The 144,179-nt window shown below is 39.8% G+C and overlaps 2 protein-coding genes across 2 annotated transcripts; one reads left to right on the forward strand and one right to left on the reverse strand.

Moving 5' to 3' along the window:
- Positions 1-10,615: 10,615 nt before the first annotated feature.
- On the forward strand, positions 10,616-84,131 carry LOC120548244 (contactin-associated protein-like 4). Its single transcript, XM_039784354.1, has 24 exons — positions 10,616-10,981; positions 31,161-31,271; positions 36,102-36,295; positions 42,389-42,536; positions 45,649-45,852; positions 53,982-54,157; positions 54,257-54,403; positions 55,549-55,816; positions 56,767-56,916; positions 57,701-57,872; positions 61,169-61,275; positions 62,531-62,650; positions 62,837-63,037; positions 63,554-63,716; positions 64,058-64,185; positions 64,470-64,640; positions 67,950-68,168; positions 69,730-69,969; positions 73,596-73,832; positions 75,829-75,962; positions 76,644-76,731; positions 78,700-78,915; positions 80,625-80,696; positions 82,932-84,131. Exons 1-24 carry the CDS (start codon positions 10,897-10,899, stop codon positions 83,126-83,128), a joined length of 3,948 nt encoding a protein of 1,315 aa, XP_039640288.1. The 5' UTR covers positions 10,616-10,896; the 3' UTR covers positions 83,129-84,131.
- Positions 84,132-138,923: 54,792 nt separating this feature from the next.
- On the reverse strand, positions 138,924-142,889 carry LOC120547616 (protein FAM161A-like). The gene is made up of 4 exons (XM_039783137.1): positions 142,667-142,889; positions 141,563-141,840; positions 140,313-140,480; positions 138,924-140,173 (listed from the first exon to the last, which is right to left on the reverse strand). Exons 1-4 carry the CDS (start codon positions 142,769-142,771, stop codon positions 139,231-139,233), a joined length of 1,494 nt encoding a protein of 497 aa, XP_039639071.1. The 5' UTR covers positions 142,772-142,889; the 3' UTR covers positions 138,924-139,230.
- Positions 142,890-144,179: the final 1,290 nt, after the last annotated feature.

Here is a 144,179-nt window from a genome sequence, read left to right on the forward strand (position 1 = left end):
GATTAACGCTGCTCCTGTCAGCAGGAGATGAAACAGACTGAGAGGAAACAGGTGCTGGTGACAGACAAGAAGGACATTGAGGAAACAACCAAGAAACAGAGAGCGACAACAAAGAATCGAGGCAGACAGAGAGAGGATCGTCAGGCTGGATATGGATGGTGACTGGGTTGGAGAGCGGGAGGTTATCTTTGTCTGTGTTATAAATTCGCCTGTTCCCGATCACGGCGTCCTGAGCCGGGCGGCAGAGATACGTGCTGTATGGAGAAATCTGCAGAGCAACTGCAGACAGATTTTCACCGCCTTCATAAATTTGGTGCAGCAACTCACAGAGAAATGAAATAACAGGCAGGCAGAGATGTGGGATATTTATGGTGCTGCTGTATCAGACAATGAGAAGGAAAGGAAGATATCTGTGGGGTCAGATTCATCGAATGATTACACAGAGAACAAAACCACTTCAGAGGTCAGAGGTTACCACTGTGACTGATTTACTGACTGAATGTAATGCTGTTAACAGAGATACAGGTCAGACAGAGCGATATCAATCTTTAAACCAATTTCACCGGTGTTTGTGGAAAATGATCACATCTGTTCGACAAGATGTTAACAAGAATGTGACACTGACATACGGCAGCAGAGTATAGACAAAATAGCAGTTTGTTATTGCCCTTGAGCTGGACTGTAAGAGCACGAGAATGCAAGTGTTTTTAAAGCTATGTGCTGCTGAAGGCAGTCTGGATTTCCCTGGCTCAAAGGTAGACCAAATTGTAAATGTGCTTGTAAAACAGCAAATCAGTCTCATATATATTGTGGATGTTAATACACTTCAATATCAAGCAGACTTTGATTACATTTTGTCTGCGCATTTTACTCTAGGCATCAATTTGTGCAAAAAACAAAACAAAAAGATACGGAAAGTAAAAAACGGCTGTTCTGTATGTTTTAACTGAAAAACTAATGCATTAAATTATCAGTTTCTATAACATACAAAACTTGAATGCAACCCTAAATACTGCTTTAACGTGGACAATATTACCAGGTATAAGAACTGACTGACTTTGTATTTTATGCAAGCTTGTGTGGCAGATTTTTAATGATGTATTCTATATTCATGCTCTGTTTATTTTATTATGTGTTATTATGTATCTTATCAGTCCCTTCAGGATTTTGCGGCCTTTTTTTGCGACTGTTGCTGCCCAAAACGCCTGATTTTGCGGGAGCTTTTGTAAAAAACTGCGATAAAAGTTGCCATGTCTTTTGTATGTTTGTTGCAATGAAGTTACGGGAGACAGTGAAAGTTGCAAAAAAAGTTGCGATTTCTTTTTTTATGTGTAGTTCTTTAAAAATTAAAAGGAATCTTGTTTCGGGGAGAATAAAGCCCCGTCCACACGTACCAAAACGATCTTTTTTTTACCCTTCTTCCCTGGATTCGTTTCAAGAAAAGTTGCGTCCAAACGAATCCACTTGTAAATGACTCAACACGCTACTTCATATGCCAGGCCTATAGGTGCCGCTGTTTCTGCTACAGAAATTCACCAAAAACGGAGAAGAACAGCATAGTCACTTCCACTTCCCATCATGACATGACTAGATTATAACTTTCTCTTAATACATCCGTGGACTATAATCACTTTCACCACTGCTCATCTTATAAAGGCTGCCGCAAGAAAACGTGTCTTTGTTTACATTGTATAATGTGCTGTTGGATTGCCTTTTATTTTGCATGATTGCAGCGCGCTAGTAGCGAGCTAACGTTAGCGCGCTAACGTTAGCTAGCTCTAACATCGGCAGTCAAACAAACATCAATGATCCATGAATGACGTTGGCTACATAACGTTAGCAATATATCTTGTGTAGAATCCAGAGGGAAGTGTCAGGGAGCAGAGACACAGTATTTAGATGTAGTGAGCTGGTTTGACCATGGAGATGGGATGTGCTCGCTTTAAGCTGCGCAGTTGTTGTTCGGTCAGCGGCCGTGGAAGAGGGTGTAAAAAGAGGGGTGTGGCGATGACATCATCGATACGGATCCGTATTCACCATCCATACGAAGCCAAACGAGAGCCGTTTTCGGATTTTTTCGGTTTCAAAAAAGTGCGTTTTCAGGCAGTGCGTTTGCAGGATTCGTCTGGACGGTCGGCCCAAACGATGCAAAACATGTGCGTTTGCACAAAAAAACGTTTCCGTGTGGACGGCCCCTAAAACTACTCTGGGCTGAGTTTTCCTAGTAACCATACCAATATGAAAAAGGCTGGTGGATTTAAGACAAAAAATTATAATTTATTGAATGAATCAAATTTGAACATATGTGTCAGTGGCTTGTTGATCTTTACATTGTTAGTTCATTTCCTATCCTGGCCTGGGACACACATTCATTCGGTTTGATAAAGTACTTCTTGGACTTTAACTTATCATTGCACTTACAATAACGAGCGTAGCTGTCCTCAATTTAGGTCATCCTGTGCATCTCATCTCCTGTTTTTCCTGCATCCACCGTGTGTGTTTGTGTGTGTGCGCGTCTGTAGCGGGGGGAACTGTATGAGCAGCAGCCCTGCCCCCGCTCGCTGCAGACAGCCGACAGGATTGAAACAGCAGCCGCTTCAGCGACTTTATAGTGAAAAAACAGCGTACATTGATGTTAAAATGTATACAGGTTGGCAGGACGGTCTGAAATGTTTTGCACGGTCTTTCGCTGTACGTTCTGTTGGTAAATGTGAGATGTTCGAGTCTCGTCTTCATATCGGAAAACAAGCTCTCTCTCACTCCCGCTTGGTCAGTGGCTCTCAGAGTCACATTATACTGACATAAAGTCTGGCACGTGGGACTGCTGGCATTGGTTGAAGTCGCGGGAAACTCTGGTTATTGGCGAGTCGCACCAAAGTCATGGTGATTGGTTGAATTCGCGTTAATTGGCGCGATCGCGACATCGCGAAATCCTGGAGGGACTGATAAGTCTTATGTTCAAGTGTGGGTGCATTTTATGTTTTGTCTGGCTGCAAATGTCCCTTCAGAAATGGTAAAGGTAAAGTTGAAGTTCAATCAGGCTGTCTGAGAGGGAGAAACAAATAAAAAAATGGCACCAGCTGCATGCGGTGGAGCCCACAGAAAGGTTTCTAACATGTAGGGCACTTTATCACTTCATTTTTTCTGGCGTTTCCTACCACCAAACCTCCTCATTATCTCAGCATCTGATTTGACTTTATGAAGACACTCATCTATCTACATGACGACAGCTCAAATCAAAGATGGATCTAGTTAAATCAAATTCAGTCATACCTTTCCATTTTTCATTTTAATAACGTAGTTCACGTGAAACTAAATCTAAAGCTGATAAATTAGATAAATCATATACTCAACAAAGCTTGAAACAGCATTTTAATCATCATGTCACGCTAAATCTTCACTAAAGATTATTTGGGTTATTTGAAGCAGGGTGACTCATCTCATTTCATTATGAGCAAAAAAGGACACTGAGTGCTGTGTGTATGCGGTGTGTCCCGTGTTGTGCAGTAATCTGTGTTCTGACAGCAGATTTACCCTCTGACTCTCCCCCTGTTGTGGCCAAAAGCAACGTTTTCTTCCAGCTGAGCGACTCCTGTCAGTCACTGCCGACAGGTCAGCGATGCTTCCAGATCGTTAAGGCTCTGGGGCGTCCCGGCGGGAAGACCTGCACCTAATATCACGCTTCACCACCCTGTCAATACCCCGCAGCACAGTGAAAAAAGCCCAGCTCAGCCTAAACGCTCCCAGAACACCAAAGGACACACATTCATTCACCCCACTGCCCAGCGAGGTCAAAGCCAGTCGTTTGGCTGGAGGGAAATGTAAGAGTCTGTCAGTCAGTAAGACAGCCTGTCAGCTAGTCATGCAGTCAGTTAGTGAGAGTCACAGCTTTTAGAATCAAGTCAAGACGTTTTGTTGAGTTGATGTCACAAACTGTCACAGTCCACTGTTGTTCATGGCATTAGTCAGCTTGATTAGCTGGTTCTGCGTCCTGTTTTACCTAGTCTATATCGACGATGTTTCATTTCCGGGATTGTTCAGGTGCCGCCGGAAATTCTGCCGGACGCTCCTCATTTTCAGCCGGATGTCCGTCACCTTCCGCTTTCTTTGTGTTGGCGTACTAAACTCAAAAACATGTTCAGTTTCACAGTTTCACAAAAGTTTTTGTTATAAAATAATGAGAGCAGTACTGTAAATAAAAGATTTCAAGACGTTAAAAGATGCATTTTGCCTGAACTTAGAGGACAGAGAGTTGCAAAGTTTGGGATCTTTAACTGCAAATGTCTGGTCACCTTCGGTCAGCAGCTGAAACCAAGAAATAACCAGCAGACCTTTATCCACTGATCCGGGGAAGCGCATGAGGAGTAAATAATTTAGGGATTTTTTCTAAGCAAGGCCATTCAATGCTTGGAAACCGCAGAGATACAGAGATAGCAGCTTCTCCAATGGCAGCAGCCGAAAAACAGACGCGGATGCAATTCAGCCACAGCTTAAATCTCCAGGGATTCACTGTGTTTTGATCAACTTTACCCAACCCAGAACTCTGCTGTCTGTTTTTGTAACCTAAAATGGGTAGAAGCGTTTTCCTTTCATTTTCAAGATATGTTGAGGGAGAAACTAAACTACAACACTAACTTCTACAATACACTGAACTTCACAAACGAAGGATTCTTGTAGTAACCATGTTCAGAGTTTCCAGGGTTTTTTCAAAAGTTAGAGAGCGGGAGACTTTCATTGATGTTTCAAACATTATTCATGAGGAGATAGTATCCAAGGTAACTGTTTGGAGGTCAGCTGTGGCACAAAGAAAACAACCATTTCTTCTGGTCAATAATGGAAAACAGACTGGAGTCGATAATGGAAACGAAGCCACTTCTGTGAAATGAGCAGCACCACGCAGAGCTGCACAGAATGCTGAACTCTTTATGTAGAGGAGCTCTGCTGTTTATCATACTGTTTTGGAGAGAGAGAGAGAGAGAGAGAGAGAGAGAGAGAGAGAGAGAGCTGTGCAATTAATTGTAAAAAAAGAAGAAAAAACACACTTGCTTCTATACTGCATGAGGATGCAGTTTTCTAGGAGGGAAATGCTTCAGGCGACACAATAAACAGAGCAGAGGATCCTTGCAAGCGAGTCAGTCTGTATGTTGCAGGATAATCTTTAATTCAAATTCACATGTAGTGTATATCTACAATGTTCCACTTTTCGGCCGGATGTCCATTACCTTCCTCTTTCTGTGTGTTGGCATTTTATACTCCGGTGGATTTCTGAGGACTATGGTTAACTGCTCCTCAGATCTCTGCAGGGTAAATCCAGACAGCTAGCTAGACTATCTGTCCAATCTGAGTTTTCGGTCGCACGACTAAAACAACTTTTGAACGTACACGTTCCACCAAAACAAGTTCCTTCTTGAGGCTATTTTGCAGAGGCGCCGTTGCTCCATGCGGCACTTAGCGCCACCCAAGACAACTGTGATTGGTTTAAAGAAATGCCAATAAACCAGAGCACGTTTTTCTCCCATCCTGGAATGCTGTGTGGACTAGCCAGACCCTCCTTCACAGCACTGTGGAGGCAGGTCTGGCAAAGCGAGACTATATTCAAGGTGACCAAGGACTGAGCATCTAAATTTGTTTGTAACAGAGTGACAAAGACATGTTGATCATCACATTATCACCATTAATGTATTATCATTATAAAAAGTAGCAGAAGAATGAATAAAAAATCACGGCTCAAATTCAAACAGTTTTTCACAAAAGCTGGCATCTCTCTTTTTCTTTTTTTTCTGGTACAATAGCACTTTTAACTGCCCACTGGCTTGGCAGAAATATGTTCCACCACTCTAAATTCACTAACATTGTCTATGCAGAAAACAATAACTAACTCAACCTCAAAAAAAAAAAAAAAATTTATATAACGGTGTTACACGGTATTGCTTCGGTTGTCACTGTGTAGAGAGAATATAGTTCCATACACATTGCTGCTCGGAATGAATTACATGACATGAAAGAAACACACAATAGTTCTCTCTCTTGATAATTTGTGCTCATTCTCTCATATGATTCTCTCCCTCTGTCTCTCTTCATGCTCGTTTTTTTAGAACAGAAAATGAAATGTTCATAAATGTCAATGAACATCAATAACATCAAATGTAATGACCATCTTTATGGCTTAGTAGAGTCCAACCCACGTTCGGCCTTGGTGGGAGGAGGGTTCATACTGCAGGTTCTGCAGAAGGTTTGGAGTATGTTATAGTATTAATGAAACCAGTAAAATATGATCTTGATTTGTTCTAAAGAGAGAAGAGAGATGTGCCTGTAGCCCAAATTAACAATTGACAATTTACAGCCAACAGCAGAATCACCTTCTCTCACAAATAAAACCAAAAGGATTTGTTTCAGACCCACATGACCCACAAAATGCTTCTACATTTACAAGGGATGGAGAGCGAATTCTTTAAATTAGTTTTTTTCCCTCATTTCATCAAGTTTAAAAATTCCCTTCTCACCTCTTAAACAAACTCTAAGAGTCTTTTGTGTTTTGGCCGAACAGCTTGCTGGCCGAAGCCAAAATCCCCACACAGCTCGCAGCAGGTGTTATGAATATAAAGTAGAGTGGGAGTGCATCAGTCATTGGCAGGCTTCATTTGGTATGCAAAATAAAAATGAGTTATACAAAACAAGATCTGGCAGGAGGCTGCGGAGGGACTTAAATACAGCTGCAAAGCAAAGTGACAAAGTTGAAGCAAAACAAGCAATTTACCATAAAACACCACAATGTCAAAGAAAAGTCAGTTGTTTTCATTTAAAACAAGCCAAATGAGTTCATCAGCTGTTTTAGTTTTCACAGTGTATTTCAATTCAAAATAAACTGTAAAAAAAAAAATGCAAAGGTGCTTATTTACAATAAAAGTCAGATTATTAATGACGTTTGAAACTCCTGCAGAAGTCTGTTGTCTATATTAAGATTCTCAATTTCACACGTCTAAGAAAGAGTTTTGTATCAGTCCCTTTAGGATCTTACAGAGACTTTTGTGTGATTGTGACCTACAATGACTGAATTCATAGTGGCTTTTCCAAAACGTTGAGTGCAATTGAATAAATATTTTATAAATCGGTTATAAAGCTGTAAAAATGTGTTTTTAGAACTTCTATGTAATTATATTATGTAATATACTCCAGTATGTGCAAAAATGAATGTAGGGCTCTCAGGATGGGATGGGCACAACACAAACATGTCCTTCTGTGCCGTTAGCTAGCCGGAACATTGGATGTGCCTCTATAAGCTATCTTCCTGCTTGACCATTTTTGTGGAAAACTTGCAGTAAAAATGTTAAAAAATTACAATATTTCTATATTTTATTGGTGTTATAGCAACATTGGGAATTGTGGGAATATGTAATGTAGTTTTAAGCGCTTCTGTCACTGCATAAGTGCACCAGACATCACTCCCGTCAAATGCATTTTTAAAGTCTACAGCCATGTTAGCAGCTTTTTTACTAAGTTGTACTAAGGCACAGTGGTGCTTTGAGCTACATGCTTCAGCATCATAAAGGTCAGGGGATCAGTTTTTACAATTCATCCTCTGGGAAACATGAATGTTTGTACCAAATTTCATGGCAATTAAAGTTATAGTGCGTAGTTTCTGTCTCCCCCATGAAGAATTCTAAATAATGACAACAAAACTGTCAGCACGTCCACATGATACAAGCCTTCCGTGATGGCGCACAACCCCACCCCTCCTCCACACAGTTGCTGGTAGCAAAGGAGGACACGGAGGATAAAAAAAACATGATGGACTCTTCAGAAGAGGTCATTATCTTCACTCGAGTTTCTGTGTGCAAAAGTTGCCGGACGCCACAATCTTCTGAACATAGTCATACTGAGAAATCCAGAGAGAGTTGTGTGGAGCTGATAGTCTTAATTAGCTTTGTAGCAACTCATTTGGAAACGGCTTGAATGTAACGGACGTTCATTAATATCAAAACGTACGCACTAAAGCTTTAATGCAATATTTGTTGAGATGTTTCAGTAAAAACCACAAAATGGAAAAGTCAGAGGATCACCAACGCCATTAGTATTCATCCTCTGGGGACTAAGAATGTTGGTACCAAATTGAATGGCTATTCATCCAATAGTTGTTCAGGCATTTCATGTGTTGGACCGACCAACTGATTTACCAACAAACAGACTGACACTGCCACTACCATGGAAAGCGAGTCCACTGGATGGTTTCAGTTCCACATCAGTATTTAAAGTTTAAAGTTACCTGAGTAGAAACATTTTTGAAATGTTAAGAGGTCATCCAAATGTAGGCAGAAAATGAGATAAAAGACATGATTAACATACCATACACTCAGTATAGCTTTTCTCACACAGATGCACAAAAAAACGTGTTTCTATCTGCTTCTCTGTTTCTCGCTTTCTAAAATGTTTAAAACAAAAACTCCAGTTCCAGGACGACGCAGGCAGCATAGGTCGGTATCTCTGCTCTATCTCCACACACGAGCCTGCCTTATTCACATGCAGCCCGACTCTCTGACATCCCTGTGTGGGTCATCACGGAAGATAAAACAAGCACAGTGACGTGTTCCAGGAATAGTAATATTAACTGTGACAATACTGATAAAGACTGCAGCATAATCTCTTTCTTCACTCTGCAGAACTGACATATTTACACAGTATTGTGTGTGAAAACCCAATTTGGACGGAGAAATTACTTCTCTCACCTTCCTATTGTGGTGGTTTTCAAATGATAGATAATTATTATCACTAGAGCGTGATTGTGTCAGATGTACAAAAAACATCTATCATTTTTAACATATCATCAGTCCTCTCATCCATGTCTTTTTTGTTTAATCACAAAGGCTGGAAGTTTGTGACAAAAAAACTTTCGGAAAGTTTCTTTCTCTAAAAATACAGTCTTTATCAAAGCACCCGCAAAGGGTGAAATTCACCTCTTACTGCGCTGCCAAGCAAATAGCATCTCGGTGCTCCTATTTGCTATTTAAATGAGGTAATATGCAACATTTGGCGCAAAACTGGCCCCTTTTTATGCAAAACCTTGTTGCAAAAACAGTCCAATTCACAAAGATAACCACACACAGTTACAGGGAAATTATTAGCATCTTCAGAGAGTCGTTGGTAACTGAAGCGCATTGATAAGGCTTTAAATCATACCATCTTCTTTTACAGTCTGAAGTTGTGCATTAGAAAACACCAACAGCACTCGGAAACTGGGATATTAAATCTCAATAATGGTTTCTCTCCGACACGTTTAAATTCTCTGCCTGAAGTTTTGAGTCTCTAATGTAAATTCCCTCCCCAGGAGGTAATACTTTAGGGAGACCAGCACCCACTTGATCGCCAAGGCTTCATTTAGTTGAATAGCGTACCTCCCTGGGAAATAGCGACTGATAGGAAACAGGATGTTGGTCTTCTGCTGGTCCCTGCAGAAGCACAGCTCCAATATGACTCACAGATGCATCTGTTTACAAGATAACATAATTTTCCATCAAAATCTGGATTGTAGACACATTTGGCTGGATTAATTGTCCGGCATGCAGAGTGCAGGTGCTCCAGGACTTCCTTCAGGTATCCTACATGCTCCTCCCAGGTGGTGCTGTAAACAACAGTATCTTCAAGATATGCACACTAAATCAGAAAGCTGGCAGAGCATCTGGTCCATCAGCCTTTTAAAGGTTGTGGGGGCACTGTGCAGCCTAAATGGAAAAACCAATGAAACCAAAACCAGAATGGAGCGTTTCTCATTATGTTCAGATGTTGCTGGCCCTTCTCTGAAAGTTTCAAGTCTGTTTGACCTTTAAGAAGTGTGCTCTGCTGCACCTGTAACCACACTTGACTTGATATCTACAGCACAGCAGCAAGGTGAGAAGTGAAAGCACTGGATGTCAGCAAAAACAGGATTTTTAAAGGGTGTTAAGTTACTCTTTAAATGCGCTGTACTTTCCACTTGGACCAAGGTACAGAAGAACCAATCATTTTCATGGGTTATTATTCGAGTCAACTTTAAAGGACTTGGAAAATAACACTTGTGGTGAATGGTTGTATTTCCAATTTGTATCCAGTTTTCGAAAATTACTTGTTTGCTCACCGTAAATGCATACTGTTTATGCGCTTTGACAGTGTCTTGATGCAAGATAGATTGTAATCTCAGTTTTACCTGAACGAAAAGAAAAGAAAGAAAAACAGCCATTTTCACTAAATCCATTTCCCAGGAAAGGGTAAAATATAAACCGATAAAACCTATAATTAGATTTTGAATAATCATTTTAGTTCCTGTATCCTCTCTCAGTGGGATACTTTCAATTAATTTGCAGGGACTGAGGCATTGTGGTGGGGATCTCTTCCGTAACCAGCTGACCTGAACTGCTGCATTACATGATGACAAACAGCCTGTGAGCAGCAGCCCAGAGCCTAATGGGACACGAGACAACTCTTTCCCAAACATTGTCGGAGCAGAATAGTGTAGCCTGCAGTGGGTTTTCTGCTGAAGGACTTTGCCAGAGCGCAGGGTCTTCCAAGTCCTTTTAATGACTTAAGTACCTTTCACTGGAGCTGTGACAGTAGGGAAAGCTCTCTCTCTCTCTCTCTCTCTCTCTCTCTCTCTCTCTCTCTCCCTGTGTCTCTCTCTCCCTCACTCTCTCCCTTCCCCTCACTCTGCAGAGTGCAGCCGAACAGAAAGTAGCCTCTCGCCTCCTCTGTCATCGCTGTGGAGCCAGGCGGATGTTGCTGAGCACTGCAGACGCAAAAGTGCAAAATTTAGCAGGGATCTGGAAAGTGTGAGAGTGTGAAAGAGAAGTGGAGTAAAGAGGAGAGGCGAGGCAGACTGTCTCCCTCCTTCACCCGGTGGGCTTTTCTGCAGCATCCTTCCACTTCATCATGGATCTCTGGAGTAAAAAAGTCTGGGGAATTATTACGCAGGTCACCCTGATACTTTTCACCTCGCACGGGGCAACAAGAGGAGGTGAGTGCAGTGAGATTTTCATTTTGGGTGACAGTAAAGATCATTTTACATTCATCTCAAATGAAAAAAAAAATGTTTGTTGGAGTTACTGAGATCATACAGGTATTTCCTCCCTCTTTGTAAAAACTTGTTTTTTGGTTGTGCATGTTGTGAATTAACTGCAAATGAGTCTTTCTGAAAGGCATCTGCATTTAGGGATTTCTAAAATGCACATCGATATATTTTTATTGATTTCTTTTCATGCATTTTATGCATATATTTCCATGCACCGCTCTTCAATGGGGCAGTGGGAGTCGGAGTAGAAAGCATGTGGGTGCAGAAGGTGAATGAGAAACACTTTCTTCTCTCTCAGCATATTGAACAGCTGCCCTTGAGCAAGGCACTCAAGCCTCACCCGCTCCAGTGGACAGGCTCTAGAGGTCCATGGTCACACTTTGAAATATGGCTGCATGAATGTCAATCAGGGCATCATTCTTATTAGAGGAGGATTTTGTAATTGAATTATTCATGATTTATTTTTTTCTCAGAGGGTTTGATGCTGATGTTACGGATCAAAATGCATTCAGTGTTGTTTATAGAGAATAAAATGACCAGGAAGAGGAGAAAGACTGTTGTTAAAAGCAAACTTTAGACCAAAACTGTGATTTTTCCTCTTTTTCTCTGTCAACTTGATTTTTGTGGTGGGATATTTCATGAGCCCTCAGGAAGTTTGCTTTTCATGCAGTTCAAAATACTAATAAAATATGATCTCTCCTTTTCCATGTCAAACCATTTCACATTTGTGTCTTATTTCTCTGCATATTAAACTTTACAGAGAATTGGTTGTGATTTGGCACAGCATGGAATACAAGCTGTATGACTCAAATCTGAGTTGTTGCGATTTTGAAAAAAGTAAAGCTGTCTCAAAAAGCCTGGCACATAAAAGCGCAGAACATAATTTCTGATCTATTTGGGATCCTGATCATACACTGTGCTGATGGAAATGTCAACAGAGAGATCATTTTACATACAGTAGGAGCTGTTTGCATGTGCCAAACACTGGCAATATAACAAGTTTGCTAACACAGTCTAATAAAGCGGGTGTCAGAGGGTAAATGTTTATCTGATGTTGTATTAGAATGTATTCTGAGTCAACATGCCTGGGCAAATAAGATTTTTCAAACATTTGAGGAGATCAAATACCATTAAGGGATTCAGTGTGGGCGGAGTGGGGACAGATTGATAAATGGTAAATATTAACACGTCAGGTTTATATTCCCCTTGACAGACAACAGCTGCTGGCATGGGACACTATGACATTATGGGCTCTGAAAGAGTAAAATAAAGGCGATAAAGAGATTTCTTTTCTTTGAAGGAAATGGGTTGGACTCAGCAGAGTGATGTTATCAGAAACCACAACCAAAAGAAAAAGAAAATGTGACTGTCCCTCTCAAATCAATAAGTACAGCTTAAAACCCTTTTTAGCCTTTCTCAGAGAGCAAACATGCAGTACATCATCCACTTTATAATCTCCGATGCCCAGACCTCTCTCCACATTTTATTTGACTTTGTGTTAGTGCTGAGCCAGTGCCACCGGCAAGGTTTAACTCCAGCTATTTGTCAGAGTGAACAAAGGAGGTAAAACCGGCGTGGTAGGGCAGATGTTTCTGTTTCTGCAGCCGGGCACAGAGGCCCTGCTCAGCTCAGCACTGAAGCAGCTGTGGACCTATTTAGGAAAGGTAGTGGGTGGAGTCGCTAGAGAGACCTTTCTGTGACATGATGTTGGAGCTCTCTGATGGCTGACAAGTCTGCCATGAGCAGCCTTGTTTTCTTCACAAAGAAACAAAAGCTCCAACAGAGACCACCACATACCACCAATGCTGCTCTAAATATTTTAGTTTAACAAAAGAAAATGTTTAAAAGTGATAACTCTAGATCCAGAGTTGCATCAAATTAACCCTCTGAGGTCCAAGGGCATTTTTAGATATCTTTTTAAATTCACCTTTTAAGGGTATTTGTATATAATCTGATCCCCATGTGTTTCATATTAAAATGTTCAGAACAAACTCAACTATCTGTAAAGTGAGGGCCAAATTTGTGTCAGAGCAATGTTTAAAGAGATAATAACAGGTAAGTCCCTTTGGGGTGGACTTTGAGCTTTTTCACTTTGTAAACCTATAACGTGCACAAAAAAAGATATATAACACAACCGGCAACAGCCAAAAAAGCATAATATGAGCACTTTAAGAAAATGTTTAAAAATCTGCAAACATGGTGGCGGCTAACAGAGTTGGAATGGAGTTTGCGCAAGCTGCGATTGATGTGGCCACGTATCTTGCAGATAGGGGTTGGGGTCTGCGGTCCAGAGGGTTAGGGGATTAATTTTATTAGGGCCCGAGCGCCAACAGCGGCGAAGGCCCTATTGAAACTGAAGGAATTCTTCCTTTCCTTTCCTTTCCTTTCCTTTCCTTTCCTTTCCTTTCCTTTCTTTTCTTTTCTTTTCTTTTCTTTCCTTACCTTTCTTCCGGCAAATGAATTACCTTTTTGAGGGGCTTAACATACTCAGAAACTCACCAAAATTGGCTGGGTGGCCATTTTGTGTTTCACCATCGAAACAGGAAGTGGCTATAACTTGAGTGTATATTGTCCAATTATTACAGCATTTATCGATGAACGAAGAAGTTGTTGTAACTTTAGTGTACATTGACCACTTTGGCCAAAATTTCTCATGATTGACAAGGGTCCAGGCCTGAAGACATTTATAGGCAAAAATTCACTGTTGGTCATAGCGACCCCCGCTGACAACAGCAAGCCTTATATGACAAATATCATCCGATTTACATGAAACTTGTATAATGTGTGGTTTACATGTGATACTGAGCCGCCCCCAATACTTTAACCACGGCCACGTACTCAGGCCACGCCCTCAGGCCACGCCCCCTTTCATAACATTTGAATTTAAGGTAGAGTCTTGTGTAAGGTGTCATTGAACTCAGCAGAGAGTTCCTTTTTAATTGGTGATGGTTTGACCCGCCCCCCTATGCTTTAGCCACGTCCCCTTTTATAACTAATGACCCATTTCATTTAGACTATTGTGTGAGGTATCATTGAACTCAGCAAAGAGTTCCATTTTATTGGTGACGGTTTGCCCTGCCCCATATGCTTAAGCCACACCCCCTTTAATAACTAATGACACGTTTCTTGTACACTATAGTGTGAGGTATCATTGAACTAAGCAGAGATTTCCGTTTTCATTGGTCATGGCTTGGCCCGCCCCCTATGCTTTAGCCACGCCCCCTTTCACAGCTAATGAACTGTATGACATAGAGTCTTGTGTGAGGTATCATTGAACTCAGCAGGGAGTTCCCTTTTCATTGGTGATGATTCGCAGTGTCTGAGTGCTGCGCAAATGCACGGTCGCAAGCAGCGGCGTCCGCCACTAACCCTAACGCGCGCAGAGGAGCGAGGGCCCGTTCAACACTGCTTGCAGCTTTAATTAAATTTGTGTTTCTTTGTTCTGTGTGCCATCTGACATTACCTGTCACACATTGTGGAATTTGTTTTGTATGCCTGAAGGTGCTTATAAAAAAATTATCACAAAAAAAGAAAGAAAATGTTTCTCTGCAATAGACACAGACTTGCAGAGTGGTAGAGTCAGAGAGCTAAGAGGCCAATTGGATGGGGATGTCTGTAACCTTTTACTACAGTCTAAAGTAGAAACAGTTACTACATCTCATTCATTGAAACCTTTTCCTGCAGATATATGTTGCCAAGCAATACATAACTGAACTGAATGACACAGTTGAGGAAATAATTCTCCTGATTTAATTATAAGCAACTGCTGAACTATGTTGCATCATCATTTTAAGAACATTTCAGCATTAGTTACTTTGGGAAGGTCTCTAAGTTCAATGCCTAAAATAAGATAAATGAACTAAATGGACTGTACTTAAATGCTCGTTGCCAATTTACATTATTCTGTGTTGCTAATCCTTTATTTTGTGATTGGTCAACACAGCTGTCATTTAGGGTGTCACCAACCAAATGGTTATATTTGTCCAAAACCTCCAAGCTCAGGAAATAAATGATGTGGCATAAAAATGCTCTTTAATGAAGTTATGGTTATGGAACAGCAGAGCTGAGCAGCTACTGAGCAAGAAACCCAGCAGAAGCTCTGAGTGGAGCAGGTGGACGGAGGAGAGGTATACTGTGTGTGTACATCTGTGAAGGTAAAATATTTATGTGATAATAGCATGTTTGCACGTCCTCTTCTTCTGTAGTCTTCAAAAGTAATAGTGTACTACTTCTCCAACCACAGTCTTCCTTCTAAATGAGACTACATATGTACAGCCACATACGTAAGCAGTTTGGTGGATGGATCAAACAAAGACAGGACTTTTAAACAGGAGACTGGGGTTCGTGTTCCATTTGATGATAAAAGTAAACAGATGGAACAGATGGAACTACGTCACCTGTATAACTGGAAGTGAAGTAACGTAACAGATGCATTGATTTGAACCAAAACCATAATCTTTTTCTAAACGTAAGTAGTTTTGGTAACCTAAACCTCACCAAACTGCGACCGTTTCACAGCGTTAACGACGTGTTTAAATTGCAACAGTTACGTTCTGCGGTTTAGATTGAGGACGGAAAACGCCCCCGTGGGTTGCATTTCCTGCCACAGCTTGGGTCGCTAGTTAATGAAACGCTAATGTGGGTCGTTTTAGAGGGTAGGAATAAACAACCTATATTGTTTTATGGTTTGGAAGACTTCATACATACTAGCCTTTTGCACATGCTCTTTAAAGGTGCACAGTTTTCCACACAATTGTCCCTAACAAATTATGTGAGCCTTGCAAGTCCAGCTGAAAGCACAAACACGTCTCCTCCAATTATCTGCACAATTCTCACGTAATTCTCAAGTAAGGAGAAGCGCTCCCTACTGCTGACATTTCGAGAGTGCTTTTTATGAGGCAAAGTCTGCTTCTTATTATAAAGAAAATTCACACAAGACTTTAGACACTCAAAAAGGAACGCAAGATAATTTTTATTCTGTCTTTCCAGTGTGGTTGCATAAGTCCTCCATTAGATTGGATCTTCTCTCAGCGGATTTGGAGTCAGTGGAGTGTGTGTTCTAATCGCAGCGTAATGACAGATAATACCGCTGCACTCCTAACCTGTGTGTGCGCGCACATGTATCTGAGTGCTCAGGTTTGTGCATGTTTCTGTGTGAGTGTGTGCATCCTGAGATAAGGAGCGAATAGCCACGTGTGAACATAATGAAAGGAGTGTAATGGAATGCTAAGCAGCACTGTTGCGTGTGTCTGTGCAAATAATGCCTATAGTGTGCTTGTGTGTGCACATGTTGTGTTCAGATAACAAATGACTCACCACTCACAGTCACCAATGGCCAAGTAGAGAGGTTCTCAAGTTAAAACTAATGTGTCAGTTGGTGCTGCATGCAGACAGAGAAGAGGTTGTGTTGAATTCTGTCATGTCAGAGTCAGCTGGTTTGTCCCAGAGATATTTAGAGCTGAACATTTTTGACTGATGATGGACGCTGGGCTGTAGATTCTGGTGGTTTTGGTTTTTCAGCTATAGACTAAATGATGAATGAAATGAATGGTTAGATGTATTGTTTATTATGTTTGCTGCCTATCACAACAATTGGATGGGCAGCTGTCACTGGGAACACATTCTCAATCCCAGCACGTCAAAAAACCACGCTTTATCAGGTGCCTTTTGTGTCATTTTTCGATGCACTTGGTCGGGACTCTTGGCGTCACTTTTTGACGCTCTGGGTTGGGATTGATTTGGCGTTATTTTTTAACGTACAGAGTAAAGCCACTTAGTTAGGGTTAGGAAAAGAATGTGGGTGGCGTTACAAAATGTACGCTTCAGTGACATGCGGGATGTTACGGCCACAACACACAAACACTATTTAAAAGGTGACCATCAACATCTAATAACACCAAACCAGAGGGTAGAAAAAGTAGATCAAAGTTTATTCACAAATTAACTACAATTAATTAAACCAAAACTATGGGAGTCTGGAGATCTGGCCAAAATGAACAAAAGAAGAGAAGAAGCCTAGGCCAACCCATCAAGGGCCGTCGGACCCAGAACTTCCCCCCCTAACCAAAGAGTAGACTAACTAATAACAAAACAAAGCCGCGAAAACCATCCATCCAGGTCGGGGTGGATGGATGGTTCAAACAAACACAGGACTTTCTCCCAGGAGATCACTGTTCTTGTCCCGTATGAAATCAAAAATCAAGTCAACGGTGCCTTATTTGACCTTACTTTTGTTACGTAACATACGCAATTCAAATAAATGAAGTAATTATATATGAAGTATTTAAATGAAATCCCTGTGCGCCAAAACCTGAGATGTCCCACTGTTCTTAACACTGTGGTTTCAACAGTTTTTTTCTACATACGTTTCCAATATACATGGCGGGCCCAGCAGCAAACGACAACATTAACCAGCCCCACAGCGTTCCCAGGCAGGTTGGAGATATAATCCCTCCACCTAGTCGGTCTTCCGAGGCCTCCTCCAGCGGGCGTGCCTGAACACCTCCTAGGGAGCCAGGGCCCTCACCAGACGAACCACCTCAACTGGCCCTTCGGCAAAGGAGCAGCCTCTCGAGCTCCTCACGGATGACTGAGCTTCTCACCCTATCTCTAAGGAGACGCCAGCCACCCTCCTGAGGAAACCCATTTCGCCGCTTGCACCCTGGATCTCGTTCTTTGGTCATGACCCAGCCTTCATGACCATGGGTGTATAGATGTATACATGTATATGTGGCCACTGCATTGTTTACATTACACACCCTACATGTAGCTACATGCTAACATCAGGGAAACCAGTAATCTTGGTTGCAGATGTTATTTGTTATTAAATTTCTGATTACTTTCCTGCTGGAACATGTCCGGTTGTGTATTTTTTGGTTTAGAAGCCTTTATTGGTGATTTTCATGGCAGAAATGGTGCAGACAGAAAATGTCTCCGTGTTGTGTTGCCCATTTCAAACAGAATATCAGCATTTCATATTTCTCATTGTGCTAGATGTCTTGAGAGGAACATACATTTGTAATTATAATCTACTTAGTGTTGTGCATTTCCCTGCAAAGCCCCAGTGTACTGATTCATGGGATGCTTGAATTTGTGACAGTGGAGATGAGAAAAGTGAGAGGAAGCTGAGCAGGAGCCCCCTCTCGTATTTCCTCTTTAGTGTCATTTATGAAAATGTGCGTTCAGAGAGGGGGAGCCATGAATGCGATCTGATCAAGTCAAGGCTACATTTTGGCAGCAGCGACCATCGGGGTAAACCTATAACAATCAGTCAGGAATCTAGATTTATTAACCCAGGGACAAGTCGTTAAGTGATAAAACTGAGGCCTGTAGTCCATGGGCAATTCTAGGATCAGACTTTTAGGGGGGCTCAGCCCCTAATGAAAATGTGACACAGATACAGTGCCTTGCAAAAGTATTAACTACGTTTCTGTTAATGGCAATTGTTTGTCCACAAACTTTCACTTAAGCTCTAAAATTTATTTAAAAATATATTTTTTTATTATTATAATTTTAAGGACGACTGAGAAGAAATTTAGGGTCTAAAATCGCCCATGCTGCAGTCTATTCACCTGAGTTTGTGACCCATTGATCTTTGCTGAAGGCCAGTCCCACTACACTGGAGCTCTGGCTCCCTAAACACACACTCATTCATCACATGGCCCTGTCATCAGCTCTGATGACTTGAAGTTGGTCCACAGTGCTGTCAGACTCTGCTAAGGTCACACTGCTTTGTCACTCTGCATAGCAGCGGGTCCTGGTTTGGACTGAATAAAAGCAACTAGGGGTGCAACGGATCACAAAACTCACGGTTCGGATCGGCTCACGGTTTTGTGTCACTGATCGGATACATTTTTGGATCAGCACAAAAAAGGGGGGAATTTAAATGATTTATTAAAGATGTAACAACAATAACTTCTTTCACCGGTAAATTGCTGTTAAATGACAAAAACATATGAGGAATGGTTATTTTACAATAACTTTAAACAAGGTTTAACGTTACCAGTTTCAAGTTAACGCAACATTCACATCTGTTTTTCCGACAACAGCAGTGACTAGTGCTAGGCTCATAGTTTTAGCGACAGAGTGTTATACATCCCAGTGTTAGAATCCTCTACAGTGATATACAGTCACAATTTTACACCATTTAGCAGTCAGCATTTTAACCTTGTTTAATCCAGCTACTAGCTAACGGTAACATTAGGCTAACATCAACGTTACCTGCTGCCAAGTGTACCGTTAGTGTTGACTAGCGTGACATGCAGCGATGCTTCTGTTGCCTCTAACGTCTGTTTCGTAGCATCCCAGAGCAGCGCAGACATTTAAGTGGCACCGAAATCCGTGTTGAGAGAGAGAGATTTATCAGCCTACGTTAAGCAATAGCGACAGTAAAAAGGTATTTCACACTATTATTATGGTTAAACTTTGCAACTGATCCGCGGTTCACATGCATTCCGAACCGTGAGTGTTGATCTGTACGGACCATGGATCAACTGTGGTCCGTTACACCACTAAAAGCAACACTGGCTTTAGGTGCAGAAGTGAGTAGTAATTTTTTTTTTTTTTTTTTGTGCTGCACAATATGAGGAAAGTATCAAATTGCCATTGTTTTGACTGATATTGCAATTGCGATATGATACACGATATTGGAGGAAATTATCATGTTTGTATCATTAATCTCCTTTTCTTTGAAAAATATTAAAATGAAAAATTTTAAATAATTATAGTGTGATTATTGCGAGGATCTGTACTGTACCAAACAAAGATTTTTTTCTTTAGTCTGTAGGATACAGACTAAAGGCTGGGACGTCTCTGCAGCACCACAATACTGAATTCAGAATGGTTTGAAATATATTTTGCCTTTAACAAATATTGCGATTTGGATATTGCACTAGTCCATATTGTGATAGTCAATATCCATGACGTTCCACTTCCGGGATTGCTCCGTTGCCGCCAGAAATTCTGTCGGATGACACCCTTTCTGGCTGGATTTCCGCTACCTTCCGCTTTCTTTGTGTTGGAATTATAAACTCTGGTGGATTTCTGAGGACTGTGGTTAACTGCTCCTCCGATCTCTGCAGGGTAAATCCAGACAGCTAGCTAGACTATCTGTCCAATCGGAGTTTTCTGTTGCACGACTAAAACAACTTTTGAACGTACACATGTTCCACCAAAACAAGTTCCTTTTGCGGCAGCACCGTGGCTCTGTCCGGCGCTTAGCACCGCCCATGACGACTGTGATTGGTTTAAAGAAATGGCAATAAACCAGAGCACATTTTTCTCCCATCCCGGAATGCTGTATGGACTAGCCAGACCCTCCTCCGCAGCTCTGTCGAGGTAGGTCTGGCAAAGCGAGACTAATATTGCGACTAACAGAGCCAATATGGTATATATTATTTGGGAGATACCAGAATCTACTTCTGAGGAGGAGTCCTGGGCATAATATAACAAAACATATACATACTTTCTCCATATTCCTTTAGAATGTAAGCTGCCATCTGTTTCCTCTTACACTCCAGGCTGCCCACAAGGAATAATTACATCAAATGCAGTGTCTTGGTTAATATGAGTGCTATTGGTATTAGAGACTGCGGCTGACATTGAACACCCCAGGACAAAGCTGAGTCAAAGCCAAAACTTTAAGATGCAAGAGAGATGATGTATCTTGCGAGCAATTTAATGACTCAGTTAATGAGATGGAAGAGATGGCACAGAATGAGAAAAGCACTCCTGCAGTTCCTCCAGTATTTCTGAAACACTCACCTCCATTTTATGGCACAGGTCAGGGTGAGTTACAGAACAGCAGCCCTGCAGCTAGCAGGGATTCAATGACAAAATCTACAAGTCACAGAGAAAGCCACAGAGAAAACTCTTACCTGCTGACTCCCCAAGAGACTGATGATATTGGTGTATTTTGTTTATTTATATATTCATCACGACTCATATTTCAATTGTTTTTTATTGTGATTCTCATCCTTCTCTGCATCATGCAAACTAAGTGCACGTAGGAGAGAACACCAGAATATTGCTTGTAATGAGCATAAGATTTGTCAAAGCTAATGCACTCACTCAGATGATTAAGCATCAAAGGTTCCCCTCTCATATTGCAATTTTGAAAAATGTATCTGTCGATCTATCTAACAATGATGACGAACCATACTCCGTTACACAGTCTGACTTTCTGGGTTGAGTTGTACAGTAGAACCTAATTTAGTTCAAGTTAAATGTGCTGAAAATGCTGAAAGGCTTTTTCAACAACTTTATACTCTAATACATCTTCATAAACTGTACTGCGCTTCATAACTATTTCAAGAAAAGGGTCTGTGCCACCTTCATTGCATCCATGTCAATTTCTCACTGCTTCACAGAGGGAACAAAATGGTAAGCTGAGCTCAAACAAACAATAGCACAAACTTCACCCTGAAGAATGCATCATATATATATATATATAAAATACAGTAATTAAGATATCAAGCTTTTTCATCATTTGTAATCAATATTCAACACATTCTCACTCCCATCACGTCAAAAAATCTGGTGCTTTTGGCGTTTGTTAGTGACGCAAAAAGTCTCTTTTAGTGTCATATTTAGACGTGCTTGGTCAGGACTCTTAGCGTCAGAACGGGACAGTTTTTTTTCTTTTCAGGTTTAGGAAAAGATCGTGGGTGGGGTTACAAACTGTGTGTTTCAGTGACACGCGGGACAAGAACGGGACACAAACCCCAGTCTCCTGGGTGAAAGTCCTGTGTTGTTTGACCCATCTAATAGCCCCACCTGCCTTCTTATGCAGATTTTCTGTCTTTCATACTACTTTCTACCTTTGTCGCTCTTAATACTACGTCATCTTACAGCACCGCGGTCGAGCTGCTGCTACGCCCGGTGCGTTCCATCCAGACGCTAAAGGCTGATTTTTGCGTCAGCATCTGATGCTATGAGAGCCACTGACCAAGCATCAGTATTTGAATAGTTGAATAGTTGAATAGTTGAGTGACAACGTATTGCAGTATTATTATAAACTCTGTTTCATTGCAAACAGACACTTTCAGGGTTTATACTAGTCATACAATACTTTATATTGGTTGGATATCAGTGAAGCAGATTTACATTTTTAAGAAAATGTTCCCATATTGGCGCAGGGGACCCTGGACTTCGAAATAGAACAACTCTGGGTGTGAATTAGAGCCAGCATGGTGACGTTTAGGAATCTTTCCTTCACAGAGAAAGTCTGGGTTCAGTCCCCCGTGTCAGCGGGCCTCTTCTGAAATGTGTTTGTGTGTGACACTGAACGCCTGCCAACTCCAGAAGTGCTGATCAGTAGCATAGTCTGCACACTGATCTACCTGTGAATTACTGCTTCAGGAATCAATAGTGTAACACAGGAGAAGGAGATGTTGATTATCAGTGCAGAACTTATCAACAGGCGATTGTGTTTTAGCATTTCCTCGGGGCAGGGCCTGTAACACGAAGCCATAATGAAGTGTGACTGCAGCACCAGTGAAATGAGGCGCCCATGTGTCGCTGACCTGCACCACACACACACACACACACACACACACACACACACACACACACACAGCTGTCTTTGATGTTTATGTATAATTTAGGTACTGCAGTGCCGGTAAAAGCTAAATGAGTGCACATTCAGTGGTGTAGTCTATGTGATACACAGGTATACGCAGTATACCCACTAAGAAAGCTCCAGGATTTATATATACCCACTTAAAAATGCCCAATGACCCACAACAACATACTTTCCATTATATTTTTGATATGTATTTTGAATTGTCATCGTTTTTTTTTCTTCACTAAATAAAGGTATTTCCACCGTAAATTTGTGCATAAAAGTGTATCCGAATACAGGAAATGAAGTTGTTGATGCTCAAAACTTCCCTGGGGGAGGACACCCAGACCCCCCACTATGATATGCCCCCCCCCCAAAGGCAGATTCTGGCCAATATACAGTACAGTATACCCACTACAATACATTTGACTACGCCACTGAACAGACTCCATGTGTACAGAAGTGCTGTGCTCATGGTACTGCGGTTTTCACTTGAACATTGTGTAGAAGTTCTTCTGTTGATGCAATGCAGTGTTGCAGTGTTTTTGAAATGTTTTTGCCTCCGTGTGCCTGTTCAACTCGCTGTCTCAGTTTTTTCTTCTTCTTAATGATGGGGGTGAACATTGTTCTTTCCTGTGTTTTTGGCAAAATGTAAGAGCCTGAAGACTTGTTCTTGTCTTTGCCCAAATGACTAAAAGTAAAAAGTGTATGAAATGAGAGAAAGTCACCTGCTGTGACAAAAACTGTTCTTGTTCATATCATTAACTGGTAGCTACCAGCTATTTTGAAGACAAATGAAGTTGGATTCAGTGTTTTCATGATATATATATTTTTTTATGAATATTGAATAGTTACTAACAATAAAGCTCTTCCACCATACCTCTAATGATTTGATTGTTTTGTTCCTTTTTATTCTAACACCACTCCACTGGAAACATCTTAAACTGCTTTGTTCAAGGGCACATGTGTCAGTAGTATTGTTCCCGCCAGGTCAGCGATTAAAGTCTGTAACTTTCTCTTCACAAGCTAGATTCTCTAACCTTTCCAACACTGCTGCCGTGGGAGATTCAGTTTTCTGTCTGCATAGATGAGATGAAAGTTAAACTTGGCGAATTGAGAGTAAAAAGGATCTGCAGCAGCGCGGCGCTCTTCTGATAATCAAAGTAGAAGAAACTGTAAAGTATGTGTTGATGTCAGAAAACAGCAGGAAAAAAAGTGTTTCTGAAGCAACTGCACATATAATATAGAGTAAATGGTTTCACGAAAAGCTTACATTTAAGTGCTGCTTCAAAAGAGGAGAGGAAGTGAAGTTCTGCTGAAGTGAGCACTGGCATGCTGCAACAAACTTAGTGAATCTATAAACTAAGGTGGTTGAACAGAAATTATGCTTCCCAAGGTGCTGCTTGTTTTTTTCAATGCCCTTGTCCTAAATTAGATGTGAGCGAGGCAGTGAGTACACTTAGGACATGCATCAGTAAACACAAGAGCAGCACCAACAGGAAAGACTTGTAACTTCGCTGTTGCTTACAATTTCCTATATGGAGTGCACACAGCCTGAAAATTCTCCAGTGGATTTTTAATCTGTGTGGCACATATCAAGAGGGACATAATGAGTTTTTGTTTTTTTTACTCCTGCTCTTTGGCTTCTTTGTGTGGTATCTGAGTGTATAATGTATTTTGTGTGTATTTGTAACCAGAGAAAGGAACATTTCTAAAATCTGCAAATAGTTTGTTTAATGTTCTTGATGCACTTTTGTAAAATCATTTAGTTTTGGCTTAACAGTTTATTTTCAACTTTTTGCAAGCAAGGAGCACGTTATGTATGTTTCCAAAAGGGTTTGGTTAGGGTTAGGGTTTGGTTAGGGTTAGGGTTCCCATAGTCGGTATCCACGATGTTCAAGTGCCCTGCCGGAAATTCCGCCAGGTGGCTTTCAATTTCGTTCGGATGTCCGGCACCTTCAGCTTTCTTTGTGTTGGCATTCTAAACTCTGGTGGATTTCTGAGGACTATGGTTAACTGCTCCTCAAATCTCTGCAGGGTAAATCCAGACAGCTAGCTAGACTATCTGTCCAATCGGAGTTTTCTGTTGCACGACTAAAACATCTTTTGAACGTACACATGTTCCACCAAAACAAGCTCCTTCCCGAGGCTATTTTGCAGAGGCACCGTTGCTCCGTGCGGCAATTAGCGCCGCCCAAGACGATTGTGATTGGTTTAAAAAAATGCAGATAAACCAGAACATGTTTTTCTCCCATCCCGGAATGCTGTGTGGACTAGCCAGACCCTCCTCTGCAGCGCTGTGAAGGAAGGTCTGGCAATGCGAGACTAAGGTTCCCATAATGCAATCCAACACCACATTCAGCCTAAAAAGTGGATACACTGATGCATGATTTAACCAAACAACAACACTTATTTAGTGTGACATACACAAAATGTATGATCACATTTTACTTCACAAAAAGTCCTTTATGAGGTGCTTCTGCAGTGGATCAGTCTGCAAGTGTTTGTGATGTGTGTCCGCACCTTGCACTGTATATTTTACACAAACAGTATATTGAGCTACTGACTGACATTTTCTGACTGGATAAGCTTCAGAAGGCTATAGAGTCACAAAAAACACTAGCCTGCCAGTTGTGTTTATGACTGTCAGATGGAGGGCTGGAAACGTATTTCAGCCTCCAGGGCGAGGATATGCTGATCCTCACAGCTCACTAGCTGTTTGACGGACAGGCTCTGCTCCAAAAAGAGAGGAATGTTGGGAGGAAGTCAGACAGGTCAGAGCAGAGCAGAAAACATAAGACCAATCTGATGAAGTACAGCCCCACAAATCACACCATGTCAAATAAATTCCCTATCCTCTTCAGCCAACAAAATCCTCAGTCAAAATGGTGCACAAACAATTTAGCTTTTCTCTTGATCTATTATTAAATAAATAATTAGTACTCACATCTCAACTTGATACACTGCTACCACTCTATTTATCCAAAAAATAATAATAATTCAACTTAACATATAACATCACAGCACAACATCAACATATTCTTCTGTGATTAGTCCTAAGGAGTGGGAGGAAAAATCCACTTAATTATTTCAGTTCTTTTTTCACACATGGCAGTGCTTACTCAGCTTGCATGGTCTTAATTAAAGATAATTATAAGATGTATTAGCCTATTAATATTATTATTTCTAACAATACATGACTGCAATATCTGGAAATTCTCCAGTATCTTTCTCTGAGCACAGGAGGAGGGCTTCCAGGCACTCAGAATGTCACTCTAGATAATACATGACATCTAAATACCAAAAATTTAAAATTTAAATGTACATTTCATGCACTATTTATGCTGCTCTCTCACTGTCTTTCTCATTTTACCCTTATATTACATTTAAACTTTAATGAGTGCATCATGTGGCAGGGAAAAGGCATGCATTTTATTACTGTATACATTACTTATTTTATACTTACTTAATATTGAAAAGCAGCCTTAGAAAAAGTCCCTTATTCAAATTCTTGGAACAAATATACCAATTTAATTGGAAGGAAAAGCAGCCTTGGCTCTTCTGACACTGTGGATTGAGGTTGTGCGGGTAACGTTTGAAAAAAGCTCATTTATTTGGAGGATTATGGTTCATGTTTGAGGGCCTTAATGTGATTACTGCGCTCAGAGATGCATGGCTTAATGGCAACATCATTCTGAGAGATGCACACCGAGCAGCACTGAACAATGAGTGTCCAGGACCCTTAAAGAGCTGTGAACCTGTAAATCTCCTGATCACTGTTATTGAAGTGGAGAACGATGCTCATCAGCTTGATTTAATCATGAATGTTGTGGGTACTGTGCTATTTCAGCAATGTGGCAAAGTGGATGTTATGGATGGAGAGAGAGGTGGATGTGAAGATACCAGGTGAAGCTCAATCTGCTGAATAAAAAATGATTAAACACGTGTCATGAAGTGCAGGGTACTACGAGCTGTGAGAGGTTTACAGTGCTCTCAAACCCACAGAGCTTTGAATGTAAGAACTGACAAGGTGGGACAGACTAATGATTCACAATATCTCTGTTTAGGCCAAGGGCTATGGAGCAAACACTTCTTTAGCAGCCGGAACACTCAGTCCTCTGTGTGTGCCTCTGAAATCCGTCTTCAGACTGTAAATGTGAAGGTTGCGCTTCAAAATATCTCAAGTAAGAGAAACAATAGTCTCGCATTGCCAGACCTTCCTCCACAGCACTTCGGAAGAGGGTCTGGCTAGTCCACACAGCATTTCGGGATGGGAGAAAAATGGTTTTTTGGCATTTCTTTAAACCAATCACAATCCACTTTGCTAAGTGCCAAACTCAATGACGGTGCCTCTGCAAAATAGGAACTTGTTTTGGTGGAACATGTGTACATTCAAAGGTTGTTTTAGACGTGCAACAGAAAACTCAGATTGGAAAGATAGTCTAGCTAGCTGTCTGGATTTAACATTTCTGTTTCTGCTTCACTTATATAAACCGCATACTTACGAAGACATCAATTAATGATCCAAAAAATTACAGTACACTAATTTCAAATACATTCCTCAGTTAAGTACAAGTAGGTTCATTAGAGTATTTCACCCCCCTAGGTCTTCCATGAAGTTCACACAAAACCCCGAAGCTTTTCAGTACTGGGCGAACATTGGGAGAGTTAGCGTAGAGTAGCATTATCAGCTGAATAGCTTAGCGCAGGGGCTAATGGATCCACATTTGTATCTCGTAAGTTACCCCACTAATAATGCCCGAAATGATACCAAACTTCTACCCTAGTACAAATAGGTTATGCACTCATAAAACAATGGATTGGAAAGTTTGTAAGTACACCAGAAGTTTATGTAACAAATAACAATGTAACAATGTAAAAAAAAATAACACTTGCCTGCTGGCCTCTGTTGTTGTTGCTGCTAATAGACGAGTGCTTAGGGCTGTCTACAAATTACAACACCGAAAAGAGATGCAACAAAAATATTTTTTAATTTAACTTTTTTTTTTAAGTAAGTGCTGTAGTATAACTAGCAGGAGACAAGTAATAATAGAGATAAGTTTGGAGACATTACCTTATTTAATCATTAAATTAATAAATATTTTTGTATTTTGTAGATGTCCCTAAGCACTTGTCTTACTGCGGTAGAAGCAGCAACAGCAGAGAGCAGAAGCCAGCAGGCAAGTGTTATTTACATAAACTTCTGGTGTACTTACAAACTTTTCAATCCATCGTTTTATGAGTGCATAACCTATTTGTACTAGTGTAGAAGTTGGTATCATTTCGGGCATTATTAGTGGGGTAACTTATGAGATACAAACCTGGATCCATTAGCCCCAGCGCTAAGCTATTCAGCTGATAACGCTACTCTATGCTAACTCTCCCAATGTTTGACCCAGGTGAAAAAAGCTTCTGGGGGGGTGTTTGGCTCGAGGTCATGGCGCAAAGGACCCTAGGGTGAAATTACTCTGAACCATCACTTTAAGTATGCTCATATCACTCTAAAAGCTGCCACCTGTCAGAGATTAGAGAAGGCTTTGTTTGGGTCCATTAATCTTTTTCTCCCACACATCCACTGACCGACACTGACACTGACTCTACTACCATCCACATCTCATCTCTTTTTTGCAATATAATTGATGTTTAATTTGAGTGCATTATCTCTCTCTTTATTTGCGGTTCATCACAAAACAAATGTTGGTTCATTGGTGTTTTGAGTTTACTGGAACAAATTATGTAAATTTCAAAAAATATACTGTATGTTCAAACATTTTCAAGCTCTCACGCTGTTTACTTTAATAAGCGATGTGAGAATATGAAACTTTGGTCATGTTTACATGAAGAGATCGTACCTCTGTTATGTGTGCCCAGTTCATTCGGTCCTTACTTAAGTAGTCTTGCATTCAGTGTCTATAAGAGCTCATTTGATATAACATTAAAGGCTAAATATACAATTCAACAGCCAAAGAATGGGAGATGAATAAAAACCTGGATGTTTAGAGGCTGATAAATATGGATCAGATGGCACCTCATAAGAAAGAATTGTGCAAAACAGTTGTCATAGGCACAGAGACTCAGGACTTAAATTGATCAATTGAAATCGAGCACACACCTCAAATTCAAACTCAAAATCAGATGTTTCTCTGGAGAAACCTTTCAAGTATTGACTTGGCATTCATGGATTTTTATTATCATATATTCTCTTTAGTATCCTGAGTTGCTGCAAAGTGTGCTTTTGCACAGAGTTCACATATGTTGACTTGGAGCTTTCAGAGCTGGATATTAAAGGCAACACTACAGACTCCAACTGCATTACATGTTTATTTTACTGATTTTGCAAATTTCAGCACGATACATACGTATATATTTCTCATGTCTAGGGCTGTGTATAGTTCAAAAATGTTCAATCCCGATACCGGTACCAATACCAATACCGTGACTTTGATAATGGTTCCTTATCAATTTTTCAATACCAATTTTATAAAACAAAAAGAAATTTCAACATTACGGCATAAATCTTTTTATGTATTTTTCAGCTCTTACCGGAGCCACATCTCTGTGCGTAACATAGAGTTTTCTTTGCATGTCTCTTACGACGTGTAACGCTAAACAGCCAATCACAAACATTATTAGATCTTGGTAGAAGCATGCTGCATGCGTATTGGCTCACTGACGCTTATGAGATTTACTCCTTAGGTATTGATATTGGGTATTGAATGACGGGGCATTTTTCGATTCTCGATACTAAAGAGGCAATTCGGTCTGTGCCTAAAAAGTATTGAATTCGGTACCCAGCCCTACTCATATCCTTACAACAAGTTTAGTTTTATTTGGCTGCTCGCTATTTTTATACTTGCCGTGCCACTTGGCTACTTTTGCTTATGATTCACTTCTGTACTTTTCCACAGCTTCAAAGACATTAGGGTTGTCCATGCCGTGTACACTTTCAAATACCAGCAAATAGGGGTGTGACAAGACACCCAGCTCAGAGACCGTTGAGACCTAATGTTTTGTACTTGAATTTGTCATTGTACAGTAGACAGAAATAAAGCTTTTTTTACTATTGTTTCACATTGATTATGTTCTAAAGCACAAATACATTACCATCAACCACTCAACAGTTGATTTTTGTGAAGAGAGATGCTCTTTTCTCCTCTTCTGCATTTTATTAATGGCAGCAATAAACAAAGAAGTAGGCTACTCTAGTATCGATTTATGATGCATTATATATTATTATATATTTAATGTATTATAGGACGAAGGGAGAACATTTCTCTTTGTTTAATATCATTAAAAGTAAAGCTATGTTTTGCTGTCCGCTTCTCAATTAATTTTAACAGAGAAAGAGAGTGGCCTGCGCGAGACAGCGCCACAGTGAACTGCACGCTGCGGACGCGTGTGTCTCGGCCAAGAGAGAGAGAGAGGGAGAGGGAGAGGGAGAGAGAGAGAGAGAGAGAGGTAGAGAGAGAGAGAGAGTGGCGGTACTAACACTTTTTACCTTGACGAGAAATCTCGTCACGTTTAATCAAGCGAAATCTCGTCACACCTCTATCATACAAATATTTCTTAGTTAAACAACAAATAGGTATGAGATATTTTTAATCCTTCATACATTTCTGAATGAATAAAGATTAAACTCATGATCATCCTAATGTTTACGTGAATGGCTAAGGTATTGTAACAGATTATGTAGCATCGTGCAAACAACACAACAATGAAGACCAGAAGCCAGATAATTAAAGTCCCATGAAAGAGAGACCAAAGTCAAACCTTCTGTGTAAGTTCTCTTAACAGACAGGAATCCAATATCAAAGCAGTGAGGCCAAGTCTGATTAAATCGCGACTAAAAAAGGGAAAGACAGCTCAAGATCCTTCATTAATATAATCTCTCCAGGAGATATCTCTGTTCTCGGAGATATTTGCCTCCCAGAGACAGAGGAAACATCCATTAACACAGGCTGAAGGCTCCACCAGAAGTTTGCAGTGCCGTGTATTGCAAGAAAAATTCAACTCATTTAACATCAATGTTCATAAATGAAACTAAACTACAAGCATGAGCTGACCATAAAACTTTTATTGTTTAAACTTGTATATAAATTTAAAATGTAATACATACAAAATGAGACAAAAAAGGAATGTGTTGTGTGTGTTCATGTACTGTGTCAGGAGCAAGGGTTAAAGTGTATGCACTCATGTCTATAAGTTAGTTAAAAAGCAGATAAATGTGTGTTTTGTTACACGCAGCATTACCAGTCTCATAAAATCTATATATGGTATAAAAATGTATAATTAATGCATCTGCTCTGTCAGGCAGTTAGGACACAATTCATTATTTATCCAGTTGGGTCTCATTATAGTCAAAACACAGTTTACACAAGGCTGATATCAGGCCTAATAAATGGTGATTAGGCACCACAAATCTTAGACGTTCACTTGGCATTCTTATTGTGAGACCACTGAGGTGTCAAGGAAGGACCACAGCGGCCAGTGGTCAGCGGTTTCTTGTTTCCTGTATATTCTTTCACGATTTTAAACCGTCTGTTCCTTCTGTTCTGTGTTTCACAGAAGTGTGTCACAGTCCGCTGGTATCCAATCTACTGCCATCGTCCTTCAGAAGCTCCTCACAGTTGTCGGGCAGCCACGGGCCGGGCTTTGCTAAGCTGAACCGGAGAGAAGGTGAGTAACGGTAACTATTGTAAACCATCATCGTGGGTGGCTGATGTTTTTTGGTTAATAAATATATGTGGTTAGTAGGGGCGTTGAAATGAATCACCTGGACGATACTGCATCCATTGCAGTGACAGACCATAATCGATTATAGCCTACTGATGTTGCTTGTTGATTTTCCTGTTGCTGCTTTTTGTCTGTTGTCTGCTGTGTTTAGACTCCGCTACATTCAGGATGTGTCTTTTTAAAGAGCAGTTACAATAAAAAGGGGATTTCATATATGTCTGACTGCTTGAATTTGTCGATGAAAACCATGTGTAGTAATATATAATAATATTTAGGAGGTGATGCATCGTGATATTGATTCGAACTGACAGGATAATCGTAATCGAATTGAATCGTGAGACCAGTGAAGATTCACACCCCTAGTGGTTAGCATGTTCACTGTGGTGGGGGACTCTCTTCATACTGTTGGACTGAGAAATGTTGATCAGTTTGTTTGGTTTCAAGTCAGACCAAAATCCACCAGGGGAAGTCTACTCGCGTGGTGTGGCCAAAAGCAGAAGGGGAGAGGAAATAGCGAGGGTAGGATTGTAAACACAAACTGCAGGTTAGCAAGGCTTTGTTATTTTATTATTATTATTTTGCCATGCTGTTATAAAACAAAAATATATAAACAAACAATATTTCCTGTATGAGAGCTCCAATGTGTCTGCTGGATGTGTCCGGTACAGGTGGTTAGCCATTAGCAGGCAATAATCCAAATGAATTAATTCTTTTCTGTTGCATAACTTACAGATGGTCTTTTCCAGCTTTACCTTCATATTTATGGAATATAGATGCACACTTCACTGGGGCAGACTGAAGTTGTGCACATGCATAAAACACACCTCAGTGGTAGTGTTGTTTTAATAGAATATAGCCTACTGAAGTTGAGGTTTTTCTAGATTAAGGTAAATTAACGATTAGTAGGCCATTATAATATTGGAGGTTACTGTTCATAAGAAACATCAGGCGTTACCTCAGGCCTGTCACATGTCCGCTCGGCCACAGTGTGATCTTTTAACTGTTCCATCTCTCCCTCAGCTATACTCCCCATATCCACATATAAAATTTAGCAGTTTATCATTAATAAATTATCGCTGCAATCTTGTCCCCTTTTCTTCTCAGTCTTTTTTTCATTTATTTTTTACCGTCAGTGTTTTCACCGGTTGGGCAGATAAAATAAGCTGTGAAAGGAAGCTCCCCTCTGTTTCTGTTCAGATGTGTTGCAGCAGCACTGCTCACCTAATGATTCACTTCACTGCAGGACACACAGCACACGACATCAAAGACAAGGCTCAGTTGGATTCATACAAACTGACGGACGCCTCATTGGGTGAATGATGGACAAAGAGACAGACATATAAAGGCCAAAACAGAAGAGTGGTCTTTGCCTCCTTTCTGCTCTGTTTTCATGTACTTGCAGGTGTAAATCACACACTTTGCTAAAGGTTGGCTTTTGTCACCAGAAGACACAAAAGTGCTGATACAGGGGCTTTGAGAAAACACCTCTGTTTTGACGTTTTCTTTTAGAAAAATGTTGGCTGACATACACTCCAGAGACGAGAATGCGACAGAAGCGCTATGATTTCTTTGTCTTCGAGGATCTGAATGATTTTCACCACCTGGGAGACTGCAGGAAGCACAGCCTGCGGGTTGCTGTTTCCTTGGTGTGTTTGATGGCAAATGCTGTGAGAAAAAAAAAAAACATGCTGTGTTCCTTCACTTCAGTCACCCTGCTCTGTCTGTTCTCCGTTTGATCTGCGTTAACAAGGATCTGATGCTTCTCAAGGAAGATCAGATGCTTCTGAATGGCAAAACATAAGTTAGTTTACCTGCACGGAAGAAAAAGAGGGAAGCAAAGAGACGCAGAAGTAATGACACAAGACGGAAACTGAAAGGAAGGAACAGTGAATTTAAAAAAATCTTGCACAAAGAAACTCAAGATGCTGGAAAATGAAAAGTGCACAATTTATAATCTGCCAGCATCATTTAAACATTAGTCTATATCCACATTTCATTTCGGCCGGATCTTCGTTACCTTCCGCTTCCTTTGTGTTGTCATTTTAAACTCTGTTCGATTTCTGAGGACTATGGTTAACTGCTCCTCAGATCTCTGCAGGGTAAATCCAGACAGCTAGCTAGACTATCTGTCCAATCTGAGTTTTCTGTCGCACGACTAAAACAACCTTTGAACGTGCACATGTTCCACCAAAACAATTTCCTTCCCGAGGCTATTTGGCAGACTCTGCAGATATTTAGCAGATTTTGCAGTTGCTCCATCCGGTGCTTAGCACCGCCCAAGACCATTGTGATTGGTTTAAAAAAATTGCAATAAACCATGGCATATTTTCCTCTCATCGGTCTGGCAATGCGAGACTATTTGAACATTAACCAGGCAGTTAGTAAAACAGTATTGACTCATGCATAGATGCCATTGTGTATACAGTCACTTAAAAATGCATCTGATTTACAACCAAAGTTTTCTATAGATATTATTAAATTGTGCATATTTTAAACATGCATATATATGATATTCAAAGCCAATCAAACCACACCAACTTCTCTGACACGTAATGAGCTTTGAGAACGCCCACAGAGCTTTCAGTTTCTGCATCATAGTGGCAATGGTTTAGCTCATTAGCTCTTGTAATTTATTGTCAATGATTTCTTGCTAACAATAACACCTTGCAGGTTACAGTGCCTCATTGATTCTCTGCCAGAGACTTGAATTGAATTAGAGTAAAGAACTAAATTAGACTGATCAATAAATCTAATTCAGTTTTGAATGCAGCAACACACGCTAACAAAAATACATCGATGTGAAAATGAAAACGGCTTTAATTCCAGACTCCCAGCTGTTCCCCGTAGAAATCACTGGATAAATGAACACCCCCTGGTCGTTCTCGCCTCCTCCAGCTGCTGCTAACCCTCCTCATCGTCCAAAGTCATTCTCCGAGGAGCTGCCTCGTTCAGAGTTAATTTACCAGTAAAATGAGCAGAGACTCTTGGAGGAAACACACAGCCCTGTTTAAGACAAACACTCTGCTCTGTAGTAGTCTTGTTGCACTGTTAACCTTTAGATTAACCCATTAACGAACGTGGTAAAGAATGCAAAAAATGTTCAAGCGCTTAGTGAAAAGAGTGTTATTCAGTGTTGCTTGTGGTGAAGCGTGTTGCAGCATGGCTTTGTTATGCCTCTTCTGCAACCGAGATGATATCCAGACATGATATCCAAGACATCTCATACCAGCTTCTATCTGTTCAAAATTTACAGAGGGCATTTTATCACATTTCATTTTATTCCGGGCAGACAGATACTTGGGTACAACTTTGTAATTGATTGCTATAGTAAGTCATCCTTATCTGGAAAAGCAAAGACAGTGTGTTGCCACATGGAATTGGGGTCTGATTCATCTAATGTGCTTCAAAAGCGTAAGCGAGCACAAAATGATTTTTATTTCATTTTCTCTGAAGGGTTTTTTGCACAACCTCTAACTCTACTGATCCCAAGTCTCTAACTCTACTGATAGCAAGTGGCTCAATTGGCATAACGCCTAGACTCAAAAGTTTCCTTTTTCACATAACTTTCTTCACAGGGAACTGTAGTACAGAAGGAACTGTAGTAACAAAAGGATGACACTGATACGGTTGTGGTTGTCACTATTAATTAGAGATTTGTCTTCAAAGTCACCCACAAGTGAGCAGACATATTTTTCAAATATGAAGAAAGTTTCAGCTCCTCTAATATAAGTGTAAATTATGGCCTGTTACGACTGATTGGTATTATAATGATACACAAGTGTTTTAAGATGGACTTTTTCATGTACTCTTTGTGAGGATCATTTCTGGAAAGTGGTGAACATTTTGGGCCAGATGTACTAACGCTTTTTTGCGCCCACTTCAGGCGTATTTGTTTCGCAACGTGCGCGTAAAAGCATGGCGAGGTATGTACAAACAGGCTGCACTGAGGTAAAAGCGCAGACTGCCTGTCGTGGGAGCTGAAAATGGCAAATTGCGCTTTCCAGAAAAACAGCAGATAAAAACCAAAAACAACACAAACAACAACAATGAAGTAAAATACAAAAAAAACAGAGGCATCATAAACTATTAAACACCTGAGAAAATAAATAAATCATGGAGGTACTCACAAAGTAGAAGTACAAACGCATGCATATACAGTATAGGAAAATCAGTCCATATGGTGTTCTTGCAGCGAAATGTCACTTTGGTATGACTCAGCACACACACACAGATACACACACCTCTTGGTATATTAATTATTTAATGTGACTTCATCTTATGGTCCTCTGCCTTGGTTCTCAGATTATATGAAGATATTAATTAACCACTTTAGTATAAGGCTGTTACCATAAATGTCTCGGCTGCAGCTTATATTTCTGCGCAGAACAGTCCTGAAGATACAGATTAAACTCTTTTGACTGTTCCAAAATAAACATCAAAGACATAAGTTGATAAAGCATTTGCGCTCAGGGCTTTTTAACTATGGGGAAGTTTGATTCTGAAATAAATTAGGTACGATTTGTCTTCTTTTATAAAAACAACTGAAAACTCTAATGCACATGGCTGAACATTTGCTGTTGTTAATGCAGTGATAGTATTCTAAGGATCCAGCCACGTAGATCTTTTCACATTTTATTCTCCTGATTTTCCAGCACTCTTAACTAACTTTCTTGCGAAAAGTGTCTACTGTATTAATGCCATTATCAGTGTTTGTTCAGAAAAGTCAGCACTTATTGCTTTGGATGATACAAATGTGTTTCTCTCTCCTTCCAGGAGCTGGAGGTTGGTCTCCTCTGAGTTCAGACAGATATCAGTGGTTGGAGGTCGACCTGGGTGGGCGTACACAAATCACTGCCGTTTCTACACAGGGCCGCTATGGCAGCTCCGATTGGCTGACGGCCTACATGCTGATGTTCAGCGACACGGGACACAACTGGAAACAGCATCGACAGGAAGACAGTATAGGGGTGAGTGCATTGTGATAAAACTATAATGACAGCTGTGAAAGGTAATGTAATAAACAGTTGCAGAACTGACTCATCAGTGTTCGGAGGAAAGTGAGTCTGCAACTAGTTAAAACAGAACCAGCAGAGACAAAAGGCCTTTTTCACTGCAGAAGTTTGGACAAGTCACAGAAGGAAAAACATTAACAATGTATCCGTCGCATTCAAGTGTCCCAGTGAGCCATGACAGGCGTTGACAGTAAGCAAACCAAAACCAGACATCACTGATTTTATTTATTTAACCCTTAGAGAACTGACGTTTCGCTGGCAGATCATTGTTCACATGATCCTGTTTAAATTGATCTCAAATAAAAACCATAACAGCTAGAGCAGTCATTTTTTTTTGCAGCATAAGCTAAGGCTTTGATGTCATTACGTTACGTGACGTGTAGCGCAAAACCGTGTGACACCGATTCTATTGTAGATGGAAGTATCAAACCGCTTTTACAGTTTTTTTCAATTTCTAAATGGCAATGGTCATAACTGAAGCCACATGTGCAAAACTCCAACCACAGTCTGCACTACCAACCGTCACCTGAGCTAATCAGTTCACATCACCTGCAAAACTCATTCCAAACAACACAACTCTTCACACATGCCCCAAAACAGGCTCAGTGCAGCGAAACACTTTGAACAATCCTCATCGAGACAGCACACACTGTCACTTGGAACACACTGATGGGCCCTATTTTAATGATCTAAACGCACAGCGTGAAGCGCCTGGCATAGGTGCGTTTAGGGCGTGTACGAATCCACTTTTGCTAGTTTAACGGCGGAAAAAAGGGTCCGTGCACCAGGTGCATGGTTCATGAGCCTAGGCACATTTTACTAATGCACTGTTAAAATAACAATGAAATGCTGCGTTATTGATTTTAGACCAGGTTTTTGTTGGTCAATGGCGCAATCACTTCCCACTGCCTCAAGATAGCAATAAGCCAAGAATGCACCTGAACACATCTTCCTGTAAGACCAGAACGCCCATGGGCACACAGATGGGCGCAGGTGCATTTGCTATTTAAACGATTCGGGCCTTGAGAGTAAAAACACTAGCATCAAACACCAATACAGAAATTACAACCTTTTCATCTTTACAGTTTGAATAATTTAAGTGACTTAAAAATAAATATTTTCTTTACAGAAAAGAGTGAAATTCTTTCACATGAATTTCTTTATTTTACAACATACCAGTTTTTTTTAATGCAAACAAAAAGGAACGAAAATCATCAGTTTGCATATATATATATATATATATATATATACACAGTATGTGACAACTGCTTAGGCTTTCAGCTGAAATTGCAATCAGCAGTGTTTGAAATGCACCAGGCTAAAATCACCAGGCTAAAATCTTTTGACAGTTGTGTGTTAGCATTTGAACAAAGGGCTTTACTGTAAATCCACAGCGTTGTGGTTAAAGCTATGGGCTAAGTGTGTTGAGTTTTGAAAACTGTGTTCAAGCAATGAAAAACGAACTAGAGTTTGGTTCACATGAACTGCTGCTGTGCAGACTGTGGTTAGAGTTTTGCACGTGCCTTCAGTTGTGCCCACTGTCGTTTAGCAATAAAAAAAACTCTTACACTTCCTGTTATTCCCAGCAAACTTTACCACCACTAAATCCATTCATTGATTTTAATTTGTTACCTGTTTTGCCTTCATGTAAAGCCTCCTCGGGCAAGACACTGAACCCCAAATCTGGATGGTTGGCCATCACCTTGCACGGTAGCTTGCTGCCATTGGTGCGTGTGTGTGTGTGTGTGTGTGTGTGTGTGTGTGAGAGAGATAAAATTTTAAAGCACTTTGAATAAAAGTGCTATATAAATGCCGTCCATTTAAAGAAGATAACTTTTTAACAGCTCCATTAAAAGAGCTGAAGCTACACCAGTGCTGAGCGCCACCTTTCCAGGAGTGTGCTGTTCATTACCAGCCATCATTAGTCTTTCCCCTTTTCTAAATGATGAGTTAGGGTTATGAAATGGGCCAACTAAACCCTGTGAACTATGAAAATATCATGGGCACAGCATTGCATTAGAGCAACACAATTAATTGAAAACACTCTGCCACTGTGGAGAATGCCTGGCCAAAAATTAAAGCTGTATCTCAAGGAAATCTCTTCAGTTTATTAAAATGTCCCAAATCTAAAGGAATTAGCATTAGCAATTCCTTTGCTGCTAATCACATTACACTTTAGTAGGTAGAGGCAGTCGAGCATTACCTCGAAGCTCTGAGTATAGAACAGAAAATTCTCCCAATTACAGTGATGCTGTGACGAACAGCTTCAATTTAAAGTTGATGAGAGGTAAGACTCTCACAGCGAGGGTAAAACTAATGTCAGGCTAAGACTCCTTCAATGAAGGAACAGAAAAGCTTTTCGCGGCTTAAAAGCTTGTTGATTTCACACTCAGCATAAATCAGGATAAATCCACAGCATGTCTCAAAAGTCCTTCTAAAGCTCCACATATTAGTCAGCCTAGTTTATTGTTGCTTTTGGGGAACAGTCGACTGCTGAGCTGCTTCATCAGTCACAATTCCCCCAGGACCTCCCTTTCATTTTAAGCCTTGGGGCCAGAGTTTGTGAGGCTGAGTAATGCTCTCCCGTTCTCTAATTTTCCCCTTCCTCTCTCATTTTCTCTCTTCTTTCCTCACATCCACTGCAAAGGTGTGAAAGAGCAGATGCTGTTGGGACTATGTACTCCGCTAATCAGGGCATATAGCATTTTAACCCCAAGTGCTAATGGAAAAAAAACGAAGTTGAAGTATATTGTAGATTTACCTATAGAACAGCTGAAGATGCCATTCTGGTAATGAGCGTCATCATGTAGTGCAAATATGGACTTTATGTGCTTATAGTGAGAAAAGCTAGAAATTGTAGGTGAACATTAAAGTGCAGTACAACGTGAAGGTTTGGAAGTTGAATAATTAATGTGGGATGCATTTACTTTTAGTAATTTAGTTGTTACTAGAAGTTTCTAAAATGGATAATTTGTTTTCATTTCCTATTTGTTTCTTAAGGAAATGAGGTGAAAATGTCAAAGGTCCTGTAAACCTCTTTTCTCAATCAGAGCGATTGACGACCACAAGATTTTCTGCCAAAGGTAGAACAGTTGTGTTTACCGGCAATGCCATTTTAATCGTATTGGTTAAACTTAAAAAATGTGAGTTCCCCTTCTGCCTCAAAAATGTGGGTTAACTAAAAGTCATCTTATGAGTTAAAAAAAAGTGTATTCAACTAAGTTAGGTTAACTGAAGGTATCAAGTTGAATCAACAACTAGTCACAGAGACACAGTACAGTCAGATCTGCTTAACATTTACATGTTCTCTGTTTAAAGAGTCCATTTTTCATTTGACATGATGTATACAACTTACAGCTGCTGAGTCATATATAATCTTATAAACAGATATGTGCATATACATGCAGAATATTTAGGCGACGGGACAAGATTTTGGTATTGGAAGAATTCTGTTCGTAGTCCGAATTGACGTTTGAGCTGGCTTCGGTTGCATGGACTATAAACAATTGCCGCAGCACGGAAATGGAAGTCTTGGCCCAGAGAGCCGCTGGCTCGGAACCCCTGAAATATTGTCCATTGCCACCAGAGGCTAAATCACGGTCAGACCAACAGCCGATGGGTTCCGATATTGGTTCAAACACAACATATACATATGTTAAAAAGATAGTGTACATGGGACTGAATGCAATAGTTACCTGTATCCTATATGATGTTTTACAATGAGGAAAGACTTTTTGTATCTGTTTTTGTCTATTCTTTTCAAAGTTGTAGTAGGCGGGGCTCAGATAGAAAAATATGTCACATATTTCTGTGCACTGATCACAGTTTAGCAACATTTGAATCAATGCAGTGAATGTAACTGGCCTTTTGTAGTCCATGCTAAAGGTAAGCTGCTTTATCTGATGCTGGGAGGTTAAAATATCCATCAACAATTCATCTGAGTTTGGCTATTAGATAGTTTGAGTGAAGTACATAAAGAAGTAAATGATATTTCTCCTATTTTGATAGTATTTTTGTGACTTTTTGCCATTTGTGACTCTCTGACATCGTTTCCGTTTTGCTCACAAATCCCATTTTACCAGCGCTTTTTGTGGGCTTTTTCCTCTCCGATTTTTTCAAACCACTTTACTTTCCTTCTTTCTGTCTGTAATCAAAGTCTCCCTTTGAAGGATTTCCTACCTCTACTTGGATCATATTTCAAAAAAATGCCTCAACTAAATGAGAAGCTGTTCCCCTCGACGTCCTCAGCAGGAAACATTCATTTGTGGAGGTCAGCCCTCTGTTTTCTGTCAGGCTCGGCAGTTTTAGTTCAATCTTTTAAGCTGCCAGCGTCTGTTTTACATTATAATCCTATAGAGTGAACCATGTTTTCAAAAAAGTGGTGAGCATTTTTTTAAACGGCACCGGCGACTATTTTTCTGCAGCTCATGGCGTCTTTTTGGAGTTAAAAAAAGTTCAACTTTTCTGAAAAAAACGCCCTACCATATGACAATGACATGTGGAATAGCCAGACCAGTCGTTTCCATAACAACAAGAAATGATATGACCGGGGTTTTTTACCTGTACAGGGAACTCACTTTGTTGTAGCTAACGATAGTAGCACCACTCTCTCTTTCTGTTCTTTCTCCAGCTTGCTCCACCACTTTGTTTTATCTAACGTTAGCACCGCTCTGCATAGCACTCTAGGAAACTGTTGTTATAGCAACAAAAGATGCTCTCGGCTACTTTTTGGAACCAAAATGCTGCCAGCTTCTTCTTCTTCTTTTTATTTTTTTTTTACTACAAAAGCGCCCTAGTCAACTTTTTCTTGTCAAAAAAGATGAAGGTTCTGGTGATGAGAATTTACTCAGATAAATTAGCATTTCAGAGGAAATGTAACAGCAGCACAGAGTGATGCAAATATGCAAATGTTGCAAATGCTTTTGAGTACTCACACTATCTATGCAATACATGTAGGTCTCCTTCCTCTAAGGAAATGTAATGTAATTTAAGATTACAAGGACATTTCACAAGGGTTCATTTGAAGGACGTCATCACTCACTACGTGTAACAGTGATATTCTGAATACATTGAATGGGAATACATAGGTTAAAAGATACATACAATTGTGCATACAAGTATAAGTTAAAACTGATAAGTTAAAATGCTGTAATTCATTGCACTGCTTGGTTAAGGGCACAACATAAGCACTAAGCCAACCTGCAGACACGTACAGACTTGACTTCATAACATAAAATACCGCAGTTTAATTGTAGGTTGAGTTTACAGTATTCGCATATATATTAAAAAACAGATAAATTGTTCAGAGGACATATAGACTTTAGTTTTTAAGTGAAACTCTGAAATGGCAAAGGGCAGAGATAGAAGAAAATCAAGACAAAAATCAGATGCGGTAATTTAGGAGGAGCAGACACTGAGTCCCAAAGAGATCAAGATTCAGACTGGAGAACAATCAAAGTATTGTTTTTCTTAGAAAAGACAATTTTACTTCTTTGTCATTGTCAAAAGAAGCAGAATACTTGAAAAAAAAGCAAAGTAGACTAAAAGTGGATAACATTTTTATGGTTTATAATGAAAGTTGATAAAAGAGCTTAAGATCGAGTCCAACTTTTAGCTTAAAAGGGTTAAAACAAATCTAGAAAGAGTGCGCTTGGATCGCATAGGTTAATAAATGTTATTCTCCATGGACCAAGTGTTTACCAAGGCGTCCAAAACATATAAGACTACAGCTAATGCTTCACAAATCTAATTTTCTACCTGATTGAGAATCCATTTACCAGGAACGTGGCCCTATCTCCACTTTATTCCCTTCATTAAGAGGAAAATTCAACGTTTCACTTCTCACAGAAGCCTTGGGGGGTTGAACTTCAACTTCAATAAAAAGATAAAAGAACGTGTTCACTTATTTAGCCGTAAGCTTAACTACAATAAACATCCAGAGGGAGGGATTTCAAAGTTATATTTGTGGTGTCTCAAAAGATGGACAGATGCATTGATGGAAAGCCAGAAAATTTGTTAATTTGCTGTTGTCAATGTTTTTTTTTCCAGGCTTTTCCAGGTAACAGTAACGCAGACAGTGTGGTCCAGCACAAGCTCCAGCATCCAGTGATCGCCCGCTACGTCCGACTGATCCCCCTGGACTGGAACACCAATGGTCGGATTGGACTCAGACTTGAGACCTATGGATGTCCTTACAGTCAGTTTGGGCTTTTCTTGTATCCTCCACTTACAGATCTAAACTAAAAATATGAGAACAAGCAACTGCTCCTACTCCTACTGTCCTTTTTTTATTACCATAAGGTATTATTTACGCTATTTGAAAAATCGATGTGCATCAGATTTTTTTTTTCGGTTTAAATCTATCTATCTCATCCAAGAGTAAAAACTTTTTTTTGCAATGTTTTTTTGTTGTTGTTTGTTTAGGTTTTTCAAACTTTCAACGTGTTGAATGTCAGGTGCAAATTAAAGATGTGCATATAAAGATGGATGGAAACACACCTTATATGTAGTATCCATAGGGCTACAATATTCAGACGGCACTAATTGGAGATGAGGAGCAAATGGGAAGCAGGCAGCAGATCAGGCTTGATTTAAAAAATGAGCCACAGGAGTGACAAACAGCGGGAGCCTTTGCGTGCTTCTCATGTCGCTTATTTGATAGCTCCTCAACTCCTCGGTCCTCAGCTGAACCGGATGTTCTTCTGTCCCATACTCGGTGAAGGCCTTTTTAAAGCTCTTATTTCTGCCCCGAGGAGCGAGCAACGAGGAGGGATCACCGAGGAGCTAATGCCGAGGATACACGAGAGCAGCCTTCCCGGAAGCCGTGCAGCTGAAAACCGTTGCTACCTTCGCCCATACAGCCGACGTATTCACGTAACGCTTCAGAGGAAAGGACGTCTCATCCCTCTAAAACACATTTACTCTGTTCCTCTCTCGTCCCGCGATTTCCTCTCGTCTCTTCCGTGCATCCTTAGTGGGAGGGACTAAGACGCGAGGAAGGGAGGCAAGTGGAGGAGTCGAGGAGGCAATTTAAGCGACATGAGAAGCACCGTAGGATAAGTGAGAACTTGGAAGAAAATAGCAGAAATAACATGGGAAGGGAAGAGGTGAGGGCAGAGGAGGCAGGAGAGGACACAACAGCTCTGGCCATCATAGTAATTGAAGGCCTCTTCCTGTGTCGGCTGTTTGGCAGAGAAAGTAGTAATTTGTCTGTAAGAAGGAAAGCCAGTGTGAAAAGTTATACAGTGCTTCTTTGCCCCCCACACAGGATTTCCACACAATTGTCATGCAAATCCATCTATGTAGTTAAAGAAAGAAAAAAAACTGATCCAACCCTGGCAATGAAAAATGAGAAAACCACACACTGCATGAGTAAAAGAGGGACATTGAACCTTGTGACATTTGTACCCAGACAACAAATATAAAATGAACTACGTAATATCAAAACACAAGGGACTAAAACAACTCAATGCATGAAGCATTATTATTAAAACAGAGTTTTTTTGTAACCCTGGTACAAGAATGAATTATCTTTAATAGAGTGTGGTTGGTAAAGAAAGTTGGTCTAGTTTGATTTAATGGTTGCTCTCAGCTAGAATAAATAGACTTTGATTAGTTAATTTTGAGGATACAGGCAACACTTCCTTGTTTCATCCAAAAGGTAAAGAGGAAGAGAAAAAAACGTTGAGGCTTTGACTTTTGAATAATTTAGATTTGGGGTTTGTACTGTTTCCAGCATCACTGTCAGCAATAAAATACACCAGATGCTTAAAGTGATGCATCTCAGCTGACATTTTCAATTTGATGCTTTGAGGCGGGAGATTTGTAGCACAGCAACACTCGGCACCATGATAGGCAATGTTAGTTTATAAATTTTTTTAGAGTGACATGATCTATGGTCCATAATCTGATTCCCATAAGTAGACAGTTAAACTATTAGTTTTTCTCTAAAGGACAACATTTTGTTTATGCCTTATCTCTACAAAGCCTACATTTAGTTCATGGCTCTGGGCAGAGATTAGAAAAATCCCAAATGAAAATTACACAGATGTTTTATCATTCTTAATACACAACCCATATAATAACACAGATGATGATGAAGACCAAACAATAATACCATGCAAATGGAATATTACATTAAACGTGAAATCATTTAAGTTAAACTGGTTTTTCAGAACTCCATTTAGTTTGTTAAAAATGTGTTTATGGAAATTGTTATTATTGAATCATATAAGCATGAAAACAGGATAATTTCAGAGTAAAGTCAAAGGAACGATTAACAGTTAATGGTAGTCCCCTAGGATGGAATGTTTCTTGGTGCTGTTAAACTTCAGTGTACATGTACATTATTTATTGTTGTACACACAATAGGGTGACAGGCCTATATTGTTAATGATAATCAATGAGAGATCAGAATCATTTTAAGAAGTTTAGTTTAGTTTGTTTATCAGTTGAAGATGCAGAGGAATGATTTATGATGAAATCAGTTTGTTGGATTTCTGTCGTCTACAAACAATACACTTTCAACTCCTCAGGAAAGAGACGGATGAGTAGAGATTTAAATAGATGCGGTTTGAGAAACAGCCCTGCAGATCTTCAAGGAGAATCTAAAGAAATACCTTTGTCACATGTTGCATTACAGTTGGCTTTTTTGGTTTATCCATCTCCATTATTTACATTTATCTTCTGCTTTAGTGAATGTAAATCTTTGTTGGTTCCAATTCTGCCGAAGAGTAATTTTTATAAGTATTGTACACAGGGTGTGATTTGTGGAAAAAGCAGAGGAGGGGATGTTTTTTGATCATGCACAACAAAACAAAACATAAAGGAGATACAGTAAATCCCCCTTGCAATACCACGGATATAGTGCCACTCGCCAGGCATGCCAAACACTTTAAATATGCACTTCAATATTCAATACAGAGCTTTAACTTGTTTTGGTGAAATGTGTATGTTCAAAAGTTGTTTTAGTTGTGCAACAGAAAACTCAGATTGGACAGATAGTCTAGCTAGCTGTCTGGATTTACCCTGCAGAGATCTGAGGAGCAGTTAACCATAGTCCTCAGAAATCCACTGGAGTTTAGAATTCCAACACAAAGAAAGTGGAAGGTAGGGGGAAATCTGGTCGAAAAAAAGGACATACGGCGGAATTTCCGGTGGCAACTAAAATGTGACTGATGACTGTTTTGACATGTTTTGACATGTTTTGACATTTCCCCGTACTCAACTTTGTGTGTATGCAAGGAATGTTTTGACCAGGCATAATATGTATCGTTGAAAGAAAAAAACTGTGTGGTTTTGATTTTCAGACTCAGATGTGGTGAGCCTCGATGGCCGAAGCAGCCTTCTCTACAGGTTGAGTCCCAGACCAAAACAGAAGACCAAAGAAAGCATCTCTCTGATATTTAAAACCCTGAAGAACTCTGGGATACTCCTTCACGCAGAGGGACAGAGCGAGCACAGCCTCACCTTAGAGTTAGAGAAAGGAAAGCTTCTCCTGCTCCTCCGAAAAGGTACAACTCTGAAATCCAAGAACACACGAGGTACTTGTAGCCAGGTGGTTCCTGTTGGTCAGACGCTAGCGCTGCTGTTTTGTATTAAACAAGCTAAGTCAACTTTATGTTGTCAAGTGGGTTCTGCTTTAAAGAATAATAATAATAATAATAATAATAATAATAATGTATACTTTATTAAAAAAAAGGGAAATTACAATGTTTGTTCTCTTTTGTTATTACACTATACACAAGACCTGAATTACACACACATGCTCAGTACCATTAATGCACTAATGAAGAGATGTCAGAGTGAGGGGGCTGCAGCTGTCGATGGACAGGCGCCCCGAGCAGTTGCGGGTTCGGTGCCTTGCTCAAGAGCACATTGGCATTGCCCAGGAGGTGAACTAGCACCTCTCCAGCTACCAGTCCACCACCATACTTTGACCGGTGGTTCCCCACCCAGCTCCTTATAGACTGAGCTACTGCCACCCCAATATATAGATATTATAGATAGTAGAAGAATAGTGAAAGCTTGTATTTTCAAGAAGAGGCAGCCATTAGGCAGGTAGAAATTACAATAAAAAGGACAAAAGATATACAGTAGTAACATTTGCTATATAAAACAGGGTAAAACAGGACAAAAGAAGAGAAAAACAGGACAATTCATTAGTAAGTGTTAAAACAAAGACACAATTCATAAGTGCCACACTTACTTTGTTTACTTTGTGTTTGTTTCCATTTTTGTAAACATCAAAAATAATTATATAAGAACCAAAAGTAGTGGACCTCTACAAATTTAGATTTGAATTAAATATGAAAATCAACAAAGGATAAAGGATTAAAAAAAACAGACAGACAGCAGCATTTAAAATCGCAATTTTTCAATGATTATTTATTCAGTGAGTTGATCAAATTACATGTGGGTTAAACTTACTCAGTTACCATACGTGAAAATGTGAGTAGTTACTGAGAAATGAATCAGGAACAACCACCTAATTAATCAATCATTAATGAGAAGTTCCTGAACAACCTTCATTTAAGGACTATATAATAGACTATATGTTACATCAGCTGATCCTGATTAGCTCTGAACTACCCAAAGAGTAGAACAAACTAGTGATCACTCACTCATTATTAAATACTTATACACCCCCAAGTGCACAATAGAATATATACTGAAAATAGACTGAAAATAAACTGAGGGGGAAATTTGCCATTCGAAAAAAAAAGAAAACACATTTTCTCTGTTTTTGCTTTATACAAACTGCCACAAAAGGGTGATACAATTGAAGCCTAAATTGTTTATTATGGTTTTGTAGGCCATTGTTGCTGTCTTTGAAGACTGACAACAAGGTTCATTGTGTGGAATCATCATCTTTTTCTGCTTTCTGAGATGTTGAGATGTTAGATGCAGCTCTCTGTGATTTGCTTCTGAATTGTGGCCTGAAGCAGTCACTGCGTGTTTCTTTGTCACAGCCTGTAACTTGTTTCTTGCACACTAATGGATTTGGGATTTTCGGATTGTAAGTGCCAAGTTTGGTTATTCCTCAATCCCTGATCACTGTTTAGAACAGGGGCGGTTTTGGATCAAGCGAGGAGTTTGTTTTCATGATCATACCCATAAAACAATCAACTAAAGTTAAAATGCTGACAAAAACATGTTTGTCAGGCACTGAGAGAAGCTGCCATGCTTCTACGATGACGTAGTGCGCAGTGGCGGCGCCAGAGATGTTCTTTTGCTGGTGCTTTGGGGTTGCTGGATGTTTCAGTGAGGGTGCTCTGAAATTTTGAGTTTCCCACAAATAGCCTAACATTACACACACTCGCGCAGATGCCCACCCACCTCCGCCGCAGTTTACTAAGCGAGCGAACGAGAGAGATTGATTTAAAGTTGCCGATACAACAGCACCATAAAACTCTGATTATCCCACCAAACATATTTGAAATACCAGCCAACAAGCCAGGTTCAAACAATCATTACTGCAGCTCTCATACATTGGCTCAGAAGAGTAATGCAGCAGGCCAAATACAACACATAGCCAAGCACACACATAAAAACACACGCGCATGTATCCTCACACAGTTTTCACACTTGCACATACGGTCAAAATAATGTAATCATATCTATAGTTACTTAATATATCTAAATAAGCCACTGAGGGCGAACATGTTTTCTGGGCTAAAAATAAACCGATGTCCAGTGTAACTTTAGATTCGATGATCCATTTATTCACAAATCTGTAAAACACATGTTTACTGTAATGTTCTTCTACAAGACAGAGATAAGAGTAAAGTTCTTGCATGGACCCCTATCAGCTGACTCACCCAGTGTGGCCTGGCTGTGCGGTCCCCTGGTCTAATGTCATTTACAGCAGGGTGACGTTAAGCATCCTCAGCAGCAATCACGGCCGTGGTCAGGTCAACTTCCTCCGGCCGCTTTTCTTCGTCCCGGTTGGTGACAAGTTCACTATATCTCTCAGTCTCATTTATAGGTTGCGATAAAGTCTCCACACCTTGACGTTTAAGGAGTAAAAAACTATCCATTGCTAGCGTTAGACTCACTTCTCTAAACCTAACGGCTCCAAATATTGAGCTCTTCTTCTTTTGTGTGAAAACCTTACTGCGGAAGTAAGGTCAAAAGTTCAATGTGTGCTGCACCCTTTGGCAGAATACGATCACCTGTGTTTTTTTTAGCCTAAAAATAATCGGTTTGTTTTATTAATGTATTTATTCATTTTTCAAATATAAATTATACTATTTACACATTAGCGATTTTTAATTTATTTATAAATCAACCACAGCAATTTCTTGGGGGTGCTAAGGGGGTGCTACGGCAATCCTAGGGGTAGCTACAGCTCCCCCTAGCCCCTCCCTGGCGCCGCCTATGGTAGTGCATTTTGAACATTACCAAAAGGCTGTCATGATCAAGAGGTCAGAGAGTTTTCTGGCAGTCAAGGACCGTGTGAGCCAATCTTTTTTTTCTTAAAAATTGAACAGGTAAAGAGAAGACAAGGCAACATTACTGTATTTTAAACATGCATACATAATTAAAACATGTACTTTTGGATGTACCTTCTTTTCTTACACATACCTCAGAGGAGTCAACCACAGCGCAGCATCCCATGAGCAGCACTAAAAATGTCCTACCATGCCTCTCTAATTTCAGGACATTGTGCACCTCTTTAAACTTTAAAATAGTTTACAGAGAAAATTTACTAATTTCCACCTTTACCTGCATTAAATCCTGATCAGTGTGTGCGGGTCTGGCCCCCACTGTAACACCCCATTATGAGTTTTGTTCCCTGTGTGCTCCAAGCAGCTTTCAGCAGCACTTAACAGGAGACATTTAGTTCCACTCTGTTTGCCTAGAGCCATCCAAACAGTTTGAATAAACACACCGGCTTATTAAAATGTATGTGCTCTCTCCAAAAGCATCTCATTTCCTCGCCGCTATGCATTCCTCAAAATGTCGGTTTATAGTTCTGAAGCTCACTGGCTCATAATTAAGATAATTTTTTTTCTGCCACTGGAATACTTTCTGAGAGCAAATATACAGCACCGGGAATCAATGTTCACTGATCTCGTGCTTCAGGCAATTTTTTTGGGATGTAGAAGGAAGACGGGACATAACTTGGTGGTTTGTTTTTTATAAAGTAAGAAAAAGCTTGCCTACAGTAGATATGCATTATGAATTCCTTGCACTGCAGGTTGGGAACATTGCATGTAAGCTCAGTTGCTAATCAGTTTAAACTAAATTTGATACTGTGATACTAACTGATCATGATACCCATGATACTGTATGTGTACATAAAAGACATCAAAATGACAGAAAGAGCAGACCAGGTAAGAGATCTGTTGAGTTCATCCATGTGGTTAACTTATCACCTGAAGTCAAAGGCTCAAATTCATCCCTAAGGAGCTGACAGGAGCTGCTTGTGATGCTCAGAGTTCCAGGTAGGAACTGTAGAAATAGAGAAGATTGATTTGTGGTCATATTAAAACCGCTTGGGCTGGAGGTTCAGTTACTGTTGGACCCTCCATCATGCAATAATGGACTTAAGGGACTGTAAGGCAGAAATGTGTCAAAAGCACTGGTATGATTATTCTCAAAACAAAACTGAGAATGTTGAACATTATTGTAACAGCTTTCCTTGGCGAAAAAAAGCAAAATTTTTCTGAATTGTATTCTCCTTAATTTCTGACTTTGATCTAGAATATTCAAGTTTAATTTCAGAAATTCTGATTTATTTCTTGAAATATTACCCCCTCCCCTGGCTCCAAAATATATATATTTTTTTACTTACAAGGTCCCTAATACGTTGTAATGATCAAATGTTATCTGTAAGATGACATGCAGTTGTTGTCCCTGTATATAGCTAAAGAACAGATGCTGAGTGGACGCAGACGATGACGCATTCTGGATACAGTCTGTCAACTCAGCTGTCCCAGTGAATGCTGGGCTGTGTGTCGTGTTCGATTCTGCAATATTGACTTACCGTGTTATTCTACTCTATAGGCAGTGATTGATAGGGAGGTGTCTTAGCTGTGTTCAGCCATACAGGGTTGTAAATAAACAGCTTAGCCTTAATCCAGGAAGCAGCGTGCACATGTCAGAGAGAGCCAGCTGGGCTTAACTTTACTGCCCACAGCTGAGTCATTCCTGTAACACGGAGAGGATGTTTGGCTCACAATGACAATCTGATTAGCTGCATAGCCTGTGTGAGGCTCAAATGGTCCTGTGTTTAGTCATTTGTCTCAAACAAGTGTTTTTGAAACACGGCTTCTTCGATCAAACCTCATTTCAAAATTTCTTTCTGGAGGTATTGCTATGTTGCTACGTTTACACATTGCTTGATTTTGTGGACAGCCACAGACATAAAAGTAAAAGGAAACAATTACAGTGTCTGCTTGATTCTAGCAGCACAGACAGTTATTTTTTTCGACAATATAACTCACGTACAATGACAGAAAGTCAAAACTTTACTCTTGTTTTTTATGCATCTTAAAAAGACCCTCAAAAGGCAGAACAGCAGTGGAATATCAATGTAGTAATAACTTTTTCATGTGTTCCTTTTTTTGACCAGACTTCTTAAAAAGTCTTCAAACAAATAACATTTGTAAAATGTCCTCCTGGAACACTTGTCGTGAGCAGGTTCAGAAATTGCTCGTGTTGACTGATTTTGGGTGTACCGTCTCAATCGTGTAAACAGAACAAAATAAAATGAAAATGCTGGAACAATTACAGCAGTCTGTCATCTGATAAGAGCTGTCAATGTCTTCCAACAAAATGAGATTTGGAGTCGCAGCGAAGAGCTGTAATGCAGAAGCAGACAGCAGATGATTAGGTGATGTTGCCTTGGGGAACATGTCTGGAATGATGTCACGCAGGAACCTGCACTGTTGAAAGGAAAAAAGGCTTTAATGAACGTTGAGCAGCTTCTCAGGTCATAAAAACAGGACAGTTCCCTTTAAAAATCGCCTAACGAATGCAACATGAATCCTGAGGATACTCACTGAAAATTAAGACGATCTCAGTGAACCATTGATCTCCGGAATCACACAGGGGAACTCCCAAAGGTTTATTTAAGTGCTGAAGACATGAGGGCAAACATTATCACTGTAAAGGATCTTCTATGCTGGTAAAGCCACTTGGAAACCTGGACAGAAAATACACCTAAAGGGTTTCAACTTTGTGCTTATCTGTCGGGTATAAAAGAAAGTTCTGCACCTTATTAAAACCTTATTTTTTATAACCTTGTCCTTCTGAAACATATAAACGTGCCCTGTGAAGTTTTCTGGTAAACAAGCAATACAGGTGTCCTTCACCAAAACACATTTTCTTTTGTATTTCCTTCCTCTTACGACATTTACAAAGCGGATTTCTTGAACATTTTCAAACCCACATTGTCTTCTTCATCCCTGCTAGATCCGAGGAATAGTGTGAAACCAGACGCGTAACTATCAGTAAGAGGGGAATGCGCTTGCTTACGGGCCCGGACCAATCCACCAGCCATTTTCATATAATACCAACATTTGTAGCATCCTGAGCCTTTTTGGTAAGGTTCCTAGGAAATCTCAGCCCAGAGTAATTAATAAATAGTAATAATTATTATTCTCCCCAAAACAAGTTTCCTTTTTATTTTTAAAGAACTATACATAAAAATCACAACTTTCACTGTCTTCCGTAACTTCATTGCAACAAACATACAAAAGACGTTGCAATTTTTATCGGAATTTTTTACAAAAGCTCCCGCGAAATCAAGCATTTTGGGCCGCAACAATCTCAAAAAAAGGCCGCGAAATCCTGGAGGGACTGCCCTTGTGCGTTTTTTTATGTGTTATGGTGCGCATTCACCAGTGTTTTTTGTTGTTGTGGTGCGCGTAGGCTACTCCTGATTTTCTCAGTCATCTCATCTCTTATATGCTGTGTCTCTATGATCCTATCCAGTCCTATTCATGGTAGCCTACTCGTGGACATTGCGCTGTCATCACGTGCTGTAGTAGGGGGGCCCGCCTTGATAATCCTGCATAAGGGACCGGTGTTGGCTCGTTACGTCACTGTGTGAAACCATAGGTAGGACGGTGTCTCCTGCATGCACAAACAAAATGGGAACTCACTCATAAAAACACTGCTCCATAGCAGTTTCATAGTTTCACAGTATTATTTTCAAATGCGACCAAAATGGATAGTAGACAAAACAGAAATACTATCACAATACAACAAAATAATACAAACTTCAGGCGTTTGCTTGACTGGTAGACACCTCAGTGCCCGCTCACACCAGAAGCTGTGGTGACATAGTTGAATTACTACATGCTGTGGCTCAACTCACTTGTGTAGTTTCATCCATGGCAAAATGGATGTGAGTAGGGACTTTCTCTCCTTTTGGTTTTCATGTTCCCTCAAAGTAAAAATAATAATAAATTTTATTTAAAAGCGCCTTTCTCGGCACACCGTAAAGGGATACAAAAGACATTTAAAAGCAGCAAAAAAAAATGTAAAACACTTCTTTCAAGTAACTGTTGACTTCTTCACTATAAACCAGGACCAAAACCAAATGCCTTAAGTGCATAACCGTAACAAAGTGATCAACAAAGCTGATATTGTGAAATACAACAAATGAAATACAGTAATGAATTGTCAGAGAACCATTTGTTGATATGTTCAATATCAAATGTGTTTTATTTCCTTTCCAACATTACCAAAGCTCGGACCAGCATTACAGTACGTTTCTTTCTAAATGTATTTGCTGCTGCAAACTGGCGGTATATAGGTATCATTTCTCGGAGACGGGGTTGCAATTAAAGATCCACATATGTATCAGTAATGACTAAATACACTTGACTTTGTCTTAATTTCCCTGTTTCTCTCTCTCTCTCTCTCTCTCTCTCTCTCTCTCTCTCTGACATGTACGAACATCAGTCTGCTGATCAATGATGATTAAGTACACTTCACTCTTTCCCTCTCTGTCTGTCTCCTTCCCGCTCTCTAGTCCCTCCCTGTGCTATGCCACGTATCTGTCTGACAGATCAATGATGATTGATGACTGGACACATGACTCAGTCTCTGTATGTCTCCGTTTCTCTTTCTCCCTTTCTCTTTCTCTTGACTTCTTCTCCCACACAGACAATATTGTCTCCTTTCAAACAATATCTAATTCATATTTAATGGCCGAGTGCATTCAGCTCTGTCTTCACCTCACTCCCTCAGCAGAAACTCTGCGCTCTGCCAACATGGCAGAGAACCTTCCCTTTCATTTATTTATGCCTTTCTACCGCTCCTTTTAGTGTTAATTATGTGTTATCACCTCTATTTTCTGGTTCATTCTCAGTTGTAGATATAGAATTGTTTCTGGTTCTGAGATGTGATTCCCCAACAGAAAACTGTGACCCTAATGTACCAGTTCAGAGACCTAGAAAACAGCAGTTACTGCCAGATCATGAGGAGTCAACTTGAAAATACAAAGCTATGAAAATAGATTTTCTATGAATAAAACATTAGAAAAAAAACTTTAAGAATGAACCTCAAATATTTGATAGCAATGTCAGTTTTCAAGCATCTGCATAACTTTTATTATGAAACAAGTTCAAGATATCAACTTTCTCCTCTTCCTCTCCTTTATCTTTGTCTTCCTCCTGCGCTCCAGGCAGGAGTTCTTCTCCCGACAGTCAGCATCTGGTGTCTCTGGGCAGCCTGTTAGATGACCAACACTGGCACCACGTCGCAGTGGAGCATCACAGCACTCACCTCAACCTCACTGTGGACAAAAGCACACTTTGGGTGCAGATCCCACCAACATTCACCCACTGGGACCATAGCCAGGTGTGTTTTTGTCTGTGTAGGTGTGGGATACCACTTACAGTCACACTTTCTCAAGTTGTATTTTTTTTAATATATGTCTCTATGTTTTCCCCCGTACAGATGAGTGTGGGAGTAGAGCAGGGCCTCGGCTCTCGGAGGCCAATCGGGCCAAACAGAAATTTCCACGGCTGTTTGGAAAACCTGGTTTACAACGGCGTGAACCTGGTAGACCTCGCTAAACAGAAAGACCAGCGGGTCACTGTGAAGGTAAAGTGGCTTACATTGTGCTTATAAAAGGTGTGTTTGTGTGTGTTTGTATATTACCACATTCCCTCCGTAGACACACTGGACACAATATGCACTATGTTGTTTGATGGATACCACGGGGGCCTCCATTTGGATCCACTGGTTTATCTGATCTATTTGAGGCCGTGTAAAGAGACATAGGGACGCGTGTGTATTATTGCTTACATACCAGGATATTTACAAAATGTATGTTGTGCATGATGCATCAATCACTGAACAAATAACTTGTTAAAATATCCTCAACATGTGTGTGTTTGCTGGAAAGCTGTCGTTGAGCAGTATCACGATCAAAATAAACAAAATGATAATAAAGGTGGAAAGTTAAGGACACAATAAGCATCTCTGACTCTTTATCTCAGAAAAAGGGTTGAAAAGTGTTGAAGAATGTTATCTTAAGGTGCACTTATTAAAGTTTTAAATACATCCCTTTTACTGTAAACGAGAAGGCATGTCCCTGTACCTCGGACTGTGTGTGTGTTCTGTGTGTGTGTGTGTTTGTGTACTTGTAGATTGTGTTACGCTAATGCACAACACCGCTGAATCTCTGCGGCACTCTCCCCGTCAGTCTCCATGACTGTGTATCGCTTTTAACTATCCCACAAAGAGCTTTTAGACTCGATCAATTGTCTGTGTGCTGCGAACTCCACTGAAAATAGAAACCCAGTGGGGAACCTGCGGTGTAACTTATCACTGTGGGTTCTCTGGCAGTGGATTTACTGTAATTACTGCTTCTCAAAACTATGAGCCTGCATACAGAGATGACCGACTGCTCCCAACCCCTTATTTGTTGCTCTCTCCTCTTTTTTCTGTCTCTCACCCCTTCTGCTCCTCCATACTTCCTCTATGACCTTTGAAAGCAGTTGGGTAACAATTGGCGTCTTCAGTTTTATCTCCTGGTGCTTTTTCTAAGCCTGGCTATTATCATTATGGTAATACTCTCATGCTATTTAAGGAGACTTGCTGATGAGATCTCTGTGCATCAGGGCGCCGCCACGCAGCCCTGGAAATGAATTCAAATTCATGCGTCAACGTGTTTTCCCTCTTTTGCTGTAATAATTTCTCTCTCTCCATATCTTTTCCCCTCTCCTCTTCTCCATCTATCTCAGGGCAATGTGACCTTTTCTTGTGCTGAACCCGTTTTTGTTGCCATGACGTTCACCAGCCCCCAGAGCTTCCTCTGGTTGCCAGGTGTGACAGAACTATCATCAACGGGCACGTCGGTGGGGCTTCAGTTTCGGACGTGGAACAAGGCGGGGCTGCTGCTGACATTTAATCTCCCACAGCAAGGGGGTGTTGTCTGGCTGTACCTGAGCAGAGCCAGGCTCCATCTACAGATCCTCAAGTCTGGCAGGGCGCCACTGGAGCTCAGTGCAGGTCAGTCTGACCCCAAACCTCCATCTTAAATCTTAAAGGGTCTGTACTCAAAATACTAAAATAAATAAATAGACGGCTGAGATTGCTTCCACGCGGCTCAACGTTCTTTTTTTCCTCTTTTTTTTTTTACATGCATGCGCGGCCGGACCGGCTATTAAAACAAAGAACAGAGAAGCTCGGATCACAACACACACAGAGGGAGTGTGACTTTATTCTCTGCTCATGATGCCATTACTCCACTATATCTTTACATAGCAAATATTTGTTCACTGCTATATTAATGTTCTGAATATCGAGAACGTCCCTGTTTGTGTGCAGTTACATCATGTTCCAAATAACATCAAATATTCACAGCACATATGAAACAGAGCAGGAATGGACTTGTGTTTTTAGTAATGTAACGCAGCATGAACATGAATGCCTTTTATTTTGAAGGATTGGATGGTTTTTTTTTCTGTCAGTGGCTTTTTGCAGGAAACTGAACACAATACAAAGAATCCTCTATATATTCATTATAAGACACAGAGCAGACAAAAACAAATGTGCACACCTTTCCAGATAAGAAGCAAAAACTATGATATGTCAATGTCAATGCTAGCAAGCCTGAAGACTAGACAAATCTGTCCTCCATCTTGGAGTGTTTGAGGCAGATATTGAATCCTTACCAGTTTCAACAGCATTTATTTGTTGCTGAGCTTGACCTCTGACCTCCCTGTGACTGACGGCAATTACAGAGAATTTCCCTAAACAGATCATAAGTGAATGACTTGTAATTATAACCTTCATGAAAATCAGAGAATCAAGACAGTCAATATATGTGTATCATGGTATGTATTATAATATTCATTGTGTGTGTGTGTGTGTGTGTGTGTGTGTGTGTGTGTGTGTGTGTGTGTGTGTGTGTGTGTGTGTGTGTGTGTGTGTGTGTGTGTGTGTGCATGTGTCCTAAGGTTCGACTCTAAATGACGGTCAGTGGCACTCTGTGGAGCTGATTGGCAGACAAGGACATCTGACCTTCTCTGTGGACACAGGGGAAGGAGCCACTGCTCATGCCAGTCCCCCGTTTCTTGTTACCATGGGAAGTCAACTTTTCTTTGGCGGTAAGAGAGGGATAAATAAATGAACACATGCATAAACAAGCACACAATCTTCAGAAGTTCCAAGCATATGTAATCATTATTGAAGACTTTTAAACTTGAGGTTAAGGGTAGGGTTGGATACCGAAACCCCTATAACGAAACCCCTATCTATGGCAACGCAGATTTTGGTGCCTCATTTCTGTGCCCTATACATGACGCTAGTTAACATTACACTTGGCAGCAGGTAACGTTACTCTACCGTTAGCTAGTAGCTGGCTTTAACACGGTTAAACTGCTTAAAACTGTAGTTCAAAGACACAGTTTAGCCTAGCTTCACTTTTTGACACACACAGTCGGAGATGTTGGAAAAACAACATTGACGGAACTTCATGGTGCATTGAGTTGCACCTCATAAACTCATGGTGCATTCAAGTGCTCCTAGAGAAACTCAAGCTGTTGTAAAATATCCTTCTGCCCCCTAGTGGTTCTTCTTTTTGTTGTTTAGCAATTGTTATTTCAATTGACTGATGAAATAAGTTATTGTTATTACATTTTAAATAAATTCTAAATGTTTACCATATGGCCTTAGCATTAAAGCCATTTTTTAATGTCGCAGACTGTCGTTTTGTGCTCGTATTTTTTTAAGTATCGGTTCAGGCACCATTTAGGCACCAGCACAGTTATAAAAGTATTCTTTTAGGACCGGTATCAGAAAAAAAAATAATAATAATACCCAACCCTGAACTTCAGGGTGGATGTCATGGTTTCCTCTGTGTTATCTGATGTTGTTTCCTCTCCTGTGCAGGTTGCCCTGCTCACGGGAGCAGCCAGGATTGTATGAACCCCTTCAAGGCTTTCCAGGGCTGCATGCGTCTGCTGACTGTGGACAACCAGCCAGTGGACTTGATCATGGTGCAGCAGAGGCTGATGGGAAACTACAGTAACCTGCAGATCGACATGTGTGGCATCATTGACAGGTCAGACCTAAAAGCACCATTTGTTTGCTAATGTTTATGCAAGGGGAGGTTGACATAAGCAAATGTTAAGCTAAATGCTACACTTGTTCTTACCTTATTTATTCAAGAAAAGTTTGTCTGGCACATTTTACTATGTATAATACCAAATTGTGTGTGTTAGAAAGCATTGTCAGAAAAGAGGATGCGATAAAGTTCCTTTGTAACCCCATGTTAATCCCCCTCTGAAAACTCTGTGACTGGTTTCCTGTGAAATGGCATTACACATGCATTATTAGACAGCAGTGGATTGGATACGGAGGGAATTATGACAACAGTGTCCCAGTCCTAATCTTTCCCCGCTAAGAAAACAATCCAGTTATTGTTTTGTCCATGGGGCGCAGCTTCCTTTCTCTGAGCTGAAATGGGGTTTTGCTTTCTTTGTTTCTTCAAAATGTGATTTATTTGTTGAGAGGCAGCAACACATTTGGTTGGCTCTGTGCCTCAGTGTGGGATTGAGTTTGAAAAAAATCTGGGATATATTGTTTTAGAGTTATTGTCAATAGATAGAGTATGGGCAGATTTGAAAAAGTATTTCTTGTTGGTCTGGTTTGCTTTCTGCTCCTGCTGTTCAAAGTGTTCCCAGGTGATTATCATCACTATTATCATTTTGCTTATGTTGATTTTCTTTTTATGTTCGTACGTCAATGATCTTGGAGGCCGACTATACCCATGGGGAAAATCTATTTTAAAGTGTTATGAAAAACAGTTAGCACTATTGTGATGGAATCTCCTGAACTCAAGTTAGAAACACCAAATGTCCTAATGTATTTAGATTTATTTAGATTAAAAACATTTGAACAAACTGCTGGTGCATTATAATTCGGTATTTAGCTGTATTTGTGCATCTGTTTGCAATTAACGTTTTAGATGTAAACATCAATTAAAGGCAGTTTTAGCTTAAAGTAAAGTTAAAAATAGTTTGAAAAAATCATGGTGCCTCACTTTAGATGGCTATAACAATACTATTACATTTTACAAGTATATTAGACCCGTGTGTATATATACATAAAAACTGAGTATTAAAACTCTTTTGAACCAACAAAGATATTGTACAGTGAAAAATCCATTACCACAGTTGGACAGAATCATTATTATAGACATTTCTGTATCATCATGTACTGGAGAGACCGTGGCCTCTAATATGTCTGTATTGCAGAAAATGTCAAGTCAAGCTCCACTGTGTCAGTTTAATGTTGTGTTGTGTGTGAGCAATAATACATTGCTCTCAGAATATGACATTAGATCTTTTTCCAAATCATTAGAGCCCACTGGTATATGGCATATGTATTGATCTCTGAGCACCTTTTGTTTCAATAAAATGTCAACTTGAAAAATCGATTTACACTTCTCCAACCCCTCACCTCCAACCTACAATGTACTTTTTTACTGAAATAAGCGCTGCTCGCCTGCACACAGAATTTATCAGTGGACACAGTAAAGAGACACTTGTTCTGCACGATGTCTGTATGCATATTTGCAGATAATCAAAGCAACAATGGACTGCCAGAATTATGATGAATATATTTAAAAGACAAACTAGTGGAGTAAATATAAAAGGAAAGCAAATGGTGCTTAAAAACAAACTTTACCATCTGACAAGCCTGCTGAGTAAGGCTTTTTCCAACAGTGAATTTCCCACTAACTAAAATATAAAAAATACATGCTGCTCTCCCGCTGTCTTTCAGTCTCTCTGCAGACACGCTGACCTCATTTCCCCTTCCAAATATGTTCCACCCAGTTCCATTAATCCAAACTTTCATCCCCTTTGTTGCTCCCCCATTCCTCTCCTTAGATCATTCTCTCAACCTTAATTCCCTTTCCTGGATTTCTCTCTCCTTCTCTCTCTCTACAGTATCGCCATCATTTCGCCTCTTTCCTCTCATTGTTTTTCTATGTCTATGTCTTTTGTATCCCCCTCCTTGTTTAGCTTGCCGCCACCAAGCTCAGTCCTGAGCTATGGTCCTGACACAGGGCTGACATTGTGAAGGAAAAGTTAACAGCGGCGGAGTTTGCTTGTTCCACTGAGTGTGTATTTTGGATGCCACAGTTTATGCTAAAGTCAGACAGAGCTTTGCTCCATTCAGTGTTGTCACAAAGATGCTTCAGATGACAGGAACATTTTGGAGTCGTTATTGGTGTCAGGATACATTTCTGATCACTACCCTTCAAACTGCTTCACACACATGTAGGTATAAAGCATTTCTGATTTACTCCTCCTGTCTACAATTTCCTTGTCAGTCAAATGAACCAAACATTTTGAAGTAGGTTTTATTATTATTAACACAATTCTTTGAAAGATTAAACCAGCAATGAATGAAGAACAGACTGTCTAGCTAAAGCTTGATATTGCTTTTGCCTTTGTGCCATTTACTGTTATTATTGTTGTCGTCTAAAAACTATTAAAAACACATAAAAAAGGCATACTGTTGCAATGTGTGCCATATGCTTTCATTACCGTGATAAATGAGGCGGCACAGCCAGAAAGAAGCAGTAGTTTCACATTGAATGCAGTGAAAAGTAAAGGTGTTTAGGGTACAGGGTGGCGAATAAACAAGTACATTTACTTTTATCTTCAGGGACCTAGGTTCAGGTCTGGAAAACTTTTAGTGGAAGTTTTTGGTTTTTAATCATCTGGAGAACCTTACCCTAACCTTAACGTAATCGTTTTACTTTGTTACATGAAAATCTAAGACTAACCTGAACTTTAATGTCAACGTACACCTGATGAGAGTGTGTCTAATTCTCTGTTACAATTAAAAGTCACACTTTTAAATTTGTATTTAAATTTACAATATTGAAGAACTCTGTTTCGACCTATCAAAGAGAGACCGCAAAAATCAGTACGGCGCTTTTCACACAAGTAGGTTAAAGAGCGAGTCTGTTGTGTTAGCTCCGCCATACCCTCTCTGGCTGACCAACCACTGCTGCGTGATGGAAAACGGGTCACTAACTGTTCCCGGGAACCTTTTTTTTTTTTAAAGAACATAAAAGTACAATATTTCTTTCTGTATTGTACAACTATAAAGTAGCAGAAAATGGAAACACCAAAGTACAGTACTTGAGTAAACATATTTAATTACTTTCCAGTACTGGTGACGCACGTTCTTGCTGTTGTTGACTTGTGAGGATGTGAAAAAGTCATGAGTGCCCCTTCCATTATGAAGTTATTATTACTCTGCAAAATGAGGGTGCTTCAGGGAAAGGTAAAGACGAGTTTGGGAAAGAAGTCTAAATGTGTGTCTCTCTTTGGCACTTAGGTGTTCTCCGAGTCACTGTGAACACGGAGGCAGCTGCAGTCAATCATGGAGCACTTTCCACTGTAACTGCTCCAGCACCGGCTACCTCGGAGCCACCTGTCACAGCTGTAAGGGCAAGAAGCTTTGTTGGTTACTGTTGTTTAAAGGCTACACAGTATGGACTGTGTGTGTGTGTGTGTGTGTGTGTGTGTGTGTGTGTGTGTGTGTGTGTGTGTGTGTGTGTTTGTACTTGTATGTTCACATGTTGTCTGTAATGAGAGAGTCCCTGCAGATGTTGTTGTGGCAGAAGGTCAGGCTGAGATCAAACCTCTTTCCTGCAATCATCATTGTGAGTGTGTGTGTGTGTGTGTGTGTGTGTGTTTGCACTTGTATGTTCACATGTCGTCTGTAATGAGAGAACTTGCTGCTTTTAAGTTGAGGTCCCTGCAGACGTTGCTGTGACAGAAGGTCAGGCTGAGATCAAACCTCTTTCCTGCAGTCATCATTATGTGAGCATCTCAGTCGACACAGGGAAAAGAGGGAGATTTAGAAGAAGAGAAGGAACAAGGGAGGCAGAACAAGACAGCTAGAAACGTTTAAAAAAACAAACAGGGACAAATAAGAAAGAACATTAAATGACTACCGTAAAAAAGATACTCCGGTTTCAGCCGTGAAAAAGATTCTTTAGAGAAAGATGTTACAGTAGTTCTTTGACTACATGTATTTGTTTAGTATTTTTTAAGTGTAAAAATAAGTGCTCAAATATAGTTTTATTTTTTTCTTATGAAGACCAAAGTTCTCCTTTGGCAATGATCTGCCAAAAGATAAAAATTAAAGCCAAGATATCCAAACCTTTTTTGGCCCATCATCCAGTTTTTAGGCTCCAGATTTGTTTTGACACCAGCAATGAGCCTTGAGATGAATTACAAGAATATTATATAGAAATAGTTATGTGTCCCAAAGCTGTTTCATTTTTTCCCCACTAAAATACAAAAGACATAAATATCAGCCATAGAAACCTTTAAGAACCCTGTTTCCATGTCCAGATTCCCTAATGTGGTGTGGGGTCTCGACTGGAAGTCCTTCTGAGCACCATGGGCTGCCAGCATAATATATAGAAAAGCAATTAAGATCTTTGAGTTTGATAGTGGAAATAAATACCTCTGCTTTAAAAATGAATAAATAAACTGAATTACAACTATGAATTAAATATGTTGCAGAGTGCCCTGTAGTTATGGAATTATCTTTGTGCCTTTAGGATCTGTTGTGGTAAAGAAGCTTAGGAAAAGAGTTTTGTTTTTAATTTAATTGCAGACAAAAGTAGCAAAACATATGAATGACTGGGAATGGGATGTTTATGATGCTGTGTTTCTCTCCCCTCAGCGATATTCGAGCAGTCCTGTGAGGCGTACAAACACAAAGGCAACACGTCGGGGTATTATTACATTGATGTGGATGGCAGCGGACACATCGAACCACAGCTAATATACTGCGACATGACAGGTAGCTGATACACACATCAAAACATGCACGCATCAAAACACACCCTCATGTCCAGCTTTTCCTTATTTTTAGATTTTTGGGCACATGTCCAGTCCTTTTTTTTCATCCTTTCTGTCCGGCAGTCCTGCTGAGTAAAATGCAGAAATTTTTTTTTCTCTGTCTTTCTTCCCTTTGTCTCTCCACCAGAGGACAAAACGTGGATGGTGATCCAGCACAATAACACAGATCTGACGACAGTCCGATCGTCGCCGGGAAAGAATCAGCACTCGGCTCACTTTGAATACACATCTGAGGAGAAGCAGCTGGCGGCCATCATTGTCCAATCGGAGAACTGCGAACAGGAACTGACCTACCACTGCAGGAAGTCACGCCTCCTCAACACGCCGGGTAACATTCTGTAGTTTTCTGTGACACCAACACAGGGAGAATTTAAAAAATGTAAATACAAAAATGGAAGTTTTAGGATATCATGTACCAGAGTAACTGGGAGGGACTCCTCCAAATTAAATATATGGCTGCTGCTATACAGTATATTCACTAAAACACCGAACAATTTACTATGATAAAATGTGCAATAATCCTCACTACTTCACTCTGCTGTGAACTACTGTGCAATATTTGCAATTTTTATTGTCGTGACAAATGCAATATCCCCCACAGTATTCATCATTTATTATATTGTTGCACTCTGTTGTACAGTATCTAAGTTTTTTTTGTCTTATTTTATTTAAATTTATTTACCTTGTATAATATTTTTCTATTTCAGTCAGTGTATTTTCTTTGCCCTTAACTCTTTTTACTTGACTCAAAGAGCCTGCACAATAATTCCTATGTGCCTGGAATCTTGCTGTGTGGTGCAGTGTCCAGACACGTGACAATAATTAGTGTATTTGTGTGTTGCAGACGGCCCTCTGCTCAGCTGGTGGGTGGGGGGTCCAGGTGCAGGACAGGTGCAGACTTATTGGGGCGGGGCTCCTCCAGGCAGCCAGCAGTGTTCCTGCGGCCTGCAGGAGAACTGTGTGGACCCCAAACACTACTGCAACTGTGATGCTGACCGCACTGAATGGTACGGCATTATTTAATACGACAAAATTGTGAATTATGCAGCTTTAAAAAGTTTGACTGATTCAATGTAAAAGGATACCGTTAGCTACCACACCAATAGACTGGTAGGCAGATGATAATGTTAATCAAACTACTTCTTATGCTCTCTCTTCTCTTTCTTATCCGTCTTCTTTTGCTCGTGGTAAAAGTTACTGTCATCTTTTCCCCCTCTAGTCTTTGGTGTCCTCTTTAAATTCAGCTTCTTCCTCTTCCACTTCTTCTTCTTCTTCTTCTTCTTCTTCTTCTTCTTCTTCTTCTTCTTCTTCTTCTTCTTCTTCTTTCCACTTTGTCCCTACTTTCCAGGGCTAATGACTCGGGCCTGCTGACCCATAAGGAGACCCTCCCTGTCAGATCTCTGGTGCTGGGTGATGTCCAGAGGCCGGGCTCAGAAACTGCCTACAGAGTGGGGCCTCTCCGTTGTCATGGAGACAGTAAGTCAATCCAGAGGCCTCAGTGTCACCTTGTACATGTTTTTTTTTTAAATGACACGTGTGTGTGTGTGTGTTTGTTTTTTTTTTTTTTTTTTTGTGTGTTGATACGTGTGTGTGTGTGTGTGTGTGTCATGTCTCAGTTCAATATTGGCCAAGAATTAGTGACATTTGAATGGCATGGAATTGTAATAGTAAGCTGAATTGCAAACTCACACATGTGCTCTACAATTGTAATTTGAAGACAATGTAAATAATGATGATAATAGTTTTTCATTTATTTGCAGAAAATGTCTGGAACGCGGCATTTTTTGACAAAGAGACGTCGTACCTCCACTTTCCCACATTCCACGGAGAGCTGAGCGCAGACATCTCCTTCCTGTTTAAAACCACTTCATCCTCCGGCGTCTTCCTGGAAAACTTGGGCATCAAAGACTTCATTCGGATCGAACTCAGCTGTAAGTAAAACCTTTCGAGTTAGATGTTTAATCCGGACTTTGCTTAGATGCGAGTACAACCTGAGCAGGAAGGATCATCCTCGGAGTTTAAGTTTCACCAGGATTGAACTCAGCTGGTGGTGATCATCCTGCCTCGATCTCCCCCTCAGAACTTCTCAACCCCTCAAAAAAAAAAACTTTTCCAGGAACACCGTCATTTATTTTTTTCCTCCTCTGGGAAATCACTGCTGTGGCATTCTTCTAGTCCGCTGCAATACTTTTCCTTTATAACCACCAGAGTTTATAGTTCTGTGTATCAGTGTAATGCATTGGTGTTGAAATCATCGTACTGTAACACTTTATGGTAGTACACAAAGTGTGTGCTGTCTATTATGACAACAGCTCTTTGTAAAGTGTTTCATTTTATGGATTTGCCAAAGAAAACTAATCTACAATTGTAGAGAGGTAACTCTTAATGATCACTGTACAATGCTGTGTAACATATCCACACAGGAAACTAGGTTATGCAAGAAATCAGGTTTTAAGGCTGCAGCTGGCCAATGGTGCCATGTTCTAATATAAGAAGCTGCAGCTTCATGACCGACAAAAAGAGGGCAGCCTCTGCAGCAAGCATACAGATTGTTCCTATTCTGTGCATTTACCTGATTTTTTTCTGAGAGAGAATCGTCACTAGTGCTACACGGGACATTCTGCAGAAACCAATACCCAAGCTACCATTAATAGCAGCTGCAATTTATGTATTCACTCAACACAGATTTAAAGGTCCCATGACATGGTGCTCTTTGGATGCTTTTATATAGACCGTAGTGGTCCCCTAATACTGTATCTGAAGTCTCTTTCCCGAAATTCAGCCTTGGTGCAGAATTACAGCCACTAGAGTCAGTCCCACAATGAGCTTTCCTTAGTCATTTCTGTGTCTGTAGCTATTGAGGAGGAGAGAGGGGGGCAAGGTGGAGGGTGGGGGTGTGGCCTTGACCAACTGCCACTTTGCTCATTTGAAAGCCATGATGTCTCTCTCTCATGGGTGGGCCAAATTCTCTGGGCGGGCAAAGCAGAGAAAGGGGAGGTAACCTTGCTCCTTATGACCTCATAAGGAGAAAATTCCTGATTGGTCCATCTGAGCTTTCATTTTCTCAAAGGCAGAGCAGGATACCCAGGGCTCGGTTTACACCTATCACCATTTCTAGCCACTGGGGGACCATAGGCAGGCTGGTAACGCATATTAATGTTAAAAAAACCTAATAAAGTGAAATTTTCATGCCATGGGACCTTTAAGAAGATGTCAGCCCACTAAACTACACCGTACACTACGCTGTCCGGACAGCTCCTGATAAAACTCCGGGCCCTGATACGAACCTCATCAACTCTGCAGTCCTGGAAAGCTGTTTATCTCATCGTAACAGTCTTGAGGTTGCCAGCACTCTGACACAATTATAATGTAGCAGAGTCTAAACTCTGAGGACAGTTGGAGGTTGTAATGTGAGAAAAACAAAAACTTTTATTAGTTTAAATTCTGCCCTGGAAAAGGGGAAATATTTTCCTGTCACAGTCAGCCAACCAGGCAGGACAGGAAGAGTGTCAGACAGATTGACAGCTCACCTACTTTCCAGATATGAACAACCAGCATGGTGCTCAGCTGGCAGACAGACAGCCAGTAAAAAGTCAACTCCTTGAATTTCTTTACCTGCCAGTTTGTGTTTCACGAGGTTTCATCAGCTGATTATTTCTAAAGTTCAGTATGAGGGTGGTTACACGTCTTTGTTTCTGGAGGTGCAGCGTATGTTCGGCTGTTTATAATAAAAATCAGGTATCGGTCAGTGTCGCTCCCCAATTTGATCACAACAATGATACGATTTGCTTTCCATTAATTTCTTCTGAAAATGGCCATAAATTGTCATTTACAGTAGATCTATTGAGTAGAGCTATTGAATAGGCACTGGAAGCATCAGCCTACAGTATAAGCAATGTGTGAGACCCACAAAACTACACTGTACACTACGCTGTACAATTGACGAAGTGCAGACATTCCTCTGTTAGGTGGACGATGAAAGGATTCAGCGAGTGATGCGTTGAAGATGATGTCCAGTAATCCGTCAGTCTCACGCTGCGTTGTTGTGTTGATCAGCTGAGCATAGTACACCAACACCAAAGAAAAAGAGAAAACAGGGTTTCCACGGGGTCTTAAAAAGTATAAAAAAGTATAAAATTTCAAAATCAAATTATGTTTGGCCTTGAGCCTCTTAAATTCACTAAAGTATTGTGTTCTAGGTCTTAAATCATTTTAAACAGGTCTTAATTTTCCTACATCAATGTAACGCTACCTCTAATGCTCATTGAATTTTTTTTTTTTTATTTATTCCGTGGTGTTGTAGTTCTTTCTGTCGCTAGTCCAAATATAATTTGCTGTTTTTACGACTACAAATGAGACCATTGTGATACAGGTCTTAAATTTCATTCATAACGGTCTTAAAAAGGTCTTACAAAGTCTTAAATTTGACTTGGTGAAGCCTGCAGAAAACCCTGAGAAAAATATTGGTACCAAACAAAGACTGAGTTGAGTCAAGCAGAGCCGTACCACAGTAGGTACAGGGGTACAGTGGAAACACGGCGTTTGTGTTTTCATCACTTTAGTTATACATTTCTTAAATACTTACATTACGTCACAATATATTTCTTATCTAAGTTCCAGTAGAGCTCATGTGTCAATGTATCAACTAGCACCACATAAATCACTTCATCTTCTACTCTCTCCGCAGATGGTGTAACTGTTACAGGGAATAAGGGCTTCAGGGAAAACCTGGTCTTTGGTAAAAGTGTAACAAAAGAAAAACAAGCAACAAGAGAGTCTTTAGAGGGAGGAGATACAAGGTCTTTTATAGTCTCGAAATCAATGCGTAAACCACATAGATTCCGTCTTGTTCGAAACGAGGCAATGTGCTTTGTTGGTAACAATTTTTGACTTGTAAATACATGGTTAGAAGGTACAGCTCAGGTACACCTTTTTTTACTTTCGTTGTTTTTCTGTTTAAAAAAGAAATACTGTAGGTTTTACTTTACAAATATAGATAAACAAAATCAGAAATTAGGGGATGATTTGATCAACAGCAACAACAATTGAATCATGGGACAGGAGCTGCATACTGTAGCTATGTCTGTGTGTAGATAGTGGAGCACTGGCCAACCCCTGAAGAACAACAATAAGTGAAGTGAAGGGTGATACAGAAGAAAAGATAATTGGATGCAAAGAAGGGACTTGAATGAATATGTACAGTAACAGTAAGTCGTGATTTTCTTCGTTTCCTGACTCAGCGTCCATTGAGGTCCTCTTCTCCTTTGATGTGGGTAACGGTCCGTTGGAGGTTCGTGTGAAGGCTGGCTCCCCGCTGAATGACAACAGGTGGCATCGCATTCGAGCCGAGCGTAACGTTAAAGAGGCATCGCTTCGCCTCGACGAGCTCCCCGCTGCCACGCAGGAGGCCCCTGCTGATGGGCACATCCACCTGCAGCTGAACAGCCAGTTATTTATAGGTGTGTGTGTGTGTGTGTGAGTGTGTGTGTGTGTGTGTGTGTGTGTGTGTGTGTGTGTGTGTGTGTGCGTGTGCGTGTGTGTGACTGTGACACGGCTTGAAATGCAATACAAAGCTGCCTTAACAAAGAAAAAACAACAACACAGTATTCACACCATTTTTTTGTCCATACATAAGATTTGTATTTGGAAGACAAATCAGCAGTTTTGGACAAAAGTGACAGAAACTAAAGCCTTCAGCAAAACTCCACACTAACGCTCTGCTTCCCATCCTAGTTCACACTCTACAGGGATCACATTGCGGTGCTGTCTCTTGTTATTGATCCACGTTGAAACTGACAAATTTAAGTGAGATCAATCAGCCGTTAACAAACCTTGTTCCTAAAGCTTAGCAATTTAAGGTATACAGGCCAAGGTTATGGAAGCAATACCTTTATACATGTACACTTAATAGACTCACAAATTGATAGAAATATCATCAGGATGATGCAGTGAAAAGCTGTTTGTAGTGGTCAGTTCTCTTTCAGTAACCTTGGTACAGTGTTTGAACCCAGTCCATTACTTAAGGTAGTCCCTTCCGGACAGCTCCTGATAAAACTCCGGGCCCTGATATGAACCTCATAAACTCTGCAGTCCTGGAAAGCTGTTTATCTCATCGTAACAGTCTTGAGGTTGCCAGCACTCTGAGACAATTATAATGTAGCGGAGCCTAAACTCTGAGGACAGTTGGAGGTTGTAATGTGAGAAAAACAATAACTTTTATTAGTTTAAATTCTGCCCTGGAAAAGGGGGAAATATTTTCCTGTCACAGTCAGTCAGCCAGCCAGGCAGGACAGGAAGACTGTCAGACAGATTGACAGCTCACCTACTTTCCAGATATGAACAACCAGCATGGTGCTCAGCTGGCAGACAGACAGACAGTAAAAAGTCAATTACTTGAATTTTTTTTTACCTGCCAGTTTGTGTTTCACGAGGTTTCATCAGCTGATTATTTCTAAAGTTCAGTATGAGGGTGGAGGTGCAGCGTATGTTCGGCTGTTTATAATAAAAATCAGGTATCGGTCAGTGTCGCTCCCCAATTTGATCACAACAATGATACGATTTGATTTCCATTCATTTCTTCTAAAAATGGCCATAACTTGTGATTTATAGTAGATCTATTGAGTAGAGCTATTGAATAGGCATATTTTCTCCCAGGTTTTGGCACTGGAAGCATCAGCATATGCATAAGCAATGTGTGGGACAGCATAGTATATGGTAGTTATTTCATTGATAATTTATTGAGAGAAAATGAATCTGCGATTTTGATAATAGATGAATTGCTTTGAATCCTTTATCAAGCAAAATATGTCAAACATTCTCCAGTTCCATCTTCTTAATTGTGAGGATTACACCACCACATTTACCACATTTCTGTGTTTTCTATCATTGTGACTTGAATGTCTTTGAGTTTTGGACTGTGGATCGACAAAACAAGCTATTTCAAGGAGAGTAAAAGAATAAAAAAGAACAGACAAGATGCATTGCAGCATGTTCAAGTTCATTCTTTGTGTGTGTCTTTAGGAGGCACGGCGTCCAGGCAGAAGGGCTTTCGGGGTTGCATTCGCTCTCTGCAGCTGAATGGCGTCACCCTGGACCTGGAGGAGAGAGCGAAGATCACCCCCGGGGTTCAGGCGGGATGTCCAGGCCACTGCAGCAGCTATGGCTCACTCTGCCAGAACCAGGGCCGCTGTGTGGAGAGGCCAAACAGCTTTTCCTGTGACTGTGGCCCATCTGCTTACACTGGAGCCTTCTGCGAAAGAGGTACACAGGGTTTGTCACTTATCTCCCAGCAGCAGCTGAAGAGGGGAAAGGATAGAGATTTTGAGAGCATATTGTGTGCTGTAACAAACCCAGGTACCAGTTTAAACCCTTTATGATCAAAATAGGAGAAACCAGTTTCCTTTCAAGAAATGTAATGTTGAAGTAATCATCTTATTCCACCCTGTGTGACAATATCGTATACATACTGTATCCCTTCCACCTCTTCTAATCATTGTGCATCATTAAATAAACTTTTTACCTGAAATTTAGCCTGACACATTTGGTATCTTTAGAAACTGTGGAGCATAGTGCAATCACTGTCATTTAGTGCAGAAAACAACAGTTAATAATATTTTGGCCTGTTTAAAGGGTAACTACCATTTTTTTTCTCAACCTGGGCCCACATTTCTACGGTGGCCGGGAAGTGCAATGCAACATTACAAAGAATGAAACATTTTTACAAAGCTTGAGACAAATTTACATTTTGGAAAACAAATTTACATTTTAGAAAACAAATTAACATTTTGGAAAACAAATTTACATTTTAGAAAACAAATTTACATTTTGGAAAACAAATTTACATTTTAGAAAACAAATTTACATTTTGGAAAACAAATTTACATTTTAGAAAACAAATTTACATTTTAGAAAACAAATTTACATTTTGGAAAACAAAATAACATTTTGGAAAACAAATTTACATTTTAGAAAACAAATTTACATTTTAGAAAACAAATTTACATTTTAGAAAACAAATTTACATTTTGGAAAACAAAATTACATTTTAGAAAACAAATTTACATTTTAGAAAACAAATTTACATTTTGGAAAACAAAATAACATTTTAGAAAACAAAATTACATTTTTAGAAAACAAATTTACATTTTAGAAAACAAATTTACATTTTAGAAAACAAATTTACATTTTGGAAAACAAAATAACATTTTAGAAAACAAATTTACATTTTAGAAAACAAATTAACAAGATGCAAAACACTTTTACAAGTCCCGAAACAAATTTACAAATGACAGATTCTTCACGGAAAGGGAATGTACCACATACCGGAAGTGATGAGGTGTTGCGGGTGTTGCTGGTGAGCGCAGTCAATTTGTGTTGTTGAGTATATGGCGTGAATGAAGTTTATGGTGACTTTACGTGTGGTCGGTGTTTGGAGTTTTTATATGACGCGGACCTGACAGAAACATTGGAAAAACGGGGAACGTATCGACAGCCGCGGCCGGATCGAAGCTACAGCGGGGGGGCAGCTGAGTCCGTCTGCAGCTGCAGGACCTGGAGCTCACTGCCCATTCCTGGGAGCCAAAACCGACACCACGCAGCTGGAGACCCAGGCCGTATTGCTGGGCCCGCTGGAGGGAAGGGAAGCCCGGGAGAATCAGATCCAGGACTGAACGGAGCGGACTGTCACAACCTGCTGAAGTTTAAATCACAGGTTTCCTAATGGGGGTGTGGCGGGACTCGGACTGTGGATGACGAAACATGACTTTAAGTCTCGTTAAATGAATAACTACATGCAGAAATAAATGAATCATTAGTGGGGGAGTGAGCCTGGACATTTCAGTCTGTTTAAACTTCACTTTGAAGCAGAACCTCTTAGTTCAGAAGGGTGAAGTTTCCGTTTGTACTCATATCTGTGAACTGATTATAATAAATATTCTTTGTATTAACACCTTAATTAGTCTCTTTGTCTTTTTGTTTAAAAAAACTACAACATCGCATGAGATTTTGACGATTTATAGTGATTTTATTTCCGTTAGACCTTTGCCTACATTGACGCTGATGCATTAAAGACGGCCCATAGACAGTATATAAGGGAGTGCCTCCCCTGTTCCAAGATGGCGGCTCTATTGACGCATTCGATCCATAACTGCCGTAGTCAAGGCGACATGTATACAACACCTCATCACTTCCGGTATGTGGTACATTCCCTTTCCGTGAAGAATCTGTCATTTGTAAATTTGTTTCAGGACTGGTAAAAGTGTTTTGCATCTTGTTAATTTGTTTTCTAAAATGTAAATTTGTTTTCTAAAATGTAAATTTGTTTTCCAAAATGTAAATTTGTTTTCTAAAATGTAAATTTGTTTTCCAAAATGTTAATTTGTTTTCTAAATTGTAAATTTGTTTCGGGACTTGTAAAAGTGTTTTGCATCTTGTTAATTTGTTTTCTAAAATGTAAATTTGTTTTCTAAAATGTTATTTTGTTTTCCAAAATGTAAATTTGTTTTCTAAAATGTAAATTTGTTTTCTAAAATGTAAATTTGTTTTCTAAAATGTAATTTTGTTTTCTAAAATGTTATTTTGTTTTCCAAAATGTAAATTTGTTTTCTAAAATGTCAATTTGTTTTCTAAAATGTAATTTTGTTTTCCGAAATGTAAATTTGTTTTCTAAAATGTTATTTTGTTTTCCAAAATGTAAATTTGTTTTCTAAAATGTAAATTTGTTTTCCAAAATGTTAATTTGTTTTCTAAAATGTAAATTTGTTTTCCAAAATGTAAATTTGTCTCAAGCTTTGTAAAAGTGTTTCATTCTTTGTAATGTTGCATTGCACTTCCCGGCCACCGTACATTTCCCCATGCACTTGTGTCTAATAGACTGATGTGACCAAACATCTTTGAGTTTGGTCCAGTATTGAGCTAGATCGCAATGAGGGGCTGACGCGAAACGAGCTACAATGTAACCCAATGGGGAAATTGTGCAGCCTCGATTCAGGCTCAGATTGTTACTAAAAGTGACAACATTATCGAGCTCACATGGTGACTTCTTGTCCAAAGACAGCGGTGTGGAGAGTGGAACGTGAGTCGAAAAAAAGGCGTTCGGGAGTCTGTTGTTTCAGAGGAGGCTACAGAAATGATAGGCTCCTGTTATCCAAAAGATTGTCAGTGCCATGGCTCAATATTTAAATGATTTCTACAATGTGGATGAGGTCGTTATAGTTCGATGACCAACTGTATTGTAATTGTACGATACTAAAATGAAAAGCAAGAGCTATGTGCAGATTTTTCAAACATTTTCTTATTGTCTTAAAAAAAAAAACATCCTGATGGAGACATCCAGTCATTTGATCGTTGCATTCAAGTAAGACTACACACCTTGACTTGTTATTTAAGTTATCACAGGAATATTCAGTCATCACATCACCACAGCCTCATATTTGTTCAAAAGTTAATATGCCCAGCTGTTCCACGGGTGTATCTGTGACGGAAATCACAACTCTGATACACGACAGTGTTATAATTGGCAGCTACATTTTTTACATTTTTCTTTTCACTTGTCAGCTGCTTTCCTGTGGCATGAGCTCACTAAATAGGTATTGTTAGTGCTGCTGAGGTGCTGAACAGTTTATGATTCACTGATATTTTTCCTCGCAAGATTAATTGTTAGATGCAGAGCAAAGACATACAGTAGCCTATATACTGTACTGATACAAATTTAAATGAAAATCATACTGTGTCTGCGAAGCAAAATAAAGCTGTAGACCAAACTTTTAACAGCCAAATTGCACATCCCACACGCACAGCACAGCTGTTTACCATACTGCAACAAAATAGACAACTGCAGTAACTTAACTTTTTAAATAAACTTTCGGACATTATCTCCCTCCCTGCAGAGGTTTCAGCCAGCTTCAAGTCGGGAACAGCCGTCAGCTACACCATCAAGGAGCCGGTGTCCAATGAGCTGAACAGGAGCAGCAGCAGCAGCGCCCTGCCCTCCTCCATATCCTCTGACATGACCCTGAGAGCAGAAAATATCTCCCTGGGCTTCAGGACCAGCCAGAGTCCCGCTCTGCTCCTCTACGTCGGCTCCTACCACAGAGAGTACCTGGCTCTGCTGCTCAACAAGCATGGTGAGCACTTGGATAATGTGCGTTATGCTCAGAGTCAAAACGTTTTGGCTGTTGGAAGCATCCATAACCCCCTCTTCTTCTCTGAAAGCAGACTTCCTGTCAGTCATTTCTTCTTTGTCTGCTCCAGTTCCTTTCTGTTCACTTTTTGCTCTTCTTATGGCTCCTTTCATCCAGTTTTCCTCTCCTCTGCTGCCATTCACTTCAGTGTTTCATCAACTTCTTGTGATTTAAGCCAGGCGAGTGGCAAGTGGGGGTAATTTGAATTGTAAAGACCAAAGAAGTCTAATAAACCTAGATTAGCTGTGAATAGGCTGCTTTAATAACTGGAGGAAGCTGGTTGCCAGCAGTTCAAACTTAAAAAACAACAACCCAGGAAAAGGTTTCTTTTGGTGATAAAATGTTTGTGACTTTTCAGTGGACTACATCTTCAGTAAGGATCAATGGGTTTGGGGCTGAGTGCCACAGACAATTTGGAAAGTATTTAGAGGCGGACTAACACACTGTTGGTTTTGGTCTTTTTATACTACAGTACGTTATTGATAATCCAACCCAGAAGACAAACAAAGCACCAATATGATTGGTTATCATACTTACTGTAAAACATACTGTAATTACATTGTTTCTTTTCATAAGAAATTTGGGTTCAAGGTTTTTTAGCAGCTGAATCAAATTTCAGGGATATCATTTGTCAGTTTTCAAAGTGTAAACTGAACATTATAGATTATGTTAACCGTATTCCTCTTTAAATCATGTTTAAGTATCATAATAATTAAAAGCACTTAAGAGAACTAGAGAACTGGTCAGTTCTCAGTCGTTAGAAACAAATTATCCTGCAATTTACACCCACCAGACCCAACTCATTTTCTTCAGGAAAACAAGGGCATGTGGAAATCTGACGTTGCTAACAACTTTTGAAAAGGCAAAACGTTCAGCCATCACCAACTTTTCACCACTTACAAGCCTATCTAAACTATCTCCATGTCAGCGGTGCGATCTGGGTCTGTCAGCTCTGTAGTCACCTCCTGTGACTTGTTAATTGTGGGCATCACAGTGTAAAAACTGTTCAACTGTCTCTCACTTTTCTCTGTCTATTTTCCTCTAATAAGTGTGGTACAAAAGGCAAGTATTATGTGTCAAAAGTAATTATCAAGCCAGAAAATATAAACAATGCATGATTCAAAAACTTTGGAAAACTTTCTCTTATTCTGTCTTCTGCTCTCTTTCTCTCTATTTCTCTGTCTATCTGCCTATCGTCATATCACACTGTGGCATCAGGATTACATGCTATCACAATTGTTTTCCAAGATATGCTCATTTGAATTTCTAAAATATTTTAATATGCACTAGTTATTATGCGTTTGCAATGTAAAATAGAAATTAAGCTTTCCCGTCTTTTCCTATATTGCATGTCTTATCATCCATAGAGGCTGCAAACATTATGTGCATGGGAATGGCATAGAATCATATATATAAACTTGATTCTGTATACCATTATTGTCAGGACTTGGCCCTAATTTTACAAATATTGAATTCATTTTTGGTTTATTATTCAGTTGCTGTTGTACTGGAACATCCAGATCCCCCTTGATACATATTACTATACTCTAAAAGAAATGTATATTAAAGTAGAGGACTGGTACGAGAACAGATTCAGCAAAGAAAATAACTGAACGTTTTAGTGGTTCTGTTTTTGCTACAAGTAATTTGGTGGCTTTTAGCAATTTACAAAAATATGTTTATTTTATAAGTTACAATCTTAAATATTCAAATTGATTGTATAAATGAAGAACCATGCTTGGCTAATGGTATTTTGTTCATCATTTGTAAATATTACCGCTGTGTGCCAAGAACCTCATAAAGTCCAAAAAGAATTTAATTGGATTTTTATATTCTTTACAATACAATACACAATATATGCTTAAATAATAAAAGGTTGGTTTTGATAAATTTTTTATTAGAAAGATCTTAGGATCATGTGTTTGATTTGTGTGTGCAGATATGCTGGAGGTGAGATACAGACTGGACAGCAGCAAAGAGGCAGAGATCCTGAGAAGCAAAGTGAGAAACCTCGCCAACGGACAGCTACATGCTGTCACCATCAGCAGACTGGCAGACGCCGTCTCTGTGCAGGTAACGCTCACTGAAATATTTCTCTCAGTCGGTTCTGAACCCTGAGTCACCCTTCAGCAGCCAGCGGGAGAAGCTACAAGATAAGAGCGGTGACTAGCTGCAGGAAACACTCAGCAGATAATAGATAATAAAAATGTGGTTAGCAGCTCGGAAATACCTCTCAAAGTGCTTTTTGTCTTACCTTCAAAATAAGACTTGGCCTGCTGGCTTTGGGCACAAGATCCTCCTGCTTATAAAATGCTTAGTTGCCTTTTTTATAGATTATACTAATGTTGTGGCACTTTATTCAATGACATAATATTTGCCTAATGATAGTTTCACTTTGTATGCTGATGATACACAGCTGTACCTTCATCTGTGTTTTCACAAACAAACACCACATATGGACCTCTAGTTCACTGTCTCACTAATTCTCATCTTAGGTCCCTGTAGTACCATAACCAGAATTTCTACCCATCTTAGCATATTGCATCCTTGCTCAGATGTAGGAAGTTGTGCAATAATGAGGAAAATCACAAAAACAAAGCATTTTTATCTGCAGAAACCTGTACATTTCAAATCAAATTACTAACATTTTAAGTTGTGCAATCAGTCGTATGGTTTAAAGTATTTACCTACCCGCGATGTTGAGGTGTTTTTTTCCGAAACTAATTTTGAAGTGAAACCATAATTTTCTTTCAGATTGACAAGAATAGTAAAGAGGACTTTAACCTGACATCTGATGTAGAATTCAATGCCATCAGGTTGCTGGTTCTTGGCAGAGTGCACGGTAAGTGAAAGAGCTACACAAACCCAGATAAGGCCTTTTAAACCACATAGCACTCAGAATCTCATTTCAGAGAGGTTCTGCCTCATCAGACAAAGAGTCATTGGAAACTTCAATCGTGATGGTTGGATCCCCGGAACAGCTGTTGTCTAGAAAATATAGCAGGTAAAAGAAACTTAGAAATAAATATAAATGCCCTGCACTAAGATGGACATTATTCAAATCACCACAATTTAATAGGTTGTAGGTTAGACCTACCAGAAGTGAATGTAACTAGAAATATTTTTCCACCTGTTAACACAAGTAATGCAACAGCACAAGGCTCTTTTAACTAAGAGAATACTAGTTTATTAATTATTGATGATTGGCGTTTCCTGATATAAAACAGGGGTAAAGGAAACAACAGGAAGATGACTGCAAACAGTAAAGTACTATTAACAAGCTTTTTGATATGACAGCTGAAACCTGTTAGCTGTCATATAAAAAACCTTATATGACAATGCAGTTTAATGACACAGAGCTACAGTTATCAAGCTACTTACTTGGTCGATGTTAAAGCTACAATGTGTATAATTGACATTATCCAACTTTGGTAATATCAAAAAGACACTGTGTGGCAGAGAGCAATACATGCTGCTATCTAAGAGTCTACAGCCATGCTAGCGGCTCTGTGAGGCTCCAGTTAGGCACAGCATGCTACAATATAACGTAAGCTAATTAGCACTAAACACAAAGTACAGGGGCTGATGGGAATGTCGTTAGTTTTACAGTAGTCAAGCATTGTCAGACCTTCCTTCACAGCGATACGGAGGAGGGTCTGGCTAGTCCATACAACACTCCAGGATAGGAGAAAATTTTGCTCTGGTTTATTGGCATTTCTTTAAACCAATCACAATCGTCTTGGGCTGTGCTAAGCGCCGGACACAATGACGGTGCCGCTGCAAAATAGCCTCGGAAAGGAACTTGTTTTGGTGGAACGTATAGGTTGTTTTAGTCGTGCAACAGAAAACTCAGATTGGACAGATAGTCTAGCTAGCTGTCTGGATTTACCCTGCAAAGATCTGAGGAGCAGTTAACCATAGTTCAAAGAAAAAACACAAAGAAAGCGGAAGGTGACGGACATATAGACTAGTTTTACAGGTATTTCATCATAAAACAAAGTATTGAACAATCCGAAAATTTGACCCGATGAAGGCGCTAAATGAAAAATCAGGGGATCAAAGTTATTATGAATGTGTGCAAATTCCATGGCAACTCATCCAATAGTTGTTGAGACATTTCACTCATGACCACAAGTGTCAACCTCATGGTGGCTAGAGCAAAAGTCAGAGAATCACCAAAGTCAGTAGGATTCATCCTCCGGGGACCATAGATATCTGTAGAAAAGCTCAATTGTTGTTGAGATGTTGAAGTGGTGGGACCAACAAACAGACCAGTATGGCCCTCTACAGAGCTGATGGCCAAGAAAATGTGACACAGGTCACAATAAAGGTTGGAACAATGTTTGGAGGTGATAAAAGCAGATACAGATTATTTTGCCACTGTATTATATGAAATCTGACTAAGCTAGGGAGTCGGCCTAAACAGTTAAACATCTAAGCATGAAAGACTTTTCTACCAAAATATCTCTGCTCTTATTTCCTTTTGCCTGGCGTGCCTCAGACAGATCAGACATGTAACGGAGACACAGCCCCACTGTAATTTACTTTGTCATGACCTAGTTATGCTCTTTCAGAAGAGCGCCTTCAGAGACAGACTAAGAAATAGGGTGTTAATAAGATGAGAGGCTGTGGGACTTCCCTGACCCAGGTGTAGCACTGCCATTGCAAACCCACTATAAAAAGTAATGCCCTTCTTTATCGGCATACTTTGATTCAGCAATTGATATATGGATCAGGGTTTCTGAAGTCAAATCAGAGTAGTACTAAATGTTTCACGTGATACATAATATATCTTTCTCTTTCTCTCCAGACTCTGGTGAGTTGGATCCGGAGCTGTCTCGGCTTGCCTCTCTGGGTTTCACAGGCTGTCTGTCTGCCGTCCTCTTTAACTCCATCAGCCCACTGAAAGCTGCTCTGCTCCACCCAGTCCCCAGCCCCGTCATCGTTACTGGCCCACTGGTCCAGTCCATTTGTGGCTCCACTTTAGCCAATCCCTATGCAGCAGAAACGACACACCACCTATCAGGTCAGAGGAAATTGTTGTTGTTTTCCTTATTGGCATTTTCACCACCTTAGGCTCCATTTATACTTAATTACATAATTTCAAGTGTGTGTGATATGTGGAAAAAATCCTGATTTGATTTATTACACTGTAGTTGGAATAACATAACTTCCCAAATGTTAAAAGTTGTAAAAGGACAGACAACAAATAATTTGACAGAAACAAATTCAGAGTGCTTCTCTCAGCAATCCCAATTCTCAAATGTCAATATCTGCAATGGAAAAACATCGACGTAGAGGATTGAAACTTTGACTCTTTGTCGTCACATACCGTATGTCCAAAAACGTTTTGTATCCTCTTTTAAAATGTATTATCGCACAGCAGCTGCGGAATCATATTCACTTTATATTTCCTTCCACAAAAAGTGACAAAAATTTAAACTTCAGTTCAACTTTAACACTTATAAGAGAAAAGTTAAAGTTTTGTTTGTAGATTGAACAGTTGTTGGGCATCAGCTTTATTCAGTATTCTCTCACGATATTTTTCTTCTTTTTTTTTTAATGCAGGTATTGAGGAAAACTAGCCTTTGTTAGTAGAACCATACTGGAAATTTTGCACATTTAGGCTAGCTCATCAACATAAACGCAGTGCTCATTTTTACAATGCAGACTCAAATCTAAAGCCGTGTGTGTGTGTGTGTGTGTGTGTGTGTGTGTGTGTGTGTGTGTGTGTGTGTGTGTGTGTGTGTGTGTGTGTGTGTGTTTTTTTTTTTTTTTGTGTGTTTGTGTGTTGTTTGTGTGTGTGTGTGTGTGTGTGTGTGTGTGTGTGTGTGTGTGTGTTTGTTTGTGTGTGTGTGTGTGTGTTTTGAATGTCTGCACATTGATTTCCACAGTGGAAAAAAAAACACAGAAATCATGGATAACAAAAGGGAACACAGGAAATGAATCTAAAAGTTGTTTCAAAAATAATGTCAAATGTATAGATTTGTAGTTAAAGAAGGGGTGTGTTTGGAGATGTGCTTCCTTGACTAAGGTTCTAATTGTTGCATGCATTTCAGATTTAATAATTGAGAGGATAATGGTCAGCAAGTAGCAAACCCAAACCCCAGGCTTCATAATGTTTCCTTAGAAACCTTTGGCTGACGGCACTGACACTCTAGCCCCATATTGAATGTAAATTCCTTCAATTAGAGCATCCTCTTTCTCAAGGGGTTTAAATTAATAAACAGTATCGAGGTTATCGTAGGCGTAAGCTTTCTGTGTGGGTGCTGCCTCTCGAACTTTACAATGGGACCTTTGGGTGTCTAATGATGTAAAGACACTGTGTTAATGGTCACTAGATGAGGAAATTAATGCAGACCAGGGAAGAGTTTCCTTTACCATATCTTTCCCTTGTGGTTACTCATACAGAAAATTGTGTGGAGGTGTGCTGTGGTATCCATTATGCCTTATCTGCTCAGACTGATGGTATATGACTGTATATGCTTCCTGTTATGTCTCTGTTGAGCATTTCTCCATTTCTATTTTTCACTTCACAAATGACCTCCTTGCTCCTCTCTCTTTTTTCTTTTCTTCTCATCTGCTCACCATTTCTTCTTTTTCCTACTCATCACTCTTACTTTGTATTCCCGTGTGATGCTTCCTCTGCATTTATCCTCTCTTTTCTTTCCTTTCTCACTTCACTTCTGCATCTCTGTCTGTCCTTTATCTTTCTTCCGTGTTTCTGTGCTGCAGGCCAGTCTGGATCAGTGGGAACAGGTCAGCCTTTGGTGAATGCCATCAGGAGTGACTCAGCTCTGATTGGAGGTACTGCAGCAGCAACGTTTTTCACTGTCACGCTGCCATTATCCTCAATCATGAGACTGAAACTGTCTGCAAAGCAAGCAGAGATGACATGATGTACAAGAGCTCAGTTAAGATATAGTTCAACCTGACAGTGAGATGGTGGATACAATTCAAGAGTTATATTACAAATTCCAATGTGTATATTTGAATTTTTGAGTTTTGTGTAGACTTTTCCTTTCTTTTGAAATATGTATTGGTTTGGAGCGTTTTCATGAAATGTGCATGCTGTGTAGCAATTAGTTAGTTTGAATGAAAGCCCTGGGTTGTCCCTCAAACAGCGTGACCGTGCCACAAAGGAAACCAATTGGAATACAAATTACTTTATACTCCAAGTACAGCGACTATACTTTTTTTTTTTTTTTTTTTTTTTGCTAACACCATTGCAGACCTTCTATTAGCTGAAATTGCTCTGAGAGCCTGGGATAAATGGGCTGACTGCACCACTAATGATGGAGCGAAAGCAATCTAATCTAATCTTTTTTTATCCTAATGTAATGTTTCATCTCCAATGTGGTTCTTCAGATCTAATCTGTTAAATTTTAAAAGGTTTATAAAGTCACAGAGCATTCAATTATAATATAATACCTGCATGCTAAAATATCCTAACGTATACAGTATGTAAGGGACAACTGTCATCATGTAAATGCATAATGAGACTTCAGATAGACCTCACAGTTATCAAATTAGCTACTGTATGAAACATACATTATTTAGCAGGGAATTTACAGCAACTATCTACTCTACTGTAGCTGCCTGTGTAAGTAACACTCAATTTTCAAAATAAACACTACTTTTTATTCTTGCTTGAGGTAGTTGAACCCTTTTAAAAGGATATCATATGACATACATTTGTTGTATGGGGAGGCTTTTATTTTGAAGAAATTTTCCTCTCTAATTCACCTCACCCTTATCATTACTGCCATTGTTAAACCAATTTATTTTACTTCTGTTTCTGTACAATAATGACGTTAAATCATACATTTAGGATAACCACAAATTGTCAAGGGCTCTGTCTTAAGATCATTTTTCTCAATGAAATCATGTACATTTCTAGATGAAACTTCTTAAACTTGCAGGTAAAATCAATGCAGCAAAACACAGAGAAGCCCTGAAGGAAAAGCTGCTGCAGGTGCATGCCAAATTAAAGCCAACGCTACACAGGAATGTCTGCAACACAGCAATGTTTAAATCTATCCAAATTAGACCTCCAGCCAATCCAAATCCACAATTGCTGACATAACTAGAGAATCAACGTTCACTCATGATCCTCAGGAAAGTTGCCAGACCTTGAGCAGTTTTGAGAAATAATTAAGAATTCAGAAAAGGTGTCCAGCTGTGTAAAGCTGACACAAACATATTTACACAGACTTACACAGCGTGCCTCTTCTAAATATTGACTTTAAGGGCTAAATCCTTGTGCAATCAGTTGTTGTTTTGTATTTGTATCTAACAGTCCAATGTTGTAGATAATTTTTCACTGTGAAGAAAGTCTTTTTTTCTGTTGATTAGTCTCAAAAAATCCTAATTAGTCCACTCTCAAACAACATTATTTCAGACCTACAACATGTGAGTAAAGAGAGCCCACGTTACCACTGCTATAGTCTCGTTTGTCAGACCTTCCTCCACAGTGCTGCAGAGGAGGGTCTGGCTGGTCCACACAGCATTCCGGGATGGGAGAAAGTTACGTGCTCTGGTTTATTGGCATTTCTTTAAACCAATCACAATCGTCTTGGGCGGTGCTAAGCGGCAGATGGAGCAACGGCGCCTCTGCAAAATAGCCGTTGTAGATGTCCTTCACCTTCCGCTTTCTTTGTGTTGGAATTTTAAACTCCCGTGGATTTATGAGGACTACGGTTAACTGCTCCTCAGATTTCTGCAGGGTAAATCCAGACAGCTAGCTAGACTATCTGTCCAATCTGAGTTTTCTGTTGCACGACTAAAACAACTTTTGAACGTACAAATATTCAAATAAAACAAGTTCCCTTCCGAGGCTATTTTGCAGAGGCGCCATTGCTCCGTCCAACGCTTAGCACCGCCCAAGACGATTGGTTAAAAAATACCAAAAAACCAGAGCACGTTTTTCTCCCATCCCGGAATGCTGTGTGGACCAGTCAGACCCTCATCCGCAGCGCTGGGGAGAAAGGTCTGGCAACCGCTGCTGAGCCGCTATAACTTGCCATTTCCTCTGCTTTGCAGGTGTCATAGCGGTGGTGATCTTTGTGACCGTGTCTGCATTAGCCATAATGGCCCGTATCCTCTACAGGAGGAAAGGGACGTGTCAGATCCAGGAAGTAAAAACAGTAAAGCCAGAAGACAGCCCGGAGCTGGCGTTCAGCAGCCAGACCAGCTCACAGAACGGTCCGAGCGAGAACCAGAAAGAATATTTTATTTAGGTTTAGATGGAGATTCGGAGCTGAGGAGAGACAGAGATGCCTTGTCAAGCCTCAGTGCTTTACACTACAAACTGAGCCCGAGCAGAGGCTCAACAGGAAGACACAAACAGAACTAATACACTCATGTTCTGTCTTCTTTTGTTTTGTTTTTGCTTCTGTGGTTGTATTTTTGTAAAGACTGTATATAGATGCACATGGATAAAGTGTTGAATTTATAATACATCAATACTGTCAGTAGAATTGTTAATATTTAATGACGTAAATCTTAAAACGATCACTTACTACCAATCAGTCCTTTCTCTGTCCTATTGAAATGTTTGAAATAATTAAATGAGGAACTGTATTTTTCATGGGATTGTTGGGTCCGAGGTGATTTAAATACATTTTTTGCTGTTTTGAGTGAGAGAGCCTAGTTATTTAAATTTCCACTTGTTTTCATGTTTTTTCGTTTTTTTCGTTGGATGTTTTTTTTTTTGCACCTTCTTTATGAAGTATGGCAAAGCAAAATGTATCCGTTCACATTTCTGATTTTCGCAAAAGGTTTAACCCACCATGAGTCTCTTTCATTACATTGCAGCTTCAAGAGAAACTTAACTCAGCTGAATTTTTACTTTTATATTCCTTTTGCTTTATATTCCTTTCTTCCTCTGGCTCTCCTGCCTCCAGCTCTCAATGTAGTTCTGAATAGTAAAGGTATTGAGACAGATGAAGTTACTGTGGACTTTCTGTTCCCAACACCATTCCAACTAAGATATTTTATGTTTTAAGGAGAAGTTAGTGCCACAACTCTCTCCTCTCCTTAGCTTACGGCAGAGCTGGCGAATGTTGGAGAGGACAGGCAGCGACTACAGCACACGGGAGTCGACTGGCGTTGAAACCCCTTAAACACAAGGACATTTCAATCCCCCTTTTTATTCAAAGACTTTTACTGTATCTGTGTTTTAGATGTTTTTGAATGCATTAGGCTTTTATGTGTTTTATCAAATAAACGTGTTAAACTCTGCATAGTAGTCTGTCTCCTCGGTTGCCTATTGTTGCTCCCCACCCAACCAAGAAACTACCTTCCAAAAATCCTTTTACACTGGAGCAGGTTACTGGAGGGAGAGGGGAGGGTTGACAGCCAGGGAGTGGTTTAGGACAGAGGAGAGAGCTAAAGGCAGAGGGCTATTTTTTTCAAATTCTGGCGTTTGTTTTGCCTTTTTCAGAAAACTGCAACCCCAGCGTTAAGCAAAGGACTGGATTTTGAAATTTGAAAATCTACAAAGTCCATATTTCCACTTAAATGCTGTGCTTAATATTTTATTGGAATAAGCCACTTTTTCAACACAAAATATAATGCCCCCAAGTTGCTATTGATGGGTCTCTTCTTCACAGTGTCACATTTCTGATAGATATTAAAATGCATATGTCTGCAGAGAGGAGATAACTTCACCTTCTGCTCCTTTGTGAAGCATTCATGTGCTGGAGAAGTCGTGCTTATTCTTGTCACAGGCTAGCCTTGCTAGGGGCTGAAATGTTAACACACACACACACACACACACACAGACAGACGGACTCTGACTGCGTGGTTGTCAGCAGGTATTATTTACATGCTTCTAATAACACCTCATTAGGGAGAACAACAAGAGGACGTGTTGTAATGACACCTGCTGCAGCACCAATTCAGATCATAAGTCAAGATCATCACCTCGGTTATTCCAAGTGAGGACAATTATATGAACATTATGTTTTTCCAACTAAATCTGAATTATGTGACAATGTGATGCCATAATTCTGATTATTAAAATTAGACTGCAATAGGAAAACTGACACCACAAATGTGAGCTTCATTTGTTAGGAGAAACTGTAGTTATTATATGGCAATGAAACAGGAGGGAGCAGATTCTGAAAGGGGCCAGGGCAAAACAACAGGCTTGTGTTATGTTTAAATAGAGTTCTGCAACAAATTCAAGCTGGGTTGCGACCCATTTTCATTGGCATACTCCCAGACTGAGTTAGGTTGGGGCTAAAATGTGGTGTAAATATGACTATTAAACATGAAATGTTACCAGATAAGATTACAATGATACGTTGATTAAAATACTATGGTTTTGTCCTTGTTGCTTCATTACACGTGCACCATTCTGCATCCCCTGCCCAACCCCAAGCCCTGCATACAAACATATGGGTAACACTTCAACATGTACGTGTGTGTTTTATGGTCATTCATACAGGAAAAGATGAAGAGTAAAATCAGTAAGACAGAAGTTTAGGCCTTCTGCAATTTGTCAGGTTGTCAAGTTTCTGTTCTGGATTTAACCTTTCAGCAAAGACTCTGAGAAGGTTTGTGAATCTGCCTTTAGGCATCACAAAAAAACACCAGGCAACTGCTTGGTAAAACATAACTTTTCTGTGATGTGACGTGAGTCAGTTTTCTTTCATGAAGCAGTGTTGTTTTAGGGTTTGCTTTATCCGTGGAGAGAGATTTAAAGGTTTTATTTGTGTGTGAGTGACAGTTGGTTAACTAAAGCTGCTCTCATCAAAAATATGTCAATGGTCTGGTTGTGGTGGAAACTTCAGGACTGTGTAGTAGAGTACTCTAGTTTTAGGGTTAATTTTGAGAGAGACGCACTTGAGCAAACCAGAGGTACAGTCAGATGAATAATGGAAGTGTCTCATTAGGGCGCAAACATATCCTGTGTTAAATGGAGGTTTTTAAAAGTAGATACTTAAGAAATTAAAAACTCATACTTGCCTTTAAGAAGTTCGTGGACATATGCATTGCACAGCCATCTTTTACATTCCGCTCAGTCAATACAGGTGTCAGTCTTAAATAACTAAAACTGTATTTAATAAAGAAGTGATGAACAGAAGAAAAGAGCTTTGGTGTTGTGTTCTACAAACACTATGCGATCTGGATAATTAACAGCCGCCTGCTATCTGATTAGAGATCCCATCGGACTGCAGCAGCACAAACAGACACAGCTTCAAAAACCACCTGATTGTAAACGACAGCACAGACCTCTGGCTCTGTATCGCCGGTGCATCCATCATAATCATGCAGGGAAATGCATCCAGAATATCAATGTGACATTTATTGATGTTGAAAGACTTCTCAGCTGTGTGCTGCTGCTGCTGCTGCTGCTGGCCGTGTCACAGCCAAGATCCCGCTGTCCCTCGTGTCAGCTGGACGGTGCTGTTAAAAAGGCCCTGCTGACAGCATGTGGACCGCCCACGTTTGCACACTGACAGTGCAGTCGTCAGGGGTCAGCAGCATGCAGGCCACAGGTTGGACTGCTGAAGCGAAACTCCCACTGAGTCAAATTTAGTTCATGACAACTTTTTTCTTTTTTTTTTTTTTTTTCTCGCAGCAGATGTCAGTTGAGAAAGACCAAAGTGTGACCACATGACACCTAAATCACAGGAACCTTTTCGCAGTTCTAGTTGTCACTGGATGCTTTTGTTTTTCAACTTTATTCTAAGCAGTAACACTGATAGTTACCCACCTACACCACACCAGATATCACAGTATGGCTGTCAACCCTCTCCTCTCCCTCCTCCTCTTTCCTCTCATCTCACATTTCCCATGGTGCACGCTGCACAGCAGCAACATATCACAAATACGAACCACATATTAAATGATACTAACAACAATGTCTCAATTTGCCAATGTCTCAATTAGGGTACACACCTATTTTCACCTGGCTACATCTTTCACAATTTAATTTATTATTAATCTTATTTTCTATTTTTTACACCGTCATCTTTTTACCAACTTCAACACCAACCAATAACCACTATTTTGATAATCCCCAAACAGATATTTATTGATTTATGTTTGACTTCTGTTTTTATATAATTACTTTAAACATTGTGGTCTATTTTAGAGAGAAAATGCATTATGCAATTGCAACCAACTTTAGAGAACATGCACATTACGCTTATTAATCCTACAAGAATAAAGCAACATGATGAATTAAGGTTCACTCATGTCATCAATCTGAAATTTTGCAATTCCGAAAAGGAGAAAACATGTTTTTTGATGCAAATCTAGATGCAGATAAAAAACTTAACATGTTAAAATCCATTTAGTCAATATCGCCGATGTTTCATTTCCGGGATTGCGGGAAATTTCCGCCGGATGTCCCTCACCTTCCGCTTTGTTTGTGTAACCTCTGGTGGATTTATGAGGACTATTGTTAACCTTTTCTCAGATCTCTGCAGGATAAATCCAGACAGCTAGCTAGACTATCTGTCCAATATGAGTTTTCTGTACACAAACAAGTTCCTTCCGAGCCTATTTTGCAGCAGCACCGCAGCTTTTCTCCAGTGCTTAGCACCGCCCAAGACAATTGGTTTAAAGAAATGCCAATAAACCAGAGTTTTCCTCCCATCCCCAAATGCTATGTGGAGTAGCCAGACTCTCCTCCAGCGAGCTTTAAAGGACGGTCTGGCAAAGTGAGACTAGGAATAGAAGAACAGGACTGTTGGGTTTAGGAAAAGAAAAACGGGACTGTTGGGTTTAGGAAAAGAAGAAAGAGACAGTTGGGTTTAGGAAAAGAAGAAAGAGACAGTTGGGTTTAGGAAAAGAAGAAAGAGACAGTTGGGTTTAGGAAAAGTGACCAACCTGATCTCACAGAATTCCGTGAAATGAACACGGGCCCTTAACTCAAAATCCGTGGCAGTTTCACGGGATTGCAACAAAATCCGTGAAACTGCCACGGAATAATTCCGTTAAATGAACACGGATCGCCAACGGATCGCCAAATTCCGTGATGGGCCCACGGAAGAATTCCGTGAAATGAACACGGATCGCCGAAAAAGAAACACGGGCATACGTGACACGTGAGAAGAACGGAGCGGTTGGGTTCAGGAAAAGGTCGTGGGTGGGCTTACGGTTCAGTGACACGCGACAAGAACGGGACGGTTGGGTTCAGGAAAAGGTCGTGGGTGGGCTTATGGTTCCGTGCCATATGCGGGACATGCTTAAAAAAACTGACAAACGCACGCCACACGCGGGACACAAACTCCACTCTCTTGGGTGAAAGTCCTGTGTTTGACCCATCCACCACCCCAGCCAACCTCCTTGCGCGGAATTCCGACCTTACATACTACTCACTACCGTGCTACATCATCTTGTCATTGACTTTACATTGGTATTGTTTTCCGTGGTGGCCACACGGAATTTTCACACATTCCGTACCACCACCACGGAATGAGCTGTTACCAGTCCGTGCCCATTTTACGGAATTCAGTGAGACCAGTCTGAAAGTGACACATGGGACACGAACCTCGGTCTCTGGGGTGAACGTGTATATTGTTTGACCCATCCACCCCCCCAACCACCCTCCCTACGCAGAATTTCCGTCTTTCATACACCTCGCTACCGTTGTCGCTCTCAATACTACATCATCTTCAAGCGCCGCGGTGCATTCTACACACAGGCTGAAGGGTGCTTTTTGCGTCGTATCTGACGCTGAGAGCCGCTGACCAAGTGTCCGTATTTTACGAGTTGGGAGTGAGAACGGGTTGACATAGGGGAAGATAACAGAAAGAAATGGAACTTCAGCTCCTGCATCTATGTGCTGTTTGTTGGGACTCTGTGTCACGTCTCACCTGTCTACATCACAATTCTTTCTCACACCATGATGATTGTAAAATGAAAGCTCTTATTCAGGGTTAATTTAGCTGGCCCGTCTGAAAGAACAACTATCTACTGTGGATTAATCCCAAACTGCCGCTGGTCTGTTGGAAATATGTGTTTAATGCCGTTTCTCTCAGAACATTAGGTGCTTAGCTGCCTATAACTCCTAAATTGAGATAATGCTGAGAAAGCTGATGAAGAACAAACACACCCAGAGGATGTTGGGCTAATCTGCAATGCCATAATAACAATTCTAGAGGACAGCTTTTCATCACAGACTCTCAGAAGATGAGATGGAGTTCATCTATCTGTGTTCAGAAAGTCTGTTTTCATCCAAAAAGTGGATTTAGAGTCTCTCATCAGTTGCTGCATAAACATTTTTCTTACATTCAGTTTCGCAATATTTTGTTTCTTCTCTCTGCAGTAGATATGAGTCTGTTTCTAAAACACTAAAGAAGACTTTCTGCCAGATATTGTTCATTATAAGTAAAACATTAATGCAGTATATTATTGTGAAGTTTAACGTTGGTAGTCCCCAGAGAAGAAGTTGGTAATTTCATGGCACAGATTAGAACCTAAAATTGCTGAATGTTAGAACATTGTGTCAAATTGTTCGTTATTACTGTGTCAGGTTTAGTTCCATCATAGTGTTAATAGTGTAATTTTTTTTTGGTGATTTAGCGGGGAGGGCGGGAGGTTAACACTTTTGCAAGGCACTGTATCCATGTCACATTCTAATTAGGGGCTGAGCCCCCCAAAAGGTTTGATCCTAGAATTGCCCCTGGTTAAAACATAAGGGAATGATAAAAAAAATGTCTCTGCTGTTCGAAAAGCTGCACTGACTGGCTTTGGTAAATAAGAAACCTGGCACAGAACTGTTCTCTCAAACTTGATTTGATTTAATCTGTAATACCCCACAGCACAAAATGGCCATTATACATCTGATGGGGTTGATTGGGTTGCTGTTCAAAAGTATTGACCCACTGATTGCAGTTCTTTGCCAAGTTTCTTGTTTTCCACGGCCAGAGGCAGTGTAGGAGTGTGGGAGGAGATCAGTTCTGACAATGCTGACAAAGTCATAGTTCATTTTGATTTAAGTTTAACTTAACATTTGGTAAACCTTATGTGGGTGTTTCGGCCAAAATAACAGAGAACATGATCTCTTAACCCAGTTACTTTATATTCTTTTTTTAAAGCTTGGAATGTTAAGATCAAGAACCTTAAAATAAAAGATATCTTGCATAAAATGTTTTTTGTTGGATGATTTACACAACAGCGTCACAGACTGACATTTAAGCCATATTTTCTCCTTCATTATTCATTGTCCAAAATGTATTTAAAGATGCAAAACCACTCTGCAAAAGGATAATGCATGCACCCAGAAAGAAGCAGGATAAATATTTTCATGTAATTAATTAAAGATGGAGGTTTAAAGGAAGTGTTTGTGGTTACCTGGGAGAAATGAATAAAAAATGTGGATTTGGATTGGCAAATGGATTTGTTTAGGCCCAGATGAGTTTTATACGTTAATTTTGTCAAACAGCTCGCTGTAGCTGAGCCAAGAAAGATGTTTGAAAGCTGCAGAAGAATTAGCCCATTTGGACATGTTGTGTCTAAGATAGAGTTCATCTTTTTGTCTTTAACAAGCTTCTATTCTGTTTTCATCCAACAAGTGGATTTAGAGTCTCTCATCAGTGACTGCATACAAATATTAGTGTCTTACATTTAGTTTCACATTATTTTTTCTTTATTTCTGCAGCAGATCTCAGTCTTTTTTTTTTCTAAATTACCAAATTAGCATCATTAATCTAAGGTAAATACATTTGAAGGGTCAAAGCTGCCAGATATCTGTTCATCATTGAGTTTTATTCAAATATGCCTCAAATATTTAACTGCTCTGGAAACGGAAACAAAAGTTAAAATTCGTTAGATTTTACTTCCGTCATGTTAGAATAAAAAACTAAAATAAAAAGACAAGAGGTGGCTTCAAATATGAACCCTAACCCTAGTAGTCCGGCAGCCCGGAGCCTTTTGATCAAACGAAAAGAGTACCAACATTTGAGCACAGGGGCATTCAGGGGATGACCTCTCATATGCAGATATTGATGTCTGCCGGAGCACCGCTGCTGCGTTTGGCCCCTGGGGGCCTCAAAGAGGGCTGAAAAAATGTGTTCGATCAAACATTCAAGTACCATCTCAAACCAATCTGATATGAACAGGTAGGTCACACAGAGTACTGAATGGCCTCAGCCAGACAAATAATCCGCTGCGTAGGGCCCGGCAGACACCAAAAAAAGGCCCCTCAGAACAAAAAAAGAAAAGAACAAAACATTTTTTCAGCCCTCTTTGAGGCCCCAAGGGGCCAAACGCAGCAGCGGGGCTCTGGCAGACATCCATATCTGCATATGAGAGGTCATCCCCTGGATGCCCCTGTGCTCAAATGTTGGTACTCTTTTCGTTTGATCAAAAGGCTCTGGGCTGCCGGACTATAGCCAGCTGAGGCAGCCCTACAAACTAGCCATAATGAAGTTCTCATCAGCAAGGCACTCACTTCACCTGCCTCAGCTGACACACCTGACTTCCATCACCTGATTTTCTGAATCCTAAATATACCTCTCTGTCATCATGGACCTCACTGCTTTGTGTATTTAATTAAAGGCCAGTTATTCTGGCTGATTGGACCTCTTCCCAGGACTGTGTGGGTGTTTATAGTCTGATTGATTGACATCTGCCTGTGTCTCCTGTTAGCCTTGTTGCACCTGTAAGGGCAGGACAAATGACAACTTTATCATTCTTATTGGTAGATGAAATTTGTGATAATAAATTCCTATCAAATCTCCAACCAACCTTAGACCTGAGCAGAGCTCTAATCAGCCAGAATCACAAGAAAAATTTCAAACCACTTTTACAACATTAATCCAAATGTTTCCAACACACGCTAAATAGGCCTACACCACTTATATGTTATGCTGTCAACTTCACATAGCTCCACAGTTCAGCTGGAAGAAGCATATTTCGCAATTTGGATTGCTTATAGAGAAAAGGAAACTTTTCACTTTAATGCACTCCTGTTTTTTTTCCGCTTACCTGTGATGTTGTTTAATGGCATGAATTTCTCACCTCACAACTGTGATGTGCTTGGGCAGGCGAAACACCTCTGCCCAAGCATAGTTTACACATCCAAACCATCTTGCACATTGTTGTATTCACACCGCAGTCATCACTGCTTGTGTGTTTTACATAACACATTTGCAGCCATGTACATATTCATTAAACACGGATGAGGTTCAGAGTGACAGCTCTGCTTGGAAACCACCCGAGCTGGTGTTCCAGCTCAGTCATAATGGCCACCCACACAGTGTTTATCTCTCGGCACATAATCAGTTTTGCGATGGTTCAAATCACACCTCTATCCATATTTATAGCCATCCGTGAGCGTGCCAGGCTGTGTGCTAAAGGTCCTCTCCTTTTCTGTGTAATTATTCAGTCTCAGTTGCTATAATACATCAGTAATGCTGTTTATGGCTCAAGGTCAGAGCCAAGTGTCCAGAGAGCCAAGGCAGAGATGGATTACTGTTGATCCCAATCCTTGAACTCTGCAGGACAGTGACAGATTCCAGCAAATCAAAAAAAGGAGCCTCTGAGTCTTTATTGACACCTCAGAACGCCTGAAGGAAAAATGGCCTCAGAGTTTTCCTGTGTGTGTATGGACCCTCATCGTCCTTTAGGATAAATTAAGTGTCTTCCCTCTGAGGAAACAGTGATCTCCTCAGTGTTAACCCTTGTGTTGTTTTCCTGTCGACCATTAACTTGTTGTGCATTTGAAAAAAAATTTCCCTCCGTGTCTTACATTTTGACCCATAAGGATTTTTTTTTTTTTTCAAATGCTATAAAATTGAATAAAACACCCAAAAGTCATCATTCATTTTACCTGCGAAGAACGTTGTATGTACATCAATGCATTCATGTTAATTTTAGGCAATTTGGTTGTAAGAAACCCATATTTCTGATATAAAGAACTTTGAAAATGGGTCAATTTTGACCCGAGGACAACACAAGGGTTAAAAGGAAAACTTTGCTCTCCCTGCCACAGTCAACCTCCCTCATCTTCCTCCTCCTCTGCTTCATCTAATGGGTAGTTGCTTTGCCGTTAACACATCTGCCTGTACTCAGCACTAATGTCTTTCCCTAGTGCTTCTCTATATTAACATATATAATCACTACATTGTTTTTACAGCGAGGTGTTTGTTTTTTAAGTTGTCAGCACATTCAGCCTCTCATCCTTGACTTTCTTACTATAGGTACTCACAGAAATAAGCTGGTGTCAAGAAGAGACTGTCATGCTATTATTTGACTACACTGACAGGGGGTACATATAATGATAAAATATGCATCATAGAAGGAATAAACTAAAGATAAAGTGCTTAGAATGAGATGGTATGTTTTGGTAAGCTAGCCAATATAAGCCTTTCTGTAAAAAAAACATTGTTTAATTTGACAGTTTAAATGTTCTGCACACCACCACAGGTGTGTGGTCAGGTTGATAGGGGCGTGTACATGTTAGCACTTTGCTCTTTGTGTATCTGCCTTTAGACCCAAATTTAAAGTTATTTTTAGTGTTAAATTCAACGTATGTTACTTTGTGAATTCAGTATCAGTTGAATTCGAGTATTTATATACTTTGTAGAATACATATAGAAGACCGGTGATTCAAAAGGCCCTTTTCACATCAGCAGCCATTTTGACATGTCATTGCAGGGAAAACACAGGTGTAATTAATAACATTAACTATGGACCTGTTCCATTTAGGTGGGCTATGCAGGTGCTGGCTTACTGAAATGGCTGTGACACACTAAGTAGAACTGGACCATAATTCATTTGATTTTGATCAATTTCACCTGTGTTTGACATGTGAAAAGGGCCTATTCCTTTCACATCTCCTGCTAGTTTGTCTGTCTTATATTAGATAGTAAACACAACTCATCCAGGGTTGTTGCGCTATGCTAACCTTCATACAGCCTGGTTTAATCTCATCTGGGATTCTTGCTTGTCTTTCCCCCTCATCTGAACAATAAACCGTTCCAGCATGATGGCTGAAAAGCAGGGGGAATCCCTTTGGATGCGCATTGAGAAGAAAGTAACACTCTTGCTGGAGGTTGTTTTTGTTCATTCACAATTAAGTCGGAATACATGAACACACTGATTGTGTTACTTCAACAACCACCATCCCACACAATCTCTCAGCCATGCTGTGGCTTGATTTCCTTTATTTTCTACTCCAATCTCCAGAGTTTTTGCCAAACACAACTCTGCAGGGCTTCCAAAACATCAAGACAAAACATAAAAGTGCTGCAGATAAGAGGCAGAGAGAGTTTTTTTTTTATTATCAGTGAACAGGTTAGTTTTTAAACAAGAATCTGAGATAAGATGCAGAAAAGTTGCAGTAAGCAAAGATTTGATAAGTCTGTTGCATCAGAAGAATTGTTTTATTTTTATTAGCCTCTTTAGAAAGGGACTTCATTGTCTTTGCATGGTGACAAAGACAACTATTATGCAACCATGCCAGCACATACAGTGGGTGCGGAAAGTATTCAGACCCCTTTAAATGTTTCACTCTTTGTTTCATTGCAGCCATTTGCTAAAATCAAAAAAGTTCATTTTACTTCTCATTAATATACACTCAGCGCCCCATCTTGACAGAAAAAAACAGAAATGTAGAAATGTTTGCTAATTTATTAAAAAAGAAAAACTGAAATATGACATGGTCATAAGTATTCAGACCCTTTGCTGTGACACTCATATTTAACTCACATGCTGTCCATTTCTTCTGACCCTCCTTGAGATGGTCCTACTCCTTCATTGGAGTCCTGCTGTGTTTAATTAAAGTGATTAGACTTGATTAGGAAAGGCACACACCTATCTATATAAGACCTTACAGCTCACAGTGCATGTCAGAGCAAATGAGAATCATGAGGTCGAAGGAACTGCCCAAGGAGATCAGAGACAGAATTGTGGCAAGGCACAGATCTGGCCAAGGTTACAAAAGAATTTCTGCCGCACTCAAGGTTCCTAAGACCACAGTGGCCTCCATAATCCTTAAATGGAAGAAGTTTGGGACGACCAGAACTCTTCCTAGACCTGGCCGTCCAGCCAAACTGAGCCATCATGGGAGAAGAGCCTTGGTGAGAGAGGTAAAGAAGAACCAAAAGATCACTGTGGCTGAACTCCAGAGATGCAGTAGGGAGATGGGAGAAAGTTCCACAAAGTCAACTATCACTGCAGCCCTCCACCAGTCGGGGCTTTATGGCACAGTGGCCCGACAGAAGCCTCTCCTCAGTGCAAGACATATGAAAGCCTGCATAGAGTTTGCCAAAAAACACATGAAGGACTCCTAGACTATGAGAAATAAGATTCTCTGGGCTGATGAGACCAAGATTGAACTTTTTGGTGTTAATTCTAAGCGGTATGTGTGGAGAAAACCAGGCACTGCTCATCACCTGCCCAATACAATCCCGACAGTGAAACATCGTGGTGGCAGTATCATGCTATGGGGGTGTTTTTCAGCTGCAGGGACAGGACGACTGGCTGCAATTGAAGGAAAGCTGAATGCGTTGAAGTACAGAGATATCCTGGAAGAAAACCTCATCCAGAGTGCTCAGGACCTCAGACTGGGCCGACGGTTCTCCTTCCAACAAGACAATGACCCTAAGCACACAGTTAAAATAACAAAGGAGCGGCTTCGGAACAACTCTGTGACCATTCTTGACTGGCCCAGCCAGAGCCCTGACCTAAACCCAGTTGAGCATCTCTGGAGAGACCTGAAAATGGCTGTCCACCAACGTTCACCATCCAACCTGACGGAACTGGAGAGGATCTGCAAGAAAGCATGGCAGAGGATCCCCAAATCCAGGTGTGAAAAACAAAATCCAGGTGTGAAAATGGTGCTTCTACTCAACACTGAGCAAAGGGTCTGAATACTTACGACCATGTAATATTTCAGTTTTTCTTTTTTAATAAATTTGCAAAAATTTCTACATTTCTGTTTTTTTTTTTTTTTTTCTGTCAAGATGGGGTGCTGATGAGAAATAAAATGAACTTTTTTGATTTTAGCAAATGGCTAAAATCAACAAAAAACAGAGTGAAAAATGTAAAGGGGTCTGAATACTTTCCGTACCCACTGTATATGCATCCAATCCAGCATATGAATTACCTTCCCTTTGTCTTTTTGTTTTTACCTCTACCATATGGCCACATTTCATATTCAGCAATACACACCAATTCTCACCAAACGCGTAACCCTAATTTAAATATATCATGTATTTCTCACTAAAATCCCAACAACATCCTAATGAGTTGGAATAAATTCACTCTCAGCAGAAAGATGGCACCTGCAGCTACAACGAGATTTGAGTCAATTCATGTGAGCATAATTTGGTTGTTTACTTTCAACCGTCTCATCCAGAGACGAGTGGGGCTTTTCATTATGCTAAAGAAGTTATTTCATTGCTTTTCTTAATTTGGAAACAAAAAGGGGCAGACTTTTAGTCAGAAATGAGTTTTGCCATGTTTGTTAATCAGTGTGTTAGGACACAGGAGGCTAAAAGCCAAACAATACCCTCTGTTGGCTCAGTCAGCAAATCAACACTTTTTCAGATACCTTCTGCTTTTGGGTAGAAACACAAAAAAAATCCCATCAAACCATTTTCTCAGTTTCACACTGAACAGTTATTTCTATACTCCGAGGAGGGTTTGTTTTCGGTCCCAATAACACACCCAATTGTTTCTGTTCGTCTGTTGGTTGGTCAGCAGGATATCTCAAAAGTGTGACCAGATTTTAATGAGATTTGTTGGAAAGTTCAGCTGTGGGTCAGAAAAGGAGTGATTTGTTTTTGCTGCAGATTCAGGAATGTTGTCAAGGATTTCTGCGGGACATATTTTATCATGAACGTCTGCATTTATTAAAATATGAAAAACACAGGCTGTGAACTTAACTGTCACCTAGGTCTAACAGTGACCATTGGGCTGTACATTTGTAAGCTATAATACGAATTGCTGTGCATAAGTTTCCGTACGATATCATATGAACCTGTTGATGAGAATGCGTTCAAACATCAGGCACAAGTCCCATCCTGTCTGTCATCATTGTATATTTTGATGTAAATATGGATGGAGAGTGCTTCCTTCCTTTTTACCTGTTAGGTAGGTGAGCTCAGAGGCGTGTTGTCATCCCCACTGGTCACTAATTCACTTGCCTTAACTTAACACTTAAAGGTGCAGTAAGTGATGCTGCGCGAAGATTGTTGATATTTGAATTCAACTGCCTAACAAGTACAACCCCCCTTTCAGAATCACCGCCACCCAGATTCATTGATACACGCACATTGCCATAGTGACCACTTCTCTTAGTGTCTTCACTGACTAAATAAAATACGGCCGAGTCGATCTTAGCTCACTTTAGGTTGTGGATTACCAAACTGTCGCTACTGCTGTAAAGCCAGCCAGTTGGGAGCAGCTATCACAAACAATAGCAAACGGAAAGGGTTAAACTGACCTGTTGAATACAGCAAACAGTGAAACAGCGAAGGTAACGTTATTACTCACTTGTGACTCATCAGTTTTCTTTCCTTTGAAATCACCATAGACAGTAAAATAAATGGACCAACAGATCCCGTTGCTCTGGACAGAGGCCAGTGAAGTATATTAGAAGCACTTTTCCGGTGAGGGCTGAGCGTTACCAACTGAGCTTGAAGACGTGGATGTGGCGTGACCTACCTGTCTGAAAGTTGGAAGTCTTCTGGTAGCTGTACCAAGAGAAATCTCAATCATTCCCAATCTTGCAGAGACGGAGAGCGTAGGTATATGTAGCTAATGAGATCACATTGGCACAGACTAATTATTGCTAACTAAAATGCTAGTTAACATTAGTAATTAAACTTAAACAGCTAATGTAAGTTGAAACTGCCTGCGAGCTTCTCCTGTACTGTATGGTAATTCCTCTACTATGCAACAGTAAGTCGCGTGGTTATGACACAATCTTTAGCCTATTTTTACAAAAATATCTGCTACGCACCATAATGTGAGATACAAGGAAATGGAGCCTTATACATTGTCGTGTTTCTTTAGAAATAAACAATGGACGAATAAAGTCTTTAAACGCTTCAGATGTAAAGTTATTTGCTGTCAAAGTGACGTCAAAATGAATGGCAGTCAATGGAATGCTAACAGCGGGTGAGTGCTTGTTAGCATCAAAATGGCGCCATAGGAGGTACGCGTTGTGGAGAGAGGCTTACCCCCTTGGAAATCACGGAGGTTTCTGCAGCGTTGAAACCATGGTTGAAACGCCTCACCAGTGTTGACATAGCTCTTCCTCCTTTCCCGGTCATACAACTTCTTTTTAGGGGTCCAAGCCCGAGTCTGGACGAACAGGGCTGTGGAACCCTATTGCTTTTCTAAGGTTTCTTATTATTTTTCCGCCGATAAAACAGATGCTACAGCCTAAACCGTACATGGTTGGGGGGGGGGTGCCGTTTTCAGGACTGGTCCAGATCCCTACAGGGACCTCGGACAAAACAATTCAGCCACTTACACCACTAGGTGGCGCTATAATGCGTTTGGCCTTATAACTCCCAAACTGTACATCACACATTAAAAATACACATATCCTCACGTTCCCTGAAGTCAGATGAATCTCCTGATATAGGCCATGCCCATTTCCACCTAGACTTTTTTTTTGGGTGAAAAATCGAGATTTATCGTAAACCTGCTTTTTCTTACTCCTCCTAGACCGTGCGACTGATCTGCATGAAACTTGGTACGTAGCATCTCCAGACCGACCTGAATAAACTTTATCAAAAGAATTTTTGTCGGATGAAAATTGCATAAATTACGCACAAACTAATTTGTGTAGCTAGCCACGAAGACATAAACATTGCCATATCTTGGCCAAAATAAATGGTATCATCGCAAATCTTTAGATTCTTGTTTGTCATGACACTCTAAGGCTCCCCAACCAATTCTACAAAAATTGGCCAGTTGGGGCGCTACAAGTACAAAAAGTTTATGTCTCATGAACGGCTCATCCGATTTTTACGAAAACGTGTTTGTGCCTATAACTCCCACAGTCTACATCGCAGATTAGAAACCCTTATATCCACGTGTTCCTTATTCCATCTGAGTCTGATTATATAGGCCACACCCATTTGCGCTAAGAAGTTTTTTTCCGCAATATCGCGCAATGCGCAAAACAAACCTTTTCTATCTCCTCCTAGGCCGTGTGAGCTATTGGAACGAAACTTGGTAGGTAGCATCTCCATATGGACCTGACCTAAAATTATCAAAAGAATTTTGCTACGTTACACCATTCGCAATTTACAAGCAAACTAATTTTCGTAGCTAGCCACAAAACACGAACATTAGCATATCTCGGCCAAATTAATAGGTATCAGAGCAAAACTTGGTATTGTTGTTTGACATCCCACCACGAGCCTCCCTACCAAATTTGGTGAAAATCGGCCGTTAGGGGGCGTTATAATGAACGTAGAGGCCTTTTGGCAAATAAGTCAATGCATTTAAATGGGAATAATTTGCAATGGAAATATCTCTGCTGCAGTAAATGCTATCATCACAAAACTTGAGATTATTGTTCGACATGCCACTCTGCGGCTCTCCACCAGATTTGGTGATGATCGCCCTTTAGAGGGTGCTATAATTGAGGTAGAAGTGTTTTGGCCTTTTACGCAATGAAGAGGAAATTTTCAATTGCATTCACTACAGACTTTGGACCTCGCAGTTGGTCAAATTTCCTGACTTTTGCCTCGCCGTCATCGTGCTTTGGGTTCTCCTTTCGCGGGCTCCGCTCCCGTGGGCTCTTAGCATCGTCAGGCGTGACTCGCGCCAGGGGGACTGGCGCCGAGGAGGCTTGGATCCCGTTCATAACTGCTTGCTGCTTGAATTTGTATTCTTCAGTCCTTTTTCTCTTTTGCTGTTTATCTGCACTAACTCTTCCTGTTGATAACTCCTGGCCTGGCCGCTGCCTTCCCCCGCCCCTATCACTTACTTGCAAGCTCCACCTGATTGGCTGGAATAGTGTTTTGTGGCTCTTGCACACCTTTCTGTTTGTTTTGCATTTGCACAGTCATTTTCAGCGCACACCGAAAATAGAGAGTTAGGTGACCATGAGGAGATATTCTCTGAGTTTGACAATAAACATATTGGAATAACATTGCTTACTATATTAGTAAGCTTTAGAGGGTGGATTTTTTTCAAATTTGAGCCAGGCTAGCTGTTCCCCAATCTTTATGCTATGCTAAGCTAATCACCTCCTGGCTCCAGTACCATACTTAGTGCAGAAACATTAGAGTGTATTAATCTTTTCATCAAACTCTCAAAAGAAAGCAAAATGTTGAATTATTTCTTTTCTTCTAAGGCCTTACATAGCCTTAAAGTACTTCAATACTTCACCCAGAAACTATTATAGAGTAAAAGTTTAAAGGTCCCATGACATGGTGCTCTTTGGATGCTTTTATATAGACCTTAGTGGTCCCCTAATACTGTATCTGAAGTCTCTTTTATATAGACCTTAGTGGTCCCCTAATACTGTATCTGAAGTCTCTTTTATATAGACCTTAGTGGTCCCCTAATACTGTATCTGAAGTCTCTTTCCCGAAATTCAGCCTTGGTGCAGAATTACAGCCACCAGAGCCAGTCCCGCAATGAGCTTTTCTTAGTATGTGCCATTTCTGTGTCTGTAGCTACTGAGGAGGAGAGAGGGGGGGGCAAGGTGGAGGGTGGGGGTGTGGCCTTGACCAACTTCCACTTTGCTCGTTTGAAAGCCATGCTCTCTCATGGGTGGGCCAAATTCTCTGGGCGGGTAAAGCCGAGAAAGGGGAGGTAATCTTGCTCCTTATGACCTCATAAGGAGAAGATTCCAGTTCAGCCCATCTGAGCTTTCATTTTCTCAAAGGCAGAGCAGGATACCCAGGGCTCGGTTTGCACCTATCGCCATTTCTAGCCACTGGGGGACCATAGGCAGGATGGGGGAACGCATATTAATATAAAAAAAATAATAAAAAATGTTTTTTTCTACAAACTGTTGAGGCTCACAGATATAAAAAAGTACAAAAAAGAAAACACGGTTGTGTCTGAAGTGATATGAGGTTAATTTCCTGGTAAGGACTCCTGTTGGTGTCAGATGACAGCACTGAAATTGAAAGAAAACTAATTTGCATGTTTGTTGTGATGGATCATCTTGCTCTGTGAATATTGGTTTTCACACTAAACAAAATGAATGGCATGAACCAAATGTCTTCTGAGGAAAACAAGCCGTAGGATCTCTCATATGAGCTGAATGTGTGCAGACACCAGCTAGAGGAATGACGGTTCAAGAGGCAAATTGGCACAGACGTAAAGAAATACTAGAATAAACCTTAAATGCAGCATTTCTATCCAGTTTCAAAGATTAATTACAGCACAATGTGTAGTATGGATAAACAATCATGGTTTTGTTTTCATTAGTGTGTAGGTGGACAAATGTACTGAATCACTACACAACATGCAGTCATTACTCTGTTCAGTTCAGTGTTTGAGGTGTGTCTGAGTCTCTGAAACCCACTCAGCAGTCAGTCCGCCATGGCTTCCTGCTCCCTGCGGGCTGCCAACTGAGAGCTTCCTACTTTGTCAAATTCCACTGACACTGTCTGCATGTCATGGCCCAGTCCGTCTCAGAGTCACATTGACTCCATGTAAACAGAGGTGTCGTGATCTGACTTTTGATGTGTCAGCCTCAGCATCCCAAACTGTTCCTCTACTGTCTCTGTGTTACACACACCCCTCCGCTATCCCCTAAAGCATATGATAACTACTAATATTGTAATTATATTAACAGCCATATGCCAGACCTTAAGCATTCTAGTGAGGAAATAATTGACCTAATGTTAAACGGTTAAAAAAAAAAGCAGCTAATTTTACAATGTAAATGGGTTCCTTCCATGTAAAGGAATACTCCACTAAACATCTGTTTAAAAAAAAATGGCACTGAAAAGTTTGTAGATTGTTTCCTCATGAAGGATAGCATGATTTATCCTAAACAGAACTAAATAGACCACTTCTGTTTTGCACCTGCGAGTAACTCCAGAGCTCTGCTGGAAGTAATGCATTTGTCAATTTATTGACAAAGCAATAATAGTTGCTGAACATTATAGATTAACAGCAGAGAAATGCATTATGGTCTCATTTCTAACACATCGTCAGCTGATTTAAACGGAATCGACACAGCCAGTGGGTCTGCTTCATGTAGTGCTTTCAGATAGAGTTCCCTTTTGGTTAATGACATACTGTTTAAATTGTAATCCTGTTGGATTGAAACCAGTGGTTACTAGTGGAAACATTAAGTGTTGTGTAGTACATGCTTCATAATAAAAGCCACACTGTGTTTTGCCAGCTACAGTATACTTTTAATGTGAAGCTGCAGCAGTAGGACATTTTCTTTTAGCAATAATTTAATACAGCTCTGATTTAGCGTTAGGAGTGCGAACAGTAAACTGTGCTACTGAAATACATGCTGCATTGTTTCCTGTGAATCCCTTGTGCATACATGTAGGCAATTCCAATCCAAAGCATAAATGGTGACTCCTAATAAAAAGTACTATATGGAGGCGTGTACGGAATTTAAATACATGCAATGGGTATCCCTAAAGAAATAGCATAAATAGCATTAAATCCAGGTTTTGATTTTTTATGAAAATGTACAGATTTAACCAATTGCAAAGCATATCAACAGTGCTGACCTTCGTTGGAACAGTTTTCATATATCCAAATGTTATCTAACCATTTTCTGCTGAACAATGAGGCTTTGAAGCTTACTGTTACAAATGAATTAGCTTCACAACTAACAAAAGCAACGACATGACCCACTACAAGTCAATACTTTGCCAACCCTCCAGCACCACCCATTTCACAAGCATGCATGACTGAATATTGTGGTGCCACTATCTGGAGTGACCAGGCACTTAGACTGCTGTCACACTTGACATCTCCCGTGCATTAATGTGTGAAGTGAGTCAGTGTGAGTGCTTTGCTGAAAAAAGCAGCACATGGCTCCAATTAGAAGACCTTTGAGGCTGTGACAGGATAATCACAAAGCATATGGTGCCATAAGGGCCACAATTCTGTTTTTGGCATTAAAAATATTAAAACCTGCATTCACAATTAGCGGGAGGATCAAATTGCGCTTTTAATTTTCCTTAGCATGTCTATGCCAGCTGCAGGAGTAGGGGCTGTCACTTCGCTGCACCGACTGCAAATAAAATTGAGCAGCCTGACGTTAACTAGCCAAGTATATTTGAGCAAAGCGCCGGCCATACAGAATGCTGCAATTAGCAACAGTTTAATGCAGATAATAGCTGAAATGAGCATAGTTGTCTCCATGAGTCAATTGCAACAAAAGTTCCAGTGAGAGGCAATTAGTTGTTTTAACATGCGGTAGGTCGAGTTTCACAACAAGATGTACTCAGAAGGATCCTCTAAAGGCTGCTGTTAGAGTTGGTGTAAAGCCTGTGTGGCTCAGATCTGACTCTCAGAACTGATACATCGATTTGATCAATAGATTTGGCAGCCGCGGCCGTCAGTCAAAAGCTGGCTACAGTGCTTCCTCGCATCCTTTATCATTTTCACACGCCTCGCTTCCCTCTGAGAGAAAAGGGATCAAACACATTATGAATCCCTGATGGAAACACTTGCTTAGATCCACACACGCACACACACACACACACACACACACACACAGGCTCAGCAACACACATACAGAGACACACACTTTTGAATGGTGCTCAACGTTCACAAAAACACACACACACATTTGGACAAGCTCTTCATTTTCCACAGCTGTTGTCACTTTGTTTTGATGTTTTTTTACAGTGTGTGTGCGTGCGTGCGTGTGTGTGTGATATTGATGGATAGGTAGATATGCACCTGCTTAAGTTGATTTTACTGTTTAGTGCAGTTGGCAGTGGTAATTAAAAGCTAATTAGAAAGGGGATCAGAGCAATCAGCCGTGTAACACATCTGTGGGGAATCCAGCTTAAATTAGTTTCTCCTTGTTGCCAAGCATGAATGCAAATGTATATATACCTTCTTATATTCACTTTTTAAAGTTCAGCATACAGTAATAGAGGAGACTAAAGCTAAACTCACTTTTCCCTTCTTTAGTCTCCTCTATTACTGTATGCTGAACTTTAAAAAGCGAATATAAGAAGGTATATATACATTTGCATTCATGCTTGGCAACAAGGAGAAACTAATTTAGCGCTGGATTCCCCATAGATGTGTTACACGGCTGATAGCTCTGATCCCCTTTCTAATTAGCTTTTAATTACCACTGCCAACTGCACTAAACAGTAAAATTAACTTAAGCAGGTGCATATCTACCTATCCATCAGTGTGTGTGTGTGTGACATTTGAATACAGCTGCGCTGAACGAAAGAACAATGAAGGGACACAGTAAACTGGGCTTTAACTTATAACAGCAGCTGATGAAGCTGGTTTCAACAAGACAGTGACTGATTTGCACTGAAAGCCTGAGATCATACTGTAGTTTTGTCAGTGCCATCTACTAATCTATAACTTCCATCTGATGTCCCTGATTTGATTGTACAGCCTCACACAGAGCCGCTAGCATGGCTGTAGGCTCTTTATTTGTTTCTGCCATTTCCCCACCAATTTTGAATGCACAATGTTGTTTTTGTCATTGCCAGAGGGGTATTTATAATTATGAGATAAAGGGCTATACGTCAACATGGGCTGAGTGTGTTTTTCCTACAAGCTACTAATGCTGGTGGAGACTTTTGAAGACAACATTAAGGAGTCTGGACAAAGAACTCACACATCATTGCGCATTTCTGTTATTGCTGCTCTGTCACAGTCAATCAAAGATGATAAACTAATTGCGGAACATAAGTCTCAAAGTGAGTGACAGAACATCTATCCCATTTACACTTTTACATATTTCTAATCATGCTTATTTTTGTCTTTAGCCAACATACCATCTTTAATCCGTAGCTTTGCAACCACTTACTATCGTGTTTAGCATTATGATGTATTACAGTTACCATAAACATTTTCAGGTAAATCAATAACTCAGACAACTATTGGTTGGGTTCGGCCATTGTTAATCTCGATTTTCTTGAGTTTTGTATTAGCTTTGGGGGGCATTATATTGGCATGAATGTTATGTGATTTAGAATTAGCCTGTGAATATGGAGGTTTTTTGGTACTACACTGAGGAATATTGATGTCTGGTTTGTACTAATGACGTTTACTGATACAAGTAACATTTTGTAACTTACCTGGTTTAGGTGAGAGAGACTGAGACAGAAGTATATGAATGTAGTATGGTTATGCATACGCTGATTAATCAATAGAGTGAATGGCCTATTTAACAAGTTGTTTGTCAGTATAAGGATTTCTGTGCAGCTGTTTGCATGTGAGGTTGCTTTAAGATACTAGAAGTGTCTGTTTAAAATTCCTGTCCTCAGCTGAAGTCGAGCTGCTGGTCTCTCCATTATAAATACTTCTGAACCTTCTGTCTATTATGAATTCTTGGCACTGTGTGTGTTGGATCCTGTCGGTATGTTATCGTGTTGATGCGCTGCTTCTTTTCGCAGAGGAGGACAGAATGGTTTTCCTGCCAAAAGACGAAGAAAGAATGCCGGTTGTGTCACACGTTCAGATAAAAAAGCAGCCTTCATCCTCCACCTTCATCCTCACTTTGTTTTATTCTGCGGCTCCTGTCAGTGTGTCTTGATTTTTGCCTGGTTTCATTTTTCCATCTCAGTGTGAAACCTGCTTTTGTCGACCCTTTTTGTATTCTGCCATTTAGATTATAGTCATGGCTCTGCTTCACATTCTTATTTTTATCCGTGGTCGACAGCTAGAATGCGTCACATGTTTTTTCAATCCAAACAATATCTAAAATCCCTCCGCATGTACTGTATAGACCCATGGGATATGAAGGAAGAATATAAGTAGCAGCTGCGCCTGTAGAAGATGAAAAATATGTGCTTTTTTGTTGACTGTCTTGCTTAATTGTATTTCTTTTGTATGTTAATGTGTTTCAATATGCGCATATATTTCTTGCATTTTGCTCCAAGTGTTTACAGCAGCGGTAATGAACTAAACACCGACAGGTATGAGAGGCTAATTGAAAATAAACGAGTGTAATTGATGGTGATAAATGGATCGCTGGTCCCCTTTCTCTCTCGCTGATTTCCATCTGTTTCTATCGTATCCTTCGTAAAGACATCACCAAGCTTAAACAGCAGCATCCCATAAATCCCATTAATTTGCTGTAAGGCTGTTCCTCCAGAGGGGATATTATAAGTGTACGGCTAATTTGTTTGGAATAATGTTGTGTTAGGGAGGCTCTGGGGAAACAGATCATTTCCTCTCTGTGTGAAGCTGAACATTTACCACATTTTATTAACTTTTTTCCCATTTCTAGGGTGTCTTTGAATATTTGGACATGGAAAACATATTTCCTGCTATGTATAAACAGTTACATAAACAAATAAAAAATACTTTACACTATACACCCATGCCTGCACAGAGACACACAAAGCTAATGCTGTGCTTGAATGTACTGTAGTGAGAAACGGAGAGCGACCTGTACCCAGCATGCCATTCGGAGGTGTAACAGTTAGAGGTCCCCTTCTGTAATAAACTACAAAGTGTGTATGTAACACACTACTAATACATATTTCCTGTAGATCTCAAGAGCTCGCACTAGACACTGCACTTCCTTGGGTCCACCCGCCAAGTGTGAAGTCAATCGGAAGAACGCTTGTTGAGAAAATCAGAGAGGTTCCTTCCATTTTAGTTTGATAATTAAAGTCCTATAATAGGTGGCCAGTATAATGCAACATAGATAGCACACACCATATTTCTATTTATAGAGTCAAGGTTGCAGTTGTTGCTTTAGTAGTCTTTTGCAGAGTTATTTTGCAATCTGATTGGGGCTTAAAGCTGGTGCTGTTTTTAATTATAAACTTGATGCTCACGGGTCAAGCCAGCTATCATCCTGCTGGCTGAAGAATGAGTGAGAGAAAGTGATGTGGACAGACGTAGCTGCCAGAAGGGAGGAGAGCCAGTAGAAAAGATGAACCCTATCCGACTGACACATTTTACAAATTGATCAAAATACGATCCCATGTGAAAAAGTGTTTTCATATTTTGACGTTAAGTCCTGTTGACATCAGATATCTAATGAAGAGCTCAGGTTAAAACGGTGCAGAATATATTTCTGGCATCTTTGAAAGAAAAAAACAGCATTCTCCTTTTTCACGATTTCAGAAAAAAAGGGAGCTGGGATGAGAAGGACAGAGACAGACAGTTAAGGTGAAAGAAGAAAAGTTTGTTTGTTCTTCCTTTCCTTTGTCTACCTTGACAACTCTGATCTCCCCCTCTCTCCGTCACCATCTGTCTGCCTCTTTTTCTCTTTTTAGTTACTTTTATCGTGTTTTCATTTCACCACAGAGAGATTCCTCGTTGGTGATTCAGCATCCTGATTCTCTTTAAATCACCTGCCTCTTGTTTCATAGCTGAGAACATGATGCAAACCCTTGTTCACTTTGTCCTGTCCATTTACGTGTGTGTGTGTGTGTGTGTGTGTCTGTGTGTGTGTGTGTATGCGGTGTTAGCGTGTCGTGGTGTGCGTGTGTGCATCGCGTGTGTGTGTGTGTGTGTGTGTGTGTGTGTGTGTGTGTGTGTGTTTTATGTTTTTTTTTTTTATCTTTCTCTTTGATCTACAACCAAATTAAATCTGTAATCTCATATGGCATTAAGCGTATTTTCTTCTCTCTCTCTCTCTCTCTCTCTCTCTCTCTCTCTCTCTCTCTCTCTCTTTCTCTCAGTCTGCTTTTCTTTTGCATGAAATAATCTTAACACAAAACAATGCGAAGCAACAATGCATGATACACCGATTGATGTTTCCTAAAGGTGGTTCAGAAAATCAGAGTCAACTGTTGGTTTATGGCTTTGAAATCAGACCTGAAACATTGAGCATGGATCACAAAATGTCATAATTTTAAAATACGTTGCCCAGAACACCGTGCTTGCAGTGCTTCTGTTAAGTCTGACGGGTTTGGTGTTCGATGATGGAGTTTAAGTTAATATTTCAAAGTTGGTGCCCAGGGTGGAGACTCAAAAGCTCGTCAACAACAGTTTCCCAGTGGGAAGGGGACTGGGTGGCAGTTTTTTTCCTTACCTGTAGTTGTGGCCCCCGGTGCGGCAGCAAGGCTGGAAACCCACTCATGATTAAATTCAGTTTAAATTTAACAAGAATGCATGAAAGATAATCAAAGGTTTTGTGCTCACAGGATCGATTCAGGCTAATCTTCATTCTAACTTAAATTAGCTAAATATTAATTTGCAAAAGCAGAAAACAGTACCTCCTTTCAGACACATGGTGGGGCCATTTGATAATTTAATTTCAAAAGTTCCTTACTGTACAGTGATATACTGTATGATTACCTGTAAATTAGCCCAGTTATGGAGAAATAGCAGACCTCCGAGTGCATTCAGAACTGAGCATCAGACTAACTATGCAATTTTTTCTACGTGACGGTTAAAAACAAATGTTCAACAGTTAGCTAACAGCGATCCTCAGCCTCACGTTGAAATGTACTGACATAACACCACTACAGACCGATGAGATCGTATTAGTTAGACTACTGGTGAGTGCACAACAGACACATTTTCCCACAACAGTCTTACAGAGGGTTTATTACTGCAAACTATCTGATAATGGTAGAGCGACATGAGCAACTATGTAGCCAGCTTATGATCTAAACTTGGCAGTGTGTTGTTCAGGATTGTATTTTCGGTAACACTTTTCCTTGAAGGTATCTACATAAGAGTGACATGACACTGTTGTGAGACAGTCGTGACACATGAAACCTAGCCCTAACAATAACCCTAACCATAACCATAACTTGTCATGACAAAAACCGAATGACACTTACTAAAAGAAGCGTTATGTCATAAACGTTTATGACTTGTTTATAATGTTTATGACACATTCATGACAGTGTCATGTCACCGTATTTTCTTTGTCAGTGACACAAACATTTCAGTCAGTCTGATTACCACAGAGACACGCATTGCCTTTTTTACACACTCTTGTCATGCTCCATTAGCTGCCAGTCATTTCCTATTCAGGGAAATCCCATAGACCGTAACAAGGCTTCCCTCGCCCTTTACTTATTCAAATCCTAAAACATTTTTACTCGTTGCAGTCTTCTCTGAACAGTGGTGTAGTCTAATGTATTTTAGAGGGTATACTTTACTGTAAAATATATATATATATATATATTGGCCCGAATTGGCCTTTGGGGGAGGGGGGGTGCATATCATAGTGGGGGGTCTGGGTGTCCTCCACCAGGGAAGTTTTGAACATCAACAACTTAATTTAATCCATTTGGATACACTTTTATGCACCAATTTAGGGTGGAACTACACTGTACACATTTAGCCTATGTGAAGAAGAAAAACATAGATGACAAGTCAAAATATATGATATATATTATGAAAAGTGTGTTGTTGCGGGTCATTGGGCATTTTTAAGTGGGTATATGGAAATCCTGGAGCTTTCTTAGTGGGTATACTGTGTATACCTGTGTATCACGTAGACTACACCACTGTCTTTGAAGGGAAACAAAAAAGAACCGTGCAGATTTTCAGAGGTTCTGTTCGTAGAGTTGTCACAGCCTAAAAAAGTAATATATTTTGTTTACTCTTTAGGCCACATGCACAATTTGCTCTGCCATTTTGTCAGACCATTTTTATTGATGGCCCTGGAACAACTGAATTGAACTAAGTCCTTGCTGAATATATTTGCCTTTATGTTCTCATGATTAGTGAAATGGTGCAACAAAAGTGAATTTCAAGTATTTATGTGATCATGAAACAGCCCTCCAAGTTCAATTTTGTTTCTTTTGTCTAAATAGAGTCAACATGTTTGATTTACAACGGGGCTCCCATCATATACTTCCTGCTTCCGGTTGGTCCCGTTTCAACAGAGTTTAGAAAAATCCAACGTATCCATGGAGGATTCAACAGCTGCACCAGGGAGCACCAGTTTGTTATTATCCACTAATAAACCCTTCATCAGACTGAACTGACTTCTGGTCTCTGTTTCAAATTTGTTTGCAAACTTTCTGATTTATCCTTCAACCTGTTATTATTAGGACCCAGATGTTAGTGAACCAAGATAAGATAAGATAAACTTTATTGTCCTGTAGGAAATTTGTTTTGGGGGAAGCCCTGACAACAGCTGCAAACAAACACATGCATTAATTATTAATCATATAGTTTGTCACAGACAGTACAGTACATGACAATATATAACAAGACAACAATGTACTTTAGGACAATAAAAATAAATAGAGATCATCCACTAGTTGAGAGGATATTGCACAGGCCCTGATATAGTCGGGTATTGCACGTGCCATATTATGAAATAAATAACATATAGTAAGGGAATTGCACAAATTGCGGATATAAGAAATTGCATGGTGAGTCAAATGACACAGGTTACATAGGTTAAAGCCAGCACAGTATTAACTGTATTAACTGGTTAAAATATGATTTTGAATCCCTTCAACTGCAGGGATGCTGCGTTGTACTGAGCCTGACCTCTGACCTCCCTCACTAAATGATCATGTCATCATCATAAACTGTAACATGATCCTTTCCTTACCACTCATAACCACAGAGCTGTCCAAGTGATACAGATATCACAAGCTGATATAGTTTATTTCCAGCCACCTCCAGGCCTCCTTATCTCAAGGCAATGACCGTCAATCTTCTCCTGAAGCGCTGCCCTCTGCATCCAGTCAGACAGAATGCAACGCAGAGGTAGAAAAGACAAAATGATTGATGCAGGTGAACAAAACTCCCACTCAGCCTTTTGAAATTTAGAGATAGATTGGCCTTAATTGCCAGCTTCACCAACAACAATAGGAGAGGGTAACTTTTGATGAGATGACTCAGACAGAACATAATGTTTTGTTTTGTTACTAACCGTGTTGGGTTTTGTTCAATGGAAACAATCACAGCAGCTAATCTTGTTCTGTCAGCCAAATGCAAAAACACACAGTGACTCATCAGGAAACAATAAAGCACATTTTGGATACAAATAAATGCTGATAAAAGAAACAAACGATTCAAAAGGGACGTTATAATTTGTTTCATCTCTATTTAGAGGGCTGGAAATAAAATATTTGTTATGTAAATATTAAAATACCCTAAAAGAAAAAACGTGTCAAGTAAATATAAACAAATTTTTATTTAACATTTTTCAACAAAATTTTAGTTCGTGGGTCAATGGTGGAGATTGTTTTGTGGTCACAGGGAGAAGGAAATAAAAACAGAGCTCAGAAGTTCTCTGCTTTACTATCAGACACTAATTGGTTTTGCTGCCTGAGGCGAGGTGATGGGTAAGCCGAGGCCGGTGAGGGCCAGACGGCTGGAGCCACGGCCGAAGCTGGAGGTGATTGACAGGTAGCAGGGAGGAGATGGTGCAACGGGAGAGAGATCTGCAGGACGGGTCTTAGATGAAAGCTGAGCACTGCTCAGAGATGTATAGACTAACAACATGACTGCCAATCAGCAGCAACTTAACAGAGTTTATTAAACTAATCTTCTCCAATGTCAAATCGTGGGTTGTCCTGTGTCCTTTCCCCTGCTTTGGGGCGGCACTAGCTCAGTCTGTAGGGAGTTGGGTTGGGAACCGGAGGGTCGCTGGTTCAAGTCGGAGAGGTGCCAGTTCGCCTCCTGGGCACTGCCAAGGTGCTCTTAAGCAAGGTTGGTGGTTCCATCCCTGGCCCTGCAGTCCCATGTCGAAGTGTCCTTGGGCAAGACACTGAACCCTCATGCCCCCGATGCTGTGCCATCGGAGTGTAAATGTGTGTGAATGTTTATCTGATGAGCAGGTGCCACCTTGTACGGCAGCCTCAGCCACAGTGTGTGAATGTGTGTGAATGGTGAATGGTTCATATACTATGTAAAAGTGCTTTGAGTACCCATTAAGACTAGAAAAGCGCTGTACTGAACCCCAAACTGCTCGGGGCGCCTGTCCATCGACAGCTGCAGCACCCTCACTCTGACATCTCTCTCCCCCTCACTCTGACATTAGTGCATGTGTGTGTATTTCAGGGCTGTGTGTAATGTGTATTCTATCAACAGAGAGAAAACATTGTAATTTCCCTTGCAGGATTAATAAAGTATAAATTATTATTATTATTATTATTATTATTATTATTATTATTATTATTATTATTATTAAGGGCTGTGTGTTTGCTCTTGTACTTGTATCTGGGTGAGGGCCACTTTTAGTTTTCAAGCTTCTAGAATGCAGACTGTTTTGGAAAGTGACGACATCTTGGCCCTGTACCCATGAAGCATGCTTACTGACAAATTATAACTTAATACAATATAAATAAACACTACCTGTTGGAGATAAGTGTGTAGGAGCAGAATTGATTTAGCTGGCTGTAGGCTAGCAGCTTCTGAATTAAAACCAGTTTTGCTGCTCTTTTTTTTATTTATCTTTCTCTCTCTCTCATTTCTCTTTAAATACAAGCTTGTTTTCTGTAACGTGTGGTTTGTGCTCAGTTTAATTGTGGTAATGTATGACTTGTTCTGCTTGCGATGTTCATGTAGATTATCTGCTCAATCAGTGACGGTGAAACAAGATATGCGTCATTAAGTGTTCTAACATAACTGACTGTCAAGGTGTGGGAAGAAGGGTGAAACTGATCTGCAGGAAAATGTTGAAGTTGGGTCTCTCAAGTGTGCCCAAAGAAAAACCTTGATTATCTGCAGTAATAGGAATCTTTATGATTTGTGTGTTCAACATCCACCACCCTTTTTATATGGAGTCTACAGTGCTTTATGCTAAGTAATGATTAATAAGAGCCAATTCAGAACAATCCATGTAACATGCAAACAAACAAGCCACCATAAAATCCCCTACATAGTGATGAAGATCAGGCTGGATCGGGCTTGTTCACACACAAAGGAAAGTGATTACATCATTACCAGCTGAAAATGAGATTGGCAAAACAACTATTACAACATCAATAGAAGAAGACGAAGGAGTTACAAAAAGGAAGAACAATTATGAAATATAAAGTCATAAAAACCATGTCCAGGCACTCAAGGTTGGTTACAAAAAGTGATTAAATAAAAGGCCTTTAATAAATAGTAAATAAAGACATTAAAAATACACCAACGCATGTCTGCTTAAGAAGAAGTTATTTAAGGTTTGCCCTTTTGACACATGTGAAATGTGCTCCAACAGCCGTATTTCCTGAGCTTAGCTTGTTTAACACGCTAATGTGAAACTGTGATGAACAGCCAAGGGGCCTCAGTGTTGAGGCTATCTGGTGAGTCAGACCAACAACTTTCCAACATGGAAAATGTCCACTTGTGTGTGGGCTGCTTTCATTTCTCCATACTGCCCCACTTTTAAACATGTACACATTTACAGTGCCTCGTCAGGATGTGTGCTCATACTGAAATTGTTTGTATTAACCACCGATTTGTACAATTGTTTATCTTATAAGTCATGTTCTAACATGAAGACGCAGAAGGCCTCATTTGTTGCTAAAACCCTCATTGTGTGACTTCAGTGTAAAGAAGCTTTGCTGACATCTTGTGGCAGACAAATTCAGATACAAGCAGCATGTTTTCCCTCTCGACTCCTGTGTTATTCCAGTTAACTTTCCCTTCATTAGTAGAAGGGGTAGTTAAGGCAAGGCAAGGCAAGGCAGCTTTATTTGTATAGCACATTTCAGCAACAGGGCAATTCAAAGTGCTTTACATAAAAACAGATTAAAAAATTAAAAACAGCTAAAATACGAGAATAAAAGTTACAGTGCAGTACAATAAATTAAACATTAAAGAGCAGTTAAAACAGTTAAACATATAAAAGCAGATAAAATAGGAGATTTTAGGCTGCTAGTATGGGACAATGTATAAGCCGTTGCTCTATACATGTAATCCACCTGCAATCTTTGCCATTCCCAGAATGGGCCGGTCCCACCGGTCTTAATTTTTTAATTTCTCTTTATATAGTTTAGTGACAAGAAAAGGTTGAGTTGTTGAAAAAACAGTTTTTCAATGATTTTACTTAAAAATGGAAGGTTTGATATCGGCCTATAGTTGCTCATTAGTGATGTGTCTAGCTTGTTCTTTTTTAAGAGTGGCTTGATTACTGCAGTTTTTAGGGCATGTGGGAAGATGTAGAAGATCACATTTAAGTGGCATACAAAGTTTCGTTTTCACTACCACAATGCAGGCAGTCTTACATTCTCTTGATCTGATCATGGCTTGTTTCAACTCAAGCCATGTTAGTGGTTGAGAGGGTGCAGTTCCTTAGTATTGGAGTTACTGTAATAGTTTAGGGGCAGTGTGGATTTTCTGTGAATCATAAAGGACTGTTTGGAGAATGTGAGGAAGCCACTTAAAAAAGGAGAAATCTTTTTATAATGTCCTCTAGAGTCCTCTTAGAATTTGTAATTTTGTTTGTGTTGTTTTGTTTTTTGTTTTTTTTTTTTTTTTTTTAAAGAAGTTAAAGTAGGGTGGGTGGGTTGGGGGTGGGTTGTAGGTGTAGTATAATTAATAATAAGTATTGAGGGAAGCATAGTATGTAAAAGTAGAGATGAAATTATGATGAAACTCATATTTTTTTCATTGTTGTTGTTTCGCCCTTATTGTATGTACTTCCTGGTACCTAATCATGATGACCCACAGAAATTGATAAAGAAAAAAAGAAAGAAAAAAAAAAGAAAAAGGAGAAATCTCAACTCAAGTGAACTTTGGCCTGTAAAGGGTTGATTGTGTCTAGTAGTTCATCACAGTGAAGGTTTGTATCAGTTGCTAAAACTCTCCTTTGCAGTTATTGTTAAAAGTCTTTTGCAGCCCACTATTGATAATCACCATACTTTTTAAGCGTGTGGAACCTTAATAAATGACGTTAATACATGAACACAAACACAGTGTAAAATACAGCACTGGAAAAATAAGATAACATTGTATTGATCCACACGGGGATAATAATCAAATGTTACAGGAGCACAAGAAACAGAGTTATTATAAGATAATGCATGATGAAATCAACATTTAAAAGATTAATACAATACTCTTAAACTTGTGTAGGCCTACATAAATATGATTATGTGAAATTAAAGTAGCTTTTTTGACCAAAAGTGTAGAAATTGTCCAGATAAACGGAGTCATGATGATTATGCATCTTTTTTTCACTCACACAGGTTGTTACTATAGAGACACTGTTATCAGGAAAGTGTAGTTACACTTATTTGAGGAACTTGTAAGTGATTTGAGCTTCAGTGCATAAACGGTACAGTGATTTCATAAGCGTAAAAAAGTTCAAATATAAAAACCTAAGTATCATAAGGAATCATAAGTATCATGATATCATAAGTATCATAAGTATCATATTGTATTTCCCTATAATTCCACATAAACCACAGTCTGGTTTAGTACTGGACATAGATAGTCATTATGACTATGCATTTCTTATTTTTTCAAATATACACACACACACACACACGCACGCACGCACACACACGCACGCATGCACGCATGCACACATGCACACACACACACAAACGTGCACACGCACACACACACGCGCGCACGCACGCATGCACACACACAGTGAACTTGAGAAGTTTACAGTTTTTTTCGATTGCTAAACAACAGTGGGCACAACTGGAGTCACATGTGCAAAACTCAAACTACAGTCTGCACTACCTACAGTCACCTGAGCTAAACAGTTCACATCACCTGCAAAACTCATTCAAAGCAACACAACTCTTAACACACGTCTCAAACAGTATGCGCAGGCCTCACTGAGATAACACACACTGTCACTCAGAACACACTGAGGGTAAAAACACTAGCATCAAACACCAATACAGAAATTACAAACTTTCTCATCTTTACAGTTTGAACAATTTGAGTGACTTGACACTACTCAACAGTTTATTTAAGGAAAAATATAGATTGTATAGCATACCAATTTTTACATAAGGTAAACAAGAAGGAATGAAAATCAGCAGTTTTCTTCAATAAAGTATTTTGTCTCTAGTAATTTATGGAAATACAGGGGGAAAAAAAACTAAAGGTACATAACAGTAACAAAGAATAGTGTGACTAATCCTGCCTCTCTCCAGCATCATGTGGCAAGTTTTTCTTCATCACATTGGATGTCTGCATCATCTCTAAATACAAATGAATGTGGTGTTTCTTTCACCTCCATTACTTTCTGGAAAAACAGTAAGAACACAGTTTGACTATTTTAAAGATTTAGTGTTTTTCACTTTTTTATAGCGCGCATCATAACCTCAGACATCTTACCTGGAAATATTGGTATCTTTGCTCTTTTACCTGTTTCTCTCAAACAGTACAGTATAGAATTGTTTCATTCTTGTTTGGTGTTTGTATACCAAAAAAGACTTTCTGAGCTTTCTCTGTATAAATACCGTTATATGTTCACTAACTAGTCTAAAATAAGACACTTGCTTAGGCTTTCAGCTAAAATTGCAATCAGCAGTGTTTGATAGGCACCAGACTGAAATCTATTCTGTTTTGAATGTGTGGTTAACAGTTTTGACAGCAGTGTGTTAGCATTTGAACAAAGTGCTGTAAATCTACAGTGTTGTGCATGTTGTGGTTAAAGTCATGGGATAAGTGTGTAGAGTTTTGAAAACTGTGTTCAAGCAATGAAAAATGAACTAGAGTTTGGTCCACACAAACCCCCCCCGCGCACACCGTATTTAGAGTTTTTACACATGTGCCCCCCCTTTCCCCCCCCCTTTCCAACACAAAAAAAAAATTTATTGCTTCTTTTCCCTTTTTTCACCCCCCCCCCCTCCGCCTGCGCCCCCCTGCCGCCCCCCCCCGCACCCCCCCACCCCACCACACACCCCCAACTCCCCTTTTTTTTTATTTTTTACTATACTAAAAAAAAAAAAAACGCACTCTTTCTTTATTTTCTCTTAATTACAAAAAAAAAAAAAAAAAAAAAAAAAAAAAAAAAATATAGTTCTTAAAATTACACCTGAAGCCGCCCACACCCCCCCACCCCCCCACACCCCCCCAACACACACCAAACAACAAAACAAACACACACACACACACACAAACACACACACACTCACACACACAAAAAAACCAAAAAAACACACCACACCCGGCCACATAGCTGCCAAAGTTTTACCAAACTCTTCCCCCCCTCCCCCCCCCTTTCTTCACCGTCCCTCCCCCCCCCCTACATCTTTTTTTTTTTTATTTATTATATTTAACTCTACAGTGTTCCTGTTTTTTGTTTTTTTTTTTTTTAATTTGACAGTTTTTATATTCTTTTTTTATTACACCACAACCAAAAACAAACAATTTCTCCCCAACACAACAACCCCCCCCCCTTCTCTTCCTCCCCCCCACCCAAAACAAAAAGAGGGGTGGGGTGGGGTGCGCCAGCTCCCCCCCCCCCAACCCCCCCCCTTCTCTCCTTCCTTTTTTCACCCAATTTCAATCACCTCTTTTTTCTATTTTCTACTTTTCCTCTTCCACCCCAAATCTTTTTTTTTTTTTTTTTTTTTTTTTCTTCTGTTTGCTTTTTTAACACTTTTTTCTCTTTTCCTCCCCACCCCTCCTTCCTCACCCCCTCCCCTTACAACCCCACCACCCCACCCCCCCCCACCCTCTTTCCACACCCCACCCTCCTCCCCCCTCACCACACCACCCTCACACCAACCCACTCCATCCACACTTTCACTTTTCTTTTTTTCCTTTTCATTTCTCTCCTCTTACCATTTTTCCCCCTTTCCCCTCCTCCCCTCTTTCTCCCCCCCCCCCCCGTCAAACAAAAAAAAACACACCCAAACAAAAAAAAAAACAACCAACAAAACCCCCAACAAAAAAAAACAACCCAAAAAAAAAAACCCTTAAAAAAAAAAAAAAAAAAAAAACCAAAACCCAAAAAAAAAAAAAAAAAAAAAAAAAAAAAAAAAAAAAAAAAAAAAAAAAAAAAAAAAAAAAAAAAAAAAAAAAAAAAAAAAAAAAAAAAAAAAAAACAAAAAAAAAAAAAAAAAAAAAAAAAAAAAAAAAAAAAAAAAAAAAAAAAAAAAAAAAAAAAAAAAAAAAAAAAAAAAAAAAACCCTTAAGAAACATCAAGTTCAGTTTACTCTCTCTCTCTCTCTCTCTCTCTCTCTCTCTCTCTCTCTCACACACACACACACACACACACACACACACATGCACACAATTTCCTCAGTTTTATTCCTTTAATATAACAACACACTTCATATTTGTGTATTTGTGTAGGTTTGCATAAAAGAGATTGCTGACCTTAAAACCATGTGAGGTGACTGTGTTACTGTAACATGAAGCTGTCTTGTTGGGTTGTGTCATGCCAGTACATAATGAGGAGTAAAGCCCTTGACTGAGCAACACTTCTGCAACAGAAAATTCAATACAAACCATCTCAATTATAAGTCAGCTGTGTCTTTAGACACGTGAGATTAAATTTGGTGACAGGACAGCGACTGTACAGTAGCACCACAGTAGGCGCTAAAGAACACACAAGAACAGTTCCTTCCTACAGGCCGTCACTATGATGAACACTTAACACCAGTCAGTGTCAGGATCAATTTCTGTTTAATAACCCTGTAACACCAAGTTTCCACCTTTTCAAGTAAATTATATATTTTATAGTGTTAAACACATAATTTAAACAAAATATCTGTCAAACAAATACTGTATTTGTCCACCTACCTCCGATATATAAGCAACCTATTGTATTACTGTTTACAATCCTCATATAGAGCTGAGTTTACATGCGAGTATGTACATATGTGAATGCGTATGTATGTAATATGAATATACAGTTTTAATATACAAACTTATATCTGTATACAGTATTAAAATGTTTATGTTTACGTGGGTCAGCTTTGTTGTCCTTGTTTCTGTGTATGAGCATTGAGAGCAACAAGCCTGGAGCAAATACTGCCGGTGTCAGAGCCCTTGTATGTGTAATCACACTATTGGCCATTAAAGCGGATTCTGATTCTATAGAGAGTTAGCTTGCGTGAAAGAATATAAGATATGTTCTAGCTTGTTGTACACATAACGTGTTTGAGAATGGGAATATCTGAATGAAAGTTAGATACATATATTCAAAAATGTTTTAAAACATTCTGAATGGTGGTGAGGGTTCGCTTCTTTAAAGCAACTATTGAATGCTTTCATTTTGTGCTTCACAAGGAGAAATCCCCTCACTGGGTGGGGCTGTGAGGGCTGAAGGACTCTTCGGCAATTTCTCAGATCTTTATCACACATCATACACGTGTGTATGCGCTCAGTGAACCCAACCCAGTAGCAGATTATTTGTCAGTCATTCTCAGACCTTTGTTTTGAACAATCATCAGTGTTGTCTTGGTGACCACTGTAACCCATGCGACAGGTGTCATTTTGACAGGTTTGTCAGGTTTTCTTCTGTAACAGCATAATGGGTTATCCATGTGACCATGTTGTTTTGTCTATATCTTTGTTCTAAGCAGTAAACTGTCCTAATAATGGGACTAATAAAGTACTCCCTCTCTCTCCTTCTCTCTCTCTTCTCTCTCTCTCTCACTGGCAGTGTGAAACAGATATCCATGTTGCAGGTCAAAGGTAATTCATCCAGTGGCATATCTCTACATCTAATGAGATGGATTGGCACAAACATTTGTACAGACATTCATGGTTCCAGGACGATTTGTCTTAATGACTTTGGTGATCCCCTGACATTTGTACTTTCCAATGAAATGTGTATGTGAAATGTGTGTTCCTTTACCACCATAATCTGGTCAAAAGTTTCATCTGTCATTTTTTGGGGTTTGTGACCAACTAAACAAGTGTGACCAATGCATTTCATTCCTTAGTGCAGCATTTAGCTCAAAGCACCACTGGGCCTAAGGAGATCATACTTCTACTGTTAACCTTTTTGTCACAATAAATTATACTATGATAACTTTCCAGATTCGAGGATCCTGTCTCTCAGAGTATATTATAAATTACAAGTTAGTGTTTTGGCATCTGATAAGCCTTCAAACTCTTGAATTGTTACTCAAACTGAGACTACTGCAGGTGTAACTAATTCAACATGTGCATCTATCTCCAGTTGCTGTTTACAGTAAAATCTACTAGATAGGACTGTTATGTTTATATTGTGAACTGCACGTGGACTACGTGAGGAGTGTCGCTTACATCATGTGCACGTCTTAAACAGCTTTCCTAATTTCCCCTTCTTATCTCCTCAACAACCATTGGAAGGATTGCTTAACTTGAAGCCACACTGAAGAGGGATTGTCTCAGGAATGTATAATCACATTCTGGATCTTTGCGATCACACAAACTCAAAGACTGCTTGGGAGGGGGAACTGGGACTCCAATTTACTGACGAGTGATGGCGGAAAGTTGTTCATGGACTGAGTACTGTGTCATCTTGTGCACGTCTTGGGCTGATTCAGTTTAAGGTTGTACATAGGGTCCACTTTTCAAAATCAAAACTGTCTGTTATTTTCCTGGAAGTAAAGGATAAGTGTGATAGATGTAGGAACCCAAATTGACACTTGAGCCACATGTTTTTCCTTTGTCCACACACTAACACATTTTCTGGTCTGGTTATTTCAACACAATTTAAATTATAGAATATAATTTAGATTCAATAGATTTTCAACCGTTCCCCTTAATTGCTATTTTTGGGACTCCAGACCAGTCAGATCGACTACATTTGCCACAGAAAGATTTTTAGTTTCACATCTTTACTAGCCAGACGTCAAATTCTCTTACAGTGCAAGTCTTAGCAGACTAAGTTCTGTTATATATTTGTATGTATGTATATGATTCCAACTAAGCCAGGGTGGGGTTCCACAGCTGCAACAACTGTTCATCTGTACGCCGAATTTGCATGGGATTAAAGCGTAACTCTCGCCAAAATGCAACCAAGGGCCCTATTTTAACAATCTGAAACACAAGTATCAAACACCAAACGCAAGTAGCTTTGTGGGCGGATCTCGATCTCTTGTGCCCGACGCGTAACTCTAAAATCTAAAATGGATTGGTCTGAAGTAGCTACATTACTCATAGGTGTGGTTTGGGCATAATGTGCAATAAACCAATCAGAGCATTATCTCACATTCCCTTTAAAAGCAGGCACGCTTGTTCCATGGCGGATTGCTATTAGTATGGTGGATTTGCTAGGCGCACGCTCTTAATACATCCATGGGTGCACGCCAGGAGCGGTTCACAGCCAAGGAGACCGACGTTTGCTATTAATTTTTCTTTTTTACAAAATGTAAATAAAGAAATGTCACAAAAACATACTTTCCGATGTTTTGGGCTCTCACTGAATCACGAGGTTATGAATGCATGGTGGTATTATAACACCAGGATTACCTCACCTGTCTCTCCTCTCCCGTGCTGCTGCTGGGGCATTTAGGTTAAGTGGAATCGGCACATCCAGTTCAACATCACATCTCCTTAAGTCCACTAAAATTTCCTTATTTATGTCATCAACACAACCATGATTCATGAAAATGTTGTGTAAAACAAGGTCATATTTTTCCTTGTAATTATGTAAGGTTTGCATAAATGGGAATGGCTGGGTCCGTGAGATGAGAGACGCAAAGTGTATTCGCGGTGTGCACACACTACATTACGGCCATGCATGCGCCCTTAAAATAGCATCTGAATAATGCACCACTGACTTTAGACCAGGTTTTTCCTGGTCAGTGGCGGAATTGTTTTCTGAAACTGCAAAATAGCACCAGGGAACGTTTGCGCACGCCTCCTCTTTTGCTGAACCGCCCCCAGTACCGCAAGTCCATTCATTTACTGACGTGAGTCTGTGGAGGGAAAAGTCCGCTGTGTGTCGGGTGCAAAATAGGAATGATACATGTGTCGGTGTACAAAGTCAATAGTGCTGGGTGCAAGATAGGGCCCCTAGGGTGTTTTTGTGAATGTACCCGAGTCAAACTTTCGTTTAAACACATAATTAGGACGGGAACACCACTTTTAAGATTTACCGTATTTTTCTTTTTTTGGTCAAATGGCCTTTTGAATGGGAGTGCTAGGGGCACAACTAGGATAGCATTAAAATAGTTATTTTTAAAACACTAAGAAGGGTCAACACAACATGAAACTTTGCTCGAAGTATAACCAGGGGCTCTACACACAAACTCCAGCATTGAGTTACTAAATAGAAAGGTTTTGAACGACAAAGTTTGACTCTGGTACATTCACAAAAACACCCTAGGTTGCATTTTGGCGAGAGTTACGCTTTATTTTTTTATTTTATTTTATTGATTTATTTGATAGGGACCATGCATATTTATGAACATTGTTGTATGAAAACACCATGTAAATATGCCAGAATTAGTAAAAGAATAACTACTTTCCATCTGCAGTCCCTAGGCAGGTGACATAAGACTAATATAGAGACAACAAGTAATCATACAGCACTCATTCACTATACATTACAAGGTACAAATAATGGTGACATTGACAAAACAAGCAAAACAACAAAAATACATGATGAATAAGACGTTATTCATCCACCTCTATGCTGAATTAAATTTAGCAGTGAAAGTGTATGGGTAAAGAAATGTGTGACTGTTAAAAGTGAGTGCATCTCTGGTTTTCTAGAAGCCACTGTTTTAAATGAGTTTTAAAAGTGTTGAATGTATGACACTCTCTTATTGGGAGGGGCAAGCCATTTTAGGAGTTTACCTCTTATTATTGACAACACGTTTTGTCCAAAAGTGGTGCGTCTAAATGGTATTACACAGTCCCCTTTTACAGAGGCCCGTGTACTTCTTCCGCTTTCAAGTCTCAGGATGAAGCTATGCAGCGGACGGGGGGCAAGATTATACAATACTTTATATATCAAAAAGATATTTAAGATCACAGACAACCTCCGCAAATATTACAAAATACTAGAGGTCCCCAGGCAACCCTAGTTCAATGCAATTAGGGCTAATGGCTGTGTTAAACCTGCTATAAGGACACACACTAGCCTTCACTCTGTGAACTAGAGAAGTGTGCCTGCTGCTTGGCATGTGTCCCATAATCAGCTCCCTGATTCTGAGTTTTTGCCATATGGGAAAGCACCTAACAGTTGCTGAGGCCCTGGATGTGACAGTAGCATTAATCCAGGAATCCATGAATGCCAGTGATGGTGATAGTTTTACTAGTACTTTATGACATCTAATCACCAGTTCATGTATTACAGTAATAGTATAGAGGTTTAGTCTCTTTATGTCTATAGAATAACACAATCTGTAAATTGTTCTGACAATGGTCCTTTGACTGAAACATTCACTTTTAGTTCCTCTTCTTTCAAACTGTGTCACTTTTTCCACATGGAATCTTTTTTTAATTCTTTTTGCATCTTAAGAGCCTCTTTTTGGTCAGTGTGCAGGCATGCAATGGGACTGTTGATTTTGGCTACAAGCCTAGATTTTAGAGCACAAACCTTTCACAATTCCAACATACATATACGCCAAATATAAACATTATAAGATCGACTTACAGCCAAACTACAGCCCATGGCCAAAACAGGGTCTTACACTGGCAGAGCAGAGCAGGAACTAGGAAATATTTGGCTTTTTTCTATTTTTTTCTGTTTAAGTGGATAGCATTGTTATGTTTATACATGTGGAATACTGTGTTAGGTGTCACTGTTCAATCATGGGCCACACCTCTCTCACCCCCTACATGAGACTCAGTGAGTTTCCCTGAACCATCTCTTTCAAAAAAAAAATATTTCCCCCCCTATTAAGAAAAAGCCACCACTCCTCCTCCTTTTTCCCCACCACCAAACAACCCCTTAATGCAACATCATAATGTAGCACTGCTCGCTGTTTCTGCAATATGAGCCTTCACTGGACAATATTCTGCACTATGCATATTTATGTATTTATCACTCTTGTTACCTCCAACTGTGCAATATGTTGTATCTATTCATCCGCACCTTACTCATCTGTATATCTGTGTATATATAATGTCTATATAAGAGTGTTTATTGTGTGAATATGTTTGTTTTTATTACTATTATTATTATTACTGATTGTATTCTTGTTCTTATACTTTATGTATATTTTTTTCTCCTATGTCTACTTAATGTGTATTTGTGTTATTCTGATGTGTGTACATTGTTTTTCTTTTGAGCTGCTGTAGCACAGGAATTTCCCCAGTGTGGGATTAATACAGTCTATCTTATCTCACAGCATTCTTTGACTAGGGGCAACACGCATTTATGCTACTTCCTGCTTTGGACGTGTCTGTCATGTCTCATGAACTAGGCCATGCCATGTGTATGTTTTGAACATGCCTTGGACTGTTGTTGCTTATTCTTTTAAATATTTAAAACTGCAGGAGACATTTAGGGTATTTTGTTCACCACTTATACAGTTATCTTCACATGTTAAGATAAGATGAGAAGCTTCTACTGTGCTTTATTCTGTCCGGCCAAAGAGAAAACACTGGTGTCAGGTTATAGTTGTGCAAATGTATACGTGCTGTCTTATGAACAATAGCAGTGCATAAACACAGTGGATGACTCACTTCCTATCACAAGACTCCTCACACTGCGGAAGTATACCCCCACCTTACCCGTTTCACAGGCAGACAGAAATCATCAGATAGTAGAACACACCTCTGCTGTTGTACGACAATACAAAATAAAAACAACTTTCATTTTCAAATAATGGGAGTTTATTTTAGTTTGACAACAAAAGCAAATCAAAATGAAAGAGGTGAAACAAAGGTTTAATGCAGGTAATGCTACAAACGTGATTATAAAGTGTTTAAAATTCCATACAGTAATCTGAGTTAACAGATGGATTTATAATTTAAGACTAAAAAACATACAATGACTGGATATAATGTACTCAAAATATAATGCATTCCGATACAAGACAAACTAAATCTTTATGCACTAAAACCTAGGCGCACAAACAAAGCTAGGTTTTGTACTGGACATTACATTGTACGCTATTATATTCACCATGTAGATTGTAATTTATATAAATATATATGTACATATAATATAAAGCATCATGTTATCAAATCATTTAAGATTTTCTAACTATATTGAGTATAATACCCAAATGTATGAATACATACATATATAATAATTTGATATAATATAATACATCATAAGATGTTAATATTTATTTAAAGAGATATGTATTTTTCTACACAGTAGAGCAAAAAGCAAAGAAATTACTGACTATGGTATTTTAAGGATTAGGTTAAAGAGGTTGCTGTAATGCTACAGCACCAGAAACACACTCTCTGGTGCTCTATTACAAGTCAAAAAGCTTCCACAGCTTAGGCTCACGTTAACACCAATATTTGGGGGTCCTGAGTGGACCAGGAGCCTGTATTACAAAGCAAGATTAGTGGGTTAGCCAGCTGTCTTTAGGCTTAACTCAGATTTGGTAACGTGCTTCTGAGCAAGTCGTCATTCCAAATGTCCATGTTGGGTCCCAACATGGACAAAAGTACTGAATTTACACTAAATTGACCACAAATTAAGAGTAGCCTATACATAATTTTATGTCAGTAGAATCACTTTGAATTTCCAGACTTTCCTTGGGTGAAAACATAACTTTTTCCTGCAGATGTAACCTAATTTAGTTGGTATCACAGTTTCATCTCATAAAACAATGTTAGGTCACCCAAAGAAAGCCAGACTAGTCTGATCTTGCTGCGTGTTACAGGCCCCTGGGTATATTAGAGGGAATTGGTCCTCAAAGTGCACTCACTGGCGCCGCAGAGAGTCCGTCAGCTTCCACAGCCTCAAGAACTATTCATCTGTGTCACCAATTAATGACTATTGGCTGTGCAATTATTATCACAGCTGAGACTGTTAAAAAACTATGATTACATGGTGCTGTACATTAAGTCAGTGCTAAAAGCTGACTGGAGATTTAAAAATATGTCTGGAGACAACTTGATTTGATTTTAGCTTAAAAGTGAGCGGAATAACGAAACAAAAAAGGAAGCTTATAGTGGCAAGATATAAATGCTGTATCTCATTGCTTAAGTGCAAACTAATTACACCATACACTACATAGTGCATGCATGTTCCTCCACATCAGGCATGTTGTTCTGTCTTCACGGAAGTGTAAAAGAGATTTCCACAGCTGTATACCCAAAAAAACAACAGTGCATTAGAAAACATGCCAGATAAAGACAGTTAGTGTCTTGTTATACAGTGATTAACATAATTTTAGTACCGGAATGTTCGATTCTTGAACCTGTGGTACAGGAACCCCATCCCCAGACCCAGCAGCAGCAGTGAGACAACAGTAGGAGCAATCCAGTGGTAGTGAGCAACCGCTGTCAAGAGAAGAGATTTTGTCTTTGACAGTTGATCCAACGATTCAAATTAAAGTAAGCAATTAATTGTGGTTCCCAAAATGTCAAACATTTCCTTCAAAGGTGTGTTCAGACAGAACGCAAAGCAAAAGGTTTTTTTGTTCCTTTCCCTCTAGCCTCTCTCCTTTCACCTCTTGTGTGCTGTATGAAGAGTGTAAGCAATAAACAACATTAGGCAAGACCAGTTTAGTCACTGTACAGTACTGTGTACAGTGTAATCCACTGATTTGTGTTTTACAATATATTAATAGTATATATTACATATATATATATATATATATATATATATATATATATATAATAATAGTTCAAGCAAGTGTCTATTAGTGACACAAGACACGCTCCACGTGTTCTCCTAAACTGCTGTCAGTACACCTTACCTGCTCAGCCCTATCTGGGGATAAATAGGAAGCACAAACACAGCACCTAACTGAGCAACAAAGGCATAAATTGTGAATGAAATCAATTTCTACCTATTTTTGCCAGTCAAAACATGAGATGCTGTTATTGTGAGGTTTCATTATGTGTCACTGCTTCCTGTTGACTTAATGTGACAGGATGTGGTTTGCCTGGAAGTGATTTCATTCATAAATACTAGCAGAGGTCAACCATCACAGTTTGTGAAGAGCACAAAAAATGCACAACAACGCTATAAATTAAAGTATGTGAGCTTACAATAACAGTGTCTCAGGTCTCGACTACCCAAAAAAGGTAAGTGAGAGACCGATTTTATTCACACTTCATGCCTTTCTGCTCAGTTCAAATATTTGTTATGTCTGAATCATATCTCTTTTTTAGATAACTGTTATCTCATACACCTTCTAGCATGTAACCCATATCTGATACAAATATAAACTACAATATAATTCACTTAAATTAATTGAGTTCCTACCTTCTCCAGTCTGCAGACCTGCATTGACCTGTCCACTGCAGTTGGCTGTAAAAAGAAGATATTCTTACTTCAGGAGATTGTATAAATAGAATAGCCATTTACTTCAAACTAAATCAAGGAGAGAAAAAAGAAACATATGAAGCAAAGTCTGAGAGATCATGATACTCACTAGTGCAGGTTGCCTCTCGCCTCCCCTAAACAGAAATAATTGGTTTTCATTATCTCTAAGTTTCAGTAAATACAGTTCTTAAATCTTCTCATCACACACAACCAATATTATTAAAATGGATCAGTTTATATCAACATAATTCAGAAGATCTAACTTTACTTTGTATCTCTGCATAAAATCTTTCATGCATGAAGTTATGTCAACAGTGTAATACTGTACCTCGGTCTCGGACAGGCAGTCGCGATTGTAATGGATCAGCTCTGAGCACACATAGATAAGAAGAGTCCGGTGGCTTTTCATCGCCACCTGCCTATCCATAGGCGTCTCGTGGGTAGCAAGCGGGAACTTCTAAAGTGGACATATAGAAGACAATAAAATCCTAACAACTTTACAAACTAGTTAAGATTGACACTCTGTACTATCATCTTCATCAAAACAAGCGCATGTATCACAAATCATTCTTACATGAGTACAGCTGACTTTAACTACAAAGGGCCTACCTTTCAGAGATTTTGCTTACCATGACAAGTAAAAAATGTCTGCCATGACAGAGGTATATGTGGGATAGTGTTTTAACTTACAGTGCCGTTAGTCCACTGGTAATAGCAGTCGGTTTCATTGAACTCTGGGACACTGTAACGTGTCCGTCCACTTTCATGAGTGACAGTGCAGGGAAGGTCGTGAGCTAAACATATACCCAAAAAGACTGGGGGAGAAAAAAAGGGAAAATGCATTACCAGAAGCATGATCTTGTCTTAGCCTTTATTCTAGATATGATAATACAATTACAAGACTGGAACCACACATGTTGCGTAAGCTCCAAAAACTGTTAAAATAACTTGGTTGTGTTGTTATCATCCTCTTTACCCCATAAACACCAGGCCTTTCCGCTGTTTTTCAGCTACACTAAACTCTGTGACCTGATTAGGATTTTTCGTGATGACGATGTCTTGTGCTAAACATTTCTTTTACATTGCGTCTTTTCACAAACAGTAATAATAATAACAGTAGTAATAATAATACAACTAATGTAGTTTCTTTTTTTGTGTATTCAAATACTCTGTACAGGTTAACACATTGTAAACACCAGCAGTTGATCGTTCAGACAGCCCATGAAGGCATCCCTGCCACTGTCACCACACTTCAGCTAGTTGTTATCCTAAACCCATGGTTAGATCCAGAAATTCATTCCACCTAATGGCCCGTGTGCTTCATGTCTGTAGCCTATTGCCATGTCAGCCATATCAGCCCCACCAAAAAAAAATGAATATCAGCCATTATATTGCTATCAGGCTCAAAAATCCAGTATTGTGGAGCTGCTGTCCTGTGTCAATTATTTTACAACTTTGCTCAACTAACTCTACAGCCCCTAAACAAGAGAGGAACACAGTGTTGATACTGTTGATATCAACACTGATATCAACACAAACACGAGGAAACGTTCTGGATGACGTTCTTGATGATGCAACGTTCTGGATGATGAAACATTTTCGGCGGAATATTTTTGGCACACTGTCGAGCAATCGTGCCTCAAAGAAGCACATGAATCAAAACAGAAATCACATTTTCCACATATTTAGGATATTTTATAAATCTAAACCCTCGAGTTTATTTCTTGCGAATAATCCACCATAACGTTTTCTAACATACAAAAAAATATAACTTCTCGTTATAACTGCTTAAAGCTGTGAGTGCGTGCGTGCGTGTGCGCGCGTTTGCGTGTGTGTGTGTGTGTGTGTGTGTGTGTGTGTGTGTGTGTGTGTGTGTGTGTGTGTGTGTGTGTGTGTGTGTGTGTGTCATGTCATGTCATGCTTTTTACAGTAAATGCCTTCATATCACCCGATCTCTCATTCTCATTCTCATTCATTTAGAGGGATGTTTATGACATGATGCAATGAACCGATTATTGATATTATTGATTACAGATAGAGTTAGCCTACTCTGATTACGCACGCTGCGGGCTATATGGTTAATTCATTAAATAAAAGTTTTACTTACAGTGGTAGAAGATCCACAGGTAACCCACGCGCTTCAGCATCCTGTCTGCAGCCCGACTGACGGTCGCTATAGTATGGAAAGCCAACGAGGTCTCTATAAACCAACTTGCTCTCTTTACTAGCTACCTGCACGGTGTACTCAGCGTGTGTGTGTATAGCTTTCAGTAGCGTGCCGGGTCCCGGGTGCCGTAACATATACTTGAGAAATGACTCAATTCTCGCTCACTCCTCTCCTCACTACACTCTCCGTAAATGAGCTTGGACTTCCCCTGAATATCAGCTGAATGGTTCTCCTGCTTGTAGGTCACCTGATCACCCCCCCCCTCCCCCCACTCTAGGAGGGAGGGTCCAGAGGTGTGAATCTTAGATGCTGATGCAACAGACTCTGTGTCAGACTGCACTGGAGGAAGAGGAGGAGTGGAGACTCCAGAGGTGCAGATGCAATTTGTGCAGTTTGACCCCCACCTGCAGGGTGTTTGAGATATTAAACAAGTAAGGTTGTCAACAGCCTTATTCGAACTTCTTACCACATAGGCTACTGCCAAAAAAAGAAAATGAATGCCACTAATGTATTTACACAACAACAAAAAGTATAAAAGTATTAAATAAATAAATGAATAAGCTGCTATATGTTGCTGTGGTCCATGAGGAACATACCTCATACTGCCATGTATGACAGGGATTGATTTCAAACTGGTGTCACTTCTAACCTGTTTTTAAGTCTGCACCAATTTGCTTGTCTGTTTATTTACAGTGGAAAAAAGTTGTGAACATACAATTAACTTGTCATCACTTTTTTAATTATTTTTTTTTTTAGCAAACAGTTGCTAATTTTCAAATCTAGCAGCTACAGAACAACATAATTCAGTCTTGTTAGTGTCCACCTGATAAGTCCAACATTCACTCTATTCACTCTATCTAGTTTTTGTTTAGTTTCTGGTCTCTTACAACTCCTGAGGGAAATATCTGTCTCTATAGCTGCTATATGATCCACTATGGTTACCAGCTAGTTTCTAACTGTGTCTGTCTGGCTGGAAATGACGCTATGAGAGTGGAGAGATTGAACCAAAACAGTAACGTTTCAGACCAGACAACTAAACAATGAGCTAAAAACTCACTATAAAGCTTAGTAAAGTCCAGTGAGCTGCATATTCAGGTGATCATTTATTATAGATTCATTTTAACGAGCGACCCCTTTCACTTTGTCACATTGTTTTAACTTTTTTTATATTTGATACATTATTATATCATATTATCAATTATAGCCACTTTAAATTAAAAAAAATTTCACCCAAAGTCTTGCACTGACATTAGATTTAAATAAAATGATATGATTTGGTTTTAGTGGATTTAGTTATCTAGTCTTGTATACAGTATATGGGCACCGAATATCCACCTTTTGTATAACGGCTTGAGACAGCTGCCACTGATATTTCTAGTTTACCCCTTTCTTTTTACCCCTATACAGCCCTGGGCAGCTGGTAGCAGTAACGTGCCAAGAAATGTTGCAACATTATACGCCAAATATAAACATTACAAGATCGACTTACAGCTGAACTACAGGGTCTTACACTGGCAGAGCAGAGCAGGAACTAGGAAATATTTGGCTTTTTGCTATTTTTTTCAGTTTAAGATCTACTGGATAGCATTGTTATGTTTATACATGTGGAATAATGCGTTAGGTGTCACTGTTCAATCATGGGCCACACCTCTCACCCCCTACATGAGACAGTGAGTTCCCTGAGCAGCTCCTTCAGCAGCAGACTGCTGCACCCTCAGTGCAAGAAGGAGCGCTACCGCAGGTCCTTCATTCCAGCAGCAGTCAGACTCTTTAATGCAACATCATAATGTAGCACTGCTCGCTGTTTCTGCAATATGAGCCATCACTGGACAATATTCTGCACTATGCATATTTATGTATTTATCACTCTTGTTACCTCCAACTGTGCAATATGTTGTATCTATTCATCCGCACCTTACTCATCTGTATATCTGTGTATATATACTGTCTGTCTATATAAGAGCGTTTATTGTGTAAATATATCTGTTTTTATTACTATTATTATAACTGATTCTATTCTTGTTCTTATACTTTATGTATATTTGTTCTCCTATGTCTACTTAATGTGTATTTGTGTTATTCTGATGTGTGTACATTGTTTTTCTTTTGAGCTGCTGTAGCACAGGGATTTCCCCAGTGTGGGATTAATACAGTCTATCTTATCTTATTTTATGAACAATAGCAGTGCATAAACACAGTGGATGACTCACTTCCTATCACAAGACTCCTCACATCGTGGAAGTATACCCCCACCTTACCCGTTTCACAAGCAGACAGAAATCATCAGATAGAACACACCTCTGCTGTTATACAACAATATGAACAACTTTCATTTTCAAATAATGGGAGTTTATTTTAGTTTGAAAACAAAAGCCAATCACAATGAAAGAGCTGAAACAGAGTTCTAATGCAGTTAATGCTACAAATGTGATTATAAAGTTTACTATATATTCCGTATATTAGTTTGAATTAATAACTGTATAATAAAAACTATAAATACATACTACAAGACAAACTAAATCTTTATGCACTAAAACACAGGCGCACAAACAAAGCTAGGTTTTGTACTGGACATTACATTGTACACTATTATATTCACCATATAGATTGTAGATAGATTGTGTGTATGTATATATATAAAGCATCATGTTATCAAATAATTTAATATAATACCCAAATGTATGAACATATAAATATATAATAATTTGATATAATATAATACATCATAAGATGTTATCACGCAGAATAACATTTATTTAAAGAGATATGTATTTCTCTACACAGTAGAGCAAAAAGCAAAGAAATTACTGACTAAAGTGCGTTAAGGCTTTAGGTTGAGGTTAAAGAGGTTGCTGTAATGCTACAGGACCAGAAAGCGCACTCTTTGGTGCTCCATTACAAGTCAAAAAGCTTCCACAGCTTAGGCTCATGTTAAGACCAATATTTGGGGGTCCTGAGTGGACCAGGAGCCTGTATCACAAAGCAAGATTAGTGGGTTAGCCAGCTGTCTTTAGGCTTAACTTCGGAGCAGGTCGTCATTCCAACAGGATCCCAACATGGACAATACTGAGTTTACACTAAATTGACCACAAATTAAGAATAGCCTATATATACTTTTATGTCAGTAGAATCACTTTGCATTTCCAGACTTTCTTTGGGTGAAAACATAACTTTTTCCTGCAGATGTAACCTAATTTAGCTGGTATCACAGTTTCATCTCATAAAACAATGTTAGGTCACCCAAAGAAAGCCAGACTAGTCTGATCTTGCTGCGTGTTACAGGCCCCTGGGTATATTAGTGGGAATTGGTCCTCAAAGTGCACTCACTGGCACCGCAGAGAGTCCGTCAGCTTCCACAGCCTCAAGAACTATTCATCTGTGTCACCAATTAATGACTATTGGCTGTGCAATTATTATAATAGCTGACACTGTTAAAAAACTATTTGTGTTAGGGCCCCAGCTAGGGCCAGTCACAGACTGATGGCAGCATTATTGTAGAGCCCAATGGATTCTGTGGTAACAGAATCATGGACGGAATCCCAAAATTGAGAATGTAAAAAAGCTATAAAACAGATTGCATGGTGCCGTACATTAAGTCAGTGCTAAAAGATGACTGGAGATTTGAAAATATGACTAAGTCTAAGTTTACAACCGAGCTGCCCCAAAGTAACTGTTTTGGATGAAGGTCTGGTAAAGCGAAACTACCTGGAGACAACTTCATTTTATTTTAGATTAAAAGTGAGCAGAATAAAGAAGCTTATAGTGGCAAGATCTTACAAATTCTGTATCTCATTGTGTTTGCTTAAAGGAATACACCACCGTTTGTTGAAATAGGGCTTATCACAGTCTACCCTGGCTGTAGATAGGTGGGCCAATGCATTTTTTGTCTCAGTGCAAGTAATTAGGTTGTTTTTTTGTCTTTTGTTGGCTCACTTTTACTCACAACATGCTAACCGGCAACATAGGATTCCATTCACTACGCTAAGCTAACTAGCGGCCGCGCTGCCGGACTAAAATGATGCATGCACAAAAAATGCGTTGGCCCACCTATCTACAGCTAAGGGAGAACGTGATAAGCCCTATTTCAACAAACGGTGGTATATCCCTATCCCAAACTGATTACACCATACACTACATAGTTAATGCATAAATAGTTAAAACAAATACTACAGCATTAGATTATACTAATGAAAAATACAAAAAATTATATAATGCCTATATAAAATCAAGAAAATATATGAAAACAGTGTATCCCTGTGACTTTCCCGGGAATAAATCAGATAAAGATTATGTAGTAACGAAATGCACACTGATACTAAAAACACGAGTGAAACAGGAATATATTGGATTTAGGGATGCTACAGAATATTCCCTAAGGAAATACTCCAAATGGCAGTAAACTAATCATATAGACTAATAATAACATATGTAACAGATAAAAAAATGTATTTGATCAAATGAAAAGAAAAACATCTGTCTAGCCATACTGTTCCTCGACATCAGGCATGTTGTTCTGCGTCTTCACGGAAGTGTAAAAGAGATGAAAAGAGATTTCCACAGCTGTATACCCAAAAAAACAACAGTGCATTAGAAAACATGCCAGATAAGGACAGTTAGTGTCTTGTTATACAATGATTTACATAATTTTAGTACCGGAATGTTCGATTCTTGAACCTGTGGTACAGGAACCCCATCCCCAGACCCAGCAGCAGCAGCAGTGGGACAACAGTAAGAGCAATCCAGTGGTAGTGAGCAACCGCTGTCAAGAGAAGAGATTTTGTCTTTGACAGTTGATCCAACGATTCAAATTAAAGTAAGCAATTAATTGTGGTTCCCAAAATGTCAAACATTTCCTTCAAAGGTGTGTTCAGACAGAAAGCAAAGCAAAAGGTTTTTTTGTTCCTTTCCCTCTAGCCTCTCTCCTTTCACCTCTTGTGTCTGTATGTTTAGGAAGCAGATCCATAAAGCAGTCCAGATGAGCTCAGATTTTTCTCTCAAGTTGAAACATTTTAAACTTGTGCCCGTGCGTCTTCGCCTCAATAGCCTCTGCCTAGGAAAATGTTCTTCTACTCGTGCCCACTCGCATCTATCTATTGACTTAGTATGCAATCGTGTCTAAAATCACCTTGTGTTCTGTGTGAACACACCTGAACACTGCTGTATCAAGAGTGTAAGCAATAAACAACATTAGGCAAGACCAGTTTAGTCACTGTACAGTACAGTTTAGTCCACTGATTTGTGTTACAATATATTAATAGTATATATATATATATATATATATATATATATATATATATATATATATATATATATATATATATATATATATATATATATATATATATATATAATAGTTGGAGGTCAAGCAAGTGTCTATTAGTGACACAAGACACGCTCCACGTGTTCTCCTAAACTGCTGTCAGTACACCTTACCTGCTCAGCCCTATCTGGGGATAAATAGGAAGCACAAACACAGCACCTAACTGAGCAAAAAAGGCATAAATTGTGAATGAAATCAATTTCTACCCATTTTTGCCAGTCAAAACATGAGATGCTGTTATTGTGAGGTTTCATTATGTGTCACTGCTTCCTGTTGACTTAATGTGACAGGATGTGGTTTGCCTGGAAGTGATTTCATTCATAAATACTAGCAGAGGTCAACCATCACAGTTTGTGAAGAGCACAAAAAATGCACAACAACGCTATAAATTAAAGTATGTGAGCTTACAATAACAGTGTCTCAGGTCTCGACTACCCAAAAAATGTAAGTGAGAGACCGATTTTATTCACACTTCATGCCTTTCTGCTCAGTTCAAATATTTATGTCTGAATCATATCTCTTTTTTAGATAACTGTTATCTCAAACACCTTCTAGCATGTAACCCATATCTGATACAAATATCAACTACAATATAATTCACTTAAATTAATTGAGTTCCTACCTTCTCCAGTCTGCAGACCTGCATTGACCTGTCCACTGCAGTTGGCTGTAAAAAGAAGATATTCTTACTTCAGGAGATTGTATAAATAGAATAACCATTTACTTCAAACTAAATCAAGGAGAGAAAAAAGAAACATATGAAGCAAAGTCTGAGAGATCATGATACTCACTAGTGCAATTTGCCTCACGCCTCCCCTAAACAGAAATAATTGGTTTTCATTATCTCTAAGTTTCAGTAAATACAGTTCTTAAATCTTCTCATCACACACAACCAATATTATTAAAATGGATCAGTTTATATCAACATAATTCAGAAGATCTAACTTTACTTTGTATCTCTGCATAAAATCTTTCATGCATGAAGTTATGTCAACAGTGTAATACTGTACCTCGGTCTCGGACAGGCAGTCGCGATTGTAATGGATCAGCTCTGAGCACACATAGATAAGAAGAGTCCGGTGGCTTTTCATCGCCACCTGCCTATCCATAGGCGTCTCGTGGGTAGCGAGCGGGAACTTCTAAAGTGGACATATAGAAGACAATAAAATCCTAACAGCTTTACAAACTAGTTAAGATTGACACTTCATATGAATGGTGACATTTTGGACACATATCTGTACTATCATCTTCATCAAAACAAGCGCATGTATCACAAATCATTCTTACATGAGTACAGCTGACTTTAACTAGAGTTAAAGGGCCTACCTTTCAGAGATTTTGTTTACCATGACAAGTAAAAAATGTCTGCCATGATACAGGTAGATGTGGGATAGTGTTTTAACTTACAGTGCCGTTAGTCCACTGGTAATAGCAGTCGGTTTCATTGAACTCTGGGACACTGTAACGTGTCCGTCCACTTTCATGAGTCACAGTGCAGGGAAGGTCGTGAGCTATGCACATCTCAGAAAAGACTGGGGGAGAAAAAAAGGGAAAATGCATTACCAGAAGCATGATCTTGTCTTAGCCTTTATTCTAGATATGATAATACAATTACAGGACTGGAACCACACATGTTGCATAAGCCCATGAAGGCATCCCTGCCACTGTCACCACACTTCAGCTAGTTGTTATCCTAAACCCATGGTTAGATCCATAAATTTATTCCACCTAATGGCCCGTGTGCTTCATGTCTGTAGCCTATTGCCATGTCAGCCATATCAGCCCCACCAAAAAAGAAATGAATATCAGCCATTATATTGCTATCAGGCTCAAAAATCCAGTATTGTGGAGCTGCTGTCCTGTGTCAATTATTTTACAACTTTGCTCAACTAACTCTACAGCCCCTAAACAAGAGAGGAACACAGTGTTGATACTGTTGATATTGTCCCCCCTCCTCTCTTTCCTCCACACAAACACGAGGAAACGTTCTGGATGACGTTCTGGATGATGAAACATTTTCGGCGGACTATTTTTGGCAACAACACTCTCGAGCAATCGTGCCTCAAAGAAACAACATGGCTCAGCAAAACAGAAATCACATTTTCCACATATTTAGGATATTTTATAAATCAATGATCAAAGACTCGAGTTTATTTCTTGCGAATAATCCACCATAACGTTTTCTAACATACAAAAAATATAACTTCTCAGTATACTGTATAAGTATAGGCGTGCGTGCGTGTGTGCGCGTGCGTGTTTGTGTGTGTGTGTGTGTGTGTGTGTGTGTGTGTGTGTGTGTGTGTGTGTGTGTGTGTGTGTGTGTGTGAGTGTGTGTCATGTCATGCTTTTTACAGTAAATGCCTTCATTTCATCCTTATCCCTCTAAATGAATGAGAGAACATGTGTTAATGACATGAAGCAATGAACCGATTATTGATATTATTGATTACAGATAGAGTTAGCCTACTCTGATTACGTACGCTGCGGGCTATATGTTTAATTCATTAAATAAAAGTTTAGCATAAACTTACAGTGGTAGAAGATCCACAGGTAACCCACGCGCTTCAGCATCCTGTCTGCAGCCCGACTACCGGTCGCTATAGCCTACAGCTCTCTATAAGCCAACTTGCTCTCTCGTTCTACTACCTACCTGCACGGTGTAGGCTACACTCAGCGTGCGTTTGTATTCTGTCACTAGCGTGCCGCGTGCCGTAACTTATACTTGAGAAATGACTCAATTCTCGCTCACTCCTCTCCTCACTACACTCTCCGTAAATGAGCTTGGACTTCCCCTGAATATCAGCAACTTTTCGGTCTCCTGATCATCACCCCACTCTGGGAGGGAGGGTCCAGAGGTGTGGATCTTGATGCTGATGCAACAGATAGACACCCTGTGTCAGACCTCACTCAGATGCATTTGTGCAGTTTGACCCCCACCTGCAGGGTGTTTGAGATATTAAACCAATAACAATAACTTTTTCGACCTTCTTACCACATAGCCTACTGCCAAAAAAAAGAAAACTAATGCCACTAATGTATTTACACAACAACAAAAAGTATAAAAGTATTAAATAAATAAATGAATAAGCTGCTATATGTTGCTGTGGTCCATGAGGAACATACCTCATACTGCCATGTATGACAGGGATTGATTTCAAACTGGTGTCACTTCTAACCTGTTTTTAAGTCTGCACCAATTTGCTTGTCTGTTTATTTACAGTGGAAACAAGTTGTGAACATAAAATTGACTTGTCATCACTTTTTTAAGTGAATACGATTTTTTTTTTTTCAGCAAACAGTTGCTAATTTTCAAATCTAGCAGCTACAGAACAACAGTCTTGTTTGTGTCCACCTGATAAGTCCAACATTCCCTCTATTCACTCTATCTAGTTTTTGTTTAGTTTCTGGTCTCTTACAACTCCTGAGGGAAATATATGTCTCTATAGCTGCTATATGATCCACTATGGTTACCAACTAGTTTCTAACTGTGTCTGTCTGGCTGGAAATGACGCTATTAGAGTGGAGAGAGTGAACCAAAACAGTAACGTTTCAGACCAGACAACTAAACAATGAGCTTAAAACTCACTATAAAGCTCAGTAAAGTCCAGTGAGTTGCATATTCAGGTGATCATTTATTATTGATTCATTTATTTATTATATAATATTATCAATTGTTGTTTTTTCTTTTCCCAAAGCTGTGTTTTAAAGTATTGCACTGACATACAGTATTTATTTGGTTTTAGTGGTTTTAGTTATCTAGTCTCGTATATATGGGCACCGAATATCCACCTTTTGTACAACGGCTTGAGACAGCTGCCACTGATATTTCTAGTTTACCCCTTTCTTTTTACCCCTATACAGCCCTGGGCAGCTGGTAGCAGTAACGTGCCAAGAAATGTTGCAGTGCACCAAACATGGCATAAACAATGTAGGTTTTAAATTCATGAAACACTTTAATAAGATACACACAATATGTTTTGATGATAAACAGTGAATGTAATTCAATTTACAAAAGTTTCCACAGGGTACCTGTGGCTTTGGTGGTTCGATCCTCCCATCCACATATCAAAGTGTCCATGGGCAAGACACTGAACCCCAAATAATACAGATGATGTACAGTATGGTAGCTCAATGCCATCTAGGTGTGTGTGTGTGTGTGTGTGTGTGTGTGTGTGTGTGTGTGTGTGTGTGTGTGTGTGTGTGTGTGTGTGTGTGTGTGTGTGTGTGTGTGTGTGTGTGTGTGTGTGTATGTGTGTGTGAGTGTGTGTGTGTTTGTGAATGAATGTCAGGGTGATAAATCCAATATGCCATCCATTTACAATTTAAAGGTTAAAAAATAAGCCCTGAAATGTATTATAAAAACAACCCATACCTCGCTACAGGACATACAATACCTAAACTATCTGTGTTAAATGCTGTTTGGATGACTCTGCAGTAAATTACAATTGAGTTGCAGAATTAAACTAATCTACAAAAAAAAAAACAGTTTAGATGTAGCTATTGGTTTCCTCACGTTTTGCTGTCTTTCTTTGATTTATGAACACTGTCTCTCACACACTGATGTACAGTAGTCACTCTTGTTAGAGAGCAGAGGCTCGGGGCCACCTGGCTGCAGAGGGGAGTACAGGTTGCAGGCGGTGGCTTTGAGTGGGTCGGGGTAGGACCACTCCCTGCCCCTCACCATCTCAATGGACAGCTCGATCTGCTTCTTAACGGGCTTGGAGGACGGGCATCTCTGGGGCCTACGGGAGTCAGGAGAGGTGTCCGACTTGGAGTGGGACACGTCCGGCTCCGGGTCGGAGTTTGGATCACTTTGGCCCTCCGTGGCCTCCCTCTCCAATGTGCAGATGGTTAGAAACTGTTGGCTTGTGTTCTTGCTGTTTGCTCTGTGTTTGGTGCCGTACACCGAGCTAGGCATGGGTCTAGCCTTGAAGGCCTGTCGTTCCTCTTTTGGTCCCAGCTTCTCCAGCTCTGCCACAATCTTGGCCTCCTTCTTCCTCCTCTCTCTCTCCAGGAAATGGAAAGGCTGTGGTGGTGGTGGTGGTGGTGGTGAAGCAGCAGCAGCAGCAGAGGCCTGGTTACTTCTGGTGCGACAGTTACTGAGACTACTGCTACTTCTGCTTCTGTCGGATCGCTGACCGTGGCGACGGCTGATCATTTCGTAGAGAGGTACATGTATGTGCGCCGGTGCTGGCGATGCCCGGAACTTTTTCTGGCATTCTTGGAGCTCCTCCAGCTCCCGTCTCAGCAACATGTTCTCCAGCTCAATCTCCGAGCGAGTTCGCACCTTGTGCCTCTTCCTCTCCTCCTCTCTAAGCATCATCTGGAAGGGTTTGGGCACGGTGACGTTAAGGTTTGACCTGTCCCGGACCCCAGTTTGACGGGACGGTCTTCCCCGTGGTTTCGCACAGGAGGATTTAGGCTGGAATCGAAACTGCTTCTGGTTCATCAGTTCTTCTGGGCTCAGCTGGTAGTCTCTGGGAGAAAATAGAGGGTGAAATGTGATGATTAATCTGAAGTGACAACAAAGGATCATCTTCCTCTTTGTTTCCTCGTCTTGGCTTCCACTCCAAGAACAGTCAGATTTAAGAACATGTCTGCAACTACTTCACCAACCTCCCAAAGGTTCGGTCCTGGGCAGGAGTTCTTCTTGGATTGTCCAGCTCCGGTTCCCCCATGCTGTCCTCTCCACACAGCTCTGATTGGTCCGAACCGCTGGATGTGTCATGGAAGTCCAGCTCCTCCTGGGAATTGATCCTCTGGAGTTTCCTGGCAGGGCCGCTACTGCAGGGTGCAGAGATTATGTATCAGGGAGGAGGAGACATTAACTTTACTGTCAGAATGAGTAGCTGTACTCATAGGGACAAAGGAACCTTTTAACCTTTTCATTGTGCAACAATTGTACAGCAGCTGCATGACAGGTACTGCTACATTATATCTGATCTGGTGCTGAACATCGTCATTAAATATGACTTATAGGCTTTATTTTTGTTGATGCTGATTATGATCGCCGGTCTTGACCTTTGGTCTTTAAAACCTTGAAACACAGTCCCTGCAATAAATGGAAGACTAGCCCTCCAAACAAACTATCAAATGACTGCCTGGATGGATGAATAAATACAACAGCGCCACCCTAGATAAACATAACACTAACAATCAGAATTATGCATTGTAATGTGGTGCTTATTTTCCTTCATAACCCCTGTCTGACAATTAATTGGAGAAGAGGAATTGTGGGTTTCCAATTTAACCTCACAATGTTAGTGTATTCACGTAATGATTGATATGATGATGAAAATAATAAATAATTCACTGCAACCTGTGTTACAGTGTCTTTCCTATCAACTGCTGCATTTGCTGCTGTGTACTAGAACTGTAGTACATAAATCAGATCAAACACTTGTTTAGGAAATCCCCTACACTATAAAATCCACTTTTAAGTCATACAGTAATAGAAAACTCATCTAGATGTCTAGAGTGAAAATGGGCTAACTTTGTTTGTTTTAATGGCTTAATTTCAGTGTGAAGCACATCCTCTAACAAAACATAGAAATCTATTTTTATACATCATCTTTAAACACGTTCTTACCCCCCTCAGATTAGGGCTTTTCATAATGTTATTGTATGTTGGTTTATATGAATATTACCAAAGATTTCTATGTTTTCTATGTACTGTATGCGTGTTGAAGAAGTTTGTGTACCTGATCCTCAGTAGTAGGATCAGCAGTTGCATGATGTGTTCATACTTCATTTACTCCATAAATTAGGTTACACTTAGCCTTTAATCTGTTTCACATTGAAATTTAGTCGAAATCCTTTTGTATGTAACCGGTGGCAGCTTAATATGAAAGTCTAACATATCCAACCTGATTGACAGTCTGTCCTCTCTTTTCTGTGTTCTTTCCAGACCTCCGTCATCTTCCTCTCCATGCCTCTCCCCGCTCTGGCTAATGTACATCTTCTCCAGCTCGGCCATGTTCCTCAGGTGAGCACTCTTCAGCTCCTCCAGCCTCCTGTAGTACTCCTGGTTGGAGAAGTAAACATGCTGCTCCCTCTGCAGACCGTAGATTTCCAGCGACAGAGCGCTGCGAATGCTTCTACCACTTTTTACTTCCCCGCTGCACTCTGACTCCAGATCATACTCCTGAAAGGTTGGAAGTTGTAAACATTGTGCCGTTTGGTGGATGCATCATCAACATAATAAACATTGACAACTTATAACTCGTAATGACGTAACTCTTTGCTGTTTGATTATGTAATCTTTCTTTTTACTGTGGTAAACATTTTATAGTGATAATCAAATAACCAAATAACAGTCTTACTGTATTTTAACATTCCCTAAAATGATGTTGTTGACGAAGTATGGGAGAGGTGTTTAGTTATTGTAAATGGCTTACACAAATGTCTAAAATGTCAACCTGTAATTAAAGAAAAAGTCATTACATGTTTTTTTTGCAATGCACTGCATGCTTTGCATCTATTTCATGCAACAACTGTGGTTGCATTTCAAAGCTAAAGAGTTTGGCTGAAGACCCAGGGTGAGGATGTGGGGTAACAGAAGGAACTAAACTAGGGGATTTCCATCCTAATTTCAATATGTATATACATATGTAAAAGACAATGTGGCATATAAAGTTGTTGGTGTGTAATGTCTAAATAATAAATGTAAATATACTGCATCTCATTAAAAATGTAAAATAAAATGATTTAAGTATACCTCCAACTATAAAACTGTTTGTATTTGTAACTGTAACTTATTTATATATTTTATTCTCCTACTTTGCATGAAACTTGTAAGCCCTAAATAAGGTCCAAGACTCATTGAAGAAATTTGAAGAAGTCTTACTTGCTTAGATTAACAGCCACAATAAAAATGATCAGCTGCATTCAAATTGAAATCTTCCATATTCCATAAAATTCCATATTTTGCAGGCGGTTTTAAATGTAGTTTATTGTCTTTAAAACCTCACCTCACTGGTGCACTCCTCATCTGTGAAGTAATGGTCTCTTTCCCCTCCATACAGAGCCATTAATTCCTTGTTCTCCAGAGAGGTTGAGCGATACATCGCTGCCATCTTCCTCGTTTTCTCCAAAAAACAGGAACTTCACAACCAGCCTGCAGAACAGAGCTTCTGTGTGTCCTCTGTTGCATCAGTTTGCCCACTGACCTGTTAAGCAAATAGCATGGGTTAGTCCGAGCAGGACGCAGACAAAGATTAGCACACAACTTACTGACATACACACACACACACACACACACACACATATACACACACAGACTGAAAGCTTTATCCTCTTATCATCAGGAGGAGTCGTGATTTTACAGTCGTTGGCCAGATGGTCCATATGGTCCAGGGCTTTTCACGTGAAGACATGATTCAAAGTCAGATAGAATGTCTGTGAGGATGCTCCCAATCTGATTTACAGATTAACTTTCTTAAAAACAGCATCATGCACCTGTTGCGGTTCGCAAAAAGGCCTGCAAGAGTGAAGGGGAAGAAGTGAAAAAGACACCATACTTGGTGACTTGCAGTGTATATGACATAATATGAATACCTACAGAGCGTTATTGCTAATTGGTCATATTGATTATGTGAAATGTCTGGCACAAGTAAACTCAGAGGATGTGCTGTTTTCCAGAAAGCCTGTTTAACTGGCTCAAAACCAGCTAAACCCTTCTGAGTGGCCTTTTTTGTGGTCATATGTTAGGACATAAATACAGAGCTTCTAAAGTTTTGCCTCTGAATGCTTTGGCCGAGATCAAGTGAAGTGAAACCTGGCCTCGGAGGTTTTGGGGGATTTGACAGATGAAGCTGTAGAGGGAGGACACAAACCACACCCCACTGTCTTAATTGGTTTACTTAGGTTTCTCCTCACTGTCTCCCCATCTGTCTCCTGTCTCCTTCTATTTCACCTCCTGTCCATCTACCTAAGACCCTGAGACAGCCGGGGACAGAGAGATCTGAAAAAGAAGAAGAAGAAGGGACAGGGTGATATTTCAGAGTCAGTAAAGCAAAATGTTCTAATGTAAAGAATGGGTTAGGGCAGCGTTTCTTGCTTATGAACCCTTAAATTCAAGAAATAATTGTGACCCACCCATCACAGGTTATGACCGTAGCGTATAGGGAACAGAAAAAATTATCTTTCCTTTTAGATTTCTTTAGTGACCATAAATGGTGAAAATATCCTGTAATTGAAAATTAAAAAAACATGCATTCCTCTCTTTCTTATGCATTTAAAAAATATGGTTTGTACCTACAGTCATGTGAAAGAATTAGGACACCCATGCTAAAGTTGACTAAAAAGAGGAATAAAAAAAATTATCTTTTGGAAATTGATCTTAATGCCTTAATTAAAAAAATGAGGAAATATCCAACCTTTAAGGACACCAATTTTGTTTGTGAATGTATAATGTATCGTAAATAAATAAATGTTCTTCCTTAAAATACAGGGGGCATAAGTAAGTACACCCCTATGTTAAAT

This window comes from Perca fluviatilis, chromosome 19 (genome assembly GCF_010015445.1).
Source record: "Perca fluviatilis chromosome 19, GENO_Pfluv_1.0, whole genome shotgun sequence".
Taxonomy (NCBI): domain Eukaryota; kingdom Metazoa; phylum Chordata; class Actinopteri; order Perciformes; family Percidae; genus Perca; species Perca fluviatilis.

Coding starts and splice junctions, on each gene's coding strand:
- LOC120547616 (XM_039783137.1), bottom strand. CDS start 142,771: ATGGCAGCGATGTATCGCTCAACCTCTCTGGAGAACAAGGAATTAATG. Junction 141,841..142,666: donor ATGAGGAGTGCACCAGTGAG/GTGAGGTTTTAA, acceptor CCAACCTTTCAG/GAGTATGATCTGGAGTCAGA. Junction 140,174..140,312: donor CAGGACCGAACCTTTGGGAG/GTTGGTGAAGTA, acceptor ATTTTCTCCCAG/AGACTACCAGCTGAGCCCAG.
- LOC120548244 (XM_039784354.1), top strand. CDS start 10,897: ATGGATCTCTGGAGTAAAAAAGTCTGGGGAATTATTACGCAGGTCACC. Junction 36,296..42,388: donor GACAGGAAGACAGTATAGGG/GTGAGTGCATTG, acceptor TTTTTTTTCCAG/GCTTTTCCAGGTAACAGTAA. Junction 78,916..80,624: donor AACGACACACCACCTATCAG/GTCAGAGGAAAT, acceptor TCTGTGCTGCAG/GCCAGTCTGGATCAGTGGGA.